General features: G+C 49.5%; 6 protein-coding genes and 1 long non-coding RNA gene across 25 annotated transcripts; 5 read left to right on the top strand and 2 right to left on the bottom strand.

The window, feature by feature from the left end:
- Window positions 1-25,158: 25,158 nt before the first annotated feature.
- PSMG3 (proteasome assembly chaperone 3) lies at window positions 25,159-28,491 on the top strand. Of its 3 annotated transcripts, none has more exons than XM_086854905.1 (3): window positions 25,159-25,190; window positions 25,720-25,937; window positions 27,949-28,491. In XM_086854905.1, the coding sequence occupies exons 2-3, from the start codon at window positions 25,722-25,724 to the stop codon at window positions 28,099-28,101; spliced, it is 369 nt and encodes a 122-aa protein (XP_086711031.1). In that variant the 5' UTR covers window positions 25,159-25,190; window positions 25,720-25,721; the 3' UTR covers window positions 28,102-28,491. The 3 variants fall into 3 exon arrangements, with proteins under 3 accessions (XP_086711031.1, XP_086711030.1, XP_023792572.1); XM_086854904.1 differs by lacking the exon at window positions 25,159-25,190 and adding an exon at window positions 25,195-25,365; XM_023936804.2 differs by lacking the exon at window positions 25,159-25,190 and adding an exon at window positions 25,354-25,472.
- LOC147650061 (uncharacterized) lies at window positions 26,416-30,475 on the bottom strand. Its single transcript, XR_015277470.1, has 2 exons — window positions 29,836-30,475; window positions 26,416-29,226 (listed from the first exon to the last, which is right to left on the bottom strand). It is a non-coding gene; the product is annotated as an uncharacterized LOC147650061 (long non-coding RNA).
- Window positions 30,406-39,200, top strand: TMEM184A (transmembrane protein 184A). 2 transcript variants are annotated; one of them, XM_086854901.1, is made up of 10 exons: window positions 30,443-30,561; window positions 33,491-33,700; window positions 34,368-34,533; window positions 35,377-35,467; window positions 35,555-35,630; window positions 36,192-36,283; window positions 36,667-36,836; window positions 36,936-37,133; window positions 37,562-37,815; window positions 38,361-39,200. In XM_086854901.1, the coding sequence occupies exons 2-9, from the start codon at window positions 33,491-33,493 to the stop codon at window positions 37,810-37,812; spliced, it is 1,254 nt and encodes a 417-aa protein (XP_086711027.1). In that variant the 5' UTR covers window positions 30,443-30,561; the 3' UTR covers window positions 37,813-37,815; window positions 38,361-39,200. The 2 variants fall into 2 exon arrangements, with proteins under 2 accessions (XP_023792568.2, XP_086711027.1); XM_023936800.2 differs by having other exon boundaries at window positions 30,406-30,561; window positions 37,562-39,200.
- A 6,680-nt stretch (window positions 39,201-45,880) lies between these two features.
- Window positions 45,881-56,365, bottom strand: MAFK (MAF bZIP transcription factor K). 5 transcript variants are annotated; one of them, XM_086854902.1, is made up of 3 exons: window positions 56,231-56,365; window positions 48,191-48,270; window positions 45,881-47,016 (listed from the first exon to the last, which is right to left on the bottom strand). In XM_086854902.1, exons 2-3 carry the CDS (start codon window positions 48,224-48,226, stop codon window positions 46,582-46,584), a joined length of 471 nt encoding a protein of 156 aa, XP_086711028.1. In that variant the 5' UTR covers window positions 48,227-48,270; window positions 56,231-56,365; the 3' UTR covers window positions 45,881-46,581. The 5 variants fall into 5 exon arrangements, with proteins under 5 accessions (XP_086711028.1, XP_086711029.1, XP_023792569.1 ...); XM_086854903.1 differs by lacking the exon at window positions 56,231-56,365 and adding an exon at window positions 55,602-55,874; XM_023936801.2 differs by lacking the exon at window positions 56,231-56,365 and adding an exon at window positions 55,315-55,336.
- LOC111936077 (lysosomal alpha-glucosidase-like) lies at window positions 54,405-69,720 on the top strand. Of its 7 annotated transcripts, none has more exons than XM_023936795.2 (22): window positions 54,405-54,599; window positions 54,895-54,997; window positions 57,206-57,310; window positions 60,835-61,366; window positions 61,565-61,710; window positions 62,199-62,364; window positions 62,853-62,949; window positions 63,982-64,101; window positions 64,364-64,482; window positions 64,552-64,683; window positions 65,436-65,546; window positions 66,346-66,459; window positions 66,621-66,705; window positions 67,045-67,162; window positions 67,510-67,643; window positions 67,740-67,891; window positions 68,018-68,166; window positions 68,256-68,397; window positions 68,576-68,674; window positions 68,799-68,963; window positions 69,044-69,190; window positions 69,397-69,720. In XM_023936795.2, exons 4-22 carry the CDS (start codon window positions 60,845-60,847, stop codon window positions 69,457-69,459), a joined length of 2,781 nt encoding a protein of 926 aa, XP_023792563.2. In that variant the 5' UTR covers window positions 54,405-54,599; window positions 54,895-54,997; window positions 57,206-57,310; window positions 60,835-60,844; the 3' UTR covers window positions 69,460-69,720. The 7 variants fall into 7 exon arrangements, with proteins under 7 accessions (XP_023792563.2, XP_086711020.1, XP_023792567.2 ...); XM_086854894.1 differs by having other exon boundaries at window positions 54,892-54,997; XM_023936797.2 differs by lacking the exon at window positions 54,895-54,997 and having other exon boundaries at window positions 54,475-54,599.
- A 616-nt stretch (window positions 69,721-70,336) lies between these two features.
- On the top strand, window positions 70,337-98,015 carry INTS1 (integrator complex subunit 1). Of its 2 annotated transcripts, none has more exons than XM_086854890.1 (47): window positions 70,337-70,593; window positions 70,748-71,038; window positions 71,612-71,808; window positions 72,020-72,157; window positions 72,760-72,919; window positions 73,249-73,354; window positions 73,626-73,812; window positions 73,942-74,087; window positions 74,390-74,531; window positions 74,859-75,035; window positions 75,280-75,388; window positions 76,006-76,126; window positions 76,764-76,841; window positions 77,364-77,521; window positions 78,693-78,789; window positions 79,204-79,295; window positions 79,618-79,678; window positions 80,043-80,240; window positions 80,527-80,656; window positions 80,819-80,998; window positions 81,090-81,239; window positions 81,780-81,959; window positions 82,147-82,251; window positions 83,062-83,229; window positions 83,539-83,650; window positions 83,932-84,090; window positions 84,834-84,980; window positions 85,380-85,478; window positions 85,854-85,978; window positions 86,675-87,031; window positions 87,572-87,731; window positions 88,336-88,476; window positions 88,857-89,037; window positions 89,120-89,243; window positions 89,759-89,877; window positions 90,852-90,939; window positions 91,547-91,773; window positions 92,719-92,842; window positions 93,319-93,452; window positions 93,823-94,015; window positions 94,284-94,411; window positions 94,859-94,971; window positions 95,222-95,335; window positions 96,170-96,240; window positions 96,733-96,824; window positions 96,897-97,006; window positions 97,405-98,015. In XM_086854890.1, exons 1-47 carry the CDS (start codon window positions 70,536-70,538, stop codon window positions 97,518-97,520), a joined length of 6,663 nt encoding a protein of 2,220 aa, XP_086711016.1. In that variant the 5' UTR covers window positions 70,337-70,535; the 3' UTR covers window positions 97,521-98,015. The 2 variants fall into 2 exon arrangements, with proteins under 2 accessions (XP_086711016.1, XP_086711015.1); XM_086854889.1 differs by having other exon boundaries at window positions 70,343-70,593; window positions 83,929-84,090.
- An 8,679-nt stretch (window positions 98,016-106,694) lies between these two features.
- MICALL2 (MICAL like 2) lies at window positions 106,695-131,111 on the top strand. 5 transcript variants are annotated; one of them, XM_086854899.1, is made up of 18 exons: window positions 109,105-109,172; window positions 109,311-109,351; window positions 113,651-113,699; window positions 117,210-117,351; window positions 119,788-119,948; window positions 120,344-120,465; window positions 120,827-121,498; window positions 121,696-121,865; window positions 122,743-122,815; window positions 122,957-123,072; window positions 123,605-123,754; window positions 126,451-126,506; window positions 126,996-127,119; window positions 127,571-127,661; window positions 128,019-128,092; window positions 128,403-128,517; window positions 129,410-129,456; window positions 129,548-131,111. In XM_086854899.1, the coding sequence occupies exons 4-18, from the start codon at window positions 117,267-117,269 to the stop codon at window positions 129,631-129,633; spliced, it is 2,142 nt and encodes a 713-aa protein (XP_086711025.1). In that variant the 5' UTR covers window positions 109,105-109,172; window positions 109,311-109,351; window positions 113,651-113,699; window positions 117,210-117,266; the 3' UTR covers window positions 129,634-131,111. The 5 variants fall into 5 exon arrangements, with proteins under 5 accessions (XP_086711021.1, XP_086711025.1, XP_086711024.1 ...); XM_086854895.1 differs by lacking the exons at window positions 109,105-109,172; window positions 109,311-109,351 and adding an exon at window positions 106,695-106,958; XM_086854898.1 differs by having other exon boundaries at window positions 109,152-109,351.
- The last annotated feature ends 6,021 nt before the right edge of the window (window positions 131,112-137,132 follow it).

Genomic DNA, 137,132 nt, shown 5'->3' with positions numbered 1-137,132 from the left:
CTTTTGATTAGTACTCAGCATAATTCCCTCCAATTATTCAAAGTTCATGACTACAGGGGGTGGAATATCTCCAGGAATATTTATTTATATCCCTATTTTTTTCCAATCAACTTTGTGAATCTAGTTAATCATCAGCACTTGAACTTGTTAACTTGGAGAGTTTCAGAGCTGTCACTCTGTCTGATTGCTGGAGACAGCCCGGGGAAGAGTTTGGGGAGCACAGAGAATCCAAATACCTGTCTCAGGCAAAGAATAAGGGAAAAAAACCCCAAAAACAAGAAGAGAGAAAAAACTCCAACTGAGTGCAGCAGCAGAGAAAATAAAAATACTGTGTTCTCCCTCTCTTTGTTTGGAGTCACAGCTTGGTGCTAGCATGTTTTGCATTAGCCTGTCAGCTGGTGCTTTGCAAAGGAAATACATTTCCTTCTGCACACGGACAAAATCCTCTCCGAAGCGACACTTCTGAGTGCAAAGCCCAAATATCTGGGCAGTAGCAGCCCAGCTTCCCTGGCAATGTGCTCCATTGTAATGCAGGCAAAGAATGGCCTTAAGTGCAGAAGCTCCTTGTGTGCAGGTGTGGTAAATCAGCTCCCCAGCCAGGCCCCCACTGTGGCTGGGGCAGCGCCCGCTGCCCACCATTCATGGCAAGGGTGAGCCACAAAAAAGCCAGAATTACTCTGGAAGTCGCTGTTGCCTGCAGGGAAGCTTTGCTAAAGCATTTCATGCCTGTCTTCAGATGGTATGAGAACAGTTTTCCTGCCCTAAATCCTCCCACATCCTTTCCAGCAGGAGGGAAGGAACTGGGAACCGTGAAACCACTCCTTCACTATCCCTCCCCAAAGGGAAGGCACTGCTGCAGTGGCCAGAGCTCCTGGCTGGATGTGGGACCAGCATTCCCACACTGCTGTCAGAGGGGGGAAGTGTGACCCCATCCCACAGCCCCATCTGCTGTGCCCTTGCTGTCAGAGATGGCTCCAGACCTATGGGAGAGGCAGATGAAGAGGGAGCTGGAGATGCCAGCACTTGGAAGGATCACAGTGGCCAGCTCCACAGGAAACCACTCCACTGGAGTCAGATAAAAGCTACACTTTGCAGGGAGGACAGGCACTCTCATCTCCTGGCACAGGCTCTCAGCATCCCCCATCTCTGCTGGCCCTCACCTCCCAACAGCCACGCTTTGGGCAGAGACACTGTCCACCCTGGTGGCCTCAAGGACAGCCCTTGATCTACATGGGCAAGTGCCAGGGGCATCGGGAAGTGGCCACATGGAAAGTGGGCTTGTCAGGCTCTGAGCTGCAACTCCTCCACCCTCTGCTTCATTAAAAATTTCTTCCCTGCCTGACTGAGCCCTGAGGGATGGAGAAGTCTAGTCCTAGATAGGAAGACATACACTTAAACCTTTCAAAGCCATTTTTCATTGGACTTTTCTATATTCATCACTGCAGACTAACAGAGATTTTCTCTCTAGTTTAGATGATTTTTTTTTTAAATTTAATCCTATCCAGAGAGAGCCCTCTAGGGAGCTCCTAACCCTGCTTTAATAACATGCTCATTAGCGAGGTTATTCAGGGAGTGGTTTCTATTTGACACTCCAGCATCTTTCCAATTAATGTTGCTTTAAAACAAGCAAACCTTAAAAAAGAGAGAATATCAAACAGCTCAGAGTCAGCACTGCAGGAAGCCAGCAATTTCCTCTGGATTTTCATCTCCCTCCTCTCCAAAACTTGGTTCTTAGTATTGCAGCCATTTGATGAGACAGAAGTAAATTAAAAGACTACAAGGCCCTGCCATCTCCGTAGCTCAGGGATGTCAAACCAGAAACCACAACACCAAGTGGGACAAGGCTGGTTTTGTTGAGCTGGATTAGGTCAGCATGATGCATTCTCTGGGCCATGCAAATGCAAGGTTGTACCAATGCACACAGGCACTCCCATGGGCCAACTGAGTGACATTTCCTGCCATCCCTACATCTGGAAAACCCTCCAGCAGCTCAACACCTCCCAGCACAGGAGGTCTTTCCCTGGATCCCTCATTTGAGGCTCCCAAATGGAGGTCACTGCTCCAGTGACCAGTTGCTCCTGGCTGAACGTGGGACCAGCATCCCCACAGTGCTGGGATGGGGGTGGATGTGTGACCCAATCCCACAGCCCCATCTGCCCCAGGATGGAGGTGGATGTGTGACCCAATCCCACAGCTCCATCTGCCCCAGGATGGGGGTGGATGTGTGACCCAATCCCACAGCTCCATCTGCCCCAGGATGGAGGTGGATGTGTGACCCAATCCCACAGCCCCATCTGCCCCAGGATGGAGGTGGATGTGTGACCCAATCCCACAGCTCCATCTGCCCCAGGGGCTGCAGAAGGTGAAGCATTGCACTATCAGGACAAGAGTTCTTGAAAACCATTTCAAAACATGCTCAATTTGCCCAAGATATGCAGGACTGAAGCATTTCTTCCACTGCCCACCACTTCCCCTGCTGCAGTAACAGGACCTATTAATTTAATTTTAGGTGTAGAAAATTGAAATCTGGGTCGGAAGCGTGGAAAGCAGAGGCACACAAGGTACACAGCCACCGCAAAAAATACCACCCCTGGCAAGTCAGCAGCTACAAAGGGAGCAGGACAGGGACAAATTCTGCACTTTTGGAGGGCCAGCACCAGTCCAGTGGCCAAAAGAACTGCAGCAATTTTTACCCAGCTGAGCTGGGCCCCAGAGGGCTGAGAGCAAGCACTGCTTGAGTCAGGAATGAAATCACAGTGGTGAAACAGAAAGAAAAAAATGTTCAGAACCTGTGAGCTCCTAGAGCTGGTAACAATACCGAGACTTGTTACCCTTGGTGTTGTCCTCAAGTCATTCCCCATGGCGTGGACTGAAGTAAGTGCATAACTGTGTTGCCCACCACAGCTTGCCTTAAACACCTTGCTGCCTGTGATGTGGGGAATGTCAGCGTTACCTGGTTGTGGGAACTGATAAACTCTGAGTAACTCTGCTGGCATCCTCCACTCTCTATTATCACAAGTCCCCCTCAGGCTCTTCTCTTTGCCTTCCCCAGTCTTACACAGAATTTTGGCTCTTTCCTTGTTAATTAAATGACAGCCATCTGCAGCCAGAGCTTGAATTACACCTGCCTAAAGCGATCAGCAGTGATTGGAATTGTCGTATCATTTTGATTGCAAAGATTCCCACACAAGTCAAAACAAGCAGGGAGTGCAGGCATATGCTGAGAGCCCTTGTGAAGCTGAGATGACTTCCTTTCTGCTCACACACACCCAAGGCCTGTCCCAAGCTCTTCTCTGCAAGAGTTTAAGAGTAAGACTGAGCAGAGTGCTTTTATTCCCCTTGGGATGCAGCTCCTTGCAATGGTTTGCAGTGGGAGCAGATGATGCTGCTGCTGGCTAGAGCTGTTTGTGGGACCCGAGGTAGTGCTAGAGATGAGGCACAGCCCACGTACATCCTGCTCTGCTGTTTCAGGATTATTTCTTCACATCAGGCTTGCAGCAGTTGATGTTTCCCTGGCTTGTTTTACAGCTGTGGTGGAAGAAGAAAAGCCAATGAAATGGATATAACTGAAATAGGGCAACTTAGAAGCAGGCACATAAAGATGAAAGAGTAGAGATCAGTGAGGCTCTATGGAAGCTCTCCCCAGCACCGTGCCAGGATTTCCCCAGGGATTGTCCACTCCTCTTGTTACTGCACTGCGGTGCAAACACCAGCCCTCCTCTGCAGTTGTTCTCCACTCCCCCACAAAGTCCTGACCAAACATAAAACAAACAGGATGGCCAAGACTTCCCAGTACATCAGGAAAAGTCTGTCCCAGAGCTCATGGGAGGCTGTGATGGCACAGCTCTGCTGGAAGTGCTGGGAGAGCACTTGTGAGTAGCTTGGGGAGAAGAGGGTCAGGCATCAACTGAACCCCTGACCCCCTACTTCCATCAGCTCTCACACTGAACCAGGCACATGTAAAATGTTTTCAGTAAATATCAAACCAGCCAGGAAATGGACAATCTGAGAATTCAAAATCTTTGGTGAAATCAGTCTGAATTTGGGAAAACTGCAATGAAAATCCCTGGGGCAAGAAGGTGGAAGAAAGATGTTGCCCTCTACAAATGAAATTTCTAACTGTGGTTTCAAAGGACAGTTTTCTTTAAGACCAGACCTAATTTTTAAAGTGAAGCAGGGAGAAGGCAGGAAAAGTGTGTGTCAGGTCAAATAACCTAAAGCAAAATATTTCAGTTCAGGTCTAGTGAGACAGCTGGGGTCCCCAGCTGAAAGATGAAGCAGGGGGAAACCGAAGTAAATTTTTTCCCCCTGATTTATTGGATCAGATACCAGCCAAAAGCCCTCTGATTTGCCAGCCCAGGGTTGTGGCAGGGGCACCCACAGGACACTGGGGTGCTGGGGAACGTCACCCTGCTGCTCAATCCTGCTCAGGAATTGCGGAGCCCCTTTCTGTTGCTGCAGAAACAGCCGTGATGTCATCCCCGCAGATGAGGAGGGAGCGCAGGAGCTCCTGGGAAGGGCAGAGAGGTCACCCAGGATTGCCTCCTCCCTGTGCCAAACCCCAGGCACTCTGTCCCCAGGCATGCAAAGGTGTGCTGGGGAACACAAGAGCTGCAGAAGAGGTGAACAGATTTGTGTCCCCGGGAAGCACATTTTAAGCATTTTAAGTACTGAAAACTCACATTTTTTTGGAGGTCTGGAATAGATTCTTTAATGTATTGGTTTGGAGCAATAATGACATCCAGTGGCTGGTTAGCTTAGTTCTCAAGGGGAATTGTTCATGAGCATCCCCTGTCCTGTTGATGCTCAAGGGTGTTAGAGAGGGACAGGCTGGAGCAGACGGGGCTGTTTGCAGGTGCTCCTCTGGCACCTGGAAGGAAAAGCACCAGGATGAGAGCTCCAGCAGCTAAAGAACCTGCTCCCTGGTTCTTGCTGCATCCTCCCCAGCAAGTCCCAAGCCTGCTTCTTTTGAAGTTAAGTCTCTTGGTTTCAGGGAGAAGCAGAATGAGAGCCAAGAACTCTGCTGCTTCCAGCAACCCCGGGCTTGCTGGAGAAGCACGTACGACAAACAGCAACTACAGCAGCCAGTCAGCAGCATGGCCACTGACACTGACAGGGTTTGTGGGACTGAGTGACAAGAGCTGAGACATCTGAGGCCAATCTGAGCAATTTCTGTGCCCAGGGAAACCAGGGAACCCTGAAACACTGGGACACCATGACAGTTACCTGGGCCACAGGATGCCAACACAGAGCAGCTCTGCTGGATGTCACTGTGCCCATGCCAAGGGTGACACTGACTGCTGTGCCCCACATTGCCCTGAAAGGGGTCCCCAGGCACCCTGAGGAAGGGGCCAAGGCCTGGGGCACATCATGACCTCTGCATAGGAGAAACACTCTCTGCATGGTGGGCAGGAGCACATTTCCTTGGTGTCATGCAGATGCTCTGGAGTCAGTATCTCTTCCCAGCCCTGCTGTCCCTCCTTCAGTCCCAGCCAGGCTGTGTGTGTGGCATTTGGAGAAGCATTTGGAGATCATCTTGGCAGACCTCCTCCTGCAAGGTCAGGCTCTCAAGCAGGCACAAAGCCAACCTTAAAAAACCAAGCAGCATCTCAGGGCCTTCGGCAAGATGCAGAGTTGTGTCCCTGTTGCCCAAACCAGGGGCTGGGACAGCACAGTCTGGGGATCTGAGGCATAGAATATTAGCAGATTTACATGGGATTAAATACGACTCAGCACCCGGGGGCGTGGCTTTATCACATCCTCTAATGACAGCAAAGGCAAGAGAATGATTTATTTGAAGCCAAAGCCCAGTTGTTGGGGTTTTAAGGTCTCTGAATGCATCCCTTGCAAAAAGCCAGGTTGGCAAAGCCTGTCAGGAGAGGTTTCTCTGCTCATCCCTGCCAATGATTACTGGGTCAGGCAGAGGTTTCACTCTGGAGCTGATGGCTTTACATGCATGGATGTTCCCAGTTCCCCTCAAGGCTCCAGCAGCAAACGCAGCTCAGCTCACGTGCGCCTGCCCAGACCCCAACCAAGCCACTGAGACGTGAAGGATGCAGTTACACAAGCGGAGAGCAAACTCCAGTGCTTCCGCCTCTGAAGCTCAAATATGGGCTGAGCAGGCAGAGGGGCTGGCACAACATCCCCCCACATCCCTGCCAGAGCAGACAGGATGATTGAGATCAATGCAGGTGCAGGTCATGGCCATGGCACAGCCCCAGGAGCCTCTCACCCCTTGATAGCAGCCTTAAAGCTCTCTCACACATGTGCAAAGAGTGTCAGGTTTGCTTCACATCTGCTTCTCCTCTGTAACTGCATCTCAGGGAGAGCTGCCCTTGTCCTGGGTGAGCAGATGGAGCCATTCATCTCTGAGGATCCTGGGAAAATGCTAAAGTCAATTAAGCCAGGGTACTAATTGCAGAGGGTCAACGGGCACCTCTCACTGCCCTGGAAGATGGGCAAATACCCATGAACAATCAGGGACACAGAAGATTAGTTGATTTGGGGAATCATCTCTTTACAAAACCACTTTAAGGCCATTGCCTTATAGAATGATCTGTGCTCTCTGCAGTGACATTTTCCCAGCACAGATTGCACCAGCCCATAAGCTCACAAACACCTTCATTTCAGTGCTGTGAGAGCCTTGCTCACACTCTTCACTCCTTGGAGAGAATTACTCCGTGTGCCCAATGCCCAAACACAACTGCAGGAGGAAATGCCTCCTGGCATTGCTGTTAGCAGGGAAAGTGCTTGCTTTAACAGCTGTATGGGCCTCAAAACTGCCTGTCTCCAGCTCCCAGGGGAAAGGAACTTTGCCAACACTGCTTCTCTGTGGGATGTTTACCTAGGAGATGAATGAACAGGCTTCTTGTTCTTTTCTCCTTGTAAAATTAATAGTAAATGCTCAGAGTGACATCTGCATGGGAGATGCACTCTAGAGTCCACTGTGTCCCTCTCCTGCTGTTTCTGACAGGCCACCAGTGTCTCAGCAGTGCCAGGAGAGAAGCCCTGAGGCTCTCCCCTTGAAGTGCCATGTGCTACTGTGACAAGGAAACTTCTGAAGTGAGTGAGAGATCAGCCACAGCTGCTCCAGGTGTTACCTTGGCCAAGGCATTGTCTGGATGGGATGTCACTGTCTTTGCAGAGCCTGGCCTCAGGGGCCTGGTGGTCTCAGCCAGCTTTTGTTGGCCAGCTGCTGGTGCACAGAGAGTGGGAAGCAATCCAGGACAGTCCTGCTGTGTAGGTTTCTCAAGCAAGGAACAGAAGCAAGAAATCATTGCATAAATGCAGGGAAACTCCTCAAATGTTTGGTAGGGATTTTTTCTGAGGGAGACATGAGGGATAGCCAGCCTTTGGGAGAGTAGGGAAACAGAACACAGGTCTGGCTTCCCTGCTTTCATTTCAGAATCACAGAAATGATGGAGTTGGAAGGAACTCACAAGGATCATCAGGTCCAGCTCCTAAGTGAATAGCCCACATAGGGATCAAACCCACATCCTTGGTATTATTAGCTCTGACCAATGGAGCAAATTTCATTGCTGTTGATCATTTCTGGTCTGGGGTGAAAGGAAAAAAGGGAAAAGAAATGGAAAGGAAGGGTGAAAATGGAGAGATGAAAAAAATAGAAAAGAAAGAAAAAGGAAAGGGAAAGGGGAAAAGGAAAGAAAAAGAGAAGTTATTCCAAACCCAAAGGACCCTTCCAGACCAACATTTAATCGGTTTTCTCCTGTTATATTATCACTAGACAATCAAACTGTTCAGCACAAGGTTATTTCCCTCAAGGATAAAGCAGTGACCTGGTGAATGCTTAAGAAGATCTAACAGACATTATTGTGTTCCTGAAGGCTGAGGGATCACCAACAGCTCGTGCTGGTCTCGGATAGCCTTGTGCTGCTGGGAATGATAGGTTTGGAATGGGACAAACTGAATGTCTCAGCTGAGGAAAGTCATCCCAAGCTCTGCCTTTTGTCCCAGGAGGAAGGGACCCCATTCCCTGGCCAGCCTCAGACACGTGGCAGTTGTGTCCCAGCTCCCCTGTGCAGACACGTGGCTCTGCTGGGCTTCCCAACACGCTCCTGCCAGCTGCCATTGAACAGCTGTCACTTGCCCCCTGAGAGCTTTCCTCATGCCCACATCCAATCCTCCACCACCCTGCAAAACGTGGCAACAAATACAAATCCTACCCACAGCATCCGCCAGCTACTGCCACAGCCCCTCCTGCCTGCACTGGGGACACGTGTGCTGTGCACTGAGTGATGTCCTGCCCAGTTCCACTGCGGGGCCCAAACCCCAGCCAGCCTCACTGCTGAAAAGTGGGTTTCAGTTACGTAAATGGGCTTTTATTTTTTTTCTCTCTCTCTTTCAGCTCATGGCCACAAGGTACAGTTTTGTCAGTCACTAATTAAGCAAAATCATGTATTTCCTTCCTTCAGGCAGGGCTCCTTACACCCTTATATCTTAGCCTGAATATCCCCTACTTTTCTCTACTGATTTAATTTCCTTAATATTTTGTCTGTAACTCCTCCCTGCAACTTCCCACGCTGGTCCCTTATTGACATGCCCAAAGCTGGGATTCCCCTGTGCTGGACAAAGCAAACAGATCCTGGGTCTTACATACAAAACCTCCAAGTCGTACATGACCTGCCACAGGATCTTTTCCTTCCTTCCCTCTTCTCTTCTCTTCTCTTCTCTTCTCTTCTCTTCTCTTCTCTTCTCTTCTCTTCTCTTCTCTTCTCTTCTCTTCTCTTCTCTTCTCTTCTCTTCTCTTCTCTTCTCTTCTCTTCTCTTCTCTTCTCTTCTCTTCTCTTCTCTTCTCTTCTCTTCTCTTCTCTTCTCTTCTCTTCTCTTCTCTTCTCTTCTCTTCTCTTCTCTTCTCTTCTCTTCTCTTCTCTTCTCTTCTCTTCTCTTTTCTCTTCTCTTCTCTTCTCTTCTCTTCTCTTCTCTTCTCTTCTCTTCTCTTCTCTTCTCTTCTCTTCTCTTCTCTTCTCTTCTCTTCTCTTCTCTTCTCTTCTCTTCTCTTCTCTTCTCTTCTCTTCTCTTCTTCTCTCTCATACCTCATTTCCTCTGAGTACTCTGCTTTCAACCCACACTCACCATTTCCATCTGTTCCCCCTCATTACATCTCATTTTAGGCCTCTGGTTTACCAGGATCGAGTTATATTACAAAGACTAGAAATGTCCGTGTAGTTAAAGCTCTGGGGCTCAGACACAGGGGTTTAACTCCCCTCCCTGACACACTCTGTTTGTACAGTAAGGTGCTTAGATATGACAGCAGTGAGACCTATAGAAAATCCCTCTGAGGGTTATTTATGGAGGATGGTAAAGCACATCTGAACATCCAGTCCCTACAGGTGCAGAGTTGTTCAATCTCACTTTTCTTAGTCCATGTGACTCTTCTGTGGAGTTTAGAAACCTCAGTATCTCCCCAGCCTAGCACTGCTCTGTTGCTAGCATAAATCCCAGCTCCCCCGTGCTGCAGCAAGCCCTTTAGAGCTCTTTTAAATGACATTACCTTTTCTTTGCATATTTTTGATCCAAAGCACAGGAGAAAGCTAACAGAGGGAAATCAGCATTTTAATCAGCATTGGTGATGTGGCATTTCATAAGCAAGTCAGCTTATACATGGGTTTGGATGATACAAAAATTGGCTAGTGGGAAGAATATTTACAGGAGTCTTTTCCCAGCTTTGGAATTAGAGAAAATAATCCTACTAAATTAAACAAAAGTGATAATAATATAAGGGAGTGCTTCTTAAACACAACAGCATCCTTCCTTGCCAGCAACATAGAACTCAATGTTTTCAACACATGTATAATGCATTTTTAATGTAAACGGCATGAGGCAAAATTCCAGCATAGGATGTGAAATAGGAAGAGAAATTGTTCAGGAAGGGAGCTGGGGAAATTGCTAACGCTGCACACAGGATGAAACTTTCCCTAAACCCCAAGCTCTGTCTGTGGGGCATTACAGCATCAATACCATTATCGCTGCACACCATGGGCCGCTTATTGCTTTTAATTATGTTAGCAAAATAAAGGATCCTTTCTGGCTGGACTGGATGGACAATGTTAAGCCATGCTGGAAAAGCTGGATAAACCTCATTAAGGAGAATTTGGCACAGGGAGAGATAAGGCTGCATGCTCACCGAGTTGAGGATACTTCAAAGGGAAAAAATGCTTTTGATAATGGATTTCTTGGGAGTCACAACATGACTGGGCACCTTACTCATCCTGCAGCCAACTGCTACAGAGGAGGGGAGGTCTTCCTGGGAAAAGGTCCTCTGTTTGCCTTGTCACCTCCACAGCCACGTGGATATGATGTAATGGTGCTGCATCACAACCAAACTGTGGGGTGACAAGACTCTGCCCCATTGCTTCAGTGACCCTGAAACCACTGAGCATGCAGTGAAAGGACTGTGGCCCCAGGCATGCATGAAATGGGATGGCAGATCCCTGCAGATCTGCTGCAACCAATGGCTCCCAGACTGGATGGACAGCTGGGCTGCACATTCTCCTGTGTTTGCTCCATTTTTGTTTGCCTGGAAGACACAGTGAGGGATGAAGGAGCGGGGTTATTATGCATGCAGACAAGAGTGATTGGGGAGGGATGGCAAGGACACTTTGGGGACAAGGTTAGAATTCAAAATGATTTAGACAAGTTGGATGAAATGGCCCCAAATATTGAGGTGAAATGCAAACTGGGGACAACAGCCAGGCACTGCATTTCAGCAGGAGGCAGAAACTACTCACATCCAGGGTGGGAATGAATGGAGGCATGGCTTTTCCTCCAGAAAGGAACTGGGATAATGGTAGTTACAGGGTAATGGTCTCTCCTGCAGCTCTGAATGAGGAATGGTTCCTCTCCTTGCATAGCTTAACAAGCAGCAGAGAAAAGATGTTAACCTTGTCTCCCCCTCAGCTTAACTATCCAGTCCTTAAGGCCTGTAAAAGATAACTTTCTGAGGAAGGGAACAGGCTGTCCTGCACAGCTGCAGCAGACAGGACAAGATGACATGGGTTAAATTGCAGTGAGAGCAAATCAGGTTAGACACGGAGCACTGTTTACCGGGTCTGGAGCAGATAACTTTGGGATGCTGGGGAGTCTTCATCTCAAGAGCTGTAAACTTTTCTGTTAGTCTAAAGGTCCTTTCTCCCTTATGTGATGTCTAAAATGTTATCTGTGTGGCAAAGGAATTTTAGAATTGTACCCATCCTTGAGGAGAGGAACTTGTCTGGGTTCCCCTGCTAGCACAAGAGAGGCAAGGCCAGCTTATCATCCTATGTACTAACACTGCCCTGAATATTGGGAAAAGATAGAAGTGATGCTATTTTTGAAGGCAATATTGAATATAAATAGACATGGCATGGTGCCAGCTTCAAAACAGAACTGTTTCCAATAGAGCTGGGTGAGGCACTCAAAGAGTCTTTTGAAAAATCCATTAAGGCTCCATCAAAACAAGGAGCTTTTCAGGATGACAGACACATAGGTGCCTCCTTCAGCTCATTCACTGGAATAGAAAGACCAGGCAAGATTTCTCCTTATTTTCTTCCATTCAGATTCAGCCCCTTCAGAGAGGAGAAAAAAGTAAATTAAAACTCCTGTTGCAGAGAAGAAGGCAGCACCATTTCAAGTTTTAACAGATCTTCCATTGATCAGGCTGAAATCAGATCTTTAATCGGCTGTGCGCCGCCTGCAGCTGAGCTCTCGGCTCCTCTGCACTGCTGCTGACATGGAAAGGACTTAGCAGGCAAGCAGAGAGCTCCCGAGTCTGCAACCCTCATCTGGTGCTCAAAGCTTCAATATGCAGAAGCTTTCAAGACTGAAAAGCCCAGGCTTTTGCCTTTCCACCAGTAGGTCTTTGAACACCTCTGGGTCTTTGTAATAGCAGCATCTTCTTCATCATTTCAATTTCTGCATGAGTCATAGTTCCCCTCATGTGCTACTTTTCCTTTCCCACTCTGCCTCAGAGATAAGAATTCACTGTCCCAGAGCAGAGATTTGAGAAACCTCAGGCAATGGATTCATGTCCAGAAAAAAATGAATCTTATCTATGACAAAGAGGGAAAAGGAAGGGGGCGAAATGTGTTCGTAGTAAAATTGTTAAGAGACCAAATCTGTGCTTCCTTAGGAAGTTCCTGGGTTGTAAAGCACCAATTAACGTGCACATGATGTGAAATATGAATAGGCCAGGGCTTTGACTCATCCCCCAGTGCAAACCAAGTGAAGAGCTTGAGTAGGCAACACAAGCAGCAATTTCAAGAGGGAAAAGGGAAGGCTTTCATTTGAACTGGATGTGCCTCCAGCCACAGCAGAGGGACAGAGGAAGTAATACAAGTTAGGAAGTGCCAAGACATGGAGATGTGAGAAAAAAGGAGCCTGGGCTCTGCCCTGGCCACATGCCAGATGACAGCCCTGGGTCCTTGCAATTCTTTCCATCATGAATCAAACAACCACTGCAGATTTGCACATATAAGCAAGGACCTCAGACTCCAAAGGAACAATACACACTTCAGCTGTGGATCCCCAAGCACTGGGTCACACTGATCAACCAACCCACTCACTGCCTCTGGCAGCAGAATATTTATAAAATATTTTAAGAGATAAGACAAGGATCAAATTGTTGAGAAAGCCACCAGAACTGATCATTTGATTCTTTAGAAGATGCTTGTTCTACATGACTGAAGCTGAATGCTGAGGGCATGAGGAGATAGATGGGTGACACATCCTTAGTTGTGACCTGCAACTGTCTCAGGCAAGACAGGTGCCCCTGTCCTGCCTGGCTGACATTTGGGATCCAGCAGAGTTGGTGCTCAGGTGCTGAGGACAAACCAAAGCCATTTTTGGTGCACTATTTACAGCTGCAGCACAACCAAATCCATCAAACGGGAAGAGGAGTTCAGTTGTCACTGTCACATCCCGGAGGAAGACTGGGCTTAGTCAATTACAAGACATACATGAGTATTGATTATTGCCAAGTACAAATTCTCTCTCCCTCTCAACTATGTGGCATACTGTTAGTTTATTTTCCCCCTCCAGGTTACTCTTAATTTCAAAATAACATGATTGTTGTTGTTCCCAATGTACAATACAAATTGACAATATAATGTAGCTTGTATTACCACAATCCCTACTGGCCTCTGATGAGTTAGTAATTCAGACATTTGATTTCCTCATGTTTTTTTTCCCTTTTCACTTGTGGATTCCAAGTGCTCTGAAAATGTATTTCTTGTTTATGTTCAAAGCAAAGCCACCTTGGAGCCGTAGGATGTCTGAAAGATCCTTCTTGCCTTTCAACTCTACTATAAAGCAAGCTGGATCTGTTCCAAAGATCTCATCCTGTAATCCTGCAGCCATCAGTCACTTATTCCCAGGGAAATTCATTTCCAGGGCATCAAAATGGGGTGAGGGCAGGTTCCTGGGAGCCAACCCTCTCTGTATGCTGGGACAACTATTTTGGAGGAGACAGCAGAGGCTGTGAGCTCCCTACCTCAGTTTACAGGCTGGGATGAAGCAAGGATTGGATGTAGCAAGCTACCGTCTCCCACAGTAAATGAAGTGTTAGATCCCCCCAAACACATCTGCCTAGAGACCTGTTTATTCAAGTGTGAATCTATCATCCCTGCCTCTGGAAATAAAGGCATTAGAGTACCTTGCAATAAATTCATGAACCTAAAAAAGAGTCTCCCTCATCTGAAAATTGAAATATCGTGGTCCTGCACAGAGCAAACAGAAAATTTTCTACACAAGCATCATCAGACTCTTACCCTTGCAGGGGAGTCTGGGAGCTCAACTTCTCCCACACCTTCAGTTTCCTGCATGGAACTGGCAAAATGCACTGACTGCAATGAATAAGCCTAGAGACTCAAAGGTCTCATGATCTCACCAGGAGATATTAAAATTCTTCATCTTCCTCTCGCCTGATGAAAGAGGGATGAACTGTGCTTGGGCCAGTTAGAAATTAAACTATTTCCAGTGTATAACATCTATTGCTCTCCTTGGGGATGACTCAGGATGTGAGGCACACATTTCTGGTGGAATAGTACTGAAGAGGATAGCAGGGCCAGCACTTCAGTTCTGTATTTATGGATATCATCAGAAAAGTTTTATTGGATACATATTTTGCATCCCTCTCTCTGGAGGATGTCACTTTCATAGTAGTTTTATTCTCTTGCTTTCTTGTTTTCATGATTTTATACATGTGTGTATACACAGGGGATTTGGGTGAGAATTCCTCAAAGTATGGAGATATACTGGATGTTTCCTGCTTTATACAAGAAAGGAACATGGAACTCCAGCCTTGACTGGAAGTCCAAGGGGCTGGACTGGGTCTAACCCTTCTACCTGTCACCATATCACATTTCCCTCCTCTAAAGGAGAACTGCCATGCACTTGTCTTGCACAAAGGCCACCTGCCAAACCTGTTTTTTCCCCTGTGTTTCAGAAGGTGTAAATCCACTGCACATGGTCCTAAAAGCCTTCCTGCCAAGCACTGAGCCCATCTTTCCCCAGGGACAGTGCTCACATGGTGGCATGACTGAAACATGGGATCACTGTGTAGACAAACACAAAACTCATCCGCATTCAGATGCACCAGAGAGTGATTCAGTACCAGTCCTGGTTTAGCACCTTGGTCTGGGTACCACATGCCCTCATCAGAGTGTGTTGTCCTTTCTCCAAAATGTGAGACATCCTAAGATTCAACCAAACAGGGAAAAAGGAAGAACTATTTTAAAGCGTATCCTGCAGGTAGTTTGGGTCAATCAAATGTTTTCTTTTGCTCGCTTTTCCCATGTAAGATAAAATGTGGATAAAAATATCGACATGAAGTGAAATGACTGCAACTTTGTTTGAAAAATCATCAAAGCAGAACACTGTAACCTAAAAGTACTTTTGAAAAGGGAGTGATCAAAACAATATGGCCTGATCTGTCGAAATAACATTTCCAGCAAAAAACTCCTTTAACAACATTTTCTCAAAAGCTCTTCATGGCACCATTCCCAAAAGGACCATTCCTGGTGATAACATGAAGAGATCACCTAGGAATTTTTGCCTCTTATGCTTCCTTTTAAGGCAATGGCGACGTGCATTGGTCTCTCCTTCTCTCTTCATGTGCTGTTTTTGAGACTTTTAGTCTTTTGTACCAAGTCTTGTTATTAATGCTGGGCATGGGGAGCAGGGCTGTGAGATGCACAGCACCACAGACCCTGCACAGCTGTATCACCTTTGCCTGCACTAAGGGGGGACTTGTTGGACTGACACTGATGTCCCCAAGACAGCTGTGATCTCTCAGAAGGAAAGGCAGCCCCACATGAAGGTCACACGACACGTTTTGCCCCATTCGTATTGGTAAATCCAACATGCTGCTGTTGGCTGCTGTGCACGTACAGAGAAGACATGGAGGTAAGAAGGGGTGTGCTCATGCACTTGTCAGCAGAGCATTCAGATGTCCAGCACGTAGCAGAAATACACCCAGGAGTTGATTGTTGGAGTGTGATTGTGTGATCCCTCTGCCCAGGACAGTACATGCTGAACTCTGTCCACACAAGTAGGCTGGTACAGACCTGAACAGAACAGAATGAATGCCCTTCTTCATCCTGCAGGTGCCACTTCTCCTGACTCAGAGTCAATTACACTTGTGGAGCTGATTGCAGATTTCAGCCTACTCTTGCATATCAAGCACATATTAGATGAAACAAAAGTCAGCCTGTAATCTTCCTTTTGGCCCCTGAGGCTTGTTCATCCCTGGTGGAACCACGTAAAGAATGGGTTTGGCCTGTTTTGTCAGGTGCAGGGATATCTGTGGGATAGTATGTTCAATCCTTTATTTCATCTATCTCTTCTCAGCAAAATGTATCTGTGACTACTTCTCCAGTTGCTGGGCTTTTTTTTTTAAATGTAAAATTATACAATAACCCTCAAACTGAAGGAGAAGGGAATAAAAATGTTTAATTTAAAAGTTTAACTAGTCAAAACAAAGTTAGGGAAAGCACTGAGAATCTCAGGTGCTGCTTAACCTATAAATGAAAAATAATGAAGGCTGGAAAAGGAATATTAAATTAAGTATATTCTTAAAGGAATCATATCTTGGCTCATATACAAGTTCTCAGTGCTTCAGGAAAGGAATGGGAAGACTGAGCTGGAGGAAAAGTGAAAATCAGTGGCTTCTTATGGAAAACAAGGGAAAACATCAGTGGAGCTTGGGTAGCATGGAAAATAGCTCCTCTTAAAAAAGTTTAGGTCACATTCATGCCACATAACAGCAGTAACGTGTTCTGCCCTCAAAAACAAACAGCAAAGCAAGTCTCATGCTCACATACAGCTTACCCACGCATGCAGCTGGCACACAGCCCTGTAAGGATTGCTCCTGTTGCATGGAGCTCCTGCCTTATTGGAAAGAAGGAGTTGTAGTGTCAGGAGAGCGCTCAGAGACGGAGCTGCACACTTCTCTTTCTCCTCCAGACAGGGATACAGCTCCTTGGGAACACACACTGGCTTTTGCAGATACAGCCCCCTTCATAATTCATGGCAAGTTGTCTCAACATCCTCCCTGGACGCCTTCCTTTCCCCTGTGCAGGCACGTGGGACCCAGGACTGGTGCAAGAGCCATCCCCTCCAGCAGCAGGTTTGGGGACAAGGATGGATATAGACACATCAGTCCTGCTGTCTCCAGCTTCTCTGTGGGAGCTGATGCTGTGGGATCCGTGTTGCGTTGTTGTGTAGAAAAGCAGAAACTCGTCTCCAAAGCTCTAACGTGGCTTCCAAGTCAACAGCAAATAAACTTCTGCAAAGTATGCTGAGTTTTAATGCTGGTCCCATCTGGTTTGGGAAACACTGTTCTGTTGGAAACCATATTTCATGGTCTGTAACTGTGACAGGGTTTTCTGAAGATGGCCAAGCATGTGGGAACATTTCTCACTCCCTGGAAGTTAATGGTTGTTCCTCAGCACATATATACAATTTAATTTTAAAAAAAAGAGAGAGAGAAAAAGAGAAGAAATTTTGACTAACACTGCTCTTAATTATCAAAGCTTTAGCTGGAAACCACCTGGTTTTGCCAGCCCAAGCCAGCCCAAGCCCAAGTCAGAGGACTGACAGTAGAAACAACCAGAGAGAATAAAATAAGAATGAGGTAAATGATGGTTTCACTTGCTCAGGAGCAATTCCATGATATAAATAACTACTCCACATTTACTTGGCTCTAGAAGCTCAGCTCATTCCAGTACCTTCTCAACACTGAACATTTGTCCTGCCTTCTAATCTTTAGGACCTTCCCCTATCAAGTCTCCTGTCAAACTCCTGTTTGTACTGTTTGCATGATATATCAGGAAACATCTCTAAAAAGAGACATCAGTCTATGGCATGGAATTCTCTCTGGGAAATAATCTGGTGTGCTGCAGGCTATGTAGAGGAGATCTGTTACCATTTAAGAGCTGTCCCATTCAAAAACTGCTGAAGTAAAGAGCAAAAATTCTCTGAGTCAACCCTGAACCAAAGTCCCAGCCAACATCAGGGAGCCCTTTTCTGTTAGAAGAGCCTCTTTTCAGTTAAGACTTTCATCCAAGGTTATCTGAACACTTGCAATCAAATGGCATTCTGTGCTAACATTAATCCTGGTGTCCTGGCCACATTCCAGTTCGAGTAACAACATTCTGCCAACCTAAATTCCTCCAGAGGTTTCAGTAGGATGGAATTTTCATCTTCCTTTTTGTCTTCCATTTCAGGGTAGTTAATTCTGGACAGTGCAAAAGACTGACCACCCAGCACTGGCAGCACCTCTGTCAGGAAGAAAGTGGACTTTGAATTGAGGAGGACCAAAATCCAGCATGAAAACACATAATTAATAAAAAATGGCTTTTAAAACACTTGGGTGCTTTTCTTTTAAATTCCAGTATCGGTTAAAAATGTAGAGCTGGAATACTACTGACACCTCTGAGAAAGTTTATTGGCAATCCCAGCAATCAGAACAGAGAGGTGCCTTTTAAGCTGTAATCAATATACTTGTGACACAAATGAAAGGGAGACGTTACATAAGGAGTTTTTTCCACTGGAGAGAGCCCTGACAGCCAGTTATTGCACTGAGGAAAGGAAGTCACCCAGATGGACTCTCCGTCACACTAATGAAGCCATCTCATAACTGTAACAGAGACCTCATGTATCTGCTGTGACACTTCACAAATCCGGGCATGAATAAATAACCAAAGTCCAATTGAATTAACCTCCAGCTGATCAGCCCTACTAAACAAATTATCCTAAACTCTGAACAAGATTAGAAGGACTGGCACAGGCCATAATCATGTGGCAGGAGTGTTAATTCAGTTTAACAAGTTTAAACCTAATCCTCCAGTGTTCTCAGATCTCAGGGTTTCAGGGCAAACTAGTTCCAAAATGCTCTTGGAAGGGTTAGAAAAGGAGGCTCACATTAAGTTGAGAACAAAAACATGAGCTCAGCCTAGAGTCACCTACAGATACAGAAGAAGAATTGCAAATGCAGAGCAAAGAAGGATTTAGGCGGAATATCTCTTACTGAGACAGAAGAGAGTAGGAAAATGACATTGATTTCCTCATGGAATATTCCAACCTCATTTCCAGGATGAAACTTTAAAAGTTGATAGCATATCTGCCTTTCTTAATTATCATGTTTCTTGTGCAGAAATGGGAGATAAGCACCTATGAAATAAGGGACAATACTCCATTTTAATGCCATTTTCCCCGGTATATAATTGTATTTTCTTCTAAGAGTACATTTGTACAGTCCATCAAAAGCACAATTATATTATCACAAACTTCAGTTCATTACTTAGAATGGCACTAACAAACAATTTCTTGTACTTGTTTCTTTTTATGTTGATTCATAAAAGAATTTATGTGGTCAGTTAAAATTAACTTTGAACTTCAACTTCAACAGACTCAGTATGTTGCAGGCCTTTGAAATATTAAAACTGCTTCCAAGAGGACATATTTATTTGATTACTCTCTAGACACAGGAGAAGATGTAGTAAACTCTACAAGTTTTCTGAAATGGAGATAACCAGGAGTAGAAACTCTTCTAAAAACAAATTCCTGCAGTACATGCACATGCCTCACAAAATCTTTCAGACCTCAATATTCTTCATAAATGTAGTTCCAATCTTCTGACATAGGTAAGTCCTTCAACAGAGCTCCAAATTTTCTAAAATCTCACACCTTTTTAGTGAGTCTGCTCAGTACAGGCAGATGAAGACAGAAATCTGAGAGTCACTACAGCCCACTAAAGGACACCTGCCTTGCCATGGAATGCCTTTATGCAAGTCTGATTTGGATTATTTATTGTGGCTTACAGCATAACTTCAATTTCATGTGCTAAACTGAGGCACCAGAAGAGGGTGGTAATTTTGACTAGATGGCAAACAGAGTCAATGTATCATGAAAGAGACATTTCCAGGCATTTCCACCATCTTCCATATCTTCAACACCTGTAAAGAACTTAAAAATCAGATGAGGCCAATCTTCACCTCATATTCAGAAGTAATTCATAATACCCAGAAATCATTTTGGTATTGTTTCATTGGCAAGGCATTGTTGCCCATTTTGTTGTGAACTGCCTGAATGCTTCCACATATTTGAATGTTGCAAAATTAATACCTCCTGTAATTCTGAAACTTCTGTTACACAACCCTCAAAATGGAATCATGACTTCTCTACTGTGTACTTTGCTCTTATTTATGCAGTATATAAATGCAAGGTAAATATTTATTCTCATTTTCCACTGTGTGCACTGACTGATATCTCCAAAAGTTAACAGCAGCATTATGAACTGCAAATGATGACACATTGTCAAAGTTGAAACCATTTGATTAGATGCCTCTTACATTTTCAAATATTCCCAATGTAATTTCATAACTGTCTTGAACATAACGAGGCAATGGATTTTTCCTCTTTCAACTGTGTAACAATGAACAACTATTAGAACCACTTTATTATTTCCAGAGTTTGAGGGATCAGTGGCCACAGAGAAAGTATGCCCTTTTCAACCAAGTTTTTAATTGTTTTCTCACTTGAAAGAGGATCTAATTTATTACTGGCAGCACAGAAGGCGTTTGTCTCATCAAGATATATCATTTTAACTGTGGATGAATTCTAGACAACAACACTATTTAATTTGCTGTCACAATTAAGTGATTTATAGGACTGACTATACTATTAGCATCATACTAATACTCTCACATTCTCATTACTTCTGCAAGAGCCATGGAGTTATTTTCTGTGCTTTCACACTTCTCAGGAGCAGAGGGCTATGAGTTTTACTCTTAGAAGCTATGCCACAGTAAAATATTACTGTACAATCCACTCCATTTGCATGTTGTCTTCCATCTGACAGACCACCACAAGCACCTGAAAATCTCCTACATAAACTATAGTGAGCTTTAAGGCAATTGCTGCTGTCTTTACTGATCCATGGAAATAATTCCTTTGGCCACTGCAGCAGTACAAAGCTCCTGCTGCTCACAGAGTAGATCTTCTGATGGATGATACCATCCACAGGCGCTGTCATGGTTGTGATCTATGAAGGGCTGTTATTTGACAAATGAAAATTATGTAAACAGTACTCAAACTCAATCTTGCCTCGTGATGACTCTGTCTGTTCCATACCCCCTGCCTACAGTGCCCAGAACAGCCAGCTGTTATCTCATGATAAATATCGAGGATAAAATTATCATCAGACAGCACCAGGTTGGTTGCATGATGTAATCCTGACTCTTTTAGGTAGTTGGAGCTCTTTTAGTGCTCTTAGGTAGTCTGGAGTGTTTCTGGAAGTGTATCTCACCCATTTCCAGAATGTAATTTTCATTTTAGTGGTTGTTGAAATAATTTCTGGAGAAATTTTTGCAAAGAAATTTAAGATGTGCTGGTTTTAAGGGTACTGAACATATGAAAACTACTGCTGTTTGAATTGAGCACCCCAGAAACTGTTTTCAGTAAAGTCTTTCTGCAGGTGTGACTTGATTCACTCTTGCCAGGCTCTGCAACTTCAGCAGGAGCCCCTTCCCAAAATTCTCCCCCAGGATCAAGGTTGCTACTTTCTCCTCTCAGCCCCATGGATCTGTAATCCTCCTCCCCCAGCCTGCAGAGCAGCTCAGAAAACACCAATGACACAGCATAAAAAGTCCTACAAGGGCTGGAGTACTCCTCTATTTATAGGTCGCTAAATCTGACTAAAAAAAACTTCCACCAGTCAAATTGCTACCTAGATGTTTCCAGGCCCAGCCAGGGCATGCTGGCTTACTGCCATGTTTTTAAATCCTACCCTGTGCATTGAGCTTTCTCAGGAAAATCTGCTAGTGCTCATATGTGGGCTGTTACTATTGACACAAACATTAATGAACATTCCCATATTGCTTCCTTACTAAGCTGCAAGTGCAAGAAACCAAAACAATAGCATGGCCTGACAGTCCCAGGCTTGTAAACACATCCAGCACTTCTATTTCAGATGTACAGCTCAGTGCAGCTCACTCAGAAAGGGAACAATTTGGATTTAAGTGTTGTTTGTTTTTTCTTCTAAGACTGGGTTTTTTGCTGGCTGAATTCTACGCTGGGTAAAAAAAACAAAACTTCATCAACAACAAAATAGGTTGGAGTGGTTCTGCAATGCCTGGTAGATTGGCTGAGCCTTCCTCTCCCACAATCAATGAAATAAGAGATGTTCCATACAATAAGAACTATGGGGACAACTTCAGAACAAAGCAAACCTCTTTGAATTGTCTCTCAGACTAAGAACTGATAATCCTGTTATCCTAGGGAGCACAGAAAAGAGACCAATGCACAAAAGAGCCAGAATCCCCTCATCTTCTTAAAAATATGAGCATGTAAACAGAGAGCCTCAGAGCTTTAACTGTGAGATGCTGTTCAGGTATCACCTAATCCTGGACACATCTGAACTCCTCAGTGGCTCACGCTCTAACCTCAGGCTCCTCTGCACACTTGATGTCCCATTTCTGCTCATGTGCAGAAGCAGCTGGGCTGTGGTTGTATAAATACCTATACCAGGAGGAGCTCCAGTATCCCAGAGATAAACCAACCAACTCCAGGTGCAGCAGGGGTGACTCCTGACAGTTGGGTTCAAAGCCGTGTTTCCACTCTGCACCAAAAGCCAAAGCCTCTCTCCGCTGACTGCAGAGCGCCAGCCAGGGAGACCCAACTGCTGGGGCTAAACAGCCCCAGGTGCGCTCCTCTCCCTGCCTCCCCCAGGGCCTTGATTCACTATTATTTTCTGAACACAGTCTCTTCCAGGCTAATTAAATGTAGTGGGGATGGCCTGAAAGAAGAAATACAGGAGGTGAATTTCTGTAGTTCTTTCTACTCTCCTTTTACAATGGCCCCATAGAGAGAGCCCTCACACAACCCCGCACCACCCACATCCCCGACCTTGCTGTGACAGTAATAAGGGGAAGAGGAGCGTTCCAATATTATCTGGCCCGAGGAATGTACTCACAGGCAGCTCCACTTCATGTACCTGATTTATAACAAGGGTCAGAATAATTCCCAAGCAGCTCCTGCATCAGGGAGCAAACTAATTCCTTTCCTCTCTCCTTGGCTGTGCAGCCCAGAGTCCAGCTGCACCTGAGGTTCCAGCTCACAGTCTATATCCTGCATCATAAAAGATACAAGAGAGAAATCTAAACTACAGAAGTAATAACCTGTAAACTAATAAACCAACCCAGCACTTTGATAGTGAGGCACTCCCCAGAGCAGGGATTATTAATGGGTGTCCTGAAACACTGTGTGTCTATGTTCAAGAGTAGTGGGAAAATTTCTGATGCTTCGTGGATCTTACACATTTGCTCTTATAAAGTCAGTCCAGATAAATGCAAAGACTAATATAAAAGCAGCCTCCTTCCAGCCTACACACACAGAGACACTTAAGCAGTTTAAATAGAAAAGCATACGAAACTGCTTGAATAAATAATAAGAAAGGTATTAAGCTACAATATTAGGAGTAGTTTTGCTTGTCAAAGTATGGGACTGCACAGTCATTGATTTTCTTTTATAACTGAGATAGTGACATCCACGCCTTATGCTTCTTCAGAAGCAAGTGCATGGGAATGGAAGAGGGGATCCTGAAATCCTGTGAAATCTCCAGCTGAGGATTTGATGGCTCTGAAACTGCTACTGGTCTTTGATTCTTTATTTCACTTGAAATGTAAAATGGGTTATATTAACAATCTATTATGATAGAAGACAGTTTATGAAGCTAAACGTAATAATGTTTGCAATGTGATCAGGGATCTATGGAGGAACAGTGTTACAGAAATCAGGAGGATGAGTATGGATGCAGAACTCAGATAGAAATGCTCGGAAGCAGATGACAGGCAGTCAGACCCCCTCAGGAAAGGTCCCATTACCTGTCCTGGTGTGGATTCTCAAATCCCCATCCCCTGCCTCAGTCACAGAGACAGCAGGAGTCTACTCCTCGGTTCATTTCTTCAATGTCTTCACTTTCAGTGATGAGGATTCAGTGTTCAGTTACTTCAGCTTGCTATATCCCACCTCAGCTACATGCCAAAATGAGACATCCAATTGACTGAAACTGTGAAAGACAACTTTTTATTTGTCCCAAACTAATGTAAAACAGCAAAGAATGGTGTTTCCATGTAAATCTGAACTACAGTGGACTCCCTTTGTTCTCCTGTCATGTAAAAAATAAAATGAAGTCTGGCAAGGACGGCAGGAAGAATCCAGCCCTTTGTGTCCTGAAGTAAAGTAACTCTCTGGAGAAAGCAGAGCAGGAATAAACTTCTTTATGAGTCAGGAGGTTTTACTGACAATAGCTGCTATTATCTCTGTCAAACAGGCAAAGCCTCGAGTGATTGTGGTAAGCAAGAAAGAAGAATGCTGTTTATTCAGTGCTGGAAAACAGACTATTTGCCAGACTGCAAAGAGTACCAAAAAGGTATCGAGTCTCTCTGTTTGAATTAACCACAAAAATAACCTGCTGAATTAAAAGCTTTTCCATGGACCTCTGCTGCTCTCTAACGGTACCTTAAAGGATTCTCAGCACAAAGTCTATGTGCTCCTCCTGTAGTCAACTTTTGGTAACTTTTAATGCAAAACAAACAAAAGAAGTATTCATGAGGTCCTTCAGAGATGTTACCTGAACAGACAACTCACAGGTCAGGTAGCTATTGCTGTACCATGGCCAGGATATTTGGGGTGTGGTGAGGATGCTGGTAGAGATAAAACATGGGAATGCGGGTTTTGACTGTATTAACTGGGTATAATTAATAGAAATTAATGTTTGCACCTGGCACAGACACATTTGATTTCACTCTCCTCACACAGATGTCTTTATTTCATCCCCCACTACAGCTACGTTGGGCATCTGCCAACGCTTGCTTGGCTAATGGCAAGGCCACTTCTGTGACCAAAACCAGCCTTGTTTTCACAGAATGACAGAATGGTTTGGGTTGGAAAGGACATTAAAGATCATCTCATTTCACCCTGCCATGGCAGGGACACCTTCCACTATCCCAGGTTGCTCTGAGCCCTGTCCCACCTGGCCTTGGACACCCCCAGGGATGGGGCAGCCACAGCTTCCCTGGGCACCATGTGCCAGGGCCTCACCACCCTCATAGGGAAGCTCTTCCTAATAGACAATATAATTTATTCTCTTTGAGTTTAAAAGCATTCACTTTGTCCTATCTCTGTCTGCCTATCTAAAAAGTTGCGTCCTTTACACATGCCCCCTTCATAAGCCGCTTTTATTTAGATGGGAAAGCACACTCGGGAACTTATGGTGTGGCCTAACATCACTCAGTAGTGGGAGCAAACATATCCCGTGGTGAAACGGAGGGATAAACAATATTCACAGCCCTTCTAGGGCCCCCACAGTCACCTGTCCCCTCACATGCCACCCCCTCATGGCGCACGGGGGGTCCTGCCCTGAAACCCGGCGTGAAACGGGGAGAAACCGGGCACGGACAGCGCACTGGTGGAAGGGGTTCATCCCTGGAGAAGGGGTTCATCCCTGGAGAAGGGGTTCATCCCTGGGGAAGGGGCTCATCCCTGGAGAAGGGGTTCATCCCTGGGGAAGGGGTTCATCCCTGGAGAAGGGCCCGGCTGCGCCAGCTCCGTCCGGGGCCGCCCAGGGACCGTGAGGAGAGTTCGGGGGGGGGGGGGGGGGGGGGGGGGCGGAGATGGCGCCGTGCCGCGCGCGGGTAATGGCGGCGGCTCTGAGGGAAGGGGAGGGGACAGGCCGTGAGGGCAGCCCTGCGCCATCGCCTCCCGCCGGCTGCGGGAGGGAGGGAGGAGGGAAGGGAAAAGAAAGGCGCCGCTTCCGCCACGGCGGGGCGGGCCTGGGCGGAGAGCGGCGGCGCGGCGGGGCTGGCGAGGGTAGGGGCGGTGAGGGCCGCGGCCTGGCGGGATGGGGGATGGCTGCCTCGCTGTCTCCGTGTCTCGATTTCTCTCTCAGGAAAAGCCTGGTGGAGCCGGGGTGGAAAGTAGGGCTGGAGGTTTCCCCCTCGTTAGTGGGGCCCCTGTCAGAGGCAGCGGGGCCATGCGGGGGTAGTGATGCCATCGCTGCGGGGCTGCGAAGTGCCCCCCAGTCAGGGGTGCGGGTTTGCACTGAAATTAACTTAACCGCGGGTATTTCAAATTATGGGAAGGATTCGGTCTTTTTGTAGCCCGCAGCGCACGTTTTTAATCTAACGCTGGTCATGCTGTTGTCGTTTTGTTCTGTGTCGGAAGCGATGGAAGCGGGTCCCATCGTGACGTCCAAGCAGCGAGAGGCGGTGGTGCACGGCGTGCCGACCGAGGTGGTGTGCACGGCCTTCTCCAACTCGGTCCTCGTGGTGGTCACACAGTACGGCAAGATGGGCACCATCGTCTACGTGGACCCCAACACCATCGCTGACAACGTGGGCAGGCCCTCGCTCACCACGAAGGTGCTGCTGGGCAAGGATGAGGTGAGAGCGGATGCGAAGCGCAGAGGCAGCAAGGATAAGGGGGAAATGTAGTAGGTGGGGCCGTGCAAGTTGCCAGGGAGTTGATGAATCACAGCAGTTAAGCAGTGTTTGAACAGTGATAAGATTAATTTTAAAATGAGGAAAGAGGGGCTCATCAGAAAAGTATGTGCACTGGTCTGCTCTTGGACATAAAAGTTTAACCATGAACGTTTTGGCGATCTGTTGTTTTGTGTCCTACAGGATATGGGTTGCTTCTGCATGTTTATGGAAAGTTTGATAAGCTCTGTTGATTTAAGGGTTGCAAGATTAAACATGCTGCCATTGATAACCTTTTTGGGTTTCTGTTCCAATGAATATGTTTTATTTTTCAGGTATGTTTTCCCACCCCTATCCGCCCCAGTCTATGCCATCCCCATAATGGACTTTAGTTGCCCGCTCCCAAGTTTGCCTGCCAGCACCTTCCCTTGATAAAGTTTAATTTGTTTTGCTTCAACAAAATGAGGTTTTAATCGACCATTTCACAAAGCTAGAGAGAAAGCAGAAGCAAATATGTTTCACAAAGCATGGTCAAACATTAAAACAGAAAGTTACAGAGCTACAAGATTATGAGGCTTTCCATTAGGGTTGAAGTTATCACATATTACTTGCAAGCTTTAACTAGAAAAGATGTAGCAACACAAGTTCCTGATTCTATCAGGATTTCCCCTTGTGGAGTTCTTTCTCTTGAGCAATAGCATTCCCATTTTGAATGGGAGATATGCTTTCTCTGCTTTGATATCTGCTAATGCTGACCACCTCTACTCCCAAGCTTATTTTGTGTTTTATTTAGAAATGGGAAGTGCTATGTTTATTTTGTTCCATTCTATTTTAAAATAATTTTAGCTAACTTAACTGATCTTTAAACTTCAAGAAAAGACTCACTAGTTTGCTGCTTTCCTGTTTGTCACTGTTAACACCCTTCTTTGGGATGTTACACACTTCCAAACAGCAGCTAAAATCAAGCAATCTCATCCTTCTGACAGATAGACATCTGTGGGTGTAAATGAAACCTAGACAAGCTGGGTGGTTCGAAGCTCTGCTGGGTGAGGTTGAGACTGTACATTAGAAAACACCTCTTCACCAAGAGGGTGGTCAGATACTGGAACAGGCTTGAGGTGGTTGATGCTCTGAGCCTGTCAGTATTTAAGAGCCATTTGGACAGTCCTCTGAATAATTTTCTAACCTGGTCAGCTCTGAGTTGATCAGGCAGTTGGACTAGGTGTTGTTGTAGGTGTCTTCCAGGTAAAATAGTCATTGCTGTTCTGATCTTTTCTTGTTAAAGAAACCTGATGGAAAAGGTTATATCCTTTTTTTTGCTTCCTTCAGCCTCATGACTTATTTCTGGTTTTCATTATTCTATTAAAATAAAAAGCAACATGTCTGTAACACCAGACATACAAAAACTGTGCGTATAACACCATTTGGGGGGTCTCTAGGAATTACAAAAATAACAGCTTTTTTCCAGAGCTTGTCAGTGGAGCATCCCCTCTTAAAAACAAGTTTTTAAACAAAAAAACTGTACTTGCAAAATGCTTTAAAAACCTGTCTGTGAAGGAAATAAAGGCATTTGGATCCACAGTGTTTCATATAATTTAACACTGGTGCCATAGTTCAGGTGGGAGGATTATGGAAGGGAAGATTATGCATACTGAGTTTCCAAGTTTTCCAGACAGTACTGTACTCAATTCAAGTACAGCTCCAGAAAAGTTGTTTCAGGGTAGTGTGGGTGGCTGGCACACTCTTGGTACCAAACTCTTCCCTTTTAAGCTGGTTGAGAAAGTGCTTTCTAGAGTTCCCTATCCCATGGCTTGCCTTTGCTGACCACGTTGGAACTGCTCAGCGAGTATCGAGTTCAGACTGAGTCCAGGATCAACGGGTTCTCTGTGTCACTCCAGGACTCTTCCTCTCCTAACTCCTGCAGGAGGGTTCTCCCGTCTGTAGTAATGTGCATCTGTATCCCTTTGCTTTTCAGCCCCTCGTTCATGTTTGTGCCAAAAACCTGGTGGCATTCGTGTCGCAGGAAGCTGGGAACAAACCTGTTCTCCTCGCCATGGCTTTAAAGGACAAGACCATGGAAGGAATACAGGCTCTACGAGAAGTGATCCGAAGTTGCCAAGTGTGGTGAAGTTGTGCCATCTGGATTCAAGGAAATGATCTTGAGTCCATGACTCATCACCACCTATTTAAAAGGACTAGAAATGAAAATGATGGAATGTCTTTGTGGTGGTTTTGGACGTCCTGAGGAATTTCATGAATTTTTCTCTACTGTGTAGAACGTTTGTGGGTTTTGTTACTGGGACAGGTTTGCAAGTCCATATAGACAGTGGTGAGACGAGAGCAATTGTCTCAACATAGGAGAGAAGTGCTACTTTTATCGTGTTGGGTGGGTCATTTATTTGGGAAAGGACTTGGCTTTGCACATGTGTCCCGAGCAGCAGCAGATGCCAAGCTCTGCTGTACCGCAAAGGGGGAACACCCAGTGCAGAGGGAATAAAAGAAACATTGTCAAATAAAATTTTACCTGTTTTCTTTTTTGCTCTGTGAGAATCACTTAGTTGAAATACAAGCCTTGGTAAAAGAATCAACAGTTGTATAATGAGAAAGATATTCTTGCCTTTTTTTAAGGAAATGAGTCCTAGATGGCTGCTTTTGTCCTTATGTCCATTCCTTTCTGGATGTAGGCTGAATTAATTTTGTGCTTTCACGCTGATTTTAAAGAGAGGCAGATAATGATGCTCGGCAAATTTCATGAAAGCTGATGTCAGGGTGGAAGACAGGAACCCAAAATAGTTGTAAGAAAATAATCTCTGTCAATGGATTACATGTTACCAGCACATGGGAGAAACAGCATCCATAAGCTGATCACCTGTGGTGAGCATCTGTCTTGGAGATGTGGGGACAGAGGGTTTAAGGGGCTACACAGGGTTGTTTCTGCCAAGTAATTTACAAAAAGTGTCAGATTAAGTTGTATGAGCTGATTCAAAGATTAATAGCCAAACTTGCCTTTTTACTTGGAAAGCACATTTGTTTTTACCTCTTGTAATAAACAAGAACAAGTAGTAAATTTTTAAGTGAGCTGTTAGACACTTTTGTCACTTATGAACTTGACAGCACAGACGGAGGCCAGGTCTTGGAGTCTGGGCAGGGAGGAGTTGTGCTAAGACCAGTTGGTACAGCAGAATCAGCGCAGAGCCGGTGCCTGCCCCATGGTGATCCAGCTGCCAGGGCTTTTCTGTTGCTAAAAAATCCCCTAGAAGTAGAAAAGAAGAAAATGGATTTCGAAAGGACTCTTTTCTCTGAAGTAAGGGTTATTTACAGCATTTAAAGGGATTATGAGAAATGAAACTCTTCTTTAAAAATACATTCAAACACTGCAGGCTTCCAGCTGCCCTTGACAAGAAACTTCATCTAAAAATAATTTTCCAAACTGCTTCCAAGAATCAAAGATTCGCATCTGTCAGAACTATAAATTTTTCCTCTTCTACACTTCCCTTTTTTTTTTTGTCTAGGAAGGCTGAGAGAAGCATGTGGAATTTGTTATTGTCAATCTTGGTTTGCTAGTAGGGATTCTCTCCTGACACAAAACTGATGCTCTTACTGTGTCCAGAGCTCCAGCATCTTGTAGAAGACATACATGAATTAGCAAATTGGATGGAAATTGCATCTTCCACTGTGCTGATACAGTGGCATACCACTGCTGTGCCCCAAAGAGCTGAGTGTTACTGCCTAAAAGCCAGGTACAAGTTAAGCACTTTCATTTCCTGGCTGTGTGTGTGCCACCAGGTCTGCACGGGGCGGTGGGTGAGGAAAGGACGTGGAAACCTCTCTGATTTAATGCTCGGAGCCAGGACAGACTTACCTTGCTGCTTTTCCATGTGCGATAAATTAGAGCACGAGCAATTGGTCCTTCGACTTTGCTCCTCTCTGCTGCGCAGTAAACCAAAGGGAAGGCCTGCCCAAACAACAGGCACGAGGTGCCACCAGCTGCCTGCCTTTTAGTCACCGCTCTCCTCCAGGTAGGGATTAATTCCCAATTGCTGGGAAGGCTGCCTCTGCCACCCCGGTGGAGCTCTTGCCCTCGGCCGCAGGACGTGTGCTGGGTGCGGGGCAGCGGCGTCGGGCAGCACTGCTGTTTTCCATCCGTGTTTGCTTTCCGGGCGTGGGTGCCGAGCGCGGCGGACTGGAAAGGTAAGTTGGGTTACTTTTCTGCCGGAGACAAAGCCCGACCTGCTGCTCCAGCTCCCGCGGGGCCCGGGGCGCAGGGAGGGCGCTGGCAGGGTGAGCCGGGCACAGCCAGGGCGCACTGGTAAGGTAAGCGGGGCTCCGGCGGGGCCAGTGGGGGGCTGGCAGGGAGAGTGGGACGCTGGTGGGAAAAGTGGGGTGCTGACAGGGAGAGTGGGACGCTGGTGAGACCCGGGGAGCAGGCAGCGTAACTGGGGCAGTGGCAGGGCCCGCGGCCAGCAGGCGGGCAGGGCTGGGAGGGTGGCCGGAGGAGGAGTCTCCAGCGGTGCAGGTGGAGGAGGGCACGGGGGATGCAGAGGCAGGTGCACGGCAGCCAGATTCCCTCCCGGAGGAGCCCTAAAGGGTGAGTGGGGCCCTGGGGGGTGCACAGCAGCTGGGGGAAACCCCAAAAATAAGCGTTGACCCAGCCATTGGTTCTGAGCACCTGTGGGAGTCGCTGGGAGGGCAGAGCCTCCTCTAAGAGCTCTGTGCCTGCGTCATCCACTCCTCCAGATGGGTTTCAAGGAGGGCTCGATGCTGCCCTGCCGCGATTTGTAGCTGTGTGCTGTAGGTCCTTCCTCCTGAGTGGCCTGATGGTGGTGTGGAGAGGCTGGTCCCATAAATAACCCGAGTGTCCTGACCTTATCGGAAAGCAATCAGGGGGAAAGGCAAGTCTCCTGCTCTGGTGAGGCTAAGCATGGATGCTCCCCTCCCCGGGATGTGGGTCAGGGATCTGAGACACTGCTGGGGAGATGCTTCCTTTCCCTTCTGACTTACTTCACCCCACAAGAGGCTGCCGCTGAGATGGGGATTTTTCCTAGGTGCTGCAGGACACAGGGAGGGATGTGAGCTGGGATTCTGAGCTCGGGCAGCCTGCAGATGGAGGGGAATCCCTGACAAGGTGAAAAACCCCATTTGCAGGTGGCCTGCCTGAACACAAGCTTCACTGCTCAGTTTATCTTCTCAGTTCTCACTTAGCATCTCTAATATCCCAGGGAGTGTGTAACAGGTACACACAGTATGGCAGGTACCTGCAAGGTGTCTGAAAACAGACAGATTGGATATGGCTCAGTCCCTTGGAGGAGCTGAAATTTGCAGCTGATATTATTCCCGGTGTCTCCTTGCTGCCTTTGTTTTGGAAGCAAATGGCTCTCTAACTGCATTGAAAAGCCTGACTACCTTGCATGGCCGGGATCTAATTACCTGTAGAGCTGGGAGCCCTGTCTCCGAGCGGCACCGAGGCTTTTGCTTTTAATGACTTGCTCTGCCATGTTCAGAGTGTGACAATGTCAGGGAGGCTGCCAGGACTGGCTGTTGATGCCACCGTGCTCACACACAGGCTGGGAAAGTTGATAGGAGATGGGATGTCTTGGGCCAAGCATTTATGGCACAGCACTAGGTTGAAAACAGATTAAATGGATCTAGTGAAGAGCACAGCTCTCTGCCATGTCCTGGGGACTAAGCTGGATTACTAGAAAAGTGACTAGAAAAAACACAGCTAGAAAGAGTGAGCTTCCATCCTGCTCTGTTATGATGCTCTGGCAGAGGCAAAGCGTGGCCAAATCCAGTCATTTAGCCCCAGCCAGCAGCAGGGCAGGCTCCAGAAAGAGTGACGAGTGATTGGGGAACGGGGCAGAGCCGGACTCTCATCTCCCTCCCCGTGCCACCAGCTATCTCCATCCTCCTGTTAATGTTTACAAGGCAGGTCTGGCAGCATCCAAGTCTGTCCAAAGACCAGATCCCGCCCCGGCTTTCCCAGGATCCTTTTTCCTGCTGGCCGGGGTCGGCAGGACGGTGGCAGGGAGGAAGAACACGGTTCCCTGCTGCTGTGTAACACTGTCGGCCCCGCTGGCGGCGCGGGTACTCCAGGGTGAGCTCCTGGGGCCTCGCCAGCTGCCACCCGGGCATCTCCGCTTACACACCACTGCTGCCAGGCGGAGCCGGGGAAAGGTATTTTTAGGGCTGTTGATCTGACACCAGCTGAGTTTGCTCTCCTGTGAGGTTGGGGTTCGGTGAGAGGGCAGAACAGGGAGCCGCAGGGTCAGCTCTTGCTTTGGTTTGTTTTCAGTGTTTAATTGGTCATTCCTTACCACTCTTATCTATGGCAGATATTTTTATGCTTCTCTCCAGTTCATGCTTACTGTTTTACCCCAGGCAATAGTTACCCAGCAGCTAAAATATTTGTTTATTAACAATGAACTGAGAAGCATCTGTATTGGTAGAGTTCAGCTAGCAGGTTGTCGGTTTTTTAAACCGCTATTGTTATACTTGAGGAAAAAGCAGCTTTCCATAGATTAGCAGAAAGTGAACCCAAACATGGCAGTTTATCATCTGTTGGCCTTGAGATATGAAGCTGCCCTATAAATAATTGCTTATTATTAGGTTGGCCCTTGCTGTCAGGAGCCACAGGGTACACGGTGTCCATATGCCCAGCCACCCTCTGCACCAGGAATGCTCAGTGCCTTGGGGCAGCCGGCTTTGAGGAGCACACACCGAGCAGGGACATGCCATAGCACTCCAGCATCCCCAAAGGGCAGCAGCCCTGCCTCTGGCACGGCAGGCTTGCTCCCTTGTGCTTAATTTGGGTGCAGGAGGGACCGCTGGCTGTCCTTCAGGTCTCGGGGTTGGCACTACTGGCACACTGACACCCCCACAATCCCGAAATAGCTGGGTGAAGAATGTGGGTGACACCAAATGTCTGATTTCTTGGGCAGCCCCTGGCTTTGCCCCAAGCAGGCCACACATGATGAAAGGAACCAAATTTGGGGGGGACCTGGTGTTTTCTGGGCTCCCAAGGAGGACAACACAAGTGTCCTAATGGCTTGTTGGTAAGGGACCCTTTATTATCCTGGGTGAGGGATTGGTTTAACCCTTAAGTCTCTGGTTTCTGATGGAAAAGCATCCTGAGCCACAAATGTGACCTTACAGGGGTTCAAGTATGCACAGATCATTCCCTTTCAAGTGGGAGTGATTCCTAAGAAAGCAAGGAGCAAAGCTGGGAAGTAGAAGTGTGTCTTTTGGGAGACATGGGAACTGCACAGACCTCCTCAGGGAAAAGAGGGTCTGCTTTTGAAGGGTATTTGCATTTTCCTGCTGGGATAAGCAGACCAAATCATGGCAAAGGGGCTGGTTTGGGCGAGGGACACCCTGGAAAAACCCTGGGGAGGAGATAAACCTTACATGAGGTTTGTACATGCTGTGTGGGCTGGGAAATCTGCTGGGACCTTTCCCGTCACCAGCTTACCTCGCTCCTGCCTTCCTGCACCACTCCCCTTTCTTCTCCCTCCCTGCAGATGAATAATGCCACACGTGCTGTGCCCTCTCCCGTGGCACCTGGCACAGCAGCCAGGCTGGCCTCAGCCCCCCCATTCTCAGCTGTTGCCCTGCTCACGGCTGCCCACAACAACTCCAAGGATGGCCAGCAGCTTTTCCTGACCACGACAGCGGCACAGGTCATCTCTGGCATCTTCGTGTGGTCAGCACTCATTGTCACCTTTCACCAGGTATGGGCTGCAGCAGAGATGGGGCTCAGCACAGGGGTTGACAAACAGGGTTAGAGCAAAACTATGGATTGCCACCAAGCCCATTGCAAATCACTCAGGTCCGGATAAGTATTTCTTCCTGTTGCTGCTCAGAGGCGATATCCCTGCTGTCAGGAGCCTGGTGCTGGCAGCTCATAAGGGTGGACTTTGCCCACGCTCTCCCCAGGTGGTTGCCAGAGCCAGGAGAGGCTGCAGGGCATTGGCACTGCCCAGAGGCAACACCCAGTGGGGCATTTGGGGTGTTTGGGGTGCACAGCACCAGCTGCCTTGAGGCATACCCTGAGTGGGCATGGTTTAGGGGGCTGTGTGGGTCTATGCTGCTGAAGGCAGCCTTGGGGAAAAGCTGCTGTCTCCAAGCACTGGGATGGGGCTGCACAGGGGAGGGCACATTCCTCACACAGCCTAGGGAAGGAACCTGATTTCCACATGCCTTCATGCAAAGGATTGGCCCAGGGACTGGGACGGAGCCTGTTGTGTGTGCTCACTGTGATAGGTCTGTGGTGAAAAGCTGGCAGAGCTCTTACCCCAGAGAGGAGGCTTAACACAGCACCCCTGTGGGTTTGGGGGCACCTCTAGTTCCCATCCTGACCTGTGGCAGCCACAACTCTGCATGCTGGGCACTTTGCAGATCTACACACACCTCAAGAATTACACCATCCCCAAGGAGCAGCGCTACATCATCCGCATCCTCTTCATTGTGCCTGTCTATGCCTTCGACTCCTGGCTCAGCCTCCTCCTCCTCGGCAGCCACCAGTACTACGTCTACTTCGACTCGGTGCGTGACTGCTATGAAGGTGAGCACTGCATCTGCTCAGCAGGGAGGCTGAAGGCAAAGTGGGGCTCTCATTGTGTTTACCTGTCTCTGGGGCATCTTGGACTGTGAAGTGGCAAATCTTCATCGCTTTCACTTCCCACTCTCCCTTCCTCCATGCAGAAGTTTTCCCCTTCCTTCTCTGTTGGCAGCAGGGAGGGGATGTCCCACAGGCAAACATGAGCTCGTGCCTTTCAGACACAGGCTTGGAGGGACACCACCACCACAGTCCTGGAGAAGAGGTTTTCTGGCTGCCTATGGGGTAGATCTGCAGCCCACACGAGGCACTAAAACATGAGGCACATGTGCCCAAGAAATTGGGGAGTTGGGGTGTGTTGAAGTGCAAGGGAAATTTGTCAGGATTATGGCTGGTTTTGTACCTTGGAACTCTCTTCCTCAGGAACTAAGATGTGTGGGTATTTGCATTACTTCAGGTTTGGAGTATATAAAAAATAAGTGGTGGGGATGTCCAAAAAAACTGTTCAAGACCTGCTCCTTGCTAGCCAGCAGCCATGTGTGCTGCCCCTCAGCAATTTTGAGGTACTTCCATGCAGATGGTCCCTGGATAGACTGTGTGCGCCCAGAGGAGCTTCTTCATCAGTAATGAACTCTGTGCACACAGTGTGATGTATCCGACTCCACTTGGAGGTCGGATGGATTTGACCTGCTGCTCCTCTCACTGGGCTCCCACCCACCAGCATCCCAAATCTTGATGCAGTGCCAGGCTGGATGAGGAAACACCTGAGCAGGAAGGAATGCAAGATGAAACAACCTCCTCCAGGACTTCCATCAGTCCTGCTGATCATGTCTGCCCTTGCTTTGGCAGCTTTTGTGATTTACAGCTTCCTGAGCCTGTGCTTCGAGTACCTTGGAGGGGAGAGCACCATCATGACAGAGATCCGGGGGAAGCCCATTGCGTAAGTCCCAGCATCCTGTGAGTTCCTTCTCCACCCACTTTTCCCACCCAGCACCCCCAATGGCATCCCCTTGTCTTCATCTTCCAGGTCCAACTGCTTTTATGGGACCTGCTGCCTTCAGGGTATGTCCTACTCCATCGGGTTCCTGCGCTTCTGCAAGCAGGTGGGTACCCGATGGGGAGCATTGACTCCACTTCCCTTAGATGAGGGCTCTCAGGGTGGCAGGTTCCTATCCCAGTGCCCTGCCAAGGGGGCTTAGCTTCATTATTCTCTTAAGATGCTGAATTTGGAAGCTTTTTTCCTCTGAGGGAGGCAGGTCACCAGCTCACTGGCACCTGGCCAGCAGCAAGGCTGCTCAATGTCCTTGCATCTGACTCACTGCTGAGTCAGGGTCTCCTCCCACTGCAGAGCTCAGATTGCCATCTCTGTCCAGTCCCAGGTTAGCCTGGATGCTGGCTCACTCTCCAGGACTGCACTGTGGGCTGAATCCTGTCACACATCTGTCCCCAAGCCCTCTGGTCCCCCACCTTGGACTGGCTGCGCTGCCTTTCGAGAGCTGCCTTCTGAAAGCCCTACTCCCTCATCTGCAGATCTTGTGCTGGTTCATATTTCACCCCACAGCACTGCTCTCTCCTGTGTGTGTGTGTGTCTGGAGCAGAGGGGTGGGATGTGGGGAGTGGGATGTGCTGCTGCCCGTGGTACACCGTGTGTCTCCCCTGTGCAGGCCACACTGCAGTTCTGCATTGTGAAACCCCTCATGGCAATCGTCACCATCATCCTGCAGGCGTTCGGGAAGTACCACGATGGAGACTTCAAGTGAGGATGCTGGGTGGGGCTGGGGGGAGGTGAATGGGAGAGGATGGATCCCTGCTCCATCAGTGTGTCCTGCCAGTCTCCCAGGAAGCTGCTCCATGGACAGTGAGAGCACTGTGAGCCCAAAGTGCCAGAGACTTGCTGCCCCCAAACAATACAGGGACAAAACTCTTGTGAGCCATAATAAAAATAATAAATAAAAAGAGGTCCCACCAACAGAGGAGAAGCTGCTACCTCTGTCCCCCTCCCCCTCCTGGGCTGTGTTCTCCCCCAAAGCAAAACAATGCACCCTCCCCTTCCCCATTTGATCTCTCTTTGCCCCCAGTTGCCCTTGCTTTGCTCCCCACAGCCCAGAGCAGCAGCTCTCTCTCTCTCTCTGCCTGCAGCGTCCACAGTGGGTATCTCTACATCACTATCATCTACAACTTCTCCGTCAGCCTGGCCCTTTATGCCCTTTTCCTCTTCTACTTTGCCACCATGGACCTGCTTCGCCCATTTGAGCCGGTGCTCAAGTTCATCACCATCAAGGCTGTCATCTTCCTCTCCTTCTGGCAAGGTGGGTCTCACCATGGATGCCAAGCACTTCTCCTCCCATAGCCCCACCTGGATCAGGGGTCCAGGAGCAGAACTGATCCCCCTCCCTTCCCCCATACAGGAACACTGCTGGCAATCCTGGAGAAATGTGGGGTGATCCCTGAAGTTCAGATCATCGATGGGAAGGAGGTGGGAGCTGGGACAGTGGCTGCTGGCTACCAGAACTTCATCATCTGCATTGAAATGTTCTTCGCTTCTATTGCCCTGCGCTACGCATTCACCTGCCAGGTGTACAGGGAGAAGAAGGAAAACTCAACAGGTAACTCTTCCTTGCTTCTTCCTTTCTTCAATGACTAAGGAAAGAGGAAACCTCCCTTATTTTATTTGTATCCCATTAACAATGGGATGCTGAAAGCTACAAGAGGAATTTCTTTATCCTGTGCTCCATGCATTTCTTCTCCCTCTTCCCTCATGACACCCAAAAGCTAAAACAAGGGGGCAGGTAAGGAGACCTTGATGTGGCTGGGCAGGATTAGGGGATGGTAGTATTCTCCACGTGCTGTTGGAGAGGATCTATCCTCTTTGGAACATGGAGCTGGGATTGCCTTCCTTCTCTTTGGAACTTGGAACCGCAAACTGACGTGGCCCACAATGAGCCACTGATCTTGAATTTCTAAGGAAAACTATCTTGGATCACTTAGGCTCATTGATGCTATCCCATCACACTCCTGATCTCCTGTTTTGCAGCAAACCTTGCCCCAATGCAGAGCATCTCGAGTGGGCTGAAGGAGACCATCAGCCCCCAGGACATCGTGCAGGATGCCATCCACAACTTCTCCCCCACGTACCAGCACTACACCCAGCAGTCGATGCAGGAGGCAGAGCGCAAAGCGCCAGGGGAGAATGGGCACGTGGCCTCCAAGATGGATGGACAGAGCAGCAGGAAGAGCAAAAACATTGAAAAGAGAATGCTAATCCTGTCAGATGAGGAGCTGTAGGAGGTATCAAAAGAGACACTGACACTGAAGAGGTTGTAACCCATGCAAAGGGGAGGTGTCTTGAGGCTGAGACAGCCTGGGCTAATCAGAGTACTGAGAAGCCAGGAACTCTATCCAAAAAGCCAGTCTCTCAAAGGGAAGATGCAATAACCCAGAAAAGGTTAAGTCAAATAGTGCCAGCTTCTGTTGTCATGGATGGAGCTGTGTTGGACTCTGTGTTGCAGCCTGGCCTTTGCTGCCCCACTGCTGCTGTCTCTCTGCCAGCCCTGTGCCAATGCTGGGGGATGCCAGGCAGGGAGGGGAGCCGGGGTGCAGGAGAGACCAGCTGCCCTCGCCCTCCTCTTACCTCCACGCAGTGCTGAGGCCTGAGAGAAATGCTTTTCTCAGCACAGTTCTGCTCTAGTTTCTCCCAATTTGAGTAAAAAATGATCTCCAAGGGCTCTGTGGAGAAAACCAGCCCAGGAAGGTGACTTCACTTCACCTGAAAACCTGGTAAAGGTTGAAAGACGTCATTCCTTATTTTTACATCTTTCCTCCTCTCCTCACAGCAAAGCTTATAGAGATGTGCAAAAGACCTTCACCATGGAGAAAGAGTAAGTCATCCTCTTCTCCCTCCAGATGTGGATGCAGCTGTCCAAGTAACTCCCCCGGGAGTGTGGCAGGACCTCACTGGGACTAACCAGAGGTCTGCAGCTGCATTTTCTGAGAGCTGCCGGTGACAGAAGTGCTTGTTTATGTCTAAACCAGCTTATCTCTGAACGGATCAGAAGTTAAAAGGGATTCCAGCCTCCTTATCAGAATCTTTATTAGAGAATCAGACTGTGACTGGTGGGGGTAGGAATTCACTTACTGGGAACTGTCTGTTCCTCCTAACCCTTCACTATTCCCCGTCCCTGGGCTTTGCCTGACCTGTGGAAAGGCAAGCAGGAGCTGAGCCCAGCTGGGTGACCATGGTGAGGACAGAGAGGTGCGAAGGGACGTTGCCATGTGGGGCAAGACCACAGGCAAGGGAAGACTATGTATGGAGGGATGCTCCTCATATCAGTGATGGCGAGCTCACATCCTTCTGTTAAGACTTCTCCTTTCTCCCCCAATTAATAGTCTAATTTCTATTCTCCTGTTAATGAGATGATCCCTGGGAATGAACTCAGGCACTGGTAGGGCTGTTGTCTGGGATGGTAGCTAGCTAGTGGAAGGATGAAGGCAAATCTACAGCCTCAGATTTGAAGTCATGTGGCAAACAAACCGATGGATAAGGCTTGGTGCCCTTTTAAACATAACTTGTAGAATTTGGATTTTTTTTTTTCTCCTGTTCTTAAGCTGCAAAATGTAAATCACAACACAAAATTATTTATTTTTTTTTCTAATAAACAGCAATTTCTAGCACAGAGCAAGCAAGCATTTTCACTGAGCTCAGCAAGCAAAGCCCACGATCTGCCTGTTCCTGCTATAATGCTGATGCTCTTAAGCTTAACGTCCTCCCTGCCCCTCAATGCTGGCCCAGCAGAAATACCTGCACACGCAGCATCCTGCACATTTTGGCATTCCTACAGGATTTGTGCTCATCTTTTTGACTCCACAAAGAACGTGCGTGTCTCCTGCTTCCTCTCCCTGCACAGCACCTCTTCCAACCCTCGCCTAAGCTGTGGACACAGTGGTTCAGAGGTGCTGGATCTGGTTTAGGTAAACTAAGCCCAGACTCCAGCACCAACAAGACAAGCTCTGTTTATTATTATTATTGGAGAAATCTTACTATGCTATAGCTCAGATTCCACATGAGCAACCTATAGTTCAGCCAGTCCTGCAAGTCCTTCTGGTCTGGAGGAGCACTGCTCATACCTGCTCAACCAGTGAGATTGCTGACACTTTTCCTGCAATACGCTCCATAAACAAGAGCCAGATGCTCTGCACATCCAGACATTCATCCAGGATCCTGCACATCCTGGGAGAACACTGTCCTGCATAGAAAGTGCAGCCTCAGTACTCAGGGACAAGGCTGCTTGGCTTTGTAACGCAGCCAGCACCAAAGCAGGGATATCTCAGCTAAACATCTTGGTGTTCACCCCTCTGGGAGAGGATGGCCACAGCTGCAGGAACAGAGGCTGCTCTGGCTCCTGGGGCGAGGACAGACTGCAAAGGTGATGATGGCACATCTGCTGGCGCACTCACAGCCACTGAGATAAAGACTTGCACAAGAACACAGCAAGAACCGTGGTTGTACTTCATTGCACAAATGATCGACTCCGGTGCATAATGGGCTGCCTCCATTGCTCTGCCAGCAGGTGCAATTCCCACTGCAGACAATAACATTTGCCTATTTATGTCAAGCCCTGATTACTGTATTATATGTAAAACAGATCTTTCTTGCAAGCCAAACAAGGGGGGGAAAGAAAAAAAAAAAAAAAGTCAGCTGTGACTCATGCAAGTCAGCAGTGTGATACCAGCCTGAAGGAGCCGTGCTGGGCTGGACACCAGCTGGCTGCCGCGACGGCAACAGCAGACACCCTCGCTGCTCCAGCCGGCGCGAGCTGGGCCTCCTGCTCGTCCTTTTCCTTGGAGAGGGGAGAGAGGCAAGAGCTGACAGCTCAGGCTGGGCACTGTCACAGCCCTCAAACCCTCAGGCTGTCAAAAGGCATCCACGGGGAATAGAAATGCCAACGGTGGTGTAGGCTGGACGCGGTCTCTGCTAATGCGTCTCCTCCACCTCCTCAACAAGGACACGGGGAAAGCTGGCGGCGAGCGCACGGGTGACCTACACAGGAGCCTGCTGTGCCTGGAGCCACGCCAGCAGGCAGCCTGGGAGGAACAGGCTTCTCTCACTGCCAGCAGCAGGCTCCGGTGGTCGGCAGATTTGTTTTCCCGTTGTCGCTTGTCCTCGGGATTTCCCCAAGGACAAGGCTGAGCTGCAGCTGTTGGATCTCCTGGTGCTTTTTGGGCTTAGATCAGGCAGGTTTACACCCCACTCATGTCAGGGACGATCGGCACAGGGCATGCCCTGCCACTACATTTGTAGGAGCTCAGGCTGACCTCCCTGAAAGCAGAGGGGAAGGAAGGCAGCCGCTGGCACCACAGCAAAGGCAGTTCTCACGCACGGCTGCTCACTGCACAGCACCCTGTCAGAGGCAGACACTTCTTTTTTTGGGTGCTAGCACTCACCAACAAGTCCCTGGGCCCAGCTGCTGACAGGCACCAGAGTGCCAGACCTGCACCAGAGAGCAGGATTTGTGCTTTTACCCCACCCGTTCACACAGACGTTTTATGCTTCTCCTCTATGCATGGTGAACTCCTTTCACTTCTGAACCTTCACCTGACCCACTCCTGATGCCCTTTTCCTCCTGAACCAGTGCTCCTCCATCCCTCCAAGAGTCACACTGGCCCACCTCCCTGTCCCCTCCATTGTCACCAGCTCCTCACTGCAGTGACTCCAGGCAGGAGCCAAAGCAGCTGATAATGCTTTTTTTGCTCAGCACAGACTGCCAGCACCCCCAGGCTTCACCCAGGTACCTGCTCAGCCAAGCCTGCCTGGCCCCAGCTAATGACCATCCATTACCTGCTGACACACAAAGCCTTTCAGCCCTGCTCCTCTCCACTTTGCCCTACCTCTTAATTCCAGCTTTGGCCAACACACCCATCTGTCTCCAGCCTACTGCCTCAACACAGGCCAAGTGTTTTACCCCTTCAGCTGTTCCCTCAAGAAATTCGACCACTTGAAATAGGAAACTAAAGCCAACACAACCCCTGAAAGCTCACTGGCACAAGGTACCACCTTTTTAAAAGCCCCACCAGGGAAAAGCAAAAAGATGAAGTATTGATATAAGGGGTTAAAGCAGTTTATTCACAAGCAGTCACACAGGGGAACCGTGTTTCACAACCCAAAGGAAGAGAGAGGAGTGTTTCTCTCCAGCACTTCAAGACAGGTCACAGTGTCTCCGAGCCACAACTGGCTTTGCTCAGCATCACGACTGCAGGCAGGTGCCTGCTGAGCTGTCAGTCCAGCTTGTGCTAACACAGACACCCACTGGTTGTGCACAAAGACAGAGCCCCTGGGTTAGGAACACACGCGGTCTGAGCACGGGATCGACCTGACAAGCAGCTCGGACAAGAGCTATCCCTGGAGCGCATTCCAAGTGTCCCAAGAAAGCACCACAGCAAGGCTGAGACGGGCTCCAGGAGGGTGGGTCAGATGATTGCAAAAGCCCAAGCTGCCATCCCACTCGCCTTAGCCCAGCCTGCCTCCAAAAAACATCGCTCACCGCAGTGCCACAGCCAGCCGGGTGCTGCACTGGGGACAGGCAGCAAAAAAACCCGAGGAAAACACTCCACTGAAGATCAGTTCAGGCTCCAAAACGCTGACCATAGACCAGGGCAAGTCTGAAACCAGAAAATGCTTTATTGGAAAGGTACAAAAAAACCAGTCACTGCAGCTAAATTTACAGCAATAAATTACGTTGTGGCTGTCAAGAGAAGTAATGGACACATACACAGGGCTATTCGCCTTACAAACAGGAATCCACATTGCTTGGTATATCAATAATTTATTTTATAATAAAAAAGCAGCACAAAAATAAATATTGAAATGAAATTACTGAGTAACCACAGAGGATAGAATGAGCTGGTGATAAAAAACAACTTAAAACAGAAGACTTCTATCATTAAAAAAATGAAAGCAAGTATCCACCATCTACAGAAACACCCCAGCAGACTGAAATACAGACGAAGGAAAACAAATCCACATTACAAAAGTTTTTCGTTTTGTTTTGTTTCTTTTTTTTTTCTTTTTGTTTTTTCCTTTTTTTCTTTTTTCTTTTTTTTTTTAAATAAAAACAATCATGACAATGAAGTTTAAATGATTCGAGAGAGAAAAAACTGCCACCTTCTCCTCCTCCCCGGGTCTGAGCCATCCCGTGGCACAGCTCGCCTCGTCCCTCCCCGCCGTCCCGGAGCTGCCGTGGCACCCAGGTCTCTGCACTTTGCGGTCTCCTCCCGGCAGACGCTGGAGTTGGGCAGGAGCAGAGACACTGCCTTGTTTCCAAGGGATCTGGAGCTGCCCTGGAGGGCAAGGTTCCCCACTCCCGACAGAGAGCACAGCAAACACGTCTACGAGAACAGAGGTGTCCCTTCCCGGTCCCTGCGCGACGCTTTCTTCTCCTGCCTCCCGCCCAGCCCTCGGTTCCCACGTCTCACTGAGGATGGGGAGCAACCAAAGAAAGGCCAGGCCCAGGGGAGAGGATCCCAGCACCCAAAAATCAGAGCCCCTGCTCCTCCTCAGCAGGGTCAGGGGGACAAGCTAAGAGGGGCAGAGAAGGGAGCCCCAGCATCCGAAGTACTGCAGCAGAGATGCGCGGGTGGCGCGGCTGCGGGGACGCGTCCCTCACCGCCCGCTCCCCACGCCGCGCTCGCCCTGGGTGTCAGGCTGGCAAGTGCAGGACGGAGAGAAAAAAAAACAAAACAAAACAATAAAACACAACAGAAACAAACCGAACCCCAGAGGAATGCAACGCGACAACCCCAAGCTGGAGGGCCCTCCAGGGAGGAGGGTGGAGGAGCTGGGTCTCCAACGCGATCAACAGCTTTCGGGTCATTCCTCCCTCCACGTTACCTTGCAATTCTGATCCCTCTGTGGAAGTTTAGCCAGGACATTTCATTCCCCTCCAGGTCACCACCCAGGGAGCCCTGGACTGGCAATTTCTTTTAATAAAGATTTACAGTATCAAACTTGGAAAAAAAATTATTTTTTTTCTTTTTTACGAAAAATCTGTACGATAAAATGTATATAATTATATATTTATATATATATTTCTCTCTCTTTAAATATTTCCACGTGGTCCTTATGGATATCCAATATGGATTACCTACCATGGCTATGGTATCAACAGCTTTAACAACACCCAGGCCTCTTGTTCTTTATCGAGTGACCAGAGATTTAAGTGCCTACCAGCACTAAACTAGCAATCACTTGGACAAGCCTTTGGCACCCTTCCAAGAACTGGAAAAAAAAGAAATACTTGGCCACAAGGGAAGTGCCACATAAAGATATGTTTCTCAACTCATTCCAACAGCAAGAAGACCCCAGGAACAAAGTTCGACCTCCGTCCCCTTCAGTGAGACAGGTCTGATTTCCCCGGAGGGGTGTCAAGGGCAGCCAGAGGGTGTTCCTATCTAGCCAGGAATGTTACGGAGCTCTGGAGCTGTTTTAAAGACTGGAAGCATTTGGGCATTTTCAAGTCAACTGGCCTTTTTCATTAAAGTTTTCATTTAAAGCCCCAACAGTGCCAGGAGTCTCCATTTTGCCTGTTTTTGGAGGCACCTGTAAGGTCTGGGAAAGTGTCCAATGTCTGTGAGCTGGAGAACATGAGAGGACCAGGAAATGACCATAACATCTTTCTCTTCCTCAGCTTCTGCTGTGGGAGTCAATAACTGGTACTGATACACAGGACATCGATCTGCCTGTTTGGAGATAGGGAGGGAATGGAGGAGAAATGAGGTAACACTAAGTGTCATCCAAACTCTACTTGTTGGAAAATCACTTGAAGGAAACTCCCTGCTCCCTTCCAAAACACGTGGATCTGGCAGGGGGAACGAGCCTTCAGGAAGCATTTCACTGACACCCTTTCTGGCTCAGTAAGGTCACGGATGTCGATGTTGGGGACTGAATGAGAACCAAGTCTGAGGTTTCTCTTTTCATTAACCTATTTCACAAAGGATCCTCTTGGGAAATCCAGAGACTCCGATGACAAGGTGAAAAAAAAAAAAGAAAAAGCAAGCTAACAACTTCTTCCAAAGACAAGTAGGGCTTCACTAAGTTTCTACCAACTTACTGCCATTCAAGGTAAGACAAAGCCTCAAACAACAAATTATACTGGGTGTCAGATGCCAGTTCACTGTCCTCTTTCCAACAACGGTAGCACTTGATTATTCTCTTTCAGTCAAAACCACTTATGAATTCTCCGTGATCTTTGTTTTCTGTTCTGGAGCCCAAATTCTCTAAGCTCTTCTCCTCAACTTAAGCCTCAACAATCTCATTCTCTTCTCACCTGCATGACAACAGGCATCGTCCATTCCACAAGTCTCTGACCTGCCCTACAAAACACACAGTCCCTTTTTTTTCCTACTTCAAGAAGAAAAAAAAACAACAACAAAACACACAAACACCAACATAGCTATTTTTTTTTTTTTTTACAGTGACCTGGAAACATTCATCATTTCATCACTGCTGTGTGACAGCAGAATGTCTTTTTCAGCTTCTCAAATCCTGCCTGCAGCCAAGCCAGAAATCCCTCTCCTGAACCACTGCTCAGAGCCAAACAAACAACTTCTCGATCCCAATTCTCCTGTCCCCTTCACACACATTGATTTTCCATCCTGCCCTCTGTGTGCCTCTCGGGATAACTCACCCACTAGCAAGAGAAAGCATCAAGTTTCAGGGTCACATTCACACAGGTTGTCTGAACACTGAGGGTTGTTCACTGTACTCTTTGGATCCCAAATTCAGCATCTGATGTGCTACGGAGAGGGGAAGACTCTTCCAAGCTCCCATCTGACCTCCCCATAGCCCTTCTCTGATCACCAAGGGCTGGTGAGCACAGCTCTCCAGCTAAGGATGCTCATTGCTAACATACCTATGCTTTTGTCAAAGAGGAGACTCTAAACTTCTCTCCTCCTAGCTGAATGCTATTGCCCTCTAGTTACACTTCAGTGTTTTAAAAACATCCTTCCAAAACACTCTGCAAAACCCCTTCTCGTAGTGCTGATCCCAGCAGAACTGTCCCACCTTCTCTCACAGCCAATTCCGCCTCCACCAGTAATATGTGCAGCATTTTTCCTCCTCATCTCCCCTTCTCCTCCCCATCACACTGCTCTTCACAGCATTTACTGTGCCTCCCTCCCTTCAGCTTCAGGTAACCCAGGAAAAAAAAGCTGCTACTTCAAGACTGCGGATCATTTGGAAGAAATAAACTGCATAAATATACCAAATTCACAGGCACACCTTTGGGAAGGAGCTATCAGGAAACTTGGGCTTGGAATAAAGGAGGCTGCAATGTAGTTTTTTTACAGGCCACACAGGTAATGGGGCATATTAAAATATGTAAAATATATATTTTTCCATATTTTAACAGCATGGATTGAAAACAAAAGGTTATTCTTAATGGGTGTGGTCAGACCCAAGCATTTATCTCCATCATCCTCCCACTCCCATCCACTCTCAGAAGGATTAAATCAAACCCAAAAAGCCTATGTTCCTGCCCTCACAATATCAGATGGAAGTGGGGGAGGTAGGGGAGACCCTTCTTACAAGGAGTAGGAGGCCACTAAAGGAAACTCTTTTTCCCATACATTCATCTCACATGATGATTTCTACGGTCCGTATGTTTCCTGGCTCTTGAGCATCATTCACGAAGACTCCGGAGGCTCCTCAGGTATCTTCTCCCAGCTGGAAAGCTGCCCACAGCTGAGAGGGGTTTGTGGAGGCAGAGGGAAGGAGGAAGCAGATCTTGCAATTTGTACTGCGTACAGAGCTCAAATCCTGGACATGAGAGGTTGATGGAGCCACTGAGTCCAGACAGAAGCAGCCAGTTAAGTTCCCTTTGTAGGAACCCTTTGGGTTTGTTTGTTTTTCTCTTTTCTTTTTTTATTTTCTTCTGTTTTTTGCACTTTTGGAAGAGACTTCTTAAAATGCCAATTCTTGACGTGACCAAGGACTCCGGAACAATGCATAAGAGCCTTATCCCCTCCCCTCTGAAAGGCTGCTAGTTCCCCCCACCGAGGGCACTAGGAGGCTGCTGAAAACGGCACAGAACTGGATGAGATTTCGGCTGATTTCACGATGGTGATGACACTGGTGGTGGCAACTTTGGTCGGGGTAATAGGCCCTCGCGCCACAGTACGAGCGAAGGTCTGGAGTGCTTCGTACTTGGAGCGCAAGGCATCCAGCTCTAGCTTCATGCTGCTGTTTTCTCTGGCCAGCTTCTCCACCTCTTGCTGCAGCTCAACCCGCTGCCTCTCGAGCTCCTCTTTCTGAGTCACACGCTTGATGCGGCAGCTGGCAGCGTAGCCCCGGTTCTTCAGCGTGCGCCTCCGCTGCTTCAGACGGATGACCTCCTCCTTGGTGAGACCCCTCAGGTGCTGGTTCAGCTCCCGTACGGACATTGACACGAGTTCATCATCACTCAGCACTGGGGCATTCTCTCCTGACTCCTCCTTTACCTGCAAATACCAACAGCACAGGGGTAGCAGCAACCCGAGGCGAGCAGATGCTCTGGGCAGCAGAAGGAGAAAAGGCCACCCCTCAGCAACGTGACATCCCTACCTGGAAAACACCCCTGATGTGCTGTGGAGAGCACAAGCTCCACTAAAATGTCGGGGTTAAACATGGCAGAGATCTGAGCACTGTAGTTGTCTGGGTTTGGGTCACCCTCTTAGGTCAGAGAAAGCAGTGAGCTTTGCATACCCAATGTGAACCCAACAGCAAGATTTCCAAGGGGATAAATGTAGAGTCAGCTGAAGCCTTTTTTTGTGAAGTCCTTTGTCAGGACCTGGAATTCATAATGAATGTTAAAGATGACACCTTTTCCTAGCATTACACTGGGACACCAGTGCAGCATCTCTAAAGCAGAATAGCTGCTTCTGTGCAGGGCTTAATTCAGCATTTTGTGGTTTTTCATTGAAGAAAACCAAGCATGCTCAGCTTCAAGGACAGCCTGATTTGGTTTTGCTGGGGCACAGCATGTAGTAACTGAAGTTACATGAGAAAACCACCAAGGCCTTGCCCTTTCCTTTCCAAGCACATTCGCCACTACCATTATTTTCAGAGTCACAGAATTGTTTAGGCTGAAAAAGACCTTCACTATCACTGAACACCGAACTTTAAAGACACCATCCTTTTGTCTTTTCAGCAATTGCAGGACATGCGGAATGAAGAGCCAAAACACTGGAAAGAAATTTCAGCAATGCATGAACAGCCCAGGCACAGACCACCAGCTGGTACATCCAAGGCATTTACTGTCTCATGGATCTGGGAGACACCAGCTGAAAAAGTTCATTCCCCAGTGCCTCCCCATCCTGAGAGTAAAAGTACTTCCTTGCCAAGACTGGGAGCACTGGTTTCAGGATGCTGCCAATACCTCCTACAGTCAGAAGTCTCTTGGATAGCTGCTGGGATATGCCAGCCTCCATGCAACCCCAGAGACTTCAGGCCTCTTTCTGGATAATGCCAGTATTCTTCTACCCTAACCTTTGCTGTAGACAGTGGGAAATTGTATCAGCACCCATTTCTAAGAGTCTCTTGGAATGAAAAAGAACAGTCACGTATGACCAACATCGCACAGCTCTGTGACAGCCTCCCCAACCACCCAGCACCACCCACTCAGCTTTTCCCTACCTTTAATGCCTTGTTCGGTTTGGGATTAGTCGTCATAACCTGAGCACAGTCTTCCGGACAAAACTGCTCAGAAATTGCAACTGGAAAAACAAAACAAGGTTTCCAGGTTAATCTCAGAGGGCAGGAAGAAGATACCCAACACACAGCCCAAACCCCCCAGTCAACCACCATTAAAAGAAATAAGAATACAGTTGTTTGAACTGGGATGGATTCAGGTATCATTTACCCTATTCGGATAAGACAAAGAGAAATTTGTGTTGACAAGTGCTTTGCTTTTTAACACCAAGATCTCATATTTTGCTGTTAACCACGCTAAGATCCAGCACAGAAGATAGGGCAGGGAGCAAAGAAGGACACCCACGTTCATCTGTAAACAAGAGTCACACTAAGCATCACACAGCACCTTGCCTTGTGCCACCCCTTCCCAAGGGGAGAATGGAGCATAGCCTCCAAGGCCCTGTCACTGGCTCACCTCCCTCTGGAGGCATCCCAGACGCTCCAAATGGCCTATTAGGGACTGAATTAAGAGTTACCTCTGCTCATAAAAGGCACTGAAAAGCCACAAGACAACAACTCCCTTCATTCTCATTTTGATGATTATTAGCCCGGCTCGAAATTGAGCCAGCAAGCCGGAGAGAAGCTGCCTGGTTTGTAACCTGCTTCCAGCGCTGTCCCCACCCAAAGGAGACGCTACCAGAAAACCCAAACAACAGAAACAAAAGCCCCCAATAACAAAGCCAGGAAGGAGTTCACCTCTCCCAACACACCAAGACTTGCTTCCCAATCTTCCAGCCCCAGACTGTGAGAGCAGACCTTCTTGCTATTTCTAGTGATGTGGAGTCATGTCCATCGACAGCCAGCCCGTCCCCTGCCGCGACACTGCCCTTCGCTCTCACCTCAGCCAGCGGCTGGCAGAAAATGCACCTGCCCGCACCTCCACCCAACCCCGTCACCCCGTGGTGACGGCAGCGCGACGGTCCCATGGTACCTACCCTGGGAGAGGCACCGGCAGCCGTGCCACCATCACAGCCTCTGCTATGGCTCCCCAGCGGGGAGGGGTGAGGCGCCGGTGCCCCTGACACAGGGCGGCTTGGAGGGCTGCACACCCGCGGCACCGCAGAGCGCTGCCTGTCTGGCGGGAGTCCTCTCTTCCCCCCACCTTCTCCAGCCCAGCCCAAACCCTCCCCATTTCCACGTCTGCATCGTGTCACACATCCTAATCATTCATGAAAAATCCAGCCAAAGCATCCCAAGCATGATTCCCTTCTGATAGTTGCCATGGTGACCTTGGGAAAGTAGCCAACCCGGAGACAGTCACCATGGAAACAGAGAAGCCCAAAAGCAATAATGACTTCAGGTCATGTCTGTGCAAAGACATCACGAGGTCGTCGGAGAGTAAACAAACTCATTCATATCTGCAAACAGGGGTGGAGGGATTTGGGGGGGTGCAGAGGTGGGGTGTGGGGACCAGTGGGAGCTGGGTGGGTGAAGGTGCTGGCTCAGCCCGTGCTGCTGTCACTTGAATTTTATCAGTCAAGGCACCTCATCATCACACGACTTACATAAAAATCAAGATGAAGAACAGGAGGAGAAAAAAAAATAATCCTGTAATTGCAGAGCTGCAAGATACTATCCTAGATATTAGGGAGTGTATTTAGGCGCCTCCTCTATTTTTAAGCCCGAGACAGCACAGCTCTCCATGTCTGGAGGAGGGACAAGGACAGCCGCACAGCACACAAGCCAAGATGCTCCGTGATGAATGGACCACTTACAGCAACTGGTGTGCGCTGCATTTTCTAGAGCATCACCGAGTCCTTCCCTGCTCTCCTCCAGCACTGAGCCCCACCCCGGGCACACCTCCAGCCACAGCCCCTTGTCTCGCCAGGACAGCAGGAGTGGGCAGGGCATGGGGGGACAAGTCCCAGCCCCGCTCAGCTGCCTCCGACAGACGGGGATGTGCCCAACCTCTGTCTGCTGCTCTTCAGAGCGCGATCTCCTGCGAGCACGGGCACCTCTTCAGACCCCAGCACTGCCCCTTCACCGTCCATCGCTTCCCCTCCGCACCAGGCATTGGCTGCCCACCCCTACCTCCCGGACAGAGGTGCAGACGCAGGCAGGGGCAGCTGGGGGAAGGAAAAAGCTCCTTGTCTTGGCCAACAGGTCTCGGAGTTGAGGAGCGCAGAGGCGCTGCCAGTGCGTAGAGGAAAGGGCCGGCAGCCCCCTCCCTGCAGAGGCGCAGCCGGGCCGCAGGCAGTTGGTGCCATAGTTATGCAGTGAGTCACCAGCTGTTTACAGAGTTTGAGAGCTCACATTCCCACAGCATCAGAAACTCTTCCTTCCCTCGGCGGCATCCCCCCTCCCTCGCCGCCCCCGTCCCTACAAGGGAAGGGGCGCGCTGGGCGCGCTGGCCGCTCGCCGTGCTGCGAACGCCGGAAAAGGAAAGGCAAAAAAAGGAGGGGGAGGCCAACGACAGCCCCGTCACACCCACCAAGTGCACAAAAAGCCTTTTGATCCTCACCCAGCGCGTCTTCAAAGCGTTTTCTGCGCCAGCCGATGGAAAAACTGAACGCGGCCACTTGGCTGCGCGGAGATGGAAAGAAATGTAAAGTATCATGGAAAACAAGAGCCGAGGGGTGAGGTTGCCTCCAGTGGGGGTCAGCGTGAGGGCTCACCTGCCACCCCGAGCAATGCTCCAGCCCTGAGTGATGAAACCCTTCTCGTCACCTGTTGCTCCATGTCACCAAAGCAACAGCTCTTTACCCTGCACATTCCTCAGCGGACAGCACAGGCGCTCGACTCAGCGTATTCTGCTGCACACCTGTCTCCCCACACACACCAAAGCACCCTGGATGGGCCAGCATCACTCAGAGATAGGCTGGGATCCACCCTACTGTGCCAGGGGCCATGGGCCAGAGCTGCTGCTGACACAGATTAACGAGGAGCTTCAAGGCACCATCAGGAATTGTGATGCCAGACCCTCTTGAAACAAGGGTGGGAGACTGTGGGCTGGCCTAACCCTAAGGGCAAGATTTTATAGAGCAACTAGAAACACTCAAACAGGCTCAAGTCTCACACTCAGATATGAGTGCCAGGGAGAGTCTTATCTCTGCACTAGGTGAAGGCACAGGTGTGGTTCGGGCTTCGCTTGAAACCGATACAACAACTCTTGCAATCCTCACCAGCAGTCCTCCTGGGCTTTGGGCCTCATCTCCTCATCTACCAAATCCTTCCCATCAGGATTATTTGGGACTACAGCTACCAGCAAGAAGACACTAAAAATCAGCATGTCATCTCCCAAACTTACAAAGCAAAACCCTGCAATGAAATCACAAACCACTCTGCAAACAAGTCATACCCAGCAGCGTTCCCTAAACATGCTGCACAGGGATCTTCTGGGACCCCGCCTGCGATTTGATTATTAGAACCCTTTTAGTCTTTACCCTACTCCTGCCCTTCTTTCCTTAATTGCATTTGCTGCATCACATCTAAAATTAGGAGCTCAGCTTTTTGGAACGAGGACCACACTACATCCCTGCTCTGTAAGCAGTACGACACACTTCGAACGCCACATCAATAAAGCAGCAAGTAGTATTACACCAACTGTGAGGGGAAAAAGCTTTTCCAGAGCAGCTCCACGCTCATATTTACAGCAAGTGTTTTGACTGTGGGTTACATAAAGAGCCCTTGTAATTCTGCAATAAAGTTACCCATTGACAGCCTTGCCAACGCCCTCTCTCTCTCTCAGACAGCTCCTATGCATCCTGCAGCATCCTCCCAAAAACCTGGAAGTCTCCAGCTGACATCCTAAGCCTGGCAGTCTCAGCTGAGAGCATCTAGAGATCCCAGTTCCTTCGCTTTGAAAGGGAAAGGCAGCAGAAAGCCTGACTCAGGCAGAGGAAGGACAGAGCTTTCCACACAAGGCTTGCAATTAATAAAGAAAACATGCCAGAGTGAGATTTCAGACTTTCCACGCTACAGGGCTTTCCAAGCGCATTACACATTAAGGAATTACTATAAAATCACTGCCGACATCCGACAACTGCAGATGAACTTGAATTTTGAAACTCTTTGTACGCTGAAAGACAACCCTGGCCACAACACGAGTGCCTGGCAGACAGCTCTGCTGGTGTTTAGCTTCCATCCTCACACACATACAGCAAACTGAAAACATGCAACCCTCACCTTCCGCCAGGCCAGCGACGACTTCCCGAGGGCAGAAAAACAGTGCAAGGTTCAAGCGGCGACAGGGATCTGTGCCATCACGTCTCAATTCGGCACCGACAGCTACGCAGGGAATACTCTACTCATTCCCGAACGCAGCCATTTAATTCCTAGGCAGCTGTTTAAATTTCTCGTTTATCCGCAAGTTGTTCCCAGCTCCAGAGCGCCAGCCAAACGGATGTGCCTACCACGGGTAACATCTGAGCTGACAGGTGAAGGCAACTACAGATGCTTAAATCCTCATCGCCGTGCCTCTGCCGCTCGGAGGCACGACACGGATTTCCAGCACATTGCAGCATGGTAGGCAGAGCACCATCCCTCTCCCCATCATTCAAAAAGCCGTTCTCCTGCTCTGACAAGCTTCACACATCCTGTAAGGCAGACTGACACTTGTCACTCATTTGTAATGAGAGCGGGGAGGGATGGGCTGGTGGTGTGAATCAGAGAGTAGAGAAGCATATGCGAGGCAATATATTTGACATGAAGAGAGAGAAGACACAAGGAGGGGGTGAGTCACTGTTTACTGTTCTAGAGGAGCTCCACGCAGCCCTCGCCCAGCTGGCCAGCTTTCCATTTCCCTTATGGATCGGAACCAGCATACAGCAGCAAAGAGGAGATTCAGGAACCTTCAGAGCACATTTGAGAGCTGCCAGGACACAGCTCTCTGAGGCGCTCTCTGGGGAAGCCTGGACACGGATCAGACAGTCTTCAGTGGTTTGGTAAACAACCTAGTCAGAAGCTGCAGAGAGCCTGTGGTTAGGGAGCAGGGATATGGAGTACCAGGCGGGTACGCCTGTGTGTCACCTCTGAAACTTCATGGAGGAGGCTGAAGGGAAAAGGTATGTGACAGCCAGCCCTGGTACTGACAAGCTTACAGCACTTTTTCCATCACGTGCTTGTAAAACGCGGTGACAGAGACATACTGGAATTACACCTCAGCATCACCAGCCCAGAGATGCAGCTTCCCAGCCGGACACCCTGAGCCACCAAGTAACAAATAACTTGCTTGGACACACAGCCGGACCCTGGGGCACAGCTGGGATTGGGATTCCTAACTTTGCTGCTCCTGATCCCAAGTGCCAGCCATCAAGTCAGAGATCTTCACTAACTGCTAATAATGGAACACAGTGGCATCGCTATTTGGCGTCCTGCAATACTGCAAAGCAGTGGGATCCACTATGAGCCTGTCCCTCCACTCGGGAGCGCAGTGCCAGGGTAATTGCTCTCATTACTGCCTTCCCCCAGCCCTTGTGCTGATGGTCACAGAGCACTGCACCGCTTGTGTTTGCTTCATGCTTGGAAGACTCTCTGCCCAAGTTTGAAGATAGCTTCAAACAATAGCTGAGACAGAAGTGGAAACTGCCTGTTCATCTCTACAGGGTGCTGAGCCTGAAACTTCCTGATAATTGAAAGTGCTAGCACCACTCAAGTATTTCACAGCTGGATGTTTACAAAAATGATCAGCAAGCAAGCTTATCCCACAAACCCTGACTGCTGCAGGGGCCAGCGCTCCCAGCTGTCCTTTCTTCGCTTCCCAAACATCTCACACAGCTAGAGATTTTCAATACCAAGTCCTGCAGCACATTCCATGCCATTAATCATCTTCCAATGCTGATGGAAATCAGAGGGTATCAAGCTGATCTGTATTTTTCCCTTTCAGGAGGCACACAGCAGTACTGAACTCCATGCCGCAACAGATTGCTGAGAAGGGCGACGGCGCAGAAATGACATAAAACATGACAAAGCACGCTGTCCTTGACAGGCAAGCAGGGAAGAAGAAAAAAAAAGAAAAAAAAAAAAAACCAACAAATTTCTACCTCTGGTTCAGAAACAGTTGTGAAGCAAGGCAAGAACCTGGCATAATACAGCCGGGAAGATTTAACAGGGCTCAAAGCCCTGTCAAGCTCAGAGGCCGCAGAAGAAGCGGGCAGGGTGTCCTAAGGGCGAGAGTCACCGAGTGCCCAACCTTGCGGCAAGCGGCCCGGGGCTGCTCGGGGCTGGTCCGGCAGCCCCGGCGGGCGGGAGCGGAGCTGCCATTGGGCAGCAACAGCGTCCGTCAGCCCGAGGAAGTGACTGCACGAGGAAGGCTTGAGGAAGGGCTCTCCGCAGGCAGCACCGCGGACACACGCGGAAGGAGAGGGGGGAAAAAGCGGAGGGGCTCCTTTCATCAGTGAGAAAATAACAGCAGGTAAAGTCGTTCGCTGCTAAACCCCGAGAGCAGGCACGGCTGGGCCGCCGGGCTGGGCCGCCACAGGGCTTACAAAAACTGAAAGTGCAAGGAAAAGGCGTGCAGCTTCTCAGGGAAACACTTGGCTCTCACTGGCTCCCTCCACCTTCCGCAGCCCCAGCTCAGCTTCAGGCACGCTGGCAAAGGAGGGGGCGGCCAGGTGAAAGCGAAAATGGAGGCCTTTCCCTTTTCTGTAACAACTTTGCCCAAAGGGGGCTCGTTCCTAATTTGAGACCTCATGGCCTGCTTTCAGCAGAATCTGTAAAATAAATCCTCCACGGAGGAACCCACGAGGGAGGGGAGCGGGTTCTCGGCCCGAGGAAGAGGAGGAGGAGGAAGGAAGCAGACCCTGAGACACCGTGAGTTTGGAGATCTCAGTTCCCGTCGCTCGTGGCCTGGATGTTTCCCCACCTTATCCCGCTGCCGTCACGGGGAGGCTGAAGAGGTTCCCCCCACCCACCTCCTCACTTCTGATTAAATCCCCAAAGCGTCCCGCACCCCCCGGACAGTCACGCGGCAGTGCCCGCTCCGGGAGTGTCACCGTCCCCTCTCCTCCCACCGCCAGTCCCCGGCGAACTGAGCACCGCGCTCCCAGGGCGGCCCCAGGCACACGCATCCCTCCCTCCCTCCCTCCCTGCCCACAGGCTCCGGGACCAGCCCCAACACAACCACGCACCTCTCCCTCTTTCGACCCAACCAGCAGCTGTGCTCAGCACAGATAAGCCCCCCACCCGCCGCGGCCCTGACCCCCAGCCCATCCGGCGGGCAGCGCCTGGCGTTTCCCGGTGGCGGCTGCTCCTGCCCGATAACCCGGGGCGGACAGCGGATCACGAAGCCGCCACCACGCCCGGCCACCGCCGCGGCCACGCTGCCCGGCCCCGGCTGCGCCCCGGCTCCCTCCGTACTACAAAAGCTGCTATTTTTAGCCGGCGGAGCGCGCGGCGTCACAACAGGTTTCCTCACATGTATTTTAAGAGCCATTCAAAGGCAGAGGCAGGCAGCGCGCTCATCCTCGGGGGGAAAGAAAAATAACAACAAGAGACAGAGAAAGCATCGCCCCGGCAAACACCCAGGGGACCCCCGGCGTTCTGTCACGTCCCCGAGGGTGCGGGGGTGCTGCCAGCCCCGTCCCACGGGGGTTGAGCGGTGCCGGCTCCGCACCGCTGCGAGGTGACGGGGAAGATGTGACGGCGGGGCCGCGGCGCCCCCGCCCCGCGGGGGCTTCGGGGGCCGCTCGGCGGGGGCGGGCGGCGCTCCCCGAGCCCCCTCCCGCTCCCCACCGGCGGGGCCGCCGCCGCCCGCCCCTCGCCCCCCGCCGGGGCCCACGTGCGCGCCCGGCCCGGCCCGGCCCGGTGCGAGGGGCGGCGGCACCACGTGCCCGGCGCGGTGGTGACTCAGCACTTTTACCTCCGCCGCCCCGCCCGCCCGCGCCCGACCGGACCCGACCGGACCGAGCCGGACCCGGGCCGGACCCGGGCCGAGCCGCCCCTTCCCCCGCGATCGAGCGGCAACGCGCGGCCACCCCCCCTTCCCGGCTCCGACCCACCCCCCCGCCCCCGCCCCCTCCGCGCCGCGCCCGGGCGGCTCCTCACCTGCGTGCCGGCGGGAGCGCCCCGTGGCGGGGGCGGCGGCGGGGGCGGCGGGGGCGCGGGGGCGGCGGCGGGGGCGCTGCGCGGCTCCCTCCTCCCTCCCTGCCAGCGAGTCCCGCGGACAACAACAAGCGCGGGGCGGCCGCCTCCCCCCCGCCGCGCCGCCGACCAACCAGCGCCCCCGCCGCTTCCGGCATGGCGCGTCACCGCGCGCGTCACCGCCCGGCCCGCCCGCCCGCCGCGTCACCGCCGGGACCGCCCGCGCGCTTCATTCATGGGCAAGGGCGCGGGACGGGCGGGGCGCCGCTGCCGGCACGTAGTCGCCCCCCTTCATCCCCGCCCGCATCCTCATCCTCATCCCTCCTTCATCTTCCTCGCCATCCTCGCGCTGATCCTCATTTCTCTCTTTTATGACCCCTTCATCCTCATCCCCGTCTCCTCTGTACCACGCCCCGTGCCCCCGCCCCGTTGCGAGGCTCACCCCTCTCCGGCAGCTCCCTACCGCCCGGATCAGTCCCGGTGGAAGGGGTGCAGTTGGCCGGGGGTCTTGCGCGCTCACACACGGGTGCGTTTCATAGAAACATAGAATGGTTGGTTAGGGAGGGACCTTAAAGCTCATCACGTTTCAAACCCCCTGCGATGGGCAGGGACACCTTCCACCAGACGAGGATGTTCTAAACCATCTAGACTGGCCTTGAACACCTCCAGGGATGTGGCATCCACAACTTCTCTGTGTAACCTGTGCCAGTGCCTCACCACCCCCGTGGAAAAGGTTTCTTCCTGACATCTAATCTAAGCCTGTTCTTTGTCAGTTTAAAGCCATTATCCCTTGTCCTGTCCCGGGATGCCCCAGTCAAAAGTCTCCCTTTAGGTTTCTTGCAGGCTCCCTTCAGACAGGGAAAGATGGCAGTAAGATCTCCCTGAAGCCTTCTCTTGTCCAGGTTGAGCAATCCCTGTTCTCTCCTCCTTTCCTCATAGGGGAGGTGCTTCATTCCTCTAATCGATTTGGTGGCCTCCTCTAGACTCCAACAGCTCCATGTCCTTTCTATGCTGAGGACCCCAGAGCCGACACCAGCACTGCAGGTAGGGTCTCTTCAGAACAGGGCAGAGGGATAGAATCACTTCCCTTGAGCTGCTGGTCCCTCTGTTTTTGGTGCACCCCAGGTTGGCTTTCTAGGCTGCAAGTGCTTTGTTGCCTCATTTCCAGCCTCTCATCTACCAACACCCCCAAGTCGTGGAAGGGCTGCTCCTGATCCGTTCATCTCCCAGCCTGGATTGATACCAGGCATTACCCGGGTGCAGCACCAGCACTTGGCCTTGTTGTGTGACAAATCATGGTGTGGAAACATGTCCTGGGCATCCCAGTGATCTTGGGAGGACTCACTTTTTCCCTGGGCTCCTTGAGGTGGACACTGACCAGCCTTGTTATCCTCCACTAGCTGTGGACCAGCCTTTGCCCAGCACTGCCTGTCCTGCAGGCCCCTGAGCATTGCAGCAGGACCAAATCCTGCCCAGGGCTGGATCCTCAACCCAGTCTTTGCACTTTCCTCGTGCTAAACACAGCACCCTGACCCCAAAGGTGTGAGCAGCATTTCAGACCCTGGGGATATCCAACAATGATGATAATGTATCAAAAAATGTAATAACAGAGGCAGTTGACTAAACCAAACTGCCTCCATCTCAACTGGGTTTGTTTTGATTTCTTTGTGTCCATAATAAAGTTAGTCCCACACAATTTGTGCTTTCTAGCCTTGGGGCCAAATGTTGGAGCAGCTCTAAGGTCCATAACTGAGGCTGTGAATAAGATCCCATCTTTCCCTGCTCCCTTTGAACAACACGAGCTGCAAAACACAGGGAGCCTCATATCTGGCACAGCCCCATGGATCTGGGCAGCCAGAGCAAGGTTTAGATGAATACTCCTCCCTGATGTTAAGAAATCCCTATTTATCATTGGAATGGAACTAATGAGGTTGGCTAAAGCTCCCAGGTGGTGGCATGAAGCTGCTGCCCAGTGTAGCTGCAACAGCTTTGGCCTCCAGCTCTCCCAGATTTGCCGACACTGGTTGAAATCCTGCACTGGAAGCTGGGACAGGGTGAGCTAAGGGTTAGAGGGCAGATTTCAGCCATCACTGTGGTGGCCACTTGTTACTGCTGAGGATGAATAGATCACGCAGACACAGGTCGAGGTGTGGTGAAAGAAAGAGCAGAGTTTATTTTTCCTCCCAAGATTTATAGGCTTCTTACCACGGCCAGGGATTGGATGGTCAGGATAACACTTTCTCACTGCACTGGCCATGAGAGATGCCCATCACAAGATGTGTAACAGAAAGAATGTACACATATCTATGTTTACAGTTACTGTCCTGGGAAAGTCCTTAGAAAACTATGTTAGCAAGCTCAGAAGCTGAGTTTTCAAGGCAACAGCCACTGATGCCTCTAAGGTTTGTCTCCAGATCTCCTTTCCATCTGGAAAGGTTCTAGTGGCTCAGAGAGCCAAGACAAGCAAGGAGACGGATGCTGGTTGTGGGAGCCTTTGGGGCCACTGATGTCCCCAGCACAGCCACCTGTGCCTGTGCTCTCTCTGAGTTGTGATAACCAAGAGTGGCCAGAGCCATCCTAAATCAGCCAGGATTTATCCCTGAGACATCCACGAGATGGTGGTCCTCAAGGGCAGGAGGGATGGGCTGGTTCCATCCTGGATGGGGCTTTCACCCTCTGTGGTGACAGCCCCACACATGGGGCTCACCAGAATTGAAGCATTTCCCCGTTTTTGCAAATGGGGTTCGACAGATCACATATGGCAGGAGGGGAGTGACTGTGTCACCTGAAATTTTCTTTCTGGGTGAATTACCCTGCTCACAACAGATTACTTTTAATTTTTATTCCCTGGGGAAAGTACCTCTGCTCCAAAGGTCTGTTTTCATTCGCTGCTGAACTTTAGACTGTGGTGGCCTTTAATAGTAAACAAGGAGCCGCTCTCCAGTCCCTTGAAAAGCGGGGAAGCCTGTGCAGTGCACACACTTGTTAAGCTGATGAAGAATGCATGGGAGACAGGACCTCTGGTGAAAACTTGGATGGAAAAAGGGTGGTGTGTGGAGTTTTGTGAGTCTGGCCCACGTGCTGTGTGCTCAAAACGCGCCCAGCATCACGAGTCCCTGAAGCCACTGAGCAGGGACAAAGTTCTCTCACCCAACAAGCGGGCACAGAGGCGTTCGTTCTCTGGGTTTTGACAACCCTGCGTGCATCGGCAGGGGAAAAAAAACCTTAAAAAGCGCTGATCTCCCATACTCTCCTCTCTTGAACTGCACCTTGAGCCTAGACAAAAATATTAAAAATAAAATTGTAAAAAAGCACGTAACGCGGGGGAGCGAGAGGAGGAGGGGCGTGTGGGGATGCGCTGCTACTAGAGAGGCGCGGTAGGAGCCGGCCGAGCGGCTCATCGGGTGTTTACGGCGGAGCTGCAGCGCCGGGAGCTCTGCCCGCTGCCCGCAGCCACAATGTCAAGAGGAGACACGTGTATGTAAGCGCCGGCACGGCCGGAGCGGGGCCCGCAGGCGGGCAGGGGCTCCCGGGTCCCCCGGGGACACCCCGGCTGTGTGTCCCCTCCGGCGCTCCCCGCTGCCAGCCCTGGCTGCGTGTGCCGGTGGCGTGCGGAGGTCCCGGGGCTCCGGCGGCCCGGAGCCGCCCGCGCTGGGGAAGCGGCGGGCGCTTGCACAAGGCGGAGGGAGGCGCTGCCGCTCGGGGAGCTTGGCGGCCAGGCCCCGGCCGATGCAGCCGTCGTGGCGGCCCGAGCTGGGGGAGCGCTGCCGGGAAATGACCCTGCTTCGGGGGGATGGAGCCGTTTTCTGAGCACGGAGCAGGGTGAGGGGAGCAGGGTCTGGGTGAGAGTGAGGAGACGGAGACAAGAAAGTTGTGTCTCTTTTTTAGGATGCTGAGATTGGTCCCTGCAAACTTAACAGGAGCATGGGGGTCTCCTTCGCTTAGAGTACGGGAGGTGTTTGTCTGAGAGGTTGTCAGAATCAGCTTTTATCAGTGGAAAGCAAAGACTAATGGCATATTCCCAGCCATCCCTTGCCCAGCCCTCCTCGGGTCTAAAACCTCTGAGTCAGGGCTTTGGACGCTGACGACTGAGGATGCTCGAAGAGGATGCTCAGAGCAGAAGAATGCTCGGAGCAGAGAATGCTCCACACCTGAAAGCTGCAGCTCTCAGCATCACAGCTCTGTTCCCACAGGAAGAGCAAGCTCGGTTTTGCTTGCACCTTCCAGAAACACTGCACCCTGTTATTTCAGACCTGGGAAAAACTCTTTGAGAGCCCACTCTGCCACCTCCCAAAAGCAAATGGTGCTTTGTCCCTTGGGATCGGTGGACAGTCAGGTGTCAGTGTCTCCCTGCACTCAGCAGAGTCAGGACCACCTGCCTGACCTTGGCAAAGCTTTCCTTTGCCGAGTTTGCCAGGTGCATCTTGGCTGAAGGTGTAGATGTGATGCTGCAGGGTGCTGAGGCAGGCAGGCTCTGCCCAAGCCACAGGCATCAGGAGAGGGGGAAGCTGTCCTTGAGGCCTGGTCAAGCTCTTCCCCTCTCTGCCACCATCTCCCTTTCCATCCAGCACCAGAACAATGAAGTCGTACCAGAAGCTGACAACAACACAGCCAGCAGCATGCCGGGTGGAAGAAGAAGGGGCTGCTGCGGTGCCCTCCGGCCATGGGAAGCTGGCCCCATGGTGGGTGGGCAGTGGGCTGCTGGTGGCCGCTGTCCTGCTGAGCACCATCACTGTCTGGGTGCTGCGGCAAGTATCGGGGGGCTGGCTCGGACCCACACCACCCCCCAAATGTCTCCTGGTACCCGAGAGCCATCGCTTCGACTGCTACCCAGAGCGGCGCGTGGTGGTGACACAGGAGCTCTGTGAAAGCCGAGGGTGCTGCTTCATCCAGAGTCCCCCACCGGCACAGGGAAAGCAGGGGGTGCCCTGGTGCTTCTATCCCCCTGACTTCCCCAGCTACACCCTGGAGAGCCTCAACCAGACAGCGCTGGGCATGGTGGGGTTGCTGGTGCGAAGGGAGAAGGCCTATTACCCTCAGGACATCGAGAAGCTGAGGCTGGATGTGGAGTTTGAGACGGACACACGGCTGCACATCAAGGTGAGCCTCCTGCTGGCTGCCCTCAAGAGCCTGTGCTCCTGACTCTTGCACCTGTCATCCCCTGGGTGACCATCCCTTGCTTGGACCAAGTCTGGAATCTGCTGTTCTCCAGACATGACTGTGTGGGGCCAGTGAGCATCTCCAGCCCTTTGCCCTCTTGCTTTGCTATCTTTAAAGCACTGTTTCTCCCTTCTGCAGATAACAGATGCAGCCAACCCACGCTATGAGGTTCCCTTTGATGTTCCCCGGGTGATGAAGAGGGCAGAAAACCCCATCTACAGTCTGAACTTCTCCTGGGACCCCTTTGGGGTGCTGCTGCAGCGCAAAGCAACAGGGACGGTGCTGTAAGAACCCACCCTATGCTCACACTGTGGCAGGTGGAGAGAAGCTTATCCCACCCTAGACAGAGTCCAGCATGCTTCCCAGAGGGTTTTCATCAGGAAAAACACATGCTGTGAGATCTCCAGCCAATTATTATTCTTCGTCTTGCATCTTTTGAGCATTGCTCACATAGGGATGTGGCAGCAGGTGGCTTCCCAGCCCCAGGGACTGGCCACATGCTTGCTCTGGCCATGGCAGAGCTGTGTGGGATCAGATTCTCTCCAAAAATTTCCCAGTGCTCTGATTCCTCCCAGGGCCGTACAGAAGCTAAACATTGTGTTGATCCCAGTACATCACCGATAAATGATCTGGTGGCTTGGGAAAAATGCCAAGTAACAGTTGTGGCTTTGCCCTCTACCTGTTTTTGGGTTTCCTTGGCTGTCTAAGCTATAGGGACACCTATAAAGAACCCTCTCTTGACCCTCTCTCTTTCTTGGTGTCACCCTGGCAGGCTAAACACCACTGTGGCCCCCTTGATCTTTGCTGACCAGTTTCTCCAGATATCCACATCACTCCCATCCAAGTTCCTCTATGGGCTGGGGGAGCACCGTGGCAGCCTCGTGCACAGCGTGGAGCGGAACACCCTCACACTGTGGGCCCGCGACGTCTCTCCCACGGTACATCTGACCTCTCCTTGTAGGGGTGCAGGGGGTGAGGGCAGCAATGCCACTCTCCTGTGCTTTGGGCAAACCCTGGGAAAGCATGGCAGGGGTGGGCAGCAGCAGTGGGAGAGGCTGAGGATGGCTGAGGCTGATATGTGCAGGTATGTGCGATTTCAGAGCAATTGCAAAATGCTCTTGGCACTCCAAGGGCACTGGGTGTTTCCGCTCCACCCTGCTCCTCGTGCAATGTGTTGTGGTGAGGCAGGAGGTTTCCTTCTCATCCAGCCCAGCTCAGTAGCAGCCCCTGAGCTGGAGGAAGAAGCAGCCTCCCCTGGCCTTAAGCTCCAAACCTGTCCTCATTCCTTGCCTTACTCTCCAGAGGAGTGACAGATGCCTGGTTAGGTGGTGGCAGCATATGCAACTCAAGGTTTATTCACCTGCACTGACATGGGGCTCTCCTGCTTTGCCCTCTTTGCTGTCTTACCGGGCACCTCTCCTTGCAGGAATCGTTCAACCTGTACGGCGCCCACCCCTTCTACCTGCTGATGGAGGAGGGTGGAAATGCTCATGGTGTTTTCCTTCTCAACAGCAATGCCATGGGTAGGTGTCCAGGGAACCCCAGGCTGGCTTGTCCATGGTGGAAGACCTGGCAGATCAGGACAGATGGGAGCTGCCAGAGTGGCCAGTTTGGGAACTTGGGGTGAGAGGAAGCCATAGAAGGGAAAGATGTGGTTTGATGGCTCCGTTATTGGGCACAGCCATCTGTTTCCTGGCTATGCCGAGGCTCTTTAGCAACTGCCGAGCAGTTTAACCACACGTCCAGCTGAGTTGCCATCAGGAAAGCAAGTCCCTTGCATGCAGGTCCGTGCCCATTCCCCCTCCACCAAAGTGTCCTTGCCCCCAGGCCCGGCAGCGGGGCACGGCTGGGGCACAGCCGGGGATGCCATCTGTCACCCGCGCTCTCCCAAGCCGTGCTGCGCCAGCTGTGGCCATGGGATCTGCCCGTGTGTGCCAGCTGATGACACAGCAGCTCCCGAGGGCTCCTGCCGTGTCAGGGGCGGCACCAGGACCACCCGTTGCTCCCAGCAGCTGCTTCTTGCAGCCAGCTGGGATGATGCTGCTCACACCGGGGCTCCGGAAGCTCCAGCTGTGCTCAGCTCTGTTGCATGATGATGCTGAGGAGGAGCTCCTCTGAGATGCAGCCACCTCAGCTGAGGTGTAAAGGCTCTTCCATGTGAAGAGCCCTTCCCAGGAAAGGCCTGGCTCCCACGTGCTTGCTTGTACAAGTAGCTCTCAATTCACTTAGGAGGGGATTTCAGGGAAGGATGTGAAGGAAAGCACTGCACTTAAGTGCTTAGTCTTGGTTCAGCAGTAGAAGCTGGCACAGATTTGAGCTTAAAGAGCAGATTTTTCAAGATAGCATAAACCCATGATCTCTCTGGGCTGTGATGATTTAAGCTTCCAGACACCCATTTAACGTCTGTTGAATGCAAGGCAGGGATTTCTCTATTCCCCTGAGTGTTGCCTGTGGTGCTGCCTGGGCCCCATCATAGGGACTAAGGTCTGGAGGTTGCTTCCCAATTGTCACTACCTTTTTCTCTCCTCTTTCCCTTTCTACCATCCCACTCAAAGAGGTGGCTCTGCAGCCTGCTCCAGGCCTGACCTGGAGGACCATTGGAGGGGTGCTGGATTTTTACATCTTCCTGGGGCCTGATCCCAGCATGGTCATCCAGCAGTACCAGCAGGTGATAGGTAAGTGTCCACACCCCAACACAGCTATCTGCAGGCACCTTCTTCAGGCCCACATCCCTGTCTCACCCCAGCTTCAGCACCATCCCCAACCCTCTCAGCTGGGGAGGGATCAGCATCCTCTAGCCATCCCATCCCCAGCCCTTCCAGCACATTGTGGGCAGTGATCACCTTCTATCCTCCTTCTCCCCTTACCTTCCCATCCTTTTGAGATGCTGCTGTCATCTTGGGAAACCCCATCCATGCTCCCACTGTCCCACTGCAGGTTTCCCAGCCATGCCACCCATCTGGGCTCTTGGCTTCCACCTCTGCCGCTGGGGTTATGGATCCAGCAATGAGACGTGGCAGACCGTGAGAGCCATGAGGAACTACCAGATCCCCCAGGTAATCCCCTGGGCCTGTGGGGCAGAGGGTCCAGTCTCCATCACCCATTCCTGAGCCTCTTTTCTGCAGGATGCGCAGTGGAATGACATTGATTACATGGATGGGTACCGGGACTTCACCTTGGATTCCCAGAAGTTTGCTTCCCTCCCCTCCCTGGTGGAAGACTTACACAAACACGGGCAGCACTACGTTATGATCTTGGTATTGACCCTCTTCTCCCACTGTGCTGTATTTGCTGCAGAGATGTCAGACAAGGGTATAATGGATGCTCCTGGTCCCAGCTGGTCATCCTGGGGGTTTTTGTAGGAGGCCAGTTCCCAGTGCTGGTCAGGCAGCTGTAAACTGTGATTGGAAATCCCCTAAAGCAGGGACCTCAGAAACACAGCCAGGTTCTTGTGCCGTGCTCCTGTTTTTCTGTGGATACAAGCATGGCCCTGACCCCTGTGAGAGAAGGAAAGGAGGAACTGTGGGTCAGGCAGTTTTACTTGTGGGTTCTCAACTCAGGTGCCCTCACATCCCCACAAGTGATGGGATCTTGTGACCTGGCTGTGATGTCCCTTCTTCCCTGGGTTCTGCTTGCTGGAGGCAGCAAGGATCAGCAGATCCTTGCAGGGGAAAGTTGGATTTCCTCCTCATTGAACTCTGTAGTAGCCCAAGCCTGTCCATGACCTGACATTTCTTGCATAAAAACAAGATTTCTTGTATTTGTATATCTTGTAAATATATCCTCCCCAAAACGCTGTAACGGGTCCTGGGGACTTGCAGAAGTGGCGTTTTAGAAAACATGCCTGGAAATGTTGAGGCAAGTTTCTCTTCCCCTTGGGGGGAAACAGCCACTCTGTGTGGGCTCTGGCTGACCCTGTCTGGATTCTCTTCTGTGAATCACACCGGTCTGGCCGGGGTAGGAGCTGTGGTCTGTCTGGAATGGCACTAACCCCCTGCTCCATCCCCAGGATCCTGGCATCAGCAGCACCAGCCCTCATGGCTCCTACTGGCCTTATGATGAGGGTTTGAGACGGGGCTTGTTCCTCAACACCACACAAGGGCAGCCACTCATCGGACAGGTGAGAAGCTCCAGGGGAAATCCCAGCCCAGTGGGTTGTGCAATACCAGGCTTGGAATTTCATCACAATAGAGGGAAAGCCAAGTGGCCAAGGAACTTCTCTGGGATAATTGCCAGAGCCTAGCTCAGCCCTTGTCCTCCTCATCTGTCACCTCCTGGTGTCTTCACCAGTGCTGGGAGTTCAGCAGAGGAGCCTGTGGAAGTCATATGAGCTTAACAGAGTCAGCAGTGCTGCCTAAGGCTGATCATCTGATTTCCCTCCCTTCCTGTTTCTGGGGTGAGGGGAGGTTGTCTGTGATGGACAGTGTGCCTCCAGACCTGCTCTGCAGCTGTTCCCTCCCACTGTGACCCCTCTGGCTGTTTTCTCCCACCTGCTCTCTCTTGCCGTCTCCAAGGAGAGAGCTTTTAATGTAGCCTGAAAATATGGGGGAAAACGAATCGGCTAAAACTCTTGGAATGAGGCAAAGCACAGAGAAGTTATGGCTTTTTCCTGACATACTCTTTGTGAGGTGGTATCAGGCCGTGTGCAAGTGGGGGCAGAGAAGCTGCTCCATCAGCTGCCACTGCCCACGGACTGTGGGGACTCCTCAGCACCCGGTACTCCCGGTACCACGGAGGTGGGAGTGATGCTGTGTGTGTGTAGCACCCAGGACTTGAAGCATTGTCTGGGTTTATCTTTATCTCATTGCCTGTTTCACCCCCAGTTGAAATCCTTGGTGTTCTGTGGTACTCTGTTCCCCATGGTGGCTCCCCACAAATCACCTGCTTACTGAACCCATGGAATTGTGGTGTCCCCACAGGTCTGGCCTGGTTTCACTGCCTTCGCAGACTTCTCCAACCCAGACACACACCAGTGGTGGCTGGAGAACCTGCAGCACTTCTATGCCCACGTGCCCTTTGACGGCCTCTGGATCGTAAGTCCTTCCTTGCCCAAGGCTTGATCCCTGCCAGCAGCTCAGCTCATGCCCAGTGTGTGTCCTGGCAGGACTCTTCCTCAAATGCAGCTTTTCCAGGTCTACCACTAATCAAAAAAAAACCACACAGCTGAAATTGCTGCACAATTTTCTTGGCTTAGGACATGAATGAGCCATCCAACTTCATGGATGGGTCTGAAGATGGCTGCCCCCCAGGAGAGTTCGACAGCCCACCCTACACTCCAGGTAAGCAGGGAGATGAGATACGTCTCAGGTAGGTTGTGCACTTTCAAATTGCTGCCAGCTGAGTGGGGTTAGAGGAAAACCATTTCTAAGAGACATTGTGTCTCTTTTACCTGAATTCCTCCATCCCTACCTTCATGTGCCAGTATCCATATCTAAGCCAAGCACACTTGTTAGGGCCATGTCAGGGTGCAGGATGGGGCCATCTGCGTGAGCTTTTTGTGCTGGGTTGGCAGTGCCAGCTGGCTGTGGGAGGGCTGACCCAGAGCCAGTGAGTGTGAGGAGTCCTTATCCCCTGCACCTCATCACCACCGGGTCCAACTGGGCTCTCCCTCCTGGCAGCCGTGCTGGGCGATTCCCTCTCTGCAAAGACGGTGTGTGCCTCGGCAAAGCAGAAAGTCTCGGTGCACTACAACCTCCACAACCTCTATGGGCTGATGGAAGCCAAAGCCACAGCAAGGTACCTGAGCATCCTGCTTCCTCACAGCCTGGGGATGGTTGGGACAAAATCCTTCTCAGAGCTGAGTAGGAAACGGATGGGGATTTGAGTGTGATCTGAGGGGGAGAACCTCTGACTGCTCATAGCCGGTGGGATGGAAATAACCTGGGGGAAGACTGGAATCAGTGCTGTTCTGGGAGGAATGGGTGAATGAGACTGATCCTGCTGGAAGCTTTTGCCATACTGCTCAGACTGACTCTCCACCCCTCTGCCAGGGGGTGGAATTTTCCCTCAACTGTTGTGGGATAAGGAAAACACCTGGTGGGCGGCCCTTAACTTCTTCCCCCACCTCTCCTGTTGTTTTCCAGCGCCTTGATCAAGATCCGGGGGAAGCGTCCCTTTGTCATCTCCCGCTCCACCTTCCCCAGCCAGGCCCGGTACTCGGGGCACTGGCTGGGTGACAACCGGAGCCAGTGGAAGGACATGTATTACTCAATTCCAGGTGGGTGGCACAGAGCCCCTGCCAGCACTCCTAGAGCTTTCTGCTTGTTTGGAGATGTCTCTGAAGCTGTGTCTTATTGACTGTCCCTGCTCTCAGGACTGCTGAGCTTCAGCCTCTTTGGCATCCCACTGGTCGGGGCAGACATCTGCGGCTTCTCCGGCAGCACCTCGGAGGAGCTGTGCACCCGCTGGATGCAGCTCGGTGCCTTCTACCCCTTTGCTCGCAACCACAACACCCAGAACGAGAAGGTCAAGGGCAGTGTGCCCAGTGGGAGGCATCCTAAGGGTGGGATGCAGGATTTGGGATGTGGAATGGGGGATGCAGGAGGTGGGGTTGGGGGTGGGACAGCTGCTGACTGCCCACGTCTCCCCCAGGCCCAGGACCCAACAGCGTTCAGCCCCGCAGCCAGGACAGCCATGAAGGATGTGCTGCTGACCCGCTATTCCCTCCTGCCCTTCCTCTACACCCTTTTCCACCGTGCCCACCTGCAAGGGGACACTGTCGCCCGGCCCTTGTTCTTTGAGTAAGGCCACGCCCAGCGGGAGCTGGGGACATGCTTGGGCTGAATCACGGAGATGCGCTCCATCGAGCGGCGTCTCCATCCCACTGCAGATTCCCTTGGGATGTGGCCACGTGGGAGCTGGACAGGCAGTTCCTGTGGGGCCGGAGCCTGCTGGTAACACCAGTGCTGGAGCCCGGGGTGGACTCAGTCACAGGTTACGTCCCCCAAGGCACGTGGTATGACTTCTACACGGTGAGGAGCATCACAGCATTTGGCCAAGGGCTGGGTGATCCCTGCTTGACCCTCTCGGGGCTGTGGGTGGGAAGCCCTGGCTGAGGCCAGTGAGCCCTAAGGGAGGGAGGTTTGGGGATGGCTGCTCCCATGCCTGAGCCCTGCTGCCTCACACCCATGTTTCTCGCCACCTGCCCAGGGCTCCTCGGTGAACAGCAGTGGGGAGACGTTGAAGATGTCGGCCCCTCTGGAGCACCTCAACCTGCACATCCGGGAAGGTTCCATCCTGCCCACCCAGGTGAGTGCCCACCCATCACCTCCCTGGGTGCTGTCCACAGTGTGTGTGTCCCGCAGTGCCTCAGCTCCTGGACCCAAATCCCCAGTGGTCGTGGTCCTACAGAACCCATGTCTTTGAACCCCAGAAACCAGGAACCACCACAGAGGTGACCCGAGGGAACCCCCTGCGTCTCATCGTGGCCTTGTCCTCGCATGGCACTGCCTGGGGTGACCTTTTCTGGGATGATGGAGAGAGCCTGGACACCTTTGAGAAGGGCAATTACTCCTACGTGGTGTTCAATGTCACACAGGTGGGATGTGGTGGGGAGGGCAGGAGTGGGGCGTCCCATGGTATCTGGTCACCTTGAGCTCATGCTGTCCCCTCCTACAGAACATCTTCACCTCCACCGTCCTCCATGCTAGCACCGAGGCCACCAAGGTCACCATTGACACGCTGAGCATCTTTGGAGTGCAGAAGCCGCCCAGCAAGGTCCTCCTGAATGGCCAGGAGAAGACCTTTTCTTACCTGGACAACCAGGTATGGTCCCATTTCCGAGTGCCCTTTTCTGGGTGGGGGTCCTCATCCTGAGGGTCTCCACCCTTCCTCCTCCAGGGTCACAATGTAACCAAAGAGAGGGTGAGGATTTGGTGTGGCTCTCCTGCTGTGCCAGGGTTTAGGGGGACACATTCTCCACTTCCCTCCTGTCAAGGCTGTCTCCCAAAATGTCTCCTCTCCCCTTACAGGTTCTCACAGTGAGTGACCTTGGCATGAGCCTCAGCCAGGGCTTCTCCCTGCAGTGGCTGTGAGCAGGGGCCGTGGGGTCACCCTCACCCTGCCAGGACACCCACCTGGGAGATGTCCCAGCCCCTGAAGCCGGGATGCTGCCAAGGAGAGGACATCGGGCACTGTCACCTGCTGCTGCTCATCCCCCTCCAGCACAGCTGGGGACAGGGGACGTGGGATGGGGCTTGGCTGCTGAGTGCCCCCTGCACGGTCCTGGGCGGGTGGTGTGGGTGGGGTGTGGGTACCCACGGTTCCTGCTGCAATAAAGGCACGTGGAGATCTTGTCCTCGGAGCATGATATGGGGACAGAAGGGGTGGCAGGGGGGAGAGGGGATGGGCAACCAGCTTCTGTGGGGCCCCCAGTTTTAGTCCTTGTCCTTGGTTCTCCTGACTCCATCACCCTGATTTCAGCTGCTCAATTTTAGCCCAAATCCAACACCCCCAATTCCAACCTTCCAGTTTCAGTCACTACTTTCAGCTCCCCAACTTCAGCCCTGACTCCAGCATCCATTCCCAGCTCCCTAATTCCCCTCTTTGATCTCAGATCCCCCAGTCACAAAATCATTTAGGCTGGAGAAGACCTCCAAGATCAAGTAATCACTTTTTCAAATACACCATGACACTGAGTGCCACATCCAGTCATATCTTGAGCACCTCCAGGGACCACCATCAACCACCCTGGGCTGCCCTTTCCAATATGTAATCCCCTTTTCCGTGAGGAAATTCCTCCTGATGTCTGATTTAACATCCCCTGGTGCTGCTTGAGACCATGTCCTGTTGTCCTGCTGCTAATTTCCTGGGAGAAGAGGCGGGTGAAACCTGCACGAACCCCGTTTCTCGAGAAGATGTTGACACACCCCGCACCTCGCAGCAATCCCGCCCTGACCTCCCCCGCGCCCCCGATCCCCGGGGCTGCAGTTCCGCCTCCCGCCCGCCAGACGGCGCTGCCCGCCGGGCCGGGCCGCGGGTGCCGCTGTGGCGGCGGTTCCGCTTCCGTGTGGCCGCGGCCGTCGCTCGGTCCCTGCTGTCGGTGCCCGGTGTCTGTCCGTCGGTGCCCGGTGTCGCTCGGTCCGTCCCTGGGCCGGCGCTCGGCGGCGCCATGAACCGGCCGAAGGCGGCGGCCGTGCGGCGGCCCAGCGCCGTGCCCAAGCCCTCCGGTGAGTCCCGGGGGGCCGGCCGGGCGGGGGGCTGCGGGCGCTGTCGCTCTCTGTCTATCACTGTCGCTCACCGTCTCTCACCGTCTCTCACTGTCTCTCGCTGTCTCTCACTGTCTCTCGCTGTCTCTCACTGTCGCTGTGTCTCCCCTCGCAGCCCACCCGCCGCCCGGAGACTTCATCGCGCTGGGCTCCAAGGGGCAGAGCGGCGAGGGCAAGGCCGCCGTCACGCTGCTGAAGCCGGCGCCGCCCGGGCTGCCCTCAGAGCGCAAGCGGGACTCGGCCGCCGCCTTGGCGGGCCCGGCGGGGCTGCCCGGGCTGGCCAAGCGCCCCAAGCTCTCCTCCACGCCGCCCCTCAGCGCCCTGGGACGCCTGGCAGAGGCGGCCGTGGCGGAGAAAAGAGCCATCTCGCCCTCCATCAAGGAGCCGTCTGTCATCCCCATCGAAGGTGAGGCCTCGCTGCGCTGCTGCCGTCACACGAAAGCCTCGGGATAACTTTTTTCTCTGGAGTCTCATCACAGGAGTCTTATCACAGGAGTCTTTCTTGAAGCCCACACAGTAATTATGTGCTGTCCTCGAGGGTTTCCATCCCTGGGTACAGAGCTGAAGTAAAGGTTTCTCTTTCGTTGTCATTGGATTTTGTTCATTCTGTCTGACAGCTGTTTAGTAGCCCTATGTGAAATACTCCCTTGAGGAAATCTCAAAGTCAGGATTGTGGTATTTTATTCACATAGTTCTTTAACAAACTCTGGGTCTGGATGTTGCCTTTTGAATTGTCATTCAGTTTCTGATGTTGGATACATTTGTAGAGTGTACTAACACTAACATGGCAAAACAGTGAAGGGGCACTGTCAGTTTCAAAACAGAGCTTGTAATGGCAATTTAGTAGGGAAAAGCTGTCACAGGAGCTAAAAGTGAGCTGGTTTGTTCTTTGCTGTCCCTTGTGATTGGTCCTGAAGCACCTCAGGGTGGTTATTTAGTAAGAGGGTAAATGCTGATGCCTGTGTGTTGGTGGTTGCAGTCATCCCCACGGTGCTGTTGGATGAGATTGAGGCAGCAGAGGCAGAAGGCAACGATGACCGCATTGAGGGAGTGCTGTGTGGAGCTGTGAAGCAGCTGAAGATGAACAGAGCCAAACCTGACACCACTCTGTACCTGAGCCTTATGTACCTGGCAAAAATCAAACCAAACATATTTGCCACCGAAGGGGTTATCGAGGTGAGGAATTGTCAAGTTACTGATGGATCATTCTTGCCAAATTGTGAGCAGAGTTGGACTTTCTCCGCTGCCAGAGTGTGATCTGCATGGCTTTGTAAATACCAGAACTCTGTGACAAGCTGCTGCAATTTGTATTTCTCTTTCTGCAGCTTCTCTGTGTGCTTTCTCAATAGATGACTTGTTTATTATTTTTTTGTGGATGTTATTCCAGGCACTGTGCAGCCTACTCCGAAGAGATGCCTCCATCAATTTCAAAGCCAAAGGGAATAGTCTTGTGTCTGTCTTGGCATGCAACCTTCTCATGGCAGCTTATGAAGAGGATGAGAACTGGCCAGAGATCTTTGTCAAGGTTGGTGAACTGAGGGGGCTTCTGCTGGACTGAGGCAGTGGTGGGCAGACTGGGCTGGCAAATGTGGATGTGTTGGAGTAGGAGAGCAGCATAAGATGTATTACAGCTGTAGGGAAGGGGAGGACTAGTGTCCTCTTGCCCACTGTGGGAATGCAGCTGGAGGAGGCAGAAATTTGAGTCTGGGCTCATCCTTTTAAAGAAAAATCTCCATGGGTTTCTGGAATGTAGCCTCCATTGCCTTTTGTTGCCTTATCTCTGCTCTTTTCTGAGATGTCTTTGAGAGTCTGTATTGATGTAAGTGTTGCAGAGACTCCTTGCTTTCTATTTGGTGTGTAGGGATTAAAGCAATCCATTAACTTAAAAAGGCTGAGCTGACCAGCTTCTGTATCTTTTGATGGTAGAAGTTGTTGTAAAGTTTTTTTTGAGAAGGTGCCCAGTAGAGCTTGGGATGTGATGATGTGTATTTTTGCTCTGGTATGATCTGGTTTTCATCCATGCACTGGTTATGCTAGTTTCCTACTCTGTATTTTGGAAATCCATAAAAAACGAACAAATACTTCTTTGATTAACCCCATGAAAATGGATTGTGCTCCCTGCTGCAGGTGTACATTGAGGACTCCCTTGGGGAGCGCATCTGGGTGGACAGCCCTCACTGCAAGACATTTGTGGATAACATCCAGACAGCTTTTAACACAAAGATGCCTCCTAAGACCATGCTCTTGCATGGAGAAGTTGGACGTAGTGGAGGGGACCTTAGTGCTGGTAAGATGTTTGGGAACCAGGAACAAAGGTTTAGGGAGAGGATGGAGCCTGCACTGTTAATTGACTTGTGAGAATAGTTTGGTACTGGATGGAGTCACATAGGCCAGGCTTTGAGTATCATGCATTGCCTTTCTTCTTTCTGAGGCTCTTTCATGTCCAGGGGATGTTTGAGGGTAGTGAAAAATGGGCCTGTATGGGATGCAGTGTGAGAGGCTTTAGTTGTGCTGAAAGGTATCCCTGAAAGAAACTGAGCAAACAAGAGCACAAGTGATTGATCTGTAGAGAGAGGAATTGTCTTATGCAGTGTACTGTGTCCTGGTGTCTCTTAGGGAGTAGCCCACACCCTTCCATGACAGAGGAGGAGGACAGCCAGAGTGAGCTGCTGATTGCAGAGGAGAAAATGAGTCCAGAGCAGGCGGGCCAGCTCATGCCCAGGTACAGTGCCTCTTCCTCTCCTTTCACAGCTGTGTGGCAAATGTGTCAGTAGATGTGTCTGTGCTCACCTACCCTGCAGAGCTGTGGCATGAAGCTCCTTCTCTGTACTCCTATGGCACCTGCTGGGGGATGTTGAACATCAGATAAAACTGGTTCCAGAAGGAAAGAGTGGATTTTCTTGGTTTGCAAGTCATACCACAAACAAGAAAGAGTGCTGATCTCTGGACTGGCTTTTGTGGAAATGAGTAAAGTTCAAATTTGTGTGGCCCAGGTATGAAGACCTTGCAGAGAGTGTGGAGGAATATGTCCTAGACATGCTTCGGGACCAGCTGAACCGGCGCCAGCCCATGGACAATGTCTCCAGGAACCTCCTCCGGCTGCTGACAGCCACCTGTGGCTACAAAGAGGTGCGTCAGATGGCTGTGCAGAGGCTGGAGATGTGGCTGCAGAATCCAAAGGTAAGGAGAGGAGCTGTTGAAGCACAACCCTGGTCTGGAATCCAGCCAGGACAGCTGCATACTGTAAGCCAGTTATGTTTCTGGTCTGTAATGGTGAGCGGCTGGAGTCTTTCTGCTCTTTTTCTGCAGCTGACCAAACCAGCTCAGGACTTGCTGATGTCAGTCTGTATGAACTGTAACACCCACAGCTCAGAGGACATGGAAGTTATCTCCAACCTGATCAAAATTCGTCTCAAGCCAAAAGTCCTTCTCAACCACTACATGCTGTGTGTCAGGTGAGTGACTGGGTCTGTGACAGGAAGAGAAAGCACTGTGGGAGACGTGCCCAGGGACTTGACAGTCTCAATGTCTGTGCACAGTGGTTTTAAATGCCAGCTTGGGGCATGGAGTGTCTTGTGTTCATTTAAATAAATTTCACTGTCCTAGAAATCTTCCAGTAGTCCTTTGATACTGTCATATGATATGTGCTGTTCCATTCTTTTCACTTTTGTGTGCCAAATACTTCAAGGGGAAATGAAAAGAACGTGTCCAGCTGCCATGAAATGTCAGTTCAGGTATCCCTGGTCTTCCCTTGCAGAGAGCTGCTGAATGCACACAGGGATAACCTGGGCACCACCATTAAGTTTGTGATTTTCAATGAACTATCAAATGCAAGAAATCCCAACAACATGCAGATCCTGTATACTGTGCTTCAGCACAGCTCAGAGCAAGCTCCCAAGGTAGGTGCTGGATGACTGACAGTAACCCCAGAACCCCACCTGACAGATTCTTTTGAGGCTCAGATGAATCTTTTCACAGACAGCTGTCTGATCTGTATCATGCTATTTTGAAATTACATAATTATTCCTGATAGGAATAAACGTAAGTGTGCATTTTTGAGCTCCCACATTCTGGGTGATAATGCAGTTTCAAGAGAAAAACATTATTGCAGCTGCCCAGGGGTCTGAAGGACTGGATACCTCCAGCATGGTTTCTTTGTGTTTCTTCATTTTGTGGAAGCAGAGCCATTACAGTGCACTGAAAGTTTTCTCTCTGTGTGGCCCCAGTACCTGGCAATGGTGTTCCAGGACCTGCTGACCACCAAGGATGATTACCTGCGAGCTTCACGGGCTCTGCTGAGAGAGATCATCAAACAGACAAAACACGAGATCAACTTCCAGGCCTTCTGTCTGGGTCTCATGCAGGAACGGAAGGAGGCCCTGTATGCAGAGATGGAATTCAAGGTACCATTTTTGGCCTTTGTGCTGCTGGATGTGCCAGTGACACACTGAGCTCTTCTGTGTCTGCTTTCCTGGCCATTCTTTCTTTTGCTCTTTGGTGTCTGAGTGAGTCACTATTTGTGTGTCTCATAGCAGCACTCCCATATCTTATTTCCAAACATCCATGTTCATAATTTTTGATGACAAAACACTTCCAGAAGGCAGCTCTGGGTGTTGCTATTCAACTCTTTTTTTGTTCTATTTTAAGGAGCGGTTTGTCATCCACATAACTGACCTGCTAGCTGTCTCCATGATGCTTGGTATCACAGCCCAGGTGAAGGAGGCAGGAATTGCTTGGGACAAAGGAGAGAAAAAGAGTAAGCAGAAGAATCTAGGTTCTCTCTGAGGATGGGCATGTTGGTAGATATATGTCCCTGATGCTGGGAGAACACCAGCTAGGGGTGGGAGCCTGCTGTCATCCTGGGACTGACAGATCTAGGAAATGTGGCATTTTCGTGGCCAGGTACTTCTTGTATCTCTGGAAGCAGTGGCTGAGAGACTGGGGAAAGGGAGCTGTGGGTGGAGGGGCCTCAGACCTGAAGGGGTAGCTGTAAGGATTAAGGGGCTGGGAGGACAGGCCTTTGGTGTGGCACTGACATCACTGCCCACATGCCTTCTCATAAAACTAATCCATCTGTGCCTTATGTTGGGGGTTTTACTGCAGCATGTCTCAGAAAGCAAAGAACGTGCTGTCAGAGCTGGGGGGATCAAGTTTTTCTCGTATACTCCTCTGGTTCCCCTTCTCTAGTGGAAGGTGTCCCTGCCTGTGGTGCAGGAATTGGAACAAGATTATGTTTAAGGTTCCTTCCAACACAAACTATTCTGTGATTCTATGATTTACTGCTGATGCCTCAGAGTCCTGGTTACTGTCTTGAAACCACCACTTTTCTGATGGGGCCCATGTGTGTATTTTGTGACCTGACTGTTTTTTCAGACCTGGAAGTGCTGCGCTCTTTCCAGAACCAAATTGCTGCTATCCAACGTGATGCTGTCTGGTGGCTGCACACAGTTGTTCCATCTATCAGCAAACTAGCTCCAAAGGACTATGTGCACTGGTGAGATTCAGCCTGGTCACGTCTGTCATGTCTGTGCATAACCTGTCCCTTCCCCAACACTATGATAAATTATGAAAAACCAGGTATACACTGGGGTTTGGTTAGATTTCCCTCCCATTTTCAGATAGGGTACAGAAACAGTTTTAGCAGGGCTTAGGGAGTGTCTCCCTCTCTGAAATTCCTTCAGGTGCATTCTCATACCAGAAACATATGATAATGGAAAAAAAATCTGATTTATATTATTTGGGTCCACTCAGTAGGCAATTTTTAGCTATTTGACCAAACAGATTCCCTGTGGACTCCTTGTTGTTTTTTTGAGATACTTTTTAGGGCTTTATGGGTGAGGGCACCACAGATAGTTCTGTCTTCTGGAGTACAGATGGTATCCTGGGTCTTGACACAAGGCATTACTGAGGCAGTTCAAGCCTGAATTAATAGCAAGCAAGATAAATTACTGAAAGTATAAAAGCCCCGAGCCCATATTGTATAGTCCTCTCTGTTCTGAATCATGTTGTTTTCTGAGGGGGCTCCTTCATGTGTAGGATGGGAAGATTTAGCAGGATTTGGGGGAGACTGGACTTCTGTATGGGTTCTTAAGCCTCACAGATGGTGGTTACTGTCCTCTTTATCTCTACAGCCTCCACAAGGTGCTCTTCACAGAACAGCCAGAAACCTACTACAAATGGGACAACTGGCCCCCTGAGAGTGACCGCAAGTGAGTGTGTGCCCCTCCCATGGCGGGTGCAGGAGGGGAGCTGCTCTAGCTGGAGGCAGAGGAATGGGTTTTCTGGTGATCCTTATATAGCTCTGTGTTGGGAAGGCTTGGAACTGTGCTCAGATTTTCTTCATCTGTTACACTGCCATAAAATTGGGGGGTGTTGTTCCACTCTCCATCTGTTCCTCTTCCTCCTTCATTCCTGTTCCCTGTGCCAAGCTGTTCTGTATCATGATGCTGGAGTTGTATGGAGGGCAGCCCGGCTGTGCGTGGGTAACTGGGGTAACTTAGGGAGTTCAGATTCAAAGAGGCTGAAGCTTAGAGGTACAAGGCAATGCAAGTGATACTCAGATAATGATTTGTTTCAAATAGTTGCATTTGGAGCTGGAGATGAGGGATGGTGGTGTAAACAAAGCTGTGGTGTATCTTCTGCTCCGATGAGTTGTAGGGTCTGTGGAGGGTTCCAGGAGTCCTCACCCTGCTCTCCAAAGAAGTGTGATTGATATCTCGTGTCTCCTGCAGCTTCTTCCTTCGCCTGTGCTCGGAGGTGCCCATCCTGGAGGACACCCTGATGCGCATCCTTGTGATCGGATTGTCGCGGGACCTGCCCCTGGGCCCCGCCGATGCCATGGAGCTCGCCGACCACTTGGTGAAGAGGGCTGCAGCTGTGCAAGCAGATGGTGAGGCTGCACAGAGCTCCCACCAGCAAGTGCTTGCTTCTGTCTCCACGTCCTCCTATTGCCACCCAGGGCTGAGACAGCTCCTACCACCTACCAAAGAGCCTTTGCATCACTTAAAGCATATTTTAGTCGTGATGGCTAAGCATTTGGCTCAAAGCCAGACATGTATTGCTGTTGCTTTCTCACTAGAGAAGCTTCTTATTTTCTCTTACTGTTTCTCTCTGTTACTAATTTTGTATCATGGAGTGTTTGGGAAATTATTGGCTGTGTGGAGAATGAAGGGCTGTGAACAACCACTCAGAGTTTTGAGTCAGCGTTTTTAAATTCAATTTAGTCCTTTGTACATACTGTAAAATGAAATGTATAGGCTATGCAAAAATGGAAGCATTGGAAGTTAAATTAATTAACCAATTGTGTGCTCTTACCAAGCCCATTACTGGGACACTTACAGATTAGTAGTTACAAAAGCAATCTTTATTCTTACCCCTTTTATGAATTCATTTAGCATTTGTCTAAATTCCTGCATTGCTGGGAAATGCATCCATTCAGCTGAGCTGTTTGTGTTTGTGGTAGAATTGAGGGTGTTGTCATAGTTTGATTCTAAAGCATCTTACATGCTCCTAGTGCTGACTGGATAACGGCAAAGAGTCATCCTGAACTGCTCAGTGTTTGTGGAAGGATCTAGACTTTGCTGTTCAGTATCCTGTCAAAATGTGCCCAACCTCTCATATAGGATTTTAAATCCTGCACCATTTCATACACTGGAAGATTTTGAATTAGAGTGAGTCTGCAAACTTACAACAAATTTGAAATGCATTTTTAGTTTCTCTGAGCACCTGAAGTTCTGAGCAGATTTGTTGCTTACCTGAAGGAGTGTGTCCAAGTTCTGAAAAAGTTACAAGTCTCATTTTGGATGCATTTGGGAAAGAAAGTACCCTTAAGAATTTAAACCACATTGCTGCTGAAAAGTTCCATATCTTTATATAATGACTTATAGGATTTTTGTAATTGTTGTTGCTCTCTAAATATTGATTGTTTTGTTTCTGTAATATCGTGACAGCAAGCCCACAATAACATAGTTGCTTGAAGTGATTTTTGGTTTTTTATGCTGTAATTCTTTTCTTGAAGGAAGTAGAGAGGTCAGTAACACGTTCAGTCTTTTCTTCTCCAGATGTTGAGGTCCTGAGGGTAGAAAGAATCCAGCTGATCGATGCAGTCTTAAATCTGTGCACTTATCACCATCCAGAGAATATCCAGCTACCTCCAGGGTAAGATTTATCACATAGATAATCTTGCTGTGATCCAGCTCACTTTCACCTTGTGACTAACATTCACAGCTCACAGATTTTAACATCCTTTTTTCTATTAAAAGTTGTAGTAACAAGGAAGTCTTTTCAGGGTCATGTTCAGGTGGGTATTTCTCTAGAGCAATCAACACCTGAGTCATGGAATGTACTTCAGTCTGCAAGCACTGACCTTTCTGCCCTAGAAATCTTCAGCTCAATCCTGCTGTCCCCCCTGGAAGGATTTTTGTGTTTGTGTATGTCTGTGTCTGTTTGTTGGGAAAAACACTGAACTGGCATGACTGAATCTAAACAGTGCATGATTAAGGAGAAAAGCAAACTTGAGATGGGCTTAAGGAACCAAACTTGACCACTTACCTCTATTGATGGCTTTTGCAGGTACCAGCCTCCAAATCTAGCTATTTCTACTCTCTACTGGAAAGCCTGGCCTCTCCTGCTTGTAGTGGCTGCGTTCAATCCTGAAAATATTGGTGAGTGTGGACATTTCTCAGGATACCAGTTCTGCTGCAAAAATTGGCCAATGTGCTCTCTGCAGAAGTCTGGTTGCTTGTGTGCAAGGGCTGTGCTAGGTTGGTGAGGTACCTGCACTTAAATAACTGTGTATCCCTTATGGGGGAAAAATGCATGGAGGTGGGATTTGGACCAGTGTGTGGCTGGAATTGCCTTGTTTGTGCTCTTTAAGAGCTGTTCTCAAGTGAGTTTGTGTCTCCCCACCTTGGAATGTGTTAGAGTATATATAAAGGCTCTATTTTTTTCCTGTATTCCTTATTGTTCTTTTCTTCCTTGCTGCAGGTCTGGCTGCATGGGAGGAGTACCCCTCTCTAAAGATGCTCATGGAAATGGTCATGACCAAGTTAGTATGGTTAAATCCCTACGTATATCACACATTTCTGAATTAAGTTTGTGCCATGTGACTCCTTCCTTTCCAGCAGGACTTGTGTAAAATAAACTGGCATCAACACTGCAGCTGGATTGGGAAAAGTGCCTTCTCTCGACAAAAATGTTACAAGCAAGGGAATAAAGCTGAGAAAAAGGGGGAGGGGGATGATTGCTGAGCCTTGCTGAGAAGGTTGCAGTCTCCTGGCTCCACTGAGAAACTTCTTGGTTTTATCTACATTGTCTATCAGGACCGAAGTCCTGTGATCTTTCTGACTGTGGTTCATGAATTTTGAATAGAATACAATAACTATTTCCTTTCTTTAAACTTATCTTCTCAGTAATTATTCCTATCCTCAATGTACCTTGACGGATGAGGAGACACGCACAGAGATGATTAATCGTGAACTTCAAATCTCCCAGAGAGAAAAACAGGAGATTCTTGCATTTGAGGGTCATCTGGCAGCTGCATCCACAAAACAAACAATTACAGAAAGCAGCAGCCTCTTGCTGTCCCAGCTGACAAGTCTGGACCCTCAGTAAGTAGCCTTCTGCATTCTGGTACCATCATGAACTCCTCATTAACAACACTAGAAAGGAAACCCTGCTTCCCCACAGGGTGGTTGATGTGGGGAAGAAGAACCCTGTGGTGTGGTAGCCCATGGGATCACAGAATCACAGAATGATTTTGGCTGGAGGATCATCTGGTTCCAAGCTGCCTGCTACCTTTCTATAAACCCCTCAGGCACTACAGAACTGACTGATCCTCATCACATCAGAGTGAAAGTCTGTCAGCCTGTGGGTAACTTGCTGTTTTTGTGACAGGGGCCCCCCTCGCAGACCTCCACCACATGTCCTGGAGCAGGTGAAAAGCCTGAACCAGTCTCTTCGCTTGGGCCACCTTCTGTGTCGCAGTCGCCATCCTGACTTTCTTCTCAACATCATTCAAAGACAGGTGGGCTGTGGTGGGACTGGATCCCTTGCCTCTGAGACTTGAGCAGAGTGAGGGGCAAAAGGAAGCTAAGTGAGATTCAGGGGAAGGAGGTTTGCTGCTCAGGAATTGAATGATCAGTGTGCTGCTTCTATGTTCTGATCTTGTTATTCTCATGCTTCCCAGGCCTCATCACAGTCAATGCCATGGCTGGCAGATCTGGTTCAGTCCAGCGAGGGCTCCTTGGATGTCCTGCCTGTGCAGTGTCTTTGTGAGTTCTTGCTTCATGATGCTGCTGATGAATCGACCTCAGGTGAGGAAGAAGAGGAGGGTGAGAGTAAGGACCAGCGTGCCAAGAAACGCCAGGTGAGCAGTCTCATTGGGATCCCTTCTGTTACATACTTTCTGTGCATCCCAGATTTGATTTCACTGGACAAACCAACTTGTCACTCCACAGAGACAGCAGAAACAAAGGCAGTTGCTTGGACGCTTGCAAGACTTGCTGTTGGGACCCAAAGCAGATGAACAGACAACCTGTGAGGTGCTTGACTACTTCCTGCGGCGCCTGAGTTCCTCCCAGGTGGCTTCCCGGGTCCTGGCCATGAAGGTGAGCAGAATATCTTGACTAGGGTCTGTCTGCAGCCCAGGGCAGAGCCCTAGGTTATCTTGAGTCCAGAGCCAGCACAGTGAAATTGTTTCATGTCATTCTCCTTCAGTGACTTGTCTCAATCTCCAAACCCCATCCTGCTGCTCAGAAGTTATTGTTCAACAGCTGAGTTGTACTTAAGACAGAGCTGGATTTTACTATGTTCCCTGTGAAGTTCAGTTGTAGACTCAGGAACTTGCATGCTACGTGGGGTAATTGGCAGAGGCTGCTGTCTGTGAGGAGTGTGAGTGAGAGCCTGGTGCTCTGGAGCATATACAAGGCAAAGAGACTTTCAGGGAGCTCAGAAAGATCCTGCTCAGACTGAAACTTCCAGCAGTGTATCTGTCAAGAAAACACATTATATGAGATGAAACCTGTTGTGTGCTGAATTTGGATCATTCTGTGGTGTTTGAAGCATGTTTCTGTTACATTCACTAGCATGAAACTAGAAATCCAGCTGTGGCTTCATATGCAACAGCTGGATCTGTGTGACTTGTGCAGGGCCTGTCCTTAGTGCTGTCGGAAGGAGGAATGCGTGATGGGGAGGAGAAGGATCACCCCATGGAAGAAGACTCTGGTGATTCTGAGCTGCTGCAGGGATATCAGTGGCTGCTGAGAGACCTCCCGAGGCTGCCACTGTTTGACAGTGTGAGAGCCACAACAGCTCTGGCCTTGCAGCAGGTGGGTGAAAGCACCTGAAGGGAGGAGTGTCAAGCTTGTTCTTTTTCTACTAGTGCTGAAACAGATCTAAAGAAACTGGATATGGCTGTGATATTGACATGTTTATGTGCTTGCAGAATAATTTTGCTTATGTTGGTGCTTGTTTTCATTAAATTGTGATTTTTAATGAGAGGAATTCTCATTCTAGGCCATCCACATGGAGACAGATCCCCAGACCATCAGTGCTTACCTGGTGTACCTCTCCCAGCATGCCCCAGTGGAGGAGCAGGGGCAGCACAATGACCTTGCTCTGGTGAGAGGAGGGATTGTGTGGGGGACACTGGTAGGCATGGAACTTGCTGTACCACCAGGATGAGTTCTGGGGAGTGTGTTACTCTGAAAACTGCATGTTTGTGTCTCTGTGTGTGGGTTGAAAGGCAAACCTGTGTCTTTGTTTTATATAATGAAATGGTAGTCAGAGCAATAACTTCCAGTGCAGCAGCCCATGAGCTGGAATGGGGAATGCAAGAGTGGATAGTGGTTTGATGGAAATCACACCACCTGGCAGTGTTTCATAAGTAAGCAAGTGCTAAACCTGCAATCATATGTGCTTGGGGAGAGAATGGGAGGTCATAAAATTTAGAGGTGGGATATGTGCTCCCCTATAACCAAAACTAGATTTCTTGGTTTATTTGTGTGAGTTTCTTTTTAGAAAAGCTTTTGGTGACTTTTTTTATAATGATTTTTTAAAAATTTTTTTCTCCCTGGGAGCTTTTTTTGTTGCTTTTAAGGCTCACGTGCTGATAGTGCCTCTGTGTAGATATATGGAGGAGGTTGAATGATAAACATCAGTAGATAATTTTCTTCAGAGAAATGCTATGTAAATGCTTACTTTGTAATAGGGTGCATCAGAACACAGCTGTGCTCCACTGGAGCACTGTGAGATGCATGCAAAGCACTGGCCTCTTCCCTCCTGTGTCAGTTCTACTCTTGAGTCCACGAGCTGATCTCCAGAGCGGTGTGTGCTGGGCTGGTGATGGGAACTGGAGAACATGATGCAGTGAAACAGGGAGTCCTGGCTGTGTTTTGCAGTAAAGACCTCCTGGATGTTTTTTCTCTGCAGGATGTTGCCCGACTGATCGTGGAGCGCTCCACCATCATGTCCCACCTGTTCTCCAAGCTCTCCTACAGTGCTGAGTCAGATGCAGTGCTCGTGGCTCTGCTCTCCATCTTCTCCCGCTACATCAAGCGCATGCGGCAGAGCAAGGAGGGCGAGGAGGTGTACAGCTGGGTGAGTGCCTCCTGCCTTCCCCCAGCAGGTCACAGAGACTGGGCAGGTTAACAAAACAGAAACCCTTTATGGGTTACTCAACTGGAATAAACCAAGTCCAGCTCAAGAATTTGCTGATCTGAAAATAACCAGATCATAGTATCAGAGCCAAGCCTATGTGTTTGTAAAAAGCCTTTTTAACTTTTCCCCAAGTATCTTTTGTTGCCACTGTTGGAGATAATAGGAACTATGGTCTGACTAAATTTGTCCATTCTCATGTCCTTTCTCTCCCCACCTTTGCTCATCCTGTCTTTTCCTGCCTTTTTCCAGTCAGAGTCCCAGGATCAGGTGTTCCTTCGTTGGACTAGTGGGGAAACAGCCACCATGCACATCCTTGTGGTCCATGCCATGGTTATTCTCCTGACACTGGGGCCACCTCAAGGTTGGTGAAGTATGCTTTTCTCTATCTGTTGTCTCCTAACAGATCAGGCTGGTGTTAATCCTTCTACTCACAGGCTTGACCCTTGCAGCTGTAAGATTTATCAGAATATTGCTGCAGAGAGTGAAGGATTTGCAGGCTTATTTTTTTTTTCTTTTTTTTGCCCTCTGCAGACAGCAAGAAATACTAAAACAGTGGTGTGTTCTGGTGTATTGATAGGGAAGGGCAGGGCTTTCTAGGTGCTCGTGAACATGGGAAATAATTTTTTATCCATTTTTAAGCAGGGGATGGTGATTTTTACACCTTACTGGATATATGGTTCCCAGAGAAAAAGCCCCTTCCTACTGCTTTTCTGGTTGACACCTCTGAGGAGGCTCTGCTGCTCCCTGACTGGTTGAAGCTGCGGATGATCCGCTCCGAGGTCCCGCGTCTCGTTGATGCAGGTGAGCCTGTGGCATGTTTGTTGGTGTTTCAATCCCTGCTGAAAGGAAAGGGAGATGTTTCCCTGCTCAAATGTGCCCAGCCATCCTTCTTGGATGCCTTTGGGTGGAGCCATCTATCACTGTTACTTTTAAAGTAGGAGAGTGAGTCTGAATGGATATTCCCCTTCCTGTGTATTTTAAAGGAATGGGAGACTCTTAATTGAGGTCCCATCTCTTTTACAACAATTCAGATAGAGCTAAGCTATGCAATCACCAGACAACAGCTGTGGAAAGCTGTGCTTTAAGGATGTAAGCTAAACCTCTGGTTACTCTGGTCCTCATATCACTCGTCAGTGCTCTCTTTCTTCTTGGTATTCAGAGCTTTCATCCCATTTTACTAATTAAATGACAGCTGTCTATAGCCAGTGATTGAATTATTCAATAATTCCTGCCTGCAGCCATCAAGAGATAGTGTGGAAGTTATTTTTTAATACGAATGATTGCATTACTGAGGTTCTAATAAAATTAAACAGAAGATCAGATTAGCCAGTGAGTGAATTAACTGGAAGATGCAATAAGGCGACAATGATTTGCAGAGGGAAGGAAATATAGTAGGCAGCTGTCAGACTTCTGGCTTTAGGCTCTCTGCAGCCTGTCATTAATGTGTCACTGTTGGTCCAGACAAAAGCATAAAGATCAGGTAATAAAGATGACCCTCCACAGACAGTTCAGAAGTGTGAGAACTCAATGTTTTTCTTTTTCAGCCCTGCAGGACCTGGAGCCACAGCAGCTGCTTCTCTTTGTTCAGTCCTTTGGAATCCCAGTTTCCAGCATGAGCAAACTTCTTCAGTACCTGGATCAGGCAGTATCTCATGACCCACAGACACTGGAGCAGAACATCATGGACAAGAGTAAGCTACAGATGAGGCTGACTAGGCATTTAATGTTTTCTTGAACAGTTTCCAAGAGTATCTCCTGTGACTTCATTGGAAAAATCCAATCTAGTTCAGCAAACTTTGTGCACAGGCTGCTTTGGCAACTTGTTGTCACTGTAGACACCAGGGTGGCCCTTGGCTGTATTTCACAAAATAGAGGAAGATTTTTTTTTTTGTGTTGGAATGTACAGGGTCCAAAAGTACTTTGGAATGTACTTTGTACAGAAGAAACAAAGTTTTCAAGGCGTCATATTTACAAAGTCTGTGGGAACATCAGATTCTCTTGTCTGTGGGAGCTGTACAAACAGCCAGTTTTGTCCTGCTTTACTGAAGAGAGCAAGATGATGATGTGCTCTTATTTCCTCCTTCTTTCAGACTACATGGCTCATCTTGTGGAGGTTCAACATGAGAGAGGAGCAACAGGAGGCCAAACTTTCCACTCCCTGCTTACTGCCTCCTTACCAGCCCGCCGAGGTACTGCCCGGGATAGCCTAAATATCAAAGTCATCTTCTGAACTTCCCTCCTTTGTTGCTGTTGAGAGGAACAGGCAGAGACTGTCATGTTAAAAAGCAGTCATGTTGCAATAAACCAGCAAGCTACAGTTAGACATCAGTCCTTGCTAGAGCTTTTTGCTTCTGGCAAAGAGAAAAATTCCAGTATTTTTGGAGTTTATTGCAGTGAGTTTTTCTGAGTCATATGGAAAAGTAGGTCTTGCTTGGAATTAAGAGAAAAGCTGCTGAATTTCTCAGTAGTTAGAGACTGTAAAGCTGAAGGTGACTGGTGGTGTGGCTCCAGTTGCTATCTACCATAACAGCATTTCCCTTTGTTTCCTTTTATTCCTCTTGCAGACAGCGCTGAGACTGCAAGGTCAAAATCTAGTCCTGAAAACTCTCAGAGTCAGAGTCGGATCCGGGCCTTGAGCCAGGTCCGTGTTCTGGGCCCAGAAGATGATCTGGCAGGCATCTTTCTGCAGGTACTGTTACAACCACCAGCTGAGTAGCTGCTTCCCTGCAGCAGCTTTACAAAATCCATTTCTCTTACACCTGCATCTTGTGACTCCTTATCCTGCAGTGTTTGCAGGCAAAAAATATGAAAGCTCTGATGCAATGAGGCTGTGCCATTACAGCCTGGTGGAGCTGATATTGGCAGGAATTTTTTCTTGTAGTTGGAACGTGATGTGGCTTTTGATCATGCCTAGTACTGTCAGTACCTACTAGCATGTTGCTGTCTCTGCACCTTGTTTGTTCTGTGCACAGTGCCTTTCCTCTCAGCAGTGGATTCAGGATTTGTGAAATGCTCACTGGGCCCTGGCAGCAAAGCTGTGTGCAAACAGCATTTGTGCTCTGGCTTGTCTGCCTACAGAGCTTCCCTCCCTCCACTGACTGCAGAAGGAGCCTACAGGGAATTAATTGGCCAAGTTGGTTGTTGGTGTTTGGGTAGTAGGATTCCCCTGCAGTGTCAGTGTTGATAGTCATGTTGGGGTTGCAGAAATGCTGCTTATGTTCATGTGGCAGGCACTAGAATATCGAAAAAGCTGTATCAGAAGGTTCCCGTTAGCCTACAGTCAGCATAACTGTACAAGGTAAATCGCTCCTCTGCCTCAGAGTGTTCCTGGTACAACATTCCTTTCACTGCCTGTCATAAATGTACTTCCTGTTGTATCCCCTAGCTTTTCCCACTGACCCCAGACCCGCGGTGGCAGAACTCCAGCCTGCGGCCGCTGGCCCTGGCACTGCAGCAGGCGCTGGGGCAGGAGCTGGCTCACATCCGCCAAGGGGCCACGGCCAGCGGGACCGCAGGGAGCGGAGCCACGGACAGCGGGATCAAGGACAGCGGGATCAAGGACAGTGGGATCACAGACAGTGGGATCACAGACAGTGGGATCACAGACAGTGGGATCACTGCACGGGTGCTGCAGGCCTTGGCTGCACTGCTCAACTCCACACACAGCGGCGCCCTGGTCATGGCCATGCATCGCCACCACTTCATCTCCTGCCCGCTCATGCGCCAGCTCTACCAGTACCACGTGAGTGGCTTTGGGAGCTTTTCATAAAGAGGGGTGGGGGAGAAATGGGAAATCTGCAGTGCATTTGCTCTGCTGTGTGCACACTTTGTAACGCTCAGCTCAGGTTGCCTGGCCATGGGCATCTGGATGCAGGCTGGCCACATTAGCCTAGCACTGCTGAGATTACCTGCAGAGTTAATGTACCTTACCTAGCCTGGTAACCTTTTTTTGGACTTACAGGTGTAGGTCTCTGTTGGTTTTGGGATCTCTAGTCTGTGCTGTTCTGTAGCATTGGACATGTCTTGCAAGCCAAGGCATTTGCAGACAGTTTGAGAGCTGAAGTCTAATTCACAGAGTCATAAAACGGTTTGGGTTGGAAGGGACCTTAAAGATCACCTAGGTCCAATTTCCTTGCCATGGGCAGGGGCAACCTTCACTAGACCAGGTTGTTCCAAGCCCATCCAACCTGGCCTTGAACACTTCCAGGGATGGGGAGTCCAGAACTTCTGGGCAACCTCTGCCAGTGCCTCACCACCCTCACTGTAAAGAATTTCTTCCCAGCGCTCCATGCCACAGGACACTGCCTTCTCCTCGCTCTTCTTCAAAGTGCTCATGCAGATGCTGCAGTGGTTGGAGAACCCCGCGGTGGAAGATGGTCCCCTGCGAGCTCAGCTGAAGGCCTTTGCTGTGCAATACTCCTCAAGGCACAGGATCAGTGATGGTACTGGCACTGGGCAGCTTATGGGACTCAGAGGGGACTAAGTGGGACAAGAAAGAGACAAAACTGCACCTGGAGCAGGAAGTGTCATGAGCAGCCTTTTAGACAGGTGTCATAAGGAGTTACAAAAGTAGCACACTGTGCTGCAGAAGCTTTTTGAGGCTGTGAACAAGTGCCTTAACCCTGGGGACTTGCAGTAGACACCTGGTAGTATGTCACCAAGCACAGCAGATCTCTCAGGGAAAACTTATAATTTCTCAGGCCAAGAATTCTGTGTGAGCTGTAGTTTTGGTAGATGAGCATGCAGGAATGCCTCTGGAACAGAGTCACATCATGACTTGTAGAGCTTTTTATCATCTGCCATCCCTTGGGAGCAGGAGTCTAACCAAGAGCTTGGGCTTGTAGTTCCAGAGCTTTTTCTTAGTCGCATGTCCCTGTAACATGCAGGGGAGCTGTCAAGGGTTGTGGTGACCATAAATGGCAGTAGAATGTATATTTGTATGTTTGAGTAGTTGTGCCTTGGAGCCACGTGGGGAATCTGTAGGTGGGAAGTCTGATGTGGGGGCTGGCTTGTCCCTGTGATGCCAGTGCTGTGATTTTGTTACAGTTCGAGGTGGCTTCTTGCACCTCGCAGAAGCTCTTTCTTTCCGTCGTGACCCTGACTTGATCAGCTCCACAGTCTGTGCCATCATTGCAACCCTGAAATCAGGAGAGAAGTGTAATGTGGAGCCAGAGCTCATCAGCAAAGGTATGGATATCCTTCTGCTCTCCTTTGCAGCAGCAGCTTGAAATCTAGCCCAGCAAGGCAGTGCCTACTGTCCAGGCTGTGGGAATCTGCCTTCTCCCTGGACCAGAAAATGTGAACTGATCTAAGCTTGGCCCTATCTTGTATCACCTCCTTTCCCCCACTGTATGTGGGTTTATAAACTGTGATCTGGGGTTGGGATTAAGTCTGTGAGAAAACTGTTGGTTTCCACTAACAAAAAGAGAAATGGAAGCCTATTATCCCAGATAAAAATGGCTTTCCTCTTCCTCACTGAGCCTGGCTATCAGGAATAGTACTTGCAAGGTTCCATACCTTTCATCACATGCTGAAGTTAATGAGTGACATCTTTCTCCCTCTGCTAGTCCTTCAAGGTCTGATTGAAACCCACTCTCCATACCTGGAGGAGCTCCTGACCGTCCTCTTCTCAGCTACTGTTGAGACCACTGCCAGGTGTCCTGCCATGAAACCAATTGCTGTGGTGTGCTCCTTGTTGCTCCAGGACAAAGAAGAAACACCAGTAAAGAAGGAGGTGGAGAGTTGCAGGTGAGCCAAGGCTGTGATGGGAATTCACTGGTAGGTCTGGGTACATGGTACACCAGTGACGCTGGCCTTGCTTTGTCCACAGTGCTGAATCAGCTTGGCCAGGGCCTGCCTCTGGCCTTCTCAATGACTGGCTGGAGATGTTGGACCCAGAGGTCATCAGCAGCTGCCCTGATCTACAGCAGAAGCTACTGTTCTCCTGGAACAAAGTAAGAGTTGTTGGGCAGAGGGACTGACGTGCTGAAACAACTTTCTGGGGTACTGACCTACACCTGGAAACAGGGCAAGGGGTAGTTTTATGTTTTGCCACAGGTTACTGTATGATTTCCAAAGCGCTGCAGACTGACAAGGGGATAGTTCTCTGCAAGGCTCGCATTTATCAGGGCAGGGCTTATGTTTCCTCTTCTATTTCCTCACCTGTGTTCTTTTAAGGCCTGCAAAGTGCTTTGCAGACACAACATGTCCCATAACAACCCAGCCAGCAGTTGGTATTTTTTCAGACAGATCAATAGCTTGCCCAAAGTGCCATGCCAAAGTTGAGGCTGAAAGTGAATTTCACACCTGATGCTATGTTCTGTCAGAAAGTACTGCCCTAAATCCTCTTGCTTTCTGTGCTGTCTGCCCTCATGGGTTGTCATCCTTCTGCCATACACATGGCATCTCCTACACCCACCTTGCTACCAGGGGTTGTTCATTACATCTCTTCCTCTTTCGGTGCTTCCAGGCAGGGTCCCAGGTGCCCTCCTTCCGCCCCTACCTCTTGGCTCTTCTGACTCACCAATCCAGCTGGACCACACTGCACCAGTGCATCAGGCTTCTACTTGGCAGGAACAGGGAGCAAAGGTGAGTCTTGTTTGTCAGGCATAGCCAAGGGATTGAGTTGGGCAGCTCTGTCTGAGAGAACAAGACCTGCCATGTTCATGATGTGTCTGCCAGGAGATGTAAGTCAGCCAAAAATAGACTTTGTGAGAAAAATGCAGATTTCAGTCCTGCTGATTTGTGTACCTTGATATAGATATTACCTACTGTTTGATGGAAGCAGCACATAAAGATTTGGCTGTGTTCTAAACATGAAGTGCTAATTGTGGGTAATCCATCTTGCATTGCCTTTGTTGATAATCTTTATGAACACAGGGTTTTCAGGATGGCTTGGATAGCAAACTGAGGGCTGTCTCTGTACCTGGGCAGGCTCTGATGGATATTTTGGTTGTATTAAAATCCATTTCCAGTCTTTCTCTAAGCCTTTCATGACATCAGCCTCCCAGTTTTGATCTCTGCAGCAGCCCTAGCTCTCAGCTTCTATACACAGCTTTCAAATACTGAAGTTCCAGTGTAGTAGCATTATGTAGTTATGGACCAGGAAATGCTAATACCTAATAACAGCACTACTTTAAAACTGGTAGTATTTCAGTTTATTATTTTACTCTTAATTTCTTGCTCAAAATTACATGAATTTCTCAGTTCAAGGTAACTGCTGTGATAGGGACAGTAAGGTCATTGGTCTGATTGTACCAACTGTTTGTGTTGATGACCAACTCCTGGCCTTGGTGCAAGGCTCCACGTAGCCCCCATGCTTGCTGAATGCCATTTGTTCTGCTCTGTACCCTGTGCTGTGCTTATTGCAACAACTATTTAGTCATAATCTGGGAACAGAACCAACCCCCTTCTTGGGACTTAATAGATCCTATTTTTACATTTGCAGATGTTTCTTTCTTCACAGTACTCATCATGTTTAGTGATGCTTCCATGTGTTTGTGTGCTGCCCGAGGGTTGTGTTGACTCTAATTGCAAATCTGTCTTCTTTTATCTTCTGGCAGATTTGACCCAACTGCATCCTTGGATTTCTTGTGGGCCTGTATTCACATTCCTCGGATCTGGCAGGGAAGGGACCAGAGAACTCCTCAGGTATTGGTTCACTTCTTCCAAGATTCCTATCTGGATGGAGTGAGAGGCAATGTTTTCACAGTGCCTGATTTTTCCATGGCCAAGAGGTGGCTGGAGTGATTCAGGTGCAGTGTGCCAAGTTTGATGCCTGTACCTCAGCTGGTTACTTAGCTGCTCTGCTGTTACATATTACAGTGGCAATTTAGAGTCCAAAAACTGATAGGAACACATAAAGTTTGCCCACTTGGCATTTCCCTTGCAGCAATTGCCACAATATCTGGTAAAGGCACAAGGCTAGAGTGTAAAGCAAGCTAAAACCCAGCATAGGATAATTGCCATTTTACAAAGAAAAGGAGGCTGTGTGTCTTCTCCACAGAATTTCTTTGCTTTGGTGACTGAATTACGCTTTCTGACCCATCACACATGCTGAGATGGAAGTAAATGAGAAGTAGAGGAGGGGTAAAGAGATTTTATTTGGGGCTGTGATGCTTTCAGAGCTCTAGATATGGAGCTGTTCTTAAGTCTGGTTTTAAGAAGTTCCATTCCAGTCAGGGGAGGTATGACCAGAAGGAACTAAGGATCTTGGGATTTGGTGTGGAATCATTTGGGGTGTTCTCTTGCATTACAGAAGCGCCGTGAGGAATTCGTGCTCCACCTGAAGGCATCAGAACTGATCAGCATGGTGGAGCTGATCCTGGCTGAAGCAGAGACCAGATACCAGAATACTGACGAGGCTTCCTGCACACTCATCCAGTCCCGACTGCCGTTGTTGCTCAGTTGTTCTCATGGAGACCTTGAGAACGTTAAAAAAGTAACAGAATATTTGACCAGCTGCATCCAGCAGTGGGGAAGCAGGTGAGGCTGCAAATAAGGAGCATTGTCTGCTGGAATTGTAGTTCTTGGGCACAGGCAGGCAGGTAATGATGAGACTTGCCAGTATATCTTCATTAAGAATATCATGTTCCAGAGCCTGTATGAAAAGTGCACACTATCCTTCCTGAGGTTTGGGGGAATAACAAGTGGTTTTAAGTGGTACTCAGATCAGGAAGCTGACTTCATAAGTGAAATTTAAGGGCTCTTTTGCTTTTAGGACTTCAGAATGAAATTCTTGACATGCTTGGATTTTTTCCTTTCATTCTTTAAGGCAATGGTTATTTTTAATTACTAGTTCCTAAAGTGGGATTTCTTGTCTACTCATCCCTTGAGTCACTGCTTGTAATACATCCTGCTTCTGACTTGCTTTCAAAGCTGAATGGAGACCAAATTGTTTCCTAACAGCTATTTTAGGACTGTAGAAAGAACAGGAAGATGATGTTTTTGTGGCAGTGAAAGGAACTGACCTAATTCCAACCTTGCTTATGGTGATATTAGGAAAGATTCTGAGTAACTGTTGCTTTCTACTGCCTCCCAGTAGAGACTACGTCAGGGATCTGCAAGGGTTTCAGATGTATAGAGAATATGTTGGTTAGTCTGAATAGTTGTAGTTCTGACTTCTTCTCCAATTGGGATGGGGATGACTGTGAGTACCACATGCTGGAACTCTGCACTGGAGATGTAAGCAGAGCTTTATGCCTGTTGGAACTGCAGTTTTCTAACTCCAAATGGCCTCTTGATGGATCCCCATAGACTGTGGATGGATTTGAGTTGTTCAAAAGCATTGATTGGGATTAGTGATGTCTGTGTTTTCACATGATCTGTTTGCCACATGCAGGAAGGCTGTTACTAATCTGGTGGGTCTGGGATGTTTGCTGGTTGAACTAATGTAGTAGCCAGTGGCTGACCTCTCCCTTTTCCCTTTAGCTCTGTGGGGAAATGCTGCCAGGACCTTCTGCTGCAGATATACCTGCAACTACCTGAGCTCCTTGTGCCTATGCCTGAGATGCTTCTTACCAGTGAAGGAGCCAGAGACAGCAGCACTTGCAAGGTAAAGGTAGAGCCATAGGAAAGCCCCTTTCCAGTTGTGTATGCAGAATGGATGCTACCTTGATGCTCAGTTTAGATGGTGTGGACTGTCAAAAACTTCCTGGGTGACTTTGGTTTCTTTATTTTGCTCTTCTGTTACCCCATCCCTGCCTGCACTCTCCAGAGCAGAGTTTCGGTGTGGTTTATTTTGCAGTGTCCTTCTGTAAAATAATATAAGCTCCACAAGCTTCTGTGTGCCAAAGGCTTCTGTAAGGCACAAGTGTGCAGGCATCTGATCCTGCTTTGATGTCTGTAGGGACTGTGGACTTCAGATCCCATGCCAGCTGGAACACTGCATCGACTCACAGATTCTACCTGAAAATAATTTCTGTTAACCCCCCTGTGTAGCTGGAAAGGAATTGGGAAACACTGCTGGAGAGCCAGGGGCTGGTTTGTACATTAAACTTCTTAACAGTTTGCTCATTATTTTTCTTGCAGCTTGATGCCCTGGTTCACAGATTCATTAACCTCCTCGCAGACACCAGTGACTCCAAGTCATCCGAAAGCCGCGTGTGGGATGCCAATATGGCCTGCAGGAAGTTGGCTGTGGCTCATCCCATCCTCCTCCTTAGGTACCTCTCTCTCCCTGTGTGTGGCTGGGGCTTATTGAAAAGCATCCACCCTTGTCCTAGAAAGGGAACAAACTTGAAACAATCACAACAGTGGTGAGAGAATTCACCTTCATGTACAGAAGTCAAGAGAAAAAGCAGCAAAGTTACAGCTTTTACAATGAGGCAAGACCTTGTGTCTGTCAAGAAATAATCTTGGAATTGGAGACTAGGGAACAGAATATGGGTGGGAAATGGGGCTTGCTGAGTCTATTGATATAGGGATCAAGACCAGAACTCTGAGAGAGAGTAAGGGATTTTGCCTTCCAGGACTGAGGAAACATGTAACTTTCTTGAAAGATCTAGGCCTAGATTTTCTTGTTTGGTGTTCCAGGCACTTGCCAATGATTGCAGCACTGCTGCACGGCCGTGTTCACCTCAATTTCCAGGAGTTCAGGCAGCAGAACCACTTGACCTTCTTTATCCACGTCCTGGGGATCCTGGAGCTGCTCCAGCCGCAGGTCTTCCAGAATGAGCACCAGGCGGCACTCTGGGACTGTCTCCTGTCCTTCATCCGTCTGCTGCTGGTAGGAAAATCCCTGCTTCCCTCCTCGTGCAGGCTGCTGGCCACTAGATGGGGAAGCTCATGTAACACAGGGCCAACCTTGGTGCTTCTCATTTGGAGGGAAAGCCTTCCTAAATGCCTAAGAACAAAAAAGTGCATTAAGTACCTTGGAGAGCTTGAAGAGGAGGCAGGAGGTCAGGAAACTGCTTCCTGGTACCCAGAGGTGCAGGATGGGACAGTGCATTGCTGGGTTTATTTGGTTAACTCTCACCTTCTTGATCCTTTCCCAGAACTACAGAAAATCCTCACGGCACCTGGCTGCCTTCATCAGCAAGTTTGTCCAGTTTATCCACAAGTACATCACGTGCAATGCCCAGGCAGCTGTCTCCTTCTTGCAGAAGCACTCAGATCCACTCCAGTAAGCTTCCTTATACCTCTTAGCCCATGTACAGTCAGATTGCCAGGAGCTATTCAGAGAGAAGGCAGTAAGAGGATGTGACAGAGTAGCTGCTAATATGGCACTTTTTCAACCATGGCTCCCTTAAGCCTCCATTGAAATGAGCAGCATATCTCTTCTTTATAGGTGAAAACTGAGCCCAAGGAAGTCACATAATGACTTTAACTCACATGATGGCCTAAATGTTATATTGAGATATTTCCAGAGAGGCAGCTGCAGAGTCTTTCCCCAGAGCAGTAGCTGCAGGGTCTTACCTACAGATACGTGGGGAAAATGCATTTGAGTTCCAGTTATGAAGAAAAGAAAAATCTTGTTTCTGCTTCTGAGAAGCTCTTTGTTTCAGTGTACATATCTGTGCTCATGCCCTTGTTGCTATTGAAAGCCAAACATGCCACCTCTTTTTCCCAGTGACCTGTCATCAGACAACAGTGACCTAGCAATGCTGAAGTCCCTCCTGGCTGGGCTGAGTCTGCCTAGTAAGAGTGGCATCTTGGACAGGGGCTCTGATGAAGAGAAGGATGGTGAGTCTGGGTGGAAGAAGAGTTATTCTAGCTGGTGAACCTGCAGTCTGTGTTGGAGAATAGGTGTTTTTGTGGGGTGTATACTGTGCTTGTGCTTGTAACATCTGAATGTGTTTAGAGTGGAAATTGCACTTGTATGCTTAGCAGTTGGGAACCAGTATCTGGGATGGGTTAATTTGTTTTCCTGACAGTGGTATCCCTACTGGAGCAGAAGAACAGCCCTTAACAAGGGCTCTCTCTGTTCCCCCAGATGAAGCAGCTGCTGGCTCTCTCCCCCTGGTCAGCGTGTCCCTCTTCACTCCCCTCACACCAGCTGAAATGGCCCCGTATATGAAGAGGCTCTCCAGAGGCCAAACAGTGGAGGGTGAGTGAGGACCTGCAGAGCTGTGCAAAGACACAGGGCAAATGCAGACATTTGTCAACCTTTTTACTTATCTGTCAGCAGCAGCCTGGTTTCCTGTTTCAATCTTGTGTTTGGAAGTCACCAGCAGTTAGGATGTTGTTCCATTTTTGGATTAACTTGTCCATAACCTCCTGTGATTCTGTGACAGAGGCTTCCTATGATTCTGTTACCACTTAGCTCAGCAGTACTTCAATGGCCTCTACTTTGAGGCTCTTCAAGGATCTTTAAGTATTTTGGGAGATAGTATGAGTAAATCAAGGAGAGCTGCAGTTTGAGCCAGGTCTGAAGTGCTGATAGGAATGAAATACCAAACTGATGAGAAGCAGGATTTGTTAGGAATCCCCAAATGGCCTTCATGGAAGAAAACCATGTAAACCTGGCATATGGGAACAATAATCTTCTCCAAAGTCTTATTTGGAAATTACAGGTGTCCTGTGTTCAAACCTAAGTTGTGACAGTTTTCCTTCCAAGATGTAGAATAGGACAAAAAAATCCTGCCTGTACTCTGTTTTTTAAAGAGACACTCTGTGAAGGTATTTAGTTACAGAAGAAGGTGCTCTGGAACTGAAACCTCTCACCCCAATTGCATTCCTTCCTCTGTCTGGGCAGGTTGGTTGTGTTGATATGGCACATCCCTGCTCTTCTCCTTTTTGAAGAACTGCCTTTATTACACTGCCTCTCTGTGCAAATGGGAAAACTTGATGGCTTGGGAGATTGGTTTTGTGGGGAAAAAGAAAAGATTCTCTGTTAGATCAGTGAATTTCAGTCACCTTTTCAACCTGTGTCTTCTCCCAGACATCCTGGAGGTGCTGACAGACATTGATGAGATGTCCAGACGGAGGCCAGAAATTCTTGCCTTTTTTGCTGTGAGTATTGGTGTCTCAAGCTTCCACTGGAAGGAAGAGATTCATTTCATCAGTCTGTTGCACAGCCAGCTTAAGCACTACCCTCCTTCTGCCTTTTGGATGGTTGTTGCAGCACATTAGGAGAAAAATGTCTCTGGGCAGACAGTGTTTTCCTCCATTGCATACTGCCTCAACCATCATCTGCTTTATGTCAGGGGACAAATTAAACCTCTGTCCTCTTCCCAGGGCAAGGGGAGAACAGAACAGACCAGCTCTGTTGAATAAACTGGAAACTAGGGAAAACTCAGCTGTCCCACATGAAACAAGATTTCAGAAGGGTACTTTAAAGTAATCAAAACCAGGATAATCTGTCTTACAGAGAGGGATTTCTGGGGTCAGCCAGTACCTGCTGGATTTGTGTTGGGCTGGATTGGTGTGGAGGGGGAGTAATGCCAGACTGAGGAGTTTGTGCTCCCTGAATGGCCCTGTGAACCACATTTGTCCATCTTTCAGACCAACCTACAGAAGCTGATGAGTTCATCAGAGGATTCCTGCCGAAACCTGGCCTTCAGCCTGGCTTTGCGTTCCATCCAGAACAACCCCAGGTGAGCACCACTGGAACTGAGGCTGTGCTGGCTGATCTGGACTGTACTGACACTGTCATGTTTCACTCCCAGCATTGCTGCAGATTTCCTGCCCACCTACATGTACTGCCTCGGCAGCCGAGACTTCGAGGTGGTGCAGACAGCGCTGAGGAACCTGCCTGAATACACCCTCCTCTGCCAAGGTAGGTGGAGATCAGCCACCTCTGGGCATGGTTGGCCTCAACAGGGTCAGAGCTGGGGTCCTGTGCTGGGAACAGCTCCCCTGGGAAGTTGCCATGGATTGCTGTTGTTTCAACCAGGCCATTAATACCAAGTAGCTTTGGGCTGAGCTTTACAAGGGGAATTTGTCATAGAGACAAGGGGGGTTTCTTTGAAGTAGATTTACTCACGGTTTTCTCTGATTTGTGACCTCTCACATGATCACAAACCCACAGAGCTGTTAGATGGGGGATTGTGGCAAGTTCTTATGGAAGTAGAGATTTCTCGTGCAGCTGCAAATGCTCACCCAGTGGTTGTTGGTGGATTGCTCTTGCACACGGAGCCCTTGGGCCAGTCCTCACTCTGCCTTTCCCTTTCCCAGAGCACGCAGCAGTGTTGCTGCACAGGGCCTTCCTGGTGGGCATGTACGGCCAGATCGACACCAGCTCTCAGATCTCAGAGGCCTTGAAGATTCTGCACATGGAGGCCATGATATGAGCATATGCTTCTGGGAGTACCACTTCCAGAGGAATTAATTTAATGGATTCATTAGCTGCATACAGCCCTGTAAGAAGAACAGTGTATTGCAACCCATGTGCTGGAGGATCAAAGAGGTGATGTGGCAGGCCAGACTGTGCTGGAAAAGAAGAAGGTGCTGACTGAAGATCAGAAAGGGGCAAGGATCGATCTGGCTGGCTAAGATGCCATTATTGTGGGAGAAAAATCTCCTGAACATTGTGCCAAACAGGGACCACTTCCTTCATGGGGTCTTGGGGCAGTGGCTGTCAGTTTGTTGTTTGGGGCTTTTTGTGTCTCCAAGAAGACAGAGGTGCTGGGAGAGCAGAAGGGAGTGAGTGATGGCCCTTGCACTTGAAGTGTCTGCACTCTCTGTGGTGGAGAGAACATGCAGATTTGTGCAGGGGGAGAGACCACTTTGGTTTCTGGGGGTGGGTGTTTTTTTTTATTTTATAATTAAAATTATCTTTGTTTCCATTGTGCCTTTCTCTGCTCCCTTGGGCATAGTTTGACATCATTCTCCCCCTGTTCTTCAGTCTGTTGTTATTCTAGACAAAGCATCTCTGGAAGACCTGTCTCCATGGCCAAGTGCTCACAGAGCTGTCTTGGTCTTTTACAGGATATGCAAGAAACTGAGCAGATTTGGAAGGGTCAGTGGAGTACAGTGGATGAGTTGGATTGAGAGGTTCCTTGGAAAATTTTTGTTTAAAAACAAATAAAACAAACTTCTTGATACATCTGTAACCATTCCAGCAGCTGGCCACTGTCAGAACTTTGAACAAGCAGCTGGGATCTGCCAGTTCCTCCCGGTGACTCTTCTGACCACTGCTCTCTGGTCCTTGCCTGCTGATAGGGGTGATGGTTTATTTGCCAGCTGTCATTTGAGGACAGGAAATCTTCCTTTCCCCTGCTCCAGAGAAATTACTGCTCCATGTGCTTGTTCTCCAGCTTCACTTAATTTTAATCACCAGTTTGTTCTCAATCACCATTTGTCTCTATTCCTCTGGTGCTCCACTTGTTAGTAGAGAAACACTGTAATATAGCAAAGACAAATATCCTGGAGGAATTTTATCTATATCTCCTTGCTGGTGGCAGGGACAGTTGTGACCTCATAGGTGGCTGGGTGGGGAAATACTGTCTGTGCTTGCACATGGGGAATACCACAGCTGAGCACTTTAGCTAGTGTGTCAAAATAGGAATGAATTTCCAGCTTTCTTTGCAGAGAAATGGAGAAGAAAAGGAGAACTGAACCTCCCATCAGCTCTATGTAGCCTTGTCTTTAAACAGAGATTAGAGCCATCAGTTATGGATACAACACGCTCTTTTCCTCAGCAGCATCTGCTTTGCATCCAGAGCCACTACTGTGGCAATTAGCTCCATATAAATTATGTGGAGGAACAGCTGAAGGAGATCAAGTCAGTGGAATGGGTTTCCTGAGGGGCTCAGTGACAGCAGGATTAACGCCTGTCCAAGGGGAGCCAGTAATCTCACTGGGAACCCTTACCTTAGTCCCTTATCACACATCATTAAGGCACTGCTCAGTTTGTCAGAGCAGGGAGGTAGTTCTGTTGGTGCTGCTGTGGGCCTGGAGCAGCTGGAAACTTGTGGGACTTCCTGGAAAAGGGCTTTTAAGGACTTTGAGTCAAGGAGCAAGGAAGATGTCTCAAGACTGTTATTGTGCAAAGACAGTGAGTCAAACACGATAGCTGTGCTTTGGTGAAGATCCTCCGCAGCTGGGGCTTTCCAGAAATTCCACTCTGGGGCTGCAACTACAAACATTTACAGGCAAAACCAAACAATGTGGTTGGTAGCAAATTGTCCTGTGTCTGCTTTGCAATGCCTGTGGTGAGCAGATCTGCTCCAGGATGCCTGGGTCACAGGAGCAGGGCACACTTGGATGTTGGCAGAACTACTTCATGACCCCTCAGTCCAGAGCAGACAGGCTTTGCAGAGCTGCGTGGAAAGAGATGTGTCTGGGAAGCTGGAATGATCATCTCTTTAGCAGCAGCAGCAGCAATCACCTTTTGGGAGATCAGGAAATGAAGTCAAATGGAGATGATGTGGGTGGAAGTTACTTTGCAGAACTGAGACTTCCCATAGATCTCCCAGTACAAAAATCATCATCTGTGATTTGTTGATCTCTCATTTTTGCTGTGCTGAAGGTTCCCACAATGCATTTTCTCTGCTGCCATCCTCTGCTTGGACCCAGTGGAGCTAAGCAGGCTGCCTTGGCTTGAAGCACATCGTCAAAACCAGATCAGTGCTGAAAACAGGGCTGTCAGAGGGTGCCTGGCTGTGTGGAGACAGCTCAGGGCAGGAGCCCATCCCTGCTGTCAGGGAAGGCAGCCGTGACAGCTCTCAGAAGGTTGGTGACAGTGGTATGATGCCCTGACACTTGCCTGCCTGTAATCTGTGCTCTGTAACTTCCATCTCTGCCTGGCTGAGCACCTTCTCTCCTCCCACCCTGGCTCAGCTGACAGTGTCACCCTTCACAGCTCTCCCAGGCTCCTCCTGGGGCTGGGGCCTTCTTCTGTGTCTTCAGGAGCTTGTGCCTTGACCAGAGGAGGAGTGTGAGGAGGTTTGCAGGGTCTGTCCTGGCCATGCCCATGGGACTAGTGCAAGTCACTGCTTCCATCTGCCTCACAGGCAGTGCATCCCAAACTGGTGCAAAATGCTTGTTTGGATTCTTTCTAGCGAGAGCTTTCTAAAGAGCACTGGGCTGCCAGAGCTGGTGTCTGGGGCTGGGGAATGTATTTAACACTGACTCATGGGGAGGCTTTTTGTCTTCTCAGATACACTGGGAATCCCTTGCCAGCTGTAGGGGGAGGCATGACGGGGAAGAGAAAACTGCCCAGAGGTTTGTTTCTCATCCTGTGGCTGCATCCAGCTCTTGTCCAGCATGCACATGATGGACCATCACTGCTTGGCTGGGCAAAAATGGACATTTCTAACCTGGCCATACCACACATTTGCCAGGCCCTGTGTGGCTGGAATTGTGGCCCCTCACATGTGCCAATGCCCTGGAGGTTTGTGGCTTTTTGACACAGCTCTGGGCAAGGTTATGCATCCCAGGATCTGTGAGGGGTGTCCTGGAGCAGCGTGTAAATTTGGTCATGAGCAGGGCATGACTAACTAGGGAGGTGCTTGCCTGTTCCTGACTCAGTGGCCACTGCCTCTGGGACATGCTTGGCACCGGGATGCTGGATGAGTCCCAACACTAAGCTCAGAGGAAAATCTGCCCAACCTGCTATGCCAACAGTGGAAGAGCAGGGAAAGGTGTGCAGGTAACAGCCACCAACTGGGACTTCATGGCTAAAGTCTGATGTTGTGCCAGCTGTGGGAAATGAAAAAGGGTAAAGAGAAGCCACACCTTGCAAGGAGCAGCAGGCAAGAAGTCTTGCGCAAAATAAAAAAGAAGAGGCAAACTCTGTCTCCATTAGCTCGTGTCTGTGAGTGGAGTCTATTCCCAGGACTGCTCCCTGGGGCCCTGCCATCCGCTTCCTCCAGCCAGCCTCATCTGTGACCTGTGACAACTGCAACCCTGGCCCTGCCTGCCCTCAATTAACTTCTTCTGGCCATACCACACTTCAGGACAGTACAGTTCACACTTAACTCGAGCACTTGTTTGCTGAAAGCTAAAAATGGTAAGACTTTTGTTAGCTTTAGGAGTGTCAAAGAGAGCCCCATGCCAGCTTAGCAGCCTGGCTGCTAAAGGAATAACATTAGCCTGAGGTGGACTGCTCTTGATGTTGCCTGTCCTTGTATTTAGAGAATTTATCCCTAAAGTAGCAGAATATAGAGCTTGAAAATTCCATAATTTTAAAATCAGAAGACCTCTGTAATGACATATCTGCCTGTCCTGTGCTCCTGGTGGTGTTTTGGTATCAGCCTGTATGCAGGAACACCATCTCTAACACAAGAAGATACTGGCAAAAATGTCAAGACCCCCAGCAACAATTAAAAAATTAATTAAGCTACAGTAGTCCAATCATTGCTGGGTAATTATTAAGCTGCAAGAATTGCTAATTGTCTTATTAGCATTAAGCAATTATGCAAATAATGGAAAACATACCATAAGAGTAATAACATTACCTCCCTTTCTCTCTCTTTTTCTTTTTTTTTTTTTTATTTAAACCAATAATTATATTAAAGTGATACATAGGGTTTTATTGTATCTTTGGAGAGGAGTGAGACCTCTAAGGGTATTCAACCCTTTTGGGGAATCCCAAAACACATCTACCATAAATTCTCTTGCAGAGTTTGTAGTGCCCCACACCAGGCCATCCTCTGGTTCTGCACCCACCAAGGCACCAATACAGGGACACAGAGTGCTATGCCAGGACTGGAGAGTCCCAGTTTTGTACTGTCATAGATATCCTAGGGGAGTCCCTGTTCCCCCTCTCAAACAAAGCACATAATGTCTCAGGTTTGGTCTGGGTGAAAACAAAGCAATTTGTAGTTTTTCTGTCAATTCGGTGCAAAAGTGGAAAGTTCTGGCCCTTAGAATTACTCTGTCTCAAGGATTTTATTGCTGTTAAGTTCGTAACCTGAGGTAAGGGCTGGCTTCTTCTCCAGGTGAGGTTCCAGCTGGATTTCAGGGTTCAAAAATAAGCTGAATGATGAGCAAGTGTTTTTTTGCTCCTTGAAACAAGAACAAGACCTCACAGACCTCACTTATCCTCACTACCAGGAAAAGGAAACTTCACTTACACATGGCTACAGAGGGCCTGGAAAACATGAAGGGCTTTTTTGCTTCAGGACGTTCGCACTGTTAATCACTAACAAATTTTATTGGTTTTACAGGCTTTAAACTCTGCTCTACTGATAAGGCACAGCATTTCAAAGTGCCCAAGCCAGCTCCTTCTCCAGGGTGTGTCCTGCTGCTATGGTGGTGCCTTGATAAACCTGGGGTCACTTCACCCACTTGTGTGATCCAAACAGGTTTTGGTGTGCAAAACACACCTTTGCTTTCACTTTCTGATAATAATGGGGATGTTTGCAGCTCCTGGAGGAGCAGAGAGAGTGTTCTGCCATGGCAGTGCAAAGACTGGGGATCACCATCATCTATTTCCCCTCCTTGAAAGACAAGGGGAGATCACCTTATGAAATAAATACCACCTCCAACCCTCTTGGAGAGCTCCTTTCAGCTCCCTGGGACTGGTGACCCACCAGGCTGCTGTTTATTCCCTTTTCGTTTTTCCTATCACCTGGTGTGTAGGATGCAGGATGTGAGCAATCTCTTATCTTTGTTGCCTGGAAATAGCTTTCTGAAATCACCCTCTAGCCTGTCTCTCATTTCACTGCATTGAGGGACAGAAAGGCCACTTCTGGCTGGTGGGTAGGAGGGACAAGGGACAAGGGAGAGACACTTCTTTCTATTTTGATGTGATATTGTATTATAACTAGGTGATAAGACACTTGTTGTTCTGATGCTCACTGGTTCTGGCCCTTTGAGATTTTAGGATAATAGGTTTACCATTTATGAGCTTCTCAGGGGGATGTGTTACAGAGAGATTTACCAAAGTGCCTTTTCCTGTAACTTCACATTTCTCTTTCATCTTATTGGAAGAATGGAAGAAGTGGAAATTCTTGTTCAGACTTGAATTTAATAATAACTTTTTTCTGCTAGTTTTGCAGGTCAAAATAGTCAGACTCTGAGGGGAGGCAGGTATCATGTGGAAGCATTTCTGCGTGAGTAGCTGTGAAATTGTTGGGGCTTTCTTTTCCCTGTTTGGGGCCTTTCCATCTCTGTGGAGTCAGCCTGGCTGCCTTCTGGGAAGAGAGAGCTGATGAGGCATGTTACTGATGAGGCAAATGGCTTTTCCTTCTTGTTTTAAATCCCTCAATTTAATCCAAGCCATTGGCAAGGGGATGTATGAGAGCTCTTGGCTACAACACACACTTCCTATTGTTGGGAGTGAACAGCCCTGCACACAGCCCACGGCAAAATTATGAAGTAGCTCAATTTGATCAGCTGATTTCTCACAATAGTTAAAAGATGTGATTCTTTCCTATGATGTTATGCTCTCTTGTAAGAAAAAAATGCATCACTTGATTCTCAGCTTCATGACCCCCACATTTCCTGATACAAGGAATCAGGCTCTTCCTCCCCTCGAGTCTTCAAGCTGACAAATGTTGGTCAGGGTTTTTGGGCTTTAGGGTGGCCTAGTCAGATACTTTTTTTTCTCTAGTTATGGTAAAATCCATTGGTTGCTGCATATGGGAACCAGGATAAATTTAAGAGGTGATGGCAAAGTTATCCCCACTAGTCATAGTCATAGCAAGTGTCAGAAAGCACCATTTGTCTGGTGCAGTCTGGTATCTGAGAGCTGAAAAGGATTGAGGAAGAGAAAGAAGAATGTCTATAAGTAGAGAAGAATAAATCAGTCCATGTCTGTGGATTGCTGCTCCAACAAGCTTCCAAACACACCGGGGAAGGGAGCTAGGGGAGCGGGCACTGTGCTGCAGGACACACTTTGCTCCATGAGCCAGCTGTGCATCACAGGTGGGAAACCTCACCCAGCACTCTGGGAAAAGCTCAGTGAGCGGGGGCAAGGTCTGCAAAACAGGATAAGGACCTATAAGGCACCCTCAGAGGAAAAGATGTAGAAAGGAGAGGTACAAGAGTAAGGATTTAAAAGCATCATCCCCTGAGAAACATCCTGGGAGAACAGCAGCTGTGGGTAATAGGCAGCTGCACAGGCAGCTCTGCTCCCTTCCTGCCCCGTTCCTCTCTCAGTGTGTGTTAGTTTACCTGTTGGTGCATTAAAGGCTCATCATAGCTGTAAACTCCCACAGAGCTCCCCTTAATCACCAGCTAACACTGCACAAGTCTCTGCTGCCTGTACTTTGGAAAGCCATTATTGGGCTAGCAGTAATACTCTTACTGTATTAGTAAACTCCTTCAGCAATGTCATTTTAATCACCTTAGTGGATAACGTGGACCTGATTCTTCTGGTGTACCAAGGGCTGTACCTCCAGACTAACTCTCTCTTGGGATGCACAGCTTGGAGCCAGCAACTAACAGTTTCTTCTTCTGGTGTCTGCAAGCCTGGATTTGTGGTACGGCCGTCCCGGTGAAAACCAGGGCGCAGTGCAGGGAGGGACGAGGTGAAACGTGGTGGTCTGTGATACACAGGAGATCACAGCTGCTCTGAACCCAGCCTGGCTTCCCACTCCATGGGTCTGTGTCCCCTGCCACCCAGCCCCAGCTGCCCCTTCCCAAAGCACAAGGTAATGAGAAGGGACTAACTGCATCGACTCATTAAGATGGGTTCGTTAGAAGACAGATTGTCACGTTAAACAAATATATTTTAAAAAAAACAAAGTCTCATTCTCTGGGCTGTGCCCCATCTGGGCCATTAAATCTGAAAGGGGTAAGTACATCTGTGTCAAAGCTGCACGCAGGAGCTGATTTTCAGTGTTTGTGTGATTGGCAACTGGCAACCACTCCATTTCCAAACCTCATTTCCTTCTCCTCGTCTCCCAGTGCTGCGCTACGTCGATTGGAAGCGCAGCAGGGGATGCACACTGCTAAACAGAAACTCCACAGACACATTTCCTAAACCCAGCACTTCTTTATTTCTCACCAAGCCCTAAGGTGAGGGTGGGAAGGGCTGCTCATTGTTAGCCAGGCTTTTTGTAAATGATACAATTTTATCAGAGGTGTTGTGGAAATGTGGGACAGCTCATCTTTCAGGGCTCCAGCAAGTGTCTTTTTTGAGGGAAGTGAGTGGTAAAAACCCAACTTTGAGTTAATCCAGCATTTATTTTGATCGGTCCCTTGGTAGTCTGATTAATTTTGAGTGCAGATGTTTCTGCTTTCCATCACAGAATACACCCAGGACCCGGGAGCAGCCTCACAGTGCCGTATTTCCTCCTCACCACACCACTCGTATTACGGTTGTGCAGCAACATATGCTAAGGCCTTATTACAAGGGATTCCTATAAATGGCATAAAGGATTAATAATGTATTTATAACACAACTTTGTTTTAGTATAAAGTGATCTATAAATTTGTAATAAATGTTTTATAATGTTTTTGTAGCCTGTTATAAATGATAAATGGGAGACTATAGATGCCACATCAAATATTCATGCTGCATTGTGTGCATTATTATGCCATTACTGTTCAGGAAACCATTAATAATAAAGTGAATGGAGATGTAAAAGTTGCTGACATGCCCAGCAAGCCATTTATAATGAAATGTATAATCCTTACCATAAAGTAAATACATTGGCCAGTGATTGTTGATGAAATGGAAACACTCTGAATTATTTGTGAGGTATTTATATATTAATGTATATTATCCATATCATGTCACAGAAATGCCGTTAATATATTACATGTATTATTGATTATTTTTACCTAATTTATAGGCAGCTGTTTAAGTGTTACCTTGTCTCTTCTCGTGTTTTGCCAGCTGCATGAGGTCTGGTGAGTTATTTTATGAGATGCTGTGCTGCGGGGCATCTGTTGCGAGCTGGCCATCACAGCGCTGGAGCGAGCCCAGGGGGGTTCAGCCACACGGAACCCACGCCTCTCTGCGGGTCTTTTCCAGCCTGAATCCATGATTTCATGGCATTGCCCCAGCAGGGACAGACCTCCTGCTCCCGGCTGGCCTCCCTTCCCCGCCACAGCGAGACCTCTGGGCAGGTTCTGGGCAGGTTCTGGGCAGGTTCTGGGCAGGTTCTGAGCAGGTTCTGGGCAGGTTCTGGGCAGGTTCTGGGCAGGTTCTGGGCAGTCGAGCTTCCTCCTCCTCCCCGTGCCTTGCCCGGCGGGCTCTCGCTAGGGCTGGCGGGTCCGGACCGCTCACGCTCGGTGTTGGTGATGCTGGGGATGTACCCGCACACCCAGCTCAGCGTTATCCAGCGGACACTTACATTTAGGCGATTTATGGTGCTTTTTAACTTTTCCTCCTGCACAAGGGGAGGAAACACCCTTCCCAGCGACTAAAGATGATTCACGCTGCCCTTCGGGCAGGACGTTCTGATGTTTTTGTGTGGGAGCAGAGGAAGGTTCCCCTGAGGCGCTGGGTCCGGGGGTGCCGCTCCCCGGGGCGAGCCGGCCCCACAGCCGCGCCTTCTCCGCCGCTTCTCCGCCGCTTCTCCGCCCCTCGCCCGCCTCTTTCCCCGCCTTCCTCCGCCGCTGCGGCCGTCCCCCGCCGGCTGCTCGGCCCGGGCTGGGCACGGTGCGGTGCGGAGGGTCCCCGGCCCTGCCCGGCCTGCCCGGCCTGCCCGGCCCCGCGGCGCAGGGCCCAGCGGCTCCCCGCGGGCCATGGCGGCCATCCAGAACCTGCAGCTGTGGTGCCGGCAGCAGTGCGAGGGCTACCGCGATGTCAGCATCACCAACATGACCACCTCGTTCCGCGACGGCCTCGCCTTCTGCGCCATCCTGCACCGACACCGTCCCGACCTCATGTGAGTACCGTGCTGGGTGTGCAGGGCCGCGCCGGGGCTGCCGGCTCGGCGGGCTGCGACCCCCGCTCGCTGCCCGGGACCTTGGCCGGGCTGCGGCCAGCCCGCCGTCCATCGAGCTGCGGACCCTGTGTCCTCTATCCTCACACTGATGGGCCATCCTGCTGTCCATCGAGCTGCGGGCCCTGTGTCCTCTATCCTCACACTGATGGGCATCCTGCTGTCCATCGAGCTGCGGACCCCATGTCCTCTATCCTCACACTGATGGGCCATCCTGCTGTCCATCGAGCTGCGGACCCTGTGTCCTCTATCCTCACACTGATGGGCCAGCCTGCCGTCCATCGAGCTGCGGACCCCATGTGCTCCATCCTCACATTGATGGGCCATCCTGCTGTCCATTGGGCTGTGGATGTGCTGTGGCCATCCCACTGTCCATTGGGCTGTGGATGTGCTGTGGCCATCCCACCATCCATCGAGCTGTGGATGCATTGTGGCCGTCCCACCATCCATTGGGCTGTGGATGTGCTGTGGCCATCCTGCTGTCCATCGAGCTGTGGATGTGCTGTGGCCATCCCACCATCCATCGAGCTGCATTGAGGTTCCCGGGTTCTCCATTTGCCCAAGAATCCTCTCCAGGCTGTGGCCATCCCGCCATCCATCAAGTTGTGGATGGTCTGCGGCTGTCCTGGCATCCACTGAGCTGTGGATCCTGGTCTTCCACCTTCCCTGGGCTCTTGCCCTACCTGTGGGCACATCACCAGCAGCGTTCTGCTCACACCCACGCTGAGAATCTCCAAGAGAAAAGCTCTGCTCTCCCAGCCTACGTGCTGGTTTTTTCCATTCATTTTTCCTTTTTCCCTTTTCTTCCTTCGGTAGCTGGATTATAAATGTTCTAAATGCGTCCTTTCCATTGCAAAACAAGTTCAGGCACTGATCTTTGGGGCAGCATTTCCTTCTTTGCTGTTGTGTTTGCTCTGGCTGGGCTCTCCTTGCTCAGCCCAACAGCAGTGCAGCGCTCACAAGTCGCGAGGTAAGGGCTATTTAAACAAAATGCAGTAAAAGGGCAGGGCCCCACAGCCACTGGATTCCTGCACATCCTTGTTTTACCCATCTAGAGCTCTGTCTGTGAGAAGTTAAGTGCTTTCCACTCCTTGCTGGTGCCATTACTGCTGCCCTGTGGGTTTTGAACTGACCCTGCCCAGATGTTAACATCTGGGAGGGTGAATGGCTAAAGGGAGTCATAGATCCTTTTTCATAGTTGGGTTTTTGAGATGAGGGGATTGAAGGGGAAGATGAACACAAGGGAGCACTGGGAAGAGTGCCCAGGAGTATTGATTTAAGCATTAGATCTCTCCTGGTCAGATGAGCCCAGCTGGGTGATGAACAGATTGGATGGTCTGTACTGCAGTTTTTCTCCTGTCCTATGTATTCTTCCTTTTTCTTCATATTCCCAGGACAGCCTGCTACATGGTTTTGTATGCAGACATCCCTCTTGCAGGTGTCTTGCTTCTGGTTGAACCCAAGAGAAGAGCTCTTATGTTCTTTCCTCTGTTGTCTTGAAACTTGACAGAAACTGGAGCAGGCTCAGGCAGCGGGAGGTTAGTTCAGGATCTCCAGGCACACTTTATTGTCCCAGTGCTTGGGCAGTCACCGTGGTGTTGCTGTGTATGACTTCCTGACATGCTGTCATGTTCATGTGACTCCAAATATTTCCTTTCCTTCCTTTGATTCAAAGTCCTAAAAATACAAAATGCTGGGGCAGAAAGGTTGAGGTGTTCTCGTGGAGGAGCTGTGCCTGCTTCCTGCAGCTGGTCCATCCGGAGCTCAGCTGTACACAGGGACTCAGCAATGTGAGAGCTGGAATAATCCTGTTGCCCAGTTTAGTGGGTTGTTTATAATCCTTGAACTGTGCAAAAAGGGCTGTGGATAGACATCTCTTAAATAAATTTTCCTGTGCTGAAGAGGGAAGATATTCCTTGAGGCATCTCTCTGTTCCCATTCATTTTCTTTTATGGTGGACATTCTGCCTGACTTTATTTGGGACATCACAGAAGCTCTTTCTGACTCAGAGCAGCTCAGCAGGGGCTGCCTGAAGGTTAAAGTAAGAGAAGCCTTTATTTGTGACCTCCTTCATCAGTGTCAGTGCAGTAATAGAGGAAAGCACTACGTGTGCCATTGACTGGACAAAGTCCTGCTGGAAGGAAGTGGTGCTTTCAGGTGGTTGGTGGCCAGGGTTGCCAGGTGCCATGTGTCAGATCCTGGGACAGAATATTTTCTGAATATATTCTGAATATTTTTGAATTGTGCAGACTCTCCATGTGTCCCTAAAAGCTTCTCTGAATGTTCCTGGTGCAGGGTACAACGGTGGAAAAGTGCAGCTGGGTGCAGATGTGACTGTGAGTTCTGCTTCCCAGGGGTCCATTCTGGGCTCCTGTCCTTGCTTCTACCAAAGGTCGTGGTTAAAGATTAAAAACAGACTGAAAGTAAAACTAAAAAGGGGTATTTGGTGTTTGGAGCACTTGGTGTATTTGCAGCATAGATCACTTGATTCAGTGACATGATTCAGTCACAGCGTCAGTTTTGCAACTGTCTTGGTTTACACAAGTTACATTCTTGGGCTGAGTGCAGGGGATTTCTCCTGCAGGAGCCTGAAAAATTACCAGGAAAACTTCAAGCTCAAAATATGGACATAAACATGGGCTTCTCTTGTGGGGTATGTGGCTGAGAGGACTGGCTGGTGTGGGTCTCTCCTTCCTTCCTGTTTTCTTGCTGGAAAACAAATGGAAAATATGATAACTTCTCTCAAACTTAGCCGATGTTGGCTTGTGTGTTACCAGTGAACAGGGCAAGCTGTGTAAAATTAGAAATGCATTTCCCACTCACTTCCCACTCATGCAAGGATGTTCAGGGGGAGTGGAGATCCATGCTGAATTACCATGGAAATCCACTTCTTTTTTGTCCCAGATGAAGAGTGCTTCAGAGTCAGTCCCAGCTGGGCACACATGCTGTGTCGGGCAGGCTCCAGCCTGTTTTCTGGGATGATTGTAGAGCATGGGGACATCTCTTGTCAGAAGCCTCATGGCAGTGTGGTAGGAGGCTGAGGTCAACACGTGGTGGTGAAGGTTGTGCAAGCTTCAGCCACGATTTTAGTGGCCTTGTCCTGATAAATGAGTTAGAAGAGGCAGGGGAGCTGTGCACACTCAGATATTAATGCCAGATGTCAAGGAAAGGTTTTCATTAAGATCTTTCTCTTCATCCAGGATTTGCTCTTTCCCAGACTGGTGTTCTGGGAATGGGCTGGTGGTGAAACCCCCCTTGGCAGCAGAGCAGCAGCGTGCTCTTTCCCCCAGCAGCATTTCCAGGTCACTGTCAGCTCAGCAGGGCAGGATGAGGTCACGCTGGCCCTGCTGGGGATGGCTTGGCTGCAGACTCTCTCCTCACTGGGGTGAGGCAGAGCCGCCTGCTTGGCTCGGTGGGTTTGTGGTTTGTGTGACAGGCGTGGGCAGGGGGAGGATGGCCCCGGGTTCATTTCTGCAGCAGTCACTTGCCAGGCAGAGCATGGCAGTGTGGAGCAGGCATTCCTGAGAGGAGGATGAGCACATGGGGGACATCCCCTGCCTGGAATTGCCAGCCTTGTCCCACCTCCCTGGCTTTGCATCTCCAGAAAGAGTGCAGCTGAAAGGTCCTGTTCCCAGCAGGGCATGCTGGATTTGAGCCCCCATCCAAGGACTGTGAGCTGGCAAGGGGTGCCTGACTCTTTTACAGTGATCCTTTTGATTGCACATCCTATTGTCTGTAGAGAAAATAGCACAAAAGTGCCAAAAAGCAGAAACTTTTTTGGTGCCGTCGAGGCTCTTGGTTTGTTTTTTTTCTCAGTCTGCTCCAAGGTCAAGTTTCCAATCAAGTTGGTGCTTGTAGCAACAGAGATTCTCCTGTGGAAGCACATGTGCCTTGCAGAGGACTGTGGCATGTTTGTGAGTGCTGGGTCTGTGCAGCTGGAGCAGGAGGTGGTCGTGGAGATTTGTGAGAATGAGAAATGCTCAGCCACTTATTTGCTAAGGGAAGCAGTTTTTTCGGAGCTGAAAACTTCTCTGCTATTCCTGTGCTAGTGAACTCCACTCTGATTTGTTTCCAGCACTGGAGGCCTCTCTTGGGTCACATTTATATTTTTCACATTTTCCAATTAATTCAGTTGCCTGTGTTTTCTCAGTGGAGAACTCCTACTTCCCTGTTTGTATTACCTTTGCTGTCTTAGGATTACATTGGTCCAGAGAGGTTTGATGTTCCAAGATAGAAGATGCACCAGCAAGATGAATTTCCAAAAGAAATATTAGATGTAAGCAGTTCACCTGACTAGCCAGGGAAAGAAAGATGCTGAGAAGTCAGGAGAGTCTTGAAATGACCAAATAACCTGGTTGTTTGCACTTTCTTTTGAGGAATAGAAAGGGATTTGAGACATTCACCATCAAAAGATTGGGTTTTTCAGGTCTCTGCTGCATGCCAGGGAGTGCACACACCACCACAGCAAACAGAACCTGGTGTGGCTGAAGGCCACTGACCGACAATAAATGGTAATTCCTGTGTCTTACATGTCAGAATGACCAAGGAAACTGGAGCTCCTCTTCATTCTTGCAGTGTTTTGCTGCATTTCCATACTACGGAGACTATGTGGGAACAGAACTGGGAGTGAGGCAAAGAGCTGAAATCACCTCCTTCAGCTGGGTCTTAAAAAAAGCCAGTTTTATGGCCTGACTTAACCCAAGGATGGTCATACCTATTGTTTCACTGAGACTTTTTTGGCACATGATCATTTTTGTTGCTCTTTCTAATCCATTGTCTAATTGTCTAATCCATTTCCAGGGAAGGGAAATCTTTGGGCAGGAGCACTGCTTGAAGAAAATCCTCTGCAATTCCCTTTGATTTTGCACAGGAAAGAGTCTGTGGTTTAGAGGTGGGATGTGCCTTGTCTTTACGTGCTCTTTGGGGGAGTTTAACCTCAGGCTCTTATCTGTCATTCTTTCTCTCCTTATCCCACGTAGCAATGCCAGATGTGGGAAGCAGGGAGGAGGCACAGGCTGTGCCATGGTGAGCAAGCCTGCTTAAGGTGCCTCTCTTATTTATGATGTAATGCTCTACTTTCTGTGCTGAGTAGATAAAGGACCTGGCTTGCTCCTTGCTGCTACAAGGAGTGGAAAAAGTTCCCCTGCTGCGATACAGATCGTGTGTTTCTCTCATGAATAGGTCGCTGCGAGCCAGCTTTGCCCTGGCTCTCAGAGTTACCCTGGCTCGCCCCAGAGGTGAGGGATGGGCTAAGAAGGTGGGTCCACACTGGGTATAAAGGTGCTACATTCAAAAAAATGCAAAGTTGGTGCTGTTTTCTGTTTGTCAGTGAGAATTCCCTCTCAGGTATCAGCTCAGCTCTGTGCCAGCAGACACAAGGATTGTAAGGTGAAACGGGGTTATCAGAAAGGCACTGACTCTGCCGACTTGCCTGGGCAGAAGGAAGCAGTGTTGGAGAGCAGGCCAGCCAGCCAGCAGCCAGTTTTGTATTCCCTGTTTAGCAAGTGCCAGTCAGTTTAAAACAAAGCTGATGATGGCTGTTTCCTAAGCAAGGGACACGCTCTGCTATGGGTGAGGGAGCACACTGTGTTGTGGCTCTGCTTCCAGTAGCACAAAGTCTCCCCTGTGCTTTCATCCCTGTCCCAGCACATCCCAGGATCTGAGTTCCCAGCACAGTGCAGAAGGAGTGGCATCTGGGTTGGACCAGGGAGAGGGAAAGCAAATCTGGGGAGAGGTGAAGAGGGAAGTGATGTCTGGGACAGCAGAAAGGAGTTGTTGACTTTGGCTTGGATTTGTGAACAGTAATTGTCACTTCCTTTTCAGTTACTGATTACTATCACAAATCAAAAGTTACAGCCCTAGGGAAAGCAGAGTAAGATTTCTCCTGGTAACTTTGGTGTTATCAGATGCAGTACGGTGTGGGCAGAGGTTTTCCCAGGCAGATCCCTGGTGCTGGTTTTGTGGAGTTCTGCCAGAGGGAAAAAGAGGATTTGAAGCCAGAACTCATGTGCTGCTGGACCCAGGAGCTTCTGAGATCAGAGGATATGGGTGTGTTGGAGAAGCATGTGATACATGCAGTGTGTGAGGGATCCAGGAGAGACCTCCTTGGAGCTGAGCTCTCTGTGTGGAGAAAACTTTCAAGTCAGGAGAAGAACATGGATGTGACTGGAAAGTACTTTTGGGGAGAGAGTGTTAATATCTGCCAGCAGGTATTGGTGTGTCTTTTTGAGGTGGGAGAGAAGCAAAGCTTTTCTGGGGGCCAAGAAACCACCCCATGAATTAGAGGTTGCTCCTGGATGTCTCAGTAGAACCCCTCAATCTGCCTGGGCTGTTTTTGCACCAACATGTCCTGTTCACAGACAGCTGTGGGAGTCAGCCCTGCAAAGGTAGATGTGCCAAAATTGTCTTGTGCTACCTGTGGGCAGATGTGTACCTGCTGCACATCTCTGTACTGGGTACAGCAGGTCTGTGACCCCCGGGTGGGATCTGCCACGCTGCCCTCTCTGGAGCTGCCCGAGGGTGAGATGGGGTGCTCTGTCCCCTGAGCCACTGAGGCTCCAAGAGGTTTGAGATCTGGAAGTGGAGCAGCTCACTCTACATCACCAACCTGAGATTTTTCTCTTTCTGTATTTCAGAAACTTCGACTCCCTCAGAAAAGAAAATGTATATGAGAACAACAAGTTGGTAAGTGACTTTTAATGTTTACTTTTGGTCTAATCCGTGACCTGGCACTTTGCTCATGTGATTTAGCAAAACAAAACCCTGCAAGACACACTGTGCCCATTGTGCTGTGTTCCAATCCTTTCCCTTATTCTGCACCTTCCAGTCTTCTCCTTTGAGCAGCAGTGTCCAGCCTGGCTGGCTGCTTGAGAGCACCCTTAGGCTGTTCATATTTCTTAGCTGGCCACACAGTGATGCCTGTTCCGTGTGTCCTGTGGCAGCAGGAGCTCAGGCAGAGGTGCTAGAGCTCAAAACACACGCATGTTGAGTTTGTGATGCTCCTGAGGGATAGAGCAGGAGCTGGGAATAAGCTGGTGTGAGAGGGGAAGCACAGGGAGTGTCCTCCCACTTCTGTTCCTTCCTGGTGCAGGGGATCAAGGTGGATACATCCTAAAACCTGATGCTGCCTGGACTTCACTCCAGCCTGGTATTTCTGAAGTTTCTCATGTTCTTTCACAAAGAAAATAGAAGTTAGGCAGGCCAACTCCCTCCTGCCCTGGATTCTAGCATGGTCTCAGTGATCCAGGGAAGGATTTTCCTCTCCCTCTCTCCATCACAGGAGGAGAGGCAGTGAAATATAACCCTTCTCTTCCCTTGGCATTGCTCCACACTGTTTCATGGCTGCTTGACAGGAGCTTGGGATATGAACAAACTATGGCAGCTTATCCTTGTCTAGGCTGGAGGAGTGACACACTCTCAGGCACTGAGCTGACTGAAGTGCTTCTTGCCTCTGGAAGAGCTGAACTTGTCCCCCCATGGCTCCTTAGCTTCTGCTCCCCTTCATCCCTGGCTGTGTCTGCAGCTCCCATGACAGAGCCTCTGTCCCCAGGCTGGGGCTGCAGCCTGTGAGCAGTTAGTGACACTCAGCCCTGTGTGTTCCTCTCCTCAAGGAGAGATCCAGAGCATGCATTTTGCCCTGGAAGTTTGCTATTTGGCAGGAGTCGGGCCTCTTTGCCATGGAAGCGTATCTTGGCTGAAGTGCTGAGGATCCCTGAGTGTTGCTCCTTGTCCAGCTGGGCTGATGGTGTCTGCTAGTGTCTGGGAAATGAGCTCTGTGAGCTGCCTCCTCTGCTTTTATTAATGAAAAGCTTCTTTGTGCTTCTCATAAAGAGTTGCTCCCCTCCTTTGTTGCAGTCTGTGTGTCCCCTCCTCCCCCTTTCTTAGCTTCTTTTATGTCCTTTGTTTTAATCTCTCTTCCTTACTCCACCTGCTGTGGGATGACTTGTCTGTGTTGTCCTTTCACTGCTGGTGTCCTGCAGCCTTGGCTGTGCTGTCCGTGGGATTGACCCTGCACCTCTCTGTGCTCCTGGGCTGCTCTCCATCCTAGCTCCTACACTTCCTTGCTCTGGCTATCCTTGGGATAAAAGTGGGCCTGATTTCTCCCAGCATTATTCCTCTGCTGTTGTCCAGACCCATCTTGATGCCTTACTCGTCAGAGGCTTCCCTTCAAGAGCTGTATTGTGCATGCAAAACAGACTTGTTTGAACTGCAATTTGTCATATAAGGTCATCTGTCAAGGAAGAATGGGTCACTCCTCAAGTGCCACAAGACCAACCCCAAACCCTAGAAAAATTTCAGCTGGTGGCATTTTTTTGCTGGAGATTTAAAAAATGTAGAAAGAGAAGGAAAGTTTCTAGAGGCCTTGGAGTTGGTGCTGGTGGATGGTGGTGTGGTGTAGCAGGTAGAGCATGTGCCAGAGGGAGCCTGTGCCAGGCCAGCTCAGGTGGCCTCGAGTATATCACTTTCCCATTTTGCATGGTCATGGCAGCAGTGGCACTTTCTTCCCCTGGAAAGCACTTGGAGCTGCACTATTGAAAAACATGATGCAAAAATGACACGTTGGTCCTTTAAAGGCCAGCCTGGGCAGGCAGGCAGAGGAGAAGGGCAACTGGGTCCTGTTAGGTGGTGAATGTGTTGGGTCTCCAGGCAAGAGCAGTTCCCAGGAACACGAGGATGCTGCAGGCACAGGGGACACCATGTCCTAATGCTGCTCTCTGCATTGCTCACCTGGCTCTGGCCAAACCAGGGGAGTGCACAGAGCATCCTGCTCTTTGTGGTCCCCTCGTGTGTGTTCTGTGCCCGTTGCCCCACTGTCACCCATGGCAGTGTGGCAGGAGGTGACATGACCTGTGTTCCCACTAAACCTCACACCAGGAATGTCCAGCAAGAAAACTCAACTGGTCAGACCAGTTGTGCAGCCAGTGCAGTGGGGAACACTCCAAAGAATATATTAAGTACCAGTTTACAAGACGGGAAAGGGCCAGGCTGGGCTGGCAGCTGGCATGACACAGCCGGTGGTAACTGGCTGAAAGCGTTTTTAATGTCAGCTCTTGTTACATTTTTACTGGGATACCCAATGGAAAAAAAATGGTAATTATCTTGCTGAAAAATAGTGGCTGTTTGTTTCTTCTGAGCAGAAATGGTTGGCTTGTACACCAGCACTGTGTGTGTCCGTGCCAGAGGTCAGATGCGGAGGGGTTTAATGTATTCAAGGGGTTTTTTAACTCTTTCCTGTGCACTTTAGCTGTAGCCTTCCTTGTGCCTCTGGTCCTGCAAGTGCTGTTTTCCTTTGCTGTATTGGCATTTCAACAGGGATGCTTCAAAGGGGGAGAAAAAGGATTTTTTCCCATAAGTTGGGAAGGAACAAGGCTGGAGAAGATCCTCAGTAAAAGCTCTAAACTGAGCTGAGCAAGGGTGAAGTTTGGATGTTGCAGGGTTTTTTTTTTTGTATTCTATTAAAGGCTTTTGTTCAGAGGCAAGAGAAAACAGCTTTTGCCTCCTTTACCTGCAGTTTCAAAGCACAGGACACCACAAAGAGGAATATCTACTCCAAATACATGTTAGGCAGCATGGAAACAGTTAAACTGGAAGAGAGCTATATATCAGGAATTCTGCACTACACCTTTTTTTCCCCCTTTCTGGTCTGGGAGATGGGGGTCTCTCCTGCAGCCCAAGATTTCCCATTTTCAGATGGAGAAGAGCAGGCAGTAGGAGGCAGGAAGCTTTAACATTTGCCCAGTACTCAGAGATGAAAGCTGCCTGCAAGCACCTAGCAGCCCACTGTTAATTGGGGAGTGCTCCAGGTTGGGCTGGGAGCCTGGAAACAAGTCTGCCAGCCTGGACTGACACATCCCCTTCTGCCAGGCCTGGCTCTCTGCAGCTGTGCACTCACACACACAGGCAGGCTGGAGGAAGAGCAAGGGAAGCCCAGGTGAGTTCCTGTGCAGTGAGCAATGGCCAGCTTGCCAGGCCAGATTTTTGGCTCCTTGCCTGGATTTCTCAAGGCAGTGGCTGGAAGCCATGACTCCGTTGGTTCCTATGATGTAGGAGTTAAACTGGTGCAGCTGTTCCCCAGAAGAGTTATTATTTGAGTGGGGCTGTTTGCAGTGCACTTTCTTACTTATGATGAGGAGCAGCTCTGCTGCCTGGCATGGACAAGACCCCTATACATTTATATTTTTCCCCCTTCTCCAGGCATTTCGAGTGGCAGAGGAGGAGCTGGGGATCCCAGCCTTGCTGGATGCAGAGGATATGGTTGCTCTGAAGGTACCAGACAGGCTGAGTATCCTCACCTACGTTTCCCAGTATTATAATTACTTCCATGGACGGTCTCCTAGTAAGTACCATATTCCCTGGAGGGGTGGGAAGGACCAGGGCTTAATTTCATGCTTTCCTTTGCCACCTAACAAGCTTGGAAAAGCAAAATAGACTTCACAGAGGCCTTTTTGATACCAGAACTATTTCACTGGAGGGATCTGAGCTCTTTGCACACCAGCCTGCAGTTGCACCAGTGCTTTTGGAAGGGTACAGGGTCATGTCTTGTCTTTGAAACTACTGCCTTAAAATTTAAAACAGTCTAAAATTTCTTATGGTCCAGCCAGAGAGGAGCACTGAATGTTCCTCTCCATGGTCCCCACCTCACCTTTCCATTCTCAAGCACCTCCACCCCTGTTCCAGTCTTTGGCACACCTGAGGGCTGATGAGACCATGGAATAGAACAAGGCTGAGCTTGTCTGTGAGGCTGTGCCAATGTGACAGCATCAGTGGTAGGGCTTGTACAGCACAGCAGCACTGATAGAAGGAAGGAGAAGAAAATTACCACCCTAACTGACATAATTGTGATAGAAATTCTGTCAAACATAAAGCAGGCCACAGAGCTGCCAAGGCATTATATTCACATACTGGAGAGTTTAGCTGGGCTCACAGGAGCATTATTGTAGTCTTGGTTTATATTTGGCTTTAAGCTCACACAAAATGAAGTAATATGATAGACCAATTTTACAGGCTTCCCCAGAGGAAACTTTAGAAAGTGGGACATAAATGACTTAACTGGTTAAGGTGAATCTAAATGGAGAGATATGTATTGAAAACGTCCTACGTCTTGGAAAGAAAGCACAATTCACTCAGAGCTGACTTTAATGTTTAAACCCTTCCTACTTCTCCACCTCTTTACACATTTAATCATGCTTTTTCTCTCCCTCCACAACTTCTTCCCTCCCCTCTTCACTTTTTATTTCTTGTTTTAAAACCGTTCTGATTGAAATCAAACAAGTTCCATTGTGCCAAGTGGTGAGAATCTGGGTCAGGTTGGGGTCTTTGTCCCCTCCCCCTGTATCTTGTTTACCACGTCACCAAGCACAGCACATTTTTATACTCTCTAGTGTCCCACAAAACACTTTGGTCGCATTCCTGTTGCTGGGGTGAATGTGAATGTCTGAAAATGAGCCCAGCCTGGAATGTGCCCTCTGACACCAAGCAGAATCATGGAGTCACAGTCGTGCCCTTCAGATGGGTTCCAGCAGGACCATGAGATAAGCAGGACACAGGAGGACAGAGAGGGTGGGCAGACAATGTTCTAGTGAGGTCATGCTTTTGTGGATGAGTAGAATTGAAGCCACCCATCTTTGTGGTGGGCTTTGGGAATTCAGTAAATGGCACAAGTAGGAAGTGAGGGGACAGTCTGAGCCTGAACTCTTTACTGGGTCAGCTGTCCCCTGGTCCCTGCAGCAGGAGCCCTGGGTGTTTATTTGGAGAGTTGGCTTTCTTGAGGGCAGACTGCTGGGAACTGGGCCCCCTCTCTGCTCCCTGCCCTTTCTGTGTTTACTGAGCAGGGTATAATCTCTTTTCAGATGAGTGGCCATTTAAGTGTCACTTGGAAAGTGAAGCTGTGGCTCGAATATCCCACAAGGAACACAGAGACATTCTCATTCAGAATAGGAAGTGGTACAAGAATAACATCCCAGTGAGACACTTGGGGTTTGTGTCTGTAAAAACTTTGCACAAAACCTTATTTCCCAAGGAAGTTTTCCTGCACTTCCTAGGGCACAGGGCACCATTCCCTGCTTGACTGAAATGTGTTGGAAATTCTCTTTTCTCCACTTGTAGTGAATTTTGAGAGGTTCTTTTTCATCTGCAAAGAAAAGAGAATAGGCATTTTCAGGCTGCTTGTGGCAGTGCTTTCCACATCAGCACCTCTATGGCACCTCCAAGTCTTTGCAGAATTACCCATTTTTAATGGTCATTTCCACATTCAACAAGGCTGTTTGCTCTGTGGGAGTCCCAGCTGGGATGTGGGATGGACACTTGCAGCAGTGAATGTTCAGGCTATGTAGGAAGTCTGGAGCACAGCAACTTGAATGAATCAAACTCTCTGTGCTTCATCTCCTTAGCCATAACACCTCTGCCTGTTCCAGCAGGGCCTGTTTCAGTCAGGATCAGTTCCAGCCAAACTGTGGGCTGGAATTGAAAGCCCAAGGTCTTGTTCTCACCATCAATGGATGGCAGTTTGCATTTCGTCACTTTTGCATTTTTCATGTTGAAATTCCCTGAGAAGAGAAAAATCAGCAATTTCTGGATGTTGTTGCAATTCACTTGTTGCTTCTTGCCCCTCAGTTCAGTACAGAATTGCTCAAGAAGGAAGTCTGTGTCTCCTTGTGTGCTTTTCATGTTATCCATCAGGCACCTTAGGATAGCCTTACTTTGTGAATTATTCCTAAACCTGTGAGTTTTCCTTATGTTTCCTTAAAAATATTCCCTTCTTCCATTCATCCAGTTGGAGGCATGGCTGGAATCAAGCGTCCTTCCTCTGAATCTCCAGAGCAGCATCCTGGGAAGAAAAATGCTCCAGAGCCTCCTAAGCCAGTGCCACCAAAACTGCCTCCTGCCCACCCACCAGCCAGAGCTAAGCCAAAGGAAACCTCCCCAGTTACCACAGTAAGAAATGTGGGCTTGGAGGGATATTTTTACGGGATGTAGTGTTATTTTTGGTATAAAACATTGATCCAATTACTGGATATGGTTTCAAAGCAGAGCAGGGATGAAAATGGGGTAGAAGCCCTTTCCCAGCTATTTTAAATCAGAGACCTCTGCCTTTGTAGGCAGACAGGGCACCCAGGTCCTCTGGCTTTGTGGGAACATATTCCCCATACTATTCCAAGGGCTGTTCCTCTTCTATGACTTCTGTGACAAAGGGATTAGAGGGAGAGGGGATTTCCTGGATGTCACTTCTCTGTCCTGGCTGTGCATGCCAAACACTCGCCTTCTTGGGAGATTTGTAGCTGTGTCCAGGGCCATGGTCCTGTCTGCTCACCCATTGCTTCTCCCCACAGAAAAGGGTCCTGGCAGAGAGTGGGAATGTCCCCAGCAGCAGCTGTGGGGTCTGTGGGAAACACGTGCACCTGGTGCAGCGCTACTTGGTCGATGGGAAGCTCTATCACAGGAACTGCTTCAGGTACAGCAGCTCTTCAAGCAGGGCCACAGCCCTGGGGGTCACAGAGGGCCAGCCTGGTTCCTTTGGGACTGGAGAGAGTGGTGTGGCACATTTTTTTCAGAGTGGAGGCAACCTGGGCTTGCTCTTGACCTGTGTGAAAGGGAAACTGTCTCCACAGGTCTGTGTTGATCTACACCTTTCCTGCTTCAGGCTGTGCTATCAACAGCTCTTGTTCTGGTGCCTGAGGAATGTGCACACAGGGTCTGCTCACTGCCAGTGTGGTGCCTTCACCCTCCTGTGGATGGTGGAGTTGTGCCTGCACTCCCAGCTGTGTGTCTCCCAGCACTCTGGAGGATGTTTCCTGAGACTTTTGTATTCACAGGTGCAGGCAGTGTTGGAACTTGCTTCTTCCTGGAAGCTACAAAGCTGGGCCTGAGCCCAGTACGTTCATCTGTACCAGCCACCAGCAGCCAGACAATGTCCAGATCTCTGGTCTCCACAGTACTGGGAAAAAACCTGACAGTACCCCAGCCCCTACTGCTGCCAGGGCGTTCCAGAAAGCAGCAGAACCCAAGAAACCGGAGCAGGTGTTGAAGAAACCCAGCCAGGAAGGGCTCTCTAATTCAACCAAGCCATCTGTTTCATCTTCTGGAAGCTCTGGCTTCAGAAGTGTAAATACTTCATGGGCCTCCTCAGCTGTAAATAAATCAGATGACTGCAAGGGTGCCTCGTTGGGGAATAAAACAGATCTCCATGAAGGCACCCCATCGAAGCCCCCTTGGACATCCTCCACAACAAAAACACAGCAAGCCCGAGAAAATTTTTTTCGGTCATTTGAGTCTTCCATCAACAAATCTTCTGACACTCAAAAACAAGTCCAGTCTCCTCATGGCCTTGATAAAACTGCCCCTGCCAGAAGCACTGCTGAGGTCAGTCGAGTGAATGCTGGGAAGGATCAGGCACGTAATCATATTATACAGGCTCTGTCTGCATCAAGCACTTCTCCAAACAGGCCAGGAGGATTCTGTTCCACTGGCTCCTCAGCACCTGGCAGGTAAACACTATTTCTCTTTCCCTTTTTACTGCTAACATGTTCTTGGGATAATTTGCAGAAGCCCCTGTATCTTTCTTTGCTTTGTCCTGACTGCTCTTGTGGCTCAGTGTAGAGGGACACATACAAATCTTTGGAACAGAGGCAAACAAAAAGGTCCATCCTTTCAAAAAGACTCATTAAGTTGTTCTTTTTTGCAGTGGCAAGTTTTCTCCCACCAGTTCTCAGAGTCCAGCTCCAAAAACACAGTCCAGCAAAACAGGGTACACAGCACCAAAGCAGGAAAAGATTACAGACCCCGTACCCAAGAGCCAGGCTGCCAACAAACCTGTTGATTCTTTGCACAAGCCAGAGTCAAAAGGCATCAAAGGTGAGGATGAATGATTCACACAATTTTGCCTGGACACAGCACTCCAACTTCATGCCTTCCTTTTGGACCAGTACAGCAAATATGTCCATGACTCCTGTCCTGTGTGTCTGTACCACCATGTAAGGGTTTTCTGAGCTCTGGGGCTCAACCCACCTCCATTTATCCCTGTGCAATTGCTCCCTCTAGCATGGCCAGTTCTACTGCTCTGAGAATCTCCAGGTATCTGAAGTTGTACTTGCTGTCATCAAACACTGGGATCGTGGTGGCTTTCAAAGTGGCTCAGGTTTTCCCAGGTGGGAGACCTTGCCAGAACTTTGGGATGATTTTTTGATAGCAGTTGCAGGTCATCCAGCCTCCTTGTCTGTTTTGAACCAAGCGTCCACCATGGTGACTTAGCAGTGGGCCAGGGGATGATATTCTGGGGGTTCCCAGTGTCTCAGGCACTTTCAGGTGGCCGGTATTTTTTTGGGCCAGAAGAAGTGTCTGTTTGCAGTTTGCTGTGACATTGTGGGTTTTTTTGTCTCTGCCTCTTCCTGCCCCAGCCTTTGGTCTCTGAGATCTCAGCTGTTTGTGTTGTATTGCTGTTGAATGTGCCTGTTCATGTACTCTGTGGCTGAATTTCTGTAACTGTGTAGGTTTTCAGGAATTTGATCTGAAAGGGACAAAATGCCGCTGAGATTACTTACTACCTATCATATCTGAATCTATCCATGTTAAACTTGTTGAGCTGCTGCTGGTTTGCTGCAAATACATCATAGTACCTGCCCCAGTGCATGGCTTATCTCCTAGGGGTCTCCTGAGACTCAAATCTGGCTTGTTTCTTTTTATTGGATGTTTTTGTTCTTGTTTATTTACCTTGCTATGTTCTTTTCTTCAGGAAGCACAAATGTTACTGACAAGTCTGAGAGCCCAGAAGGGTGGAGATCTCGGTTGAAGCCTGTAGCCAACAAGTGAGTGTCTTTGGAGCTGGTGGGTTTCCCTGACAAGTGTGACCACCCCAGGGGGAGATCCACACCAGCATGTCCAGAACTTTTCCTGTGGACCATTCTGCAAGAGGGATTGTTTCCTACCTTTGTCTTTTTGCTTTGCAGGGACCAAGATGTCTCTAAGAAACCTACTGATAACTCCCAGGTGGGAACAGGGAGCCCAGCACACAAGGAGCCAAAGCCAAGCCCATTAGTTGTCCCACCAGCAAAGCAGGACTCTGGTATGAAGGATAAAAGCTTTGCCTTCATTTTGCTTATCAGGAAGGGGACAGGCATTGGTACTGCAAGGTCAATGTGAGGAATGTGTTGGTGGAGACTGTGCCTTCTTTCAGGGATCTTTGCTCTCTGCACCTGCTTTAGCCTTGTGGTGCCATCATTTTGTGCCTTTGATGGGTGGTCTCCCATCCTTCCCCAAGGAGAGGGACTCAGGCTCCACAGAGCTCCCTTCTTCTGCAAACAGCCAGCAAGATCTCTCTTGCATGATCGTGTCATGTTGAGAAATCTTAGTGATGGCTCCCAACTGTTTTATTCTTCTCCCAAATATTTATTTTCCCCTTACTCTGGCCTTGTAATGAGTGTTTTCTCCCTGTTTTCTTTGGGCTTATGCCCTTCATCATCATCAAGAGAGGAGGACTAGGACTAGAAATGGAGTTTGGTAGGGGCGAGTGCCAGAGACATTTGGCAATAAAAGGATTTTTATGAGTTGAGGGTTGAAATTTCTTATCCAAAACCTGTCTGTGCTTCTTAATCCAGCTTCATCTGGTGGATTCACAAAGAAGTTGTTGATTCCCAGCTCAGATCTTATCAGGAGCTGTCAAAATTCAAAGCAAGACTGGAAGGATCCTGGAGAGTCTGCCAAGAAGGAGGAAGATGGCAACCAGTTGAAAACAAACACTGCTACGTGTAAGATTTCTTTTGACTAAAGTCACTCTCTCTTCTGCACTGTGAGGGGACAGCCTGAGTGGTCAGTATGGGATATGTGTCCCAGAGTTTTCTGTGGCTAACCCTGTGGCTGCTGTCACGGGGGCAGAATCTGTGTAATTAATTTTTATTAGCCAGCTTGGCCTAAGCAGGAAGCAGCAAGGCCAGAGAATTCAGTGGGAAAGGAAGAAATTGAAATAGGAATTTTTCAAGGTCACTGCCCTGTCATTCTTTAGACTTAGTGCTATGAAGAGGACCATCTCCTAATTTGGGCAACTGGGGTCTAGTTGATGTCTCTGTTCCTCTTCAGTTGAGTGGCTTTTGGAAATAAAAGGAATGCAGAGAACTGTCATCCAGAGACTCCAGCTGGCACCACCCACAGGAGCAGGAGCCAAGGCTGCTGTTTCTTTGATTTTCAAAGATGTCCTGACCAGTTTGTCCCTACTCTTAATCCAGTTTCTTACTCCTGTTCCTTCAGACACAGCTTTACTGTGCACCTCTCCTCCAATGCCCAGTTAGTTATCCTTGCTCTGACATATCCCACCGCAATGCTAAGGAAATTTTCTGGAACACACCTGATGTTTTCTGCTGTTCTGTTTGCTCAGCTTCTTCATCTCCCCTTTTCTTACCCCATCATGCTGTGTTTTACCTGCCTGGAGTAGAAGATTCCCACAGCAGGGCTCAGTCCTGCCCCTGATTTTTGTCTTGGAGCAAGCAGGATGGGTCCTGATGGCTCAATGGCCTCATGCTTTATTTTTGTCAGCTGGTTCCAGCATTGTCCTTAGCCAGCACCTTTGACAGCTACCAAACATTCAATCTCCAGTTATGTTGTCTTTTTTAAAAGTTTGGTGCCTCCTTTGCCAGCTTTTTCCCAAAAAATCCAGCTGCTCTTTCCCCAGACTCAGCCCCAGGGCTCAGCATCAGTCTCTCCCAGGAAGTGAGCTGTTAAGATAAGGGAGGTTGGGTTTATTTTATATCTGTCTTTCTAAATGTTAGTGATTGCCATGGGGGAGGCCTATTGGGAAATTTTCCTGGCAGTCTCCCCCCACTTTTCCCCACCTGAAAGTCTGGTTCCTGTTGCTGTCACTGGGCAGGCTGTGGGTTAGGGACAGAGCTGTTGTTTCCTCTCTAGATTTTTACCTCAGCACTCAGAGAGAGCTGTGAACAGTCAGCTGCCGTTCCTGCCCTCAGTCCTGGGTTTGTGTTGAGCTGTGGATGGTGAGCATTTCTGTAGATCATTCACTTTCTTTGGTGGTAGGTGGTGGATTCTGTTGAGAAATGAGGCTCCAGGGTTTTCCTACCAACTGTCCTACTTCCAGCTTGCTGGCAAGCAGCCAAGCCATCCTGTGTCTGCCAAGCCACAACCTGAGGGTATCAGGGGATATCAGATCCTGAGCTGGTCACAGGGTGTCATTTTACAGGCTCTTCCCCTCCAGTGACTGTGGCCTCTCCATCAGTGGTGCAGCTTTCTGCCTTGGTTGGAGGTGCTGCAGAGGCCCCTCAGAACGAGCCCCGAGATGCAGGACTGAGCTGGGAGAGAGGTGCTGTTTAGGCAGGCAGCTCCAGGCAGGACAGGTCCCTTCTGCAGGAATCTTTAAGATAAGTGGCAGGCAGTGCACAGGCAGCAAAGCAGCAGCATCCAGGGGGAAGAGATCCCTGATGGAGGCCAGCAGTGCAGGAGCAACACAGCCACATCCAGCATCTTCTCCTTTTGCACTCTTCCTAGAAAGCACAATAGAGCTGGACAGGAGCTGGGCAACTGGAGAGCTGTCCTTGAGCTCTTCCTCAATCTCCAGAGACTCAGGAGCCTCCCCTAGTCTGTCTGTCCTGTATTTCTCCTTGTGTGTGCTGAGCCTGCATCGCTGCTGCCTTTGTTACAGCCGTGCTCTTTTGATAGTAGAGTTTTCCTTCCTTATCACATCATCCACTCACGCCTCTGTTCTCTCTCTGTGGTAATTATCCAGCCCAGCCCCTCGGGTATCCAAATACCTCACACTCTTCTGTAGTTATCCTTGCAGCACAGTTGGGCAGAGGAAGCTGAGGCACAGTGGAACAAATACACATTGCTTAAGGATTGATTTTAATAGGTGTCCAGGGCCTAAATAATGCTGTGTAGTGGGGCCTAAGGGACTTCTCACCTAGGAAGTGTTTTGTGGGAGGAATTGAACCTTAGTTTTCTGAGATCTACACTGAGGCCCCCTAGACCATCTTTGTTTCATCAGCATTTACTAATACTCCTTTGTAAAAGAGCACTAGAGGGACATATTTTAGTATGTCTTGCTGTTTCCTGTGACAGTAACCCAGTCTTTCTGTGCTATCCTTTGGAAGCTTAATAAGGAATGGGTTTTGCCACAACAAATAAGGAATGGGTTTGAACAAGATAGTGAATGAACACAGAAGTCAGTATTCTTGGGTGGAAGTTCCAAAGTCACACCTGAATTAGGTGACTGTCTATACCCTGGGGTTGAAAGCAGAAACCTGTGACCTGAGTGACAAGCCACAAGGAGGCTGTGAGAATATGTCTTTTACTTTGGTCAGGCATGTGGATGCATGTGTATCATCTGTGACCTCTGTTGGGTAGCTGGGACCTGTTGTGCTCTGATGGTGTAGGCACTGTCCCACACCATAAAATTATTTAAAGGCTGTGACATTCTTTGATTGTTTTTTCTCCCTTCTAGTTAAACCCCCTGTACCAAAAAGCAAAGGCAAGCTTGAAGTGGTGTCCCCAACCAAGGTATGTCTGGAAACCAGGTATAAGGGGAGCAGGCTGGGGTTGTTGAATATCCTTCTGGAGTGGTTGTCTAGATATATCTAAGTTTGCCATATTGGGAGGGTTTATTTGGATACCCCAGGAAAGGGTGAAAGGCTCTGGGGCAGACACAAGGTGGAGAAGCTGCTGGTTATCTTCCATGCAGGGAGACAATCAGAGCCGGAATGATACAGAGCCAAACAAAACTATGGTAGACATTGCACTCCCCACAGAAGGAGGGAGAATGTCTGCAGACTGACTGAGTGGGTGGAGTTACCACTGACAGCAGCTGTGTCACAGCCTTGCAGTGGCCACCACTCTGTGCTGAGCAGCCAGCTCTGCACCTCTGCTGACCTGGCCCTCCCAGCCTGTGCCTCTGTAGTTGGGCTCTTTATGCCCTTTTAAATCTCTGTTGTGACCTCAGGCAGTCTGAGGGTTGCTGAGCTGTATTTGGTCCTACAATTTTTTTCCTAGCTGCACCCAGACTACCTCCCTGAGGAGAAAATCCAGGAGAAGGTTCGTGACATCGAGAAGCAGCTGGACGAGCTGGAATTGAAAGGAGTGGATCTGGAGAAGCAGCTGCGTGCCTGCGAGGGAGGTAAAGGAGACCTGGTGCCAGTCTGCTGTGGTGGGGAGGTGTGGGGCTCATGCCCTACCCCTGGGCACTCTTGGCTCCATCTTTAGGAGCTCAGGCTACATGTGAGACACCAGGTTGCCAGAGGTACATGTTATACAAAGATACAGCCCAGGCAATTTTGAACCTTCTCTGGCTGCTTTTTAACATAATTTTTGAGCAAGATCTGTTAATTTGGCTGAGGATCAGAGAGTTTTGGGAGTCCTGTAGCAGAGTATCCATAAGCAGCATCCTTGAATCCACAGGGAGTGAGTGACCTGCATCCCTTGTACCCAGGAGCTCCAAAGATTTCCTGTTTTCACTTGAGGTTGCCTGGTGCTCACATAAGTCATCCTAGGCTCCCCCTCAAAAGATGGTGTGTTTGAGCCAGGGCGCCTGAACTGATGCAGCTTCTTGGCCTTTGTCTCCTCTATAGATGAGTCTGAGGATGCCCTTATGGTGGACTGGTTCAAACTGATCCATAAGAAACAGCTGCTGCTCCGACAGGAATCGGAGCTGATGTACAAGTGAGTACAACCACAAATTCACCTGCCTGCTTGTGCACTTCCTGTGAAGGAGAGGGAGTGTGGCAGCCCTAAAAATGATGTGCCAGTTGGTGGGATGAGAAAGGTTGAGGTGTCTCTGGGAGAACTGCCAGCATCATGATGTGTTAGCTGGTGGGCCTTTGAGCACCCAGGGTCTGTGAAGAGCGTGTGAGGAGGGAAGCTTCAGAAATGTGATGGTCAGGAAGAAGATTTCTCCTGACCCACCAGCCCCTGCCCAGGTGGTGGGAAACACAGAGATGAGGCTTTAGCATGGCAGGAGAAAGATCCAACCCTGGGGCATGGCAGGGCAGGACACACCACTTCTGTCATTCCTTCCAGGATGAAGCAGCAGAACCTGGAGGAGCAGCAGTGGAATATTGAGATGGAGCTGCGAAGCCTTATGAGCAAACCAGGTAAGGAGTGGCCACACTGGGAGTCCTGCTGGCCCCAAGAGCAGCCTCCACTTAGTGTGCCAGCCCTGGGATGTCCTTCAGATCTGAAGGCACTGCCAGGGATTGTGGGTGCACTGCAAGTGTCCCCTGACTGTGGCCATCCCCTGTCAGGTGCAGGCTCCCTGTGACATCCAGCCCACCTCTGCTTTGTGAGGGGATGTAGAAGTGTGAGAACAGTAAAATTAGTCTTGCTGGAGCAGGGTGGAGGCAGGAGCCACAGTGGGGAGGTAGTGCCTGTAGCTGTGAGACGGGCTTCCCTTGTCTTGTGCAGAGGAGCTGAAGACACCCAGGGAGAAGGAGCAAGAGAAAGAGCTGCTGGAGTCGTACCTAAACACAGTCAATGATCGGAATAATATTGTGGATTGCCTGGATGAGGACAGACTCAGGTGAGGGTGCTCAGATGGTGGGAAATGAGCCAACACTACTGTATTTCCTCTGCTGTCCAGGCTGTAGGGGTGGATGAGTGGCTGTAGTCCAGACTTCTGCTCCGTGAGAGGTGGGTGGTCACCTGTCATCAGCCATCTTGTCCTAAATGCTGCTGTCTTTGCATTCTTGGCAGCTGTTGGAAAGAGATCAGGACCACAGCCCTGTTCTCTCTCAAGCTAAAGCTGCTGTGAGGGCTGTGAAAATGTGGGATGTGGGGGAAGAGAGGGGGAGGCTGGAGATGGGGAGGCTGGAGGCAGTGTGAGAGATGCAGGAGGAATCTGGGAACACGAAGTCAGGAATGTGCTGGTCTGCTGCAGCAAGTGAAAGAACAACTGTAGCCAAGAAATGTATCCTCCCAAGTTCAAAGGAAGACTGCTGTGTCAAGTAGCTGGATTTGTGCCTCCTGATGCCGAGAACAGCCTCCATTTCTTGACCTCAGAGCACCAGCTCCTGCTTGTGGATTCTGGTACTGGCCAGGACAAGGGGGTGATAGCAGTGTGCTTGTCCCTGATGGCAGTGAGAACCTCTGCAGCACTACTGTGTCTCAACTTCATTCAGCTCCTCGGGTGTGGTGGTGTCTCAGCACTCCATGAACTCAGATGATTCATCAGCCAGCTGTGAGAAAATCTGGAAATCCCCTCACAGGCCCTTGCTTTCAAGGGAACCAAAAGAATTTGCTAATGTCTAAGACTAACTCTTGGGGTTTTTTTTTCCTGTAGCCTTCTCAGGGTTTGCTGTGGAGGTTGGTAATTTCTTACTGAGGAATAAGAGCAGTATTTGCATGGGCTTTGTTATCTACCAGATTGTCATGAACACAGCACAGTTTTCTAATACTGTGCTGTTCCATTACAGAGAGAAAGAGGAAGACCAGATGTTGGCAGACATGATACAGAGGCTGGGTAAGGGCCCTTTCTCCTCTTGCAGAGCAGCACTGGGGCGCTCTGGGGCTGTGGGTTTCAACTTGCTCTGTGTCTGCTCCCTCTCCTGCAGATGGATCTCTTGAGAGCCAGGAGCCAGAGAGGAAGAAGAACAAGTTCCGCTTATCCAAAATATGGAAGCAGAAAAAACAAGAGTAAAGCTCAGGAGCTTGATGTTCCTTTTCCCAGTAGCCCAGAGAGAACCATCAAAGGTGTGGTCCTTCCTCAGTGCTGCTTTCTTGGAGCTGAGCAGGACTGTGAGAGGCCCCAAGAGACCCATCTAAGGTGTGGTCCTTCCTGAGTGCTGCTTTCCTGGAGCTCCTGAACTGTGAGGGGCTCCTCTGCTCCCTGATGTTTGACTGCAGGTTTGCTGACCAAAGGGACAGTGTGAATCCCCTCTGGCCCTGGTATGGGGCCTGGGGATACCTTTCCCAGCAGATGGACTTCTAAGAGTTTTCCTTCTTTGGCTCTGGGTCAGAGCTGGTTCAGCCTGGTTGCCACTCAGGAGGGCAGGGCTCAGTTTGCCCACCCAGTCCTGAATGCAGGAGCACAGCCCTGCATGGCACCTCACTGTGCCATACCTGTCACCAGGGCTGCACCCAGGACGCTGCACTGGGCTGTGGATGCTGTCCTTGCCTCCCTCCCTCTCTGCTTGTGCTGTGGCTCTTTGGCCAAGATCAGAGATGCAGAGAGGGAGATGCTACAGGGCAAGAGGGGTTGATGGTTTCCCTCTTATCACCAGTGCATGCTGTAGGCTCCATGTCTGGGGGAAGCAGAGAGCAGAACCATCTCTGTGTCTGTGGTGTGGGATGTTCTCGACCCACAGCAGTTTCAGCAATAGTGATTTGTTTCCAGACCTCTTTTGGAAGTTGCTGTAGGCTGATTTCTTCAAGCCATGAGAGGCTGCTCACTGCTTCATTCCCTCTGTGGGGGAGATTTGTAGCCTCCTTATTTCTCTGACTGCTCAGTGAAGCAGCATTCTCGTTGTCTGTGGCCTATCCTGATGAAAATGAACAGAAGTATTATTTTAATAACGTGGTGCTAATTGGAAGCACAAGGGAATTCATGGGTTTTACTCACCCCTGAGTCTTCTGCACAGGAGCAATATTTCAGCGCCTGTGCTCCATCCCTGGACAGTGCTCTCAAGGGGTGTTGTGGGTCACCTTGGTGAGACCAAGAGCATAGGAGCAGTTTCTGGGCTGTTGCAGGAGGCCTTTCCACTGTTCCTCCGTCCAGTGTCTGCAGCCAGAGCGTGCCCTGAGTGTACCCTCTCTTCCCAGTCAGCCTGGGGAGCAGCGATGGAGGCAGCCATGGAAAGAGCAGATTAATTCATGATGCCTCCGGTCTGTGTGGACCTCCTCCCTCCACGCCGGGTCCTCGAGGTTTCTCGGGTCCTGTGGGGCAGCAGGAGCAGGGGTTTTGCTGGAGGAGGTTTGGTCCCGCTGTGCCGGCGGCAGAGCCGAGGCAATGTGTCCCTTTCCCACGAGGTGGCAGTGGGACTCTCCAGCCCGGGCAGGGATGCGCTCGGGCTGGGACCCGATGCCCCAGGGGCTTCCTGCAGCCCACGGGGGGGACCATGGGGGGGGATACCCCGTACCTGCATATGCTTTTGCCCAATAAAGAATTACTGGAGCAAATTTCAGCATCCCGGTGTGATTTGGGGGTACTGGGGATATGGTGTCCTGGTCACTGTGAGCACTGATAGTCCCTCCCTGGAGCTTGGTGTAGCTGTGAAGGAGCAATCCTTGCCCAGAGCCTGCAGGGCAGCTGCACGTCCTGGGGGAGCAGAGGCACCAAGGGGTTTTTCACTGGCTTTGTTTAGGTGTCAAACTCACCTCTGCTCTCAGGTAAATACAATTTCCCCCTTCCTGCTTTAGCATCACACATGTCCCAAAGCCTGTAGGGTCCCAGCCTGGCCAGCAGATGTGGGAGGAACAAGAGGCAGAGCTTGTTCTGCCAGAGCTGAACCGTGGCATTGGTGACACGAGTGGCAGAACCGCGGTGTCACCGGGTTCTGTGCCACCACACTCTGCTCCATGCTGGCCTGTGCTTACCCAGAGGGGAAGACACTGGTTTGTGGGGACATGCTGGCCACAGGGGCTGGCATGCTGTGCCTTGCCAGCCTGGTTTGCATGTCTGGAAGCTCTGTCTTTTCTGGGGCTGTGTGTAAACATGAGGGGAGGGAGGAGGGCTCCTCTTCCAGACCTGGGCAGTAGCAGCAAATCCCCAGAACTAAACCTGCCTTTGTGGGTTGCCAGCTGAGAGGAAGGGAGCTGAAACCATCTCTGCTGAAGAAGAGAAATACCTTTCCTGATGAGCTATCCCAGGCTGTCATTACTGCTGGGCTTTCATCTTTTCAGGGTCTGATTCTCCAGCCTCAAGAAGTTTAGTCTGCGTGGATCTGGAGGATGGTGGCAGCATCATCCAAACTCATCCAATCCTTCCCTCTCCAGCCTTCACCCACCTTGAAAACAGGCAGGAACTGGACCTCTGCAGAAATGTGATAACAAAGTGCTTAAACAATTACCCCAGGGCCCTGTGGTGGCAATGGCTGGACCTGCTGTAGGGTTTGCTTTTGGGAGAAGGCCAGGCTGCTGCCAGATAGGAGGCAGGGGTACACCTGCTAGCTACATGTTCCAAGAACAGGTTTTGAAGGGAAAACTGCTCCTTCTCCCATCTGGAGTCAGTTTGATATAGTAGCAATGGTCTAGGGGATATGAGGTTCACCTGGAAAATTGTGGGTTTAGGTTTAAGTGGTCTCTAGACAGAAAAATACTGAGAGTGGGAGGGGAGACAGAACCCAGCCTGCCTCACCATGCTGCTGGTGTGAGGCTGACTGCAAGACTAACCTCAGTTATTTTACACCAAAGATGGGAGGGTAAATAGTGAGGTAGTGATCCAAACACATCCTACTCAGAGTCCCAAACTCTTGTCTGTATCGATGGAATGCTATCTGGCTGTGGCCAGGCTATACCAAAACCAAGCTCTGTACAGCTTGTCCCACAGCTCCTGCACACCCTGACAAATGCTGATGGTGGCCATGAGAACAACCTGGCTTGTTCCCCCTTCCTCTGCCTTGAATTTGGGACTCATAGGATTTGCAATTCCACCATTCTCCTAATCCAATGCTTGAAACGAGCCCTAGAAGAACTAAGCCGTTGGCTAAGGTGGAGAAAGGGAATGGCTTTTCTCCAGCTGGCTGCTTCTAGCTGAGCTGATTCCCCTGCCTGACCCCTGTTTGCTCTCCTGGCACAAGCAGCTTTGCTCACCCCGTGGAAGTGCTCCAGAAGGCAAAGCGAGAGGATTTGGCCTTCGGACTGAGCAGGAAGGGAGGCGTTGGGAAACCAGCTCTCGACTGCCTCTCCACAGTGGACAGTCCTGAGTAATTAGGCAGTCCAGGCACCCTCCTATAACTGAATGGGAATCAAATTCCTCTCCCTTCTCCATGAGAAAGGGCTGTTTGTGCTCTGCTCCAGCCCCACCAGACGCCAAGCCCCGAGGTCAGGCTGGCAGGGGGTTGACAGATACATTGCTGTGTGCATGTGGGTGTCTGCATTTCAGTGATGACTGAGAGCTTAATTACTCTTCTAGATCAGCTGCTCCACTTCCAAAATGGTTTGAAGGGGGCTGAGCTTCCTGCTCATTTCCTGATGGCCTCCAGTGGGGTTTGTGGCCTCACTGGCTCCTGGATACCTGGAGTGCCACCACTGCTTTCTTTGTAGCTGAAGAGGAGTGTGGGGGCTGCACAGGGCCTGGGGCTGCACCCCTCAGCCTCTGCCATTTAGGAGGCTCTTGAGGATTCTTCTGCAGGTTTGGGGTGATGGGGAAGCTGCTGTTGGCTCTGTCACTTCCAGACTTGCAGATGAAGCTGTGATTAGGTTCTGTGTGTGTGTGTGTGTGTGTGTGTGTGTGTGTGTGTGTGTGTCTCTCTCTCTCTTCTGCTGTTTTCCTTAATTACAATCTCCGAGGTAATTTCTGACGCATCATTAACAGTTCTGAGTAAACAAGGGGAATTCTCCAAATTATTTGCCATGAGCACAAAGGGAAATCGACTTTCATCGTCTCCCTCTTCATCCAAGTAGGAAGCTGATCTGCAGTGAGCGTGGGGAAGAAGAGTCTAAGAGTCTGCCTTCTGATGCTTTTTGAGTCTATTTGAGACAGAGCAGCAACACATCCAGTTTTTCCAGCTGGCTGAGGCCAAATCTGCCCACAGCTTTTTGTCCCCACTGCTGAGCAGAGTGGCTGGAACTCATCACCATTTCAATTGTACGTGCAAAGTGCTTCTTGCCCATGAGAGCTTTGGGTGCTGCCTCTGAGTGTTCACCTCTGGTTTCCAGTTGGATGAATCGGAACAGGAACTGCTCAGGAGATGGGACAGTCCAAAAGCATCCTCAAGGCCATGTCTCAGCTTGGAAGGTAACACCCTGGTCGTGGCTGTTGGGTTGAAGGGTAATACTTGAGACCAGTGTGGATTTAATGGTGGGAAGAAGGAGCACTGATATGGAGAGAGAGCAGGGTTGGGAAGGGAGGGAAGGGAGGGAAGGGAGGAGCACTGACAAAGGATAACTTGGAGCCTGGGAAACTAGGTCTGGTCCAGAGCAAGAACTTTCAGGGATGCTGATGTGCCCTGTGAGAGCCACAAACACACCTGGCAGCTGGGGTGGGAGGAGGCTGGAGCCACTGCTTAGCTGGGGGTCCATGGGAGAGCATTCCAACCTAATGCAGGGCTCATTAGAGGGGTGGCACGTGGAGCTCAGAGGAGTCAGTGGCTCCATTGGAGCATCCCTACCCCTGCCCTGCTCTGACAGCCCCTTCACCCATGCTCCAGCACGGTGGCAAAGCATCTGCGGCAGCAGCCGAGGGAGCGGAGATTATTTATATTCATGCTGCAGCTCTGCCAGCCGTGACTCTGTTATCTGCCATGCATGAATATTATTTGAATACGGAGTTTGTCGTGACTATTCTTCCGCGTGAAACGAGGGATTTGCTGTGGGATGGGAGCCCTCCCTCTGGCTGTCAGTCAGGAGGGGTTTCCTTTTCCTGTCTCGTTGGAAGCCGTGTCCCCAGCAAGGTGAGACAGTGGACACTTTTTCTCTTGTTAATATCCATGTCTAATCTCCTCTCAGAGGGGCCCTTTGTCCTAGACTGTAGCCAAGATGAGTAATTCAGGGATAGATGAGACGCTATAATTGGTTTGTGACAAATTAAAACATTTTTCCTTCGGAGCTGAGAGCAGGACTGTGGTCTGGAGCTGTCAAGCGTCACAGGGGAGGGTGATTTTCGGAGTAAGCGCATTGCAAATTGGCTCCAGATATGCCTTGGAGTCTGAAATTAAACTCCAGCTGGTGACTCTTCTCAGTTGGGGTTTTATTTTAGGGGGGACAAAGGGAACATGTGTGTGGAGGAACAGCCTGATCGATACAGAGAACGTGACTGCTTTTTACATCATGCCATGAGCTGGGAACCAGAATGAGCCATGGTGGGGATGCTGGGGAGCACCCAGAGATGTGGTGGGACTGAGCAGGCCAAGCACCAGGGCTCACCACTGCCTGGGTTTCCTTCACACTTCTCTCAGTGGTTCTTCCATCACGTCCCAGAAAGGAAGAAACGTGATGGAAAGCTGGAGATCACACCATCTCCTCTCTTGGTCACAGGTGGGTGCAGCTGCAGAACCTCTGAAGGAGATGCAGGCTGGTCCTTGCCCTTAATAGTTGTTTTACTGAGCTAAAAAGAGTCCACCCAGAGAGCAGAGGAGTAGCTAAAATTCAGGAACACAGAGATGATCAGGACAGACAACTTGATGAAATACTTGATTTGACCCTAAGATGTTTTTTGAGCTGGTCTAGGGCAGAGGTGTGGAGGTGGGAGGAAAAGATTTCCTGGTGCATCTGCTCAGCACAGCTGCATGGAGAGGGCTACAGCAGCAGCATCTCCACCTCGCAATGAAGATGGGTGGAGAATGAAGGAATGCTTGGAAAGGATGTGGGTCTGTGAAGGAGCTTTAAAAGACATAAGAGGAATCACCATGTGGGCTGATTTGTGTGTAAGAGGTGCTGGGGAAGAAAGTCTCAAGATCTTGTACCTGATATGGAAAAAAGGGAGGCCCAAGGAAGGGGTGCTGGGAGTTTTCCAGGAAGGCTGTGTCTCAAAGTGAAGGAAACAATCTGGAAGAAATGCTCACAGTTACGAAAACAGGGTGGGTACAAACGCTTGCAGACCCTGGAGGTGCTGGATGAAGAAAGGAGGAGATCTGGGCATCTCTTAGATATGAAGAATAAAACGAGCAGGCCACAGTGGCAGGGTGATGGAGACGGGGAGTTGGGGGCTTGGAAGGGAAGATCAGAGGATCTGGTTTAGCAATGGAAAGTGCAGAGATGCAGCAAATCCTGAAAGGCAGGATCAGATGGTGAGCTGTGACTGGTGTCACTGGCATTAAGACGTTAGCTAATCCGGTTTAAGGGGATAAGCCCAAGAAAAACTGTGGAGACCTAAATTGGAGCTTGTCACTCTCCTGTGGAAAGCAGAAGTGTGGAGGAGGAGGAGGAGGATTTGCTGAAAGAGCCCCTGGATGGGTGGTCAGAAACAGAAGGTGAATGGAGGATGGCTGTGAAGATGAAGGGTCAGGAGATATCAGGTGAGAAGGAGCAGGAAGGACAGGAGTCACCAAACGTAGAGAAACTCAGGAGCCTTCTGGTGTGCACAGTCTCTCTGTTAATAACTGACCTGTAGCTCAGCCTAATGGAGAAGCTGGAAAGGTAGCAGGGAATCTACAGAAACCGAGTGATTTTGGTCTGGGAAGCTTAAACGATGCATATCAAAGCCAGGATGTAAATTGTGTAAGTGTGATGTAGGTCTGGCACTAAAGTGATAAGAGTCATATCAAGGGAATAACTTAATTAACTGGTCTTGATCAAAGAACTATATGAATTCAATAGCCCAGTTTTCAGCGCTAAATGATGAAGTTTAGAAAAACTGTACTTGACACAATTATCAATTTTCCTGTCCGAGGAGCTTTGAAGTGCCATTAAGAAGGGGCAGTCTGTTGTTCTGTTTAGGACAACTTTCTCCTTCCCTCCAGTGATCAGGAGGCAGAGGGGCTCTCTCTCCTTTTCAAGTGCTCATTTCAAATGGTCTGAAGCATAATAAACACTGGATGTCAAGGGGAATGGTACTGTGGATTTCACAAATTAATTGTTTCAGATGATGTAAATCAGGAACAAAGAGCTGCCCTTTCCCTGCTGTCCAGGAGAAAAAAAACAACAAAACCACAAACAAAAAAATCCCAACCACAGAACCTCTTTATTGCCCTATAGCTTTCATATTGCTCAGATTTTTGGATGGGAAGTGGTCCCATTTAATTTCCATCAGTCCTGAACCATCCAGTCTCTCTGACAGACTGTTCTAACAAGATGCTGGGTGTGAGCAATCAGTCAGGCCATAGAAAGGCTTCTGCAAGTCTTTGAAATACTGAATGCCATGTCTGTCTACCCCATTTGGATGTGTCTGTTCGTACCACAGTGTTGGTGTCTATCTCACCAGTTGGGTTCCTGTGCTGAATGACACTTTTGGCCAAAGGGAGAGGGAAGTGTGTGGCCAGGATGAACCACAGTGGTCCAGATTCAGGTGCTTTGTCCTGCTGAGCATCTTCCTGGTGATGG

This window comes from Cyanistes caeruleus, chromosome 17 (genome assembly GCF_971803275.1).
Source record: "Cyanistes caeruleus chromosome 17, bCyaCae1.hap1.1, whole genome shotgun sequence".
Taxonomy (NCBI): domain Eukaryota; kingdom Metazoa; phylum Chordata; class Aves; order Passeriformes; family Paridae; genus Cyanistes; species Cyanistes caeruleus.
The sequence above is the reverse complement of the archived record's forward strand: the minus strand, read 5'-3'. Positions and strand labels throughout refer to the sequence as shown.

Excerpts from the sequence above, each read along its gene's own strand:
- MAFK (XM_086854902.1), bottom strand. The coding sequence starts at position 48,226 with ATGACGACTAATCCCAAACCGAACAAGGCATTAAAG. Across the intron at positions 47,017-48,190 it reads AACCGAACAAGGCATTAAAG|GTAAAGGAGGAGTCAGGAGA; the intron begins GTAGGGAAAAGC and ends TGGTATTTGCAG.
- MICALL2 (XM_086854895.1), top strand. The coding sequence starts at position 106,816 with ATGGCGGCCATCCAGAACCTGCAGCTGTGGTGCCGGCAGCAGTGCGAG. Across the intron at positions 119,949-120,343 it reads AAACCTCCCCAGTTACCACA|AAAAGGGTCCTGGCAGAGAG; the intron begins GTAAGAAATGTG and ends TTCTCCCCACAG. Across the intron at positions 121,866-122,742 it reads AGAGTCAAAAGGCATCAAAG|GAAGCACAAATGTTACTGAC; the intron begins GTGAGGATGAAT and ends TCTTTTCTTCAG.
- PSMG3 (XM_023936804.2), top strand. The coding sequence starts at position 25,397 with ATGGGGGATGGCTGCCTCGCTGTCTCCGTGTCTCGATTTCTCTCTCAG. Across the intron at positions 25,473-25,719 it reads TGGTGGAGCCGGGGTGGAAA|CGATGGAAGCGGGTCCCATC; the intron begins GTAGGGCTGGAG and ends CTGTGTCGGAAG. Across the intron at positions 25,938-27,948 it reads TGCTGCTGGGCAAGGATGAG|CCCCTCGTTCATGTTTGTGC; the intron begins GTGAGAGCGGAT and ends TTTGCTTTTCAG.
- INTS1 (XM_086854889.1), top strand. The coding sequence starts at position 70,536 with ATGAACCGGCCGAAGGCGGCGGCCGTGCGGCGGCCCAGCGCCGTGCCC. Across the intron at positions 90,940-91,546 it reads GGGACCAGAGAACTCCTCAG|AAGCGCCGTGAGGAATTCGT; the intron begins GTATTGGTTCAC and ends CTTGCATTACAG. Across the intron at positions 95,336-96,169 it reads CAGAGGCCAAACAGTGGAGG|ACATCCTGGAGGTGCTGACA; the intron begins GTGAGTGAGGAC and ends GTCTTCTCCCAG.
- TMEM184A (XM_023936800.2), top strand. The coding sequence starts at position 33,491 with ATGAATAATGCCACACGTGCTGTGCCCTCTCCCGTGGCACCTGGCACA. Across the intron at positions 35,468-35,554 it reads ATCCGGGGGAAGCCCATTGC|GTCCAACTGCTTTTATGGGA; the intron begins GTAAGTCCCAGC and ends TTCATCTTCCAG. Across the intron at positions 37,134-37,561 it reads GAAGAAGGAAAACTCAACAG|CAAACCTTGCCCCAATGCAG; the intron begins GTAACTCTTCCT and ends CCTGTTTTGCAG.
- LOC111936077 (XM_023936794.2), top strand. The coding sequence starts at position 60,060 with ATGGAGCCGTTTTCTGAGCACGGAGCAGG. Across the intron at positions 62,950-63,981 it reads TCTCAACAGCAATGCCATGG|AGGTGGCTCTGCAGCCTGCT; the intron begins GTAGGTGTCCAG and ends TCCCACTCAAAG. Across the intron at positions 67,892-68,017 it reads ACAACACCCAGAACGAGAAG|GCCCAGGACCCAACAGCGTT; the intron begins GTCAAGGGCAGT and ends CGTCTCCCCCAG.